Source organism: Bicyclus anynana, chromosome 11 (genome assembly GCF_947172395.1).
Source record: "Bicyclus anynana chromosome 11, ilBicAnyn1.1, whole genome shotgun sequence".
In the NCBI taxonomy this organism is placed as follows: domain Eukaryota; kingdom Metazoa; phylum Arthropoda; class Insecta; order Lepidoptera; family Nymphalidae; genus Bicyclus; species Bicyclus anynana.
The window spans coordinates 4,088,248-4,232,426 of record NC_069093.1 but is presented as its reverse complement, the minus strand read 5'-3'; the positions used below and the strand labels follow the sequence as shown (position 1 = coordinate 4,232,426).

Below are 144,179 nucleotides of genomic sequence, written 5' to 3'. Positions count from 1 at the left end.
GTCCAATGCGGACTTCAGCCGAGAATGAAGAAAATTCTCTGGTTTGCAGGTTTTCTCACGATGTTTTCCTTCACCGTTTGAGACACGTGATATTTAATTTCTTAAAACGCACACAACTGAAAAGTTGGAGGAAACCACACTCTCCGGAATCGGAGGCAGAAGTCATATACACTGGGCTATTGCGGCTCTGAAAACACTATTATAGGTACAAAAAGACAATTTCATACGAATATCTACGACACATATTATGGCAAATTCGAAATCAGCGAAGCAGGTACAGAGTTCCAGTTAAATGTAACGGAAATTTGTAATTCAAGCTATCTGACTTGCACAGACATGTTTTAATATTTATGCTAGGCACTATCATACCGACCTGGTTCACCTTCAAATGGCCTATTTGCATAATTCTATGTGCAGCAGTGCACTCATATTATGATTATTACTGATTAATTAGAACATTTACTCATTATAAAGAAGTTATATAGTCGTGATGGCCCAGTGGATATGACTTCTGCCTTCTCTTCCGAGAGCATAGGTTTGAATACAGTCCAATGTATGTGGGTTGCCTCTAACTTTTCAGTCATTTGCAATGTGCATTTTATGTGATTAAATATCACGTATCTCAAACGATGAAGAAGAACCATCATGAGGAAACCTACAAACCTGAGAATTTACTCAATTCTCTACGTGTGTGAAGTCTGCCAGTCCACATTTTGCCATCTATGGTGGACTATGGTAGTGGACTATGAACCATCCCTTAATTAACTCTGTTTCAAAATATATTGAAGCGCAAATGCTTTAGATTTAAAATAAAATATTAGATATTTTTTTTGCTTTGTGTAAATCATGTACGATATTGGATTACATTATACAAAATAATAAAAAAAATTGGTTTCGCAAAAATACATTAATTATTTTTTATTCAGTTGGTGAAAACTCAAGAAATCCATGCGACATTTTCAGATGGGATAAGACGCAATGGATTTTTTTCTAAAATAAACAATGACGAGACATCATGTACTCGTACTGAAATTGCTCCGGATTCGAGGTTAAAATCACGTTAAGGGTCTTGACTTTGTATTTGAGGCTTAAGTTAATAATAATTACTTTCTTGGAAAATTGATCACAGCCTTAAAATTTTAAACTTCTTTTATCTTTACCAGGTTACCTACAAAAAAAAAACAATTTCGTATTACTTTCGAAAATGAATGAAGAAAATTCATAGCAAGTGACAATATATAGCATATCGCGCCACCTTCTGCCGGCAACATTTTTCATCGTTTTATGTGACACATCTTTTCATATTTACAAGCCAATGAAACGTTTCCCTGGCCGTTAAAGCGGTCCCGAAAGAAAAATGGCGCTTAAATAAACCACCGTATAGATTTAAGAAATCCTTGGACGCGTAATGGATTTTCGATGTTCCTTAGATTGTGACATTTTTTATTCGATGTAGGTATGCTACACAAACTGGGTTACCTATAATACTAGGTGTAGGAAAAAAAATAAGTACCTATTAGACCAGGCGCTGTGAGGAGTTGAATGTGCATTATTATGAGAGTCATAGTTTTGAGCATGCAGATTTGTTGGTCCGTTCCTTTTATTTCCTCTTCGATATTTAAACTATTTTGTGTTTTTAATAAGCATTTTCTTTCATCATAACAAGTAATTAGGATATTTTTAATAATGCAAACAATAAAACTTTTGCAAAAGCTCATGCTCGGACTGAGCATGAGCTTTTGCAAAAGTTTTATTGTATTTACCTACTCAATATCGAGAAGGGTGGGACATTTTTATTTTTTATTCTTTACAAGTTGGCCCTTGACTACAATCTCACCTGATGGTAAGTCATGATGCAATCTAAGAAGGAAGCGGGCTAACTTGTTAGAAGTAGGATGAAATCCACACTCCTTTTCGGTTTCTACACGACATCGTACCGAACGCTAAATCGCTTTTGTCGGTAGGGTAGTAACTAGCTACGGCCGAAGCCTCCCATCAGCCAAAATATAAAAGAATGGACCAGCAAACCTCCTAGCAGCATACAGAATCTTAAGCATGCTATTCTGAGTTTCAAACTGTAAACAGAGCGCGGTCCTCATTTTATGAACACTCAACTCCTCACAGCGACTGGTCTATATGATCAATTAATTTCTAAAAAAAATTAACCGAAGTGAAAAAAAAAATAAGCTTTTTTAGCAGGTAGAGAGAAACTTATTTTACTAGTGCGTGAATGAAAAGTCGAACAAACTTACAATGTAATACTGCTGGGCTGAGAGATCTCGTCATGTCTAATATTCCAAAGTATCATATTATACAAATACTTGGTTAGTTTCCAAGTCAAGGGTGTTGAAGACATGAGCGGATTAAAACCTAGACGTGTTGAAATACGAGAAGACATAAGACTAACTAAAATTAAAAATAAGTACGCGATTTTCTTTATTTGTTAACGCTTTTACGTTTACGTTACTTTTATGTTTTGACGACCGTGTGGCGCAGTGGGTAGTGATCCTGCTTTCTGCATCCACGGCCGTGGGTTCGATTCCCACAACTGGAAAATATTTGTGTGATGAGCATGGGTGTTTTCCAGTGTCTGTGTGTATTTATACATTATATAAGTATTTATATGTAGTATACAATTGTATATTAATATTATAATAACAACTATCTTTGCACCCATAACACAAGCTACTCTGTATGCTTACTTTGGGGCTAGATAGTGATGTGTATTGTTTAAGTATATTTAGTGTTCGTTCTTTTAGGTTCGTCACGTCATCGTTCACCGTTAGTATCTACCTACAAAATAGTGACCGTGGATGTACCTAAATACAATGGAGTAGCTAAATTCTGAACACTTTTTGCGGTGATTTTGTAGACATCTATATCTATACTTATAATAAATCTGTAGAGAGGTCAATTCTGTACATGAAATATATTTTCAAAATAACTATCAGGAAGTGATTAGTGATGCTAAAAATGCAATCAGTATTTTTTTTCTGTCTGTTTGTCTGTATGTTCGTCATAGAAACAAAAAGTACTCGATGGATTTTAATGAAACTTGGTACAATTATTTTTCATTCTCCTAAGTAGGTTATAGTATACTTTTCATCACGCTACGACCAATAGGATCAGAGCAGTGAAGGGAAATGTTTGGTGCGAAAAAAGCGATAATAATATAAGGGCGGGATTAAAGAGGTCTAAGGGCGGATGAAGTCGCAGGCGTCCGCAAGTGTAACATAATTATCTTTAGCATCTTGATGAGATGCTCAATTTACTAAAATTCTTGAATTTGGTAGCTAACTGTGTTACCAGGTAATAACAATTTCTGAGCGTTGGAAACGAGACAATGTACCGCGCAATTTGTAGGACATTTTGGCTATTAAGTTGTATAACTATTAATTAAGTAAAAAACAGCTGGTAACCCAGTTAGCTACCAGAATTCAGAATTTTCGTAAACAAAACAGTTGAGCGCCTCTTCAAGATGAAGCTACTCACGGAAAATTAACTTGATAGTAATTCACTTGTAAATTTGTTCCACGGACACCGGGCTACTACTTATTAACCGACTCCAAAAAGGAGGAGATTCTCAATTCGACGCTTACGCGCGATTTTATTTTTAATGTTTGTTACCTCAGAACTTCGTCACTTCTTAACCAATTAAAAAATTTTTTTTTTTGTTTGAATGTGTATACTCCTGAAGTGGTCCTATTGTCACCATATCAGAATCTGATGATGGAATCCTGGAGAATCGAGGGAAATTTTCAATAATTGTAAGGACAAATACTTATAGCGTTTTATATTTTTTTCCATAAACTTTTTACAGCACTACAACTTAATGAAAATCTGGAGCCGATTTGATGATGGAGTCGAAACACACACGAGGGAACTCTTTAACGGTTTACAACAGTTACCAGTATTAGTAAGTATGTTTTATGTTTTTGAAGTCGGTTGGATTTTTTTAATTAAAATTTTTTATTAGTATAAAATTGTAGTAGAACCCGCAATTTAAAACTTTCATAAAGAGTAAAGAGTTTAATATGTGCAAACATTTCAGGATAAGGGGACAGAAAAACCGTTTAATCCGTCGAGATAAAAAGTTGAAACGATTTTAAAAGCGGGCAAAATGAATCGGAGCATAGACCGGGTATAAGATTACTTGGGCCAAGCTTCCAGTCTATTTTTAAGTTTATTTTCCGGTGAAGTTTATTTATTAATAAAACTGCAATTTTATCACAAAAAAAAACACAAAACTTGATCATTACTTGGTGCCAAGAAATATGTTTTAGGATTTTTGCTTCACGCATCCAATAAAACATGCTTCAATTGTGGACTGTGGTCAAAATTAAAAAATGAATTCGTTTATTTCAAGTAGGCTTAGTTTACAAGCACTTTTAAAATCATATTATAGGTCATATTTTAAAAGACATGGCATATATTCTTTTTATATAAAAAATATCTATATATACACACACACTAAATAGCAATAGTATGGAGTTTGACTCATGGTGGTTTTTGGTATAACTAACCAACGCTCTGCGATTTTACCCGCGTAGCCGTTCCCGTGAGAACATGGGGATACAATATAGTCTCTGGCAAACGCAAATAACGTGGTTTCTAGAAGCAAAAGAATTTTCCGCATCCCTTGTTGTGTAATTCTTTATGGATTACTTGGGATAGGCGGGAAGAGTGACTTGAGTGGAAACGACAGTGTTTGTTAACAGTCAAAGGATCCTTTAACCCTACACACAAAGTTCATTAGTGCGTGACTTCACTCAAGGTCATTTTCTGCCATTCTAGGGTCTCATTTTGGTTACACTTTGATTTGTTAATTATTGTCCTGACAAATGTTGTGAACCTTTGTTCGACATTAGTTACCTTTTTATTTTAATCACTTCTTAGTCACGATAAAAGAGATGGTACTCAATTTCCAGATACAAATAAAATGTTACCTTTAGAACACTGATCTACTTTGATATCTATTCTGATATTGATTATTCCACAAACGTTGTCTGCGAATAAAACGTTCAGGATTAATTGACAAAAGCCGGACTCAAAGAGATTAATAGAGGCTTTGAGATCATTTATATTGAAGTATGCTGGAAGATTATCTCTAGCACACGTTTTTACTAATAACTAGCTGTGCCCGCAGTTTCAGCAAAATATTGGGGATGATTTTTTTTTACATTAGATAAGCGAGCACTTGGCTGCAATCATGCTTGACAGTAAGCGATGATGCAGCCTATGGTGTAATGCGCTTGCCTAGAAGATGCCAATTCACTCTAGACTTCAATATACTCATGTTGTAAGTGGTAGGTGAAAAATTTATGCAGATTATAATCTATCTTGTGATTGAATCAGTAATGAGGAGATCCGCAGAAGAACTAAACTCACCGAAATAGCTCAACGTGTCGCGAATCTGAAGTGGCAATGGGCGATGGTCATCAAGCGAGTCACAGGTATTCGCTGGATGCAGATGGCTCAGTATCGTGATATTTGGAAGTCCCTACAAAAGGCCTATGTCCTGCAGTGGACGTCCATCGGCTGACATGATGATGATGATGATGATGATGATAATCTATCTTTATGTCAAATTATATACAGACCTATTCAGCCGTTCCGTAGTTATTGATCGTTTCCGAATGTATTTACCTCTTGAATGTGTCCCTGTCTGTTTTTCTAGTGGTTCAATCTTGGAATACTTCACTTGTTCGCTTTACAACACAGCAATATTGCTTCCTTACACAACACATATCAATCGCCTTTTTTTGCAAACATCTAACAAATTTGTGCATATACATAACACAGATTCATAGAATAGCGAGCAATAGAGAACAGAGATTTTTCTCTAATAAATAAATTACGGTAAATAATAGGTATCTCAACACGGTATTAAACCTATGGATTTAGTGCCGTACACTGGACCACTATTAATATTAATGGTCAAAGAAATTGTCTGTGGATACATCGTGTCCGGTAAAGAAGGGGGAACTTTTTCCGGATTATCCCTCTTTACCTCTGACGTCACATAATTTAATATGCCATTTCGCTGTCTACCCTCATCTGTATATTTTACGCTTCAAGATTGTAGGTATATAAATTACAGAATTAGTTTTTCCGACAAGCAAAATTTACGGGAGGTGTTTATAGAAGAGCTGCTTAAGCTGAGTCTAATTTTTATGCATAAACTTTTGACTAATAATAATAAATATTAATTAATTAAACACCTACAACAGAGCAAAGGGATACCTAGAGCCTTAAGGGTTTATATGAAAGGCAACCTGCCAACCTTATAGATAAATCATATCTAATGATATATTAAATTATAAATCACTAACAGACGCCGCGCGGTTTGACCCGCGTGGTTCTCGTTCTCGTAGGAATACGGGGATAAAATATAGCCTTATAGCTCTCGGGGATAGTGTAGCTTCACAACAGTGAAGGAAATTTTCAAATCGGTTCAGAAGTTTCAGAGCCTATTCAATGCAAACAAACAAACAATCAAATATTTCCACTTTATAATAGGTAAAGATAAACAATACTAAATGCAATTATAAAAATATTTTTTTTTTAATTTAAGGTCGTAGGAAAGGTTTAGGGGCTTAAAATAGAAAAAGTACGTGTAAAATGCTACACAATTTTAACCATGTAAAAAAGTATACTAAAAAGTGTGCGTTTAATAAAAACATGGGAAAAAGATTAGTAGTTGAACACAGGACCCTCTTGCTTGATGTCGGTTAAAAATACTTTGCGATTTTATAGCTTTACTAAAGTTATTGAGGTGTGAATGAATCGCAGCAAAACTATGTTGCGGTTTTATTGTGTTGCTTTCCCACTGTAACTAATGCTAAAATAAAATGCTAGAGCCATTCGCGTATTCGGTGTTTTTCAAACAATCAATTCCTATTAACCTTTGGCTGGTGGGTGGCTTCGGCCGTGGCTAGTTACTACAGGTAAAGACGTATCGCAAAAAGATTTCCAGTACGATGTCGTATAGAAACCGAAATGGGTATGGATTTTCATCCTACAACTAACATCTTAACCCGCTTCAGTCTTAGATTGCATTCTCCCTCAACATCAGGTGAGATTGCACTCAAGGGCTAACTTGTAAAACTATAAAATAACCTGTTTAAATTAAATTAGTACTTACATTTTACAATGCAACTTCCAGAAAATATATTCTATTCATCAAATCAAAATCATTAGGTACTTAATGGTCAGATGCACTACCATGTTTTCCAATTTAGACATCTACGTCTTAGGTAGTATCGTCATTAAACATCAAGTGCGATCGCAGTCAGAGTGAAGCAAAACATCTTGCGGTGCGGCGACGCACTGTTTTGCCACATCGCTGTACACATGTGTTGGGCGGCGCCGTGGCAGAAAGTGTGCCTGCGGCGCGGCGCCGGAGCGCTCCGATTGGCATATCATTGATATTTATATGCAGGCCGCTGCAGCGATACCGATCCGGCGACATACCGCTCTTAGCCTGTTACTTGTTGCAAAGAATTAAAAATGTCTACTTAAGCACATTCGGCATTCCCTCATCAGTGGACGTTCAGCTTAGAGAATCTATCGAAGTAAATAAACAGATTTACTCAACCTCAATAGAAGGTCAGGCTTTGATCTTCTGTACTTTCCTTCGTCTGTCACTAACTAGGAGTTTCTGAGATTTATGTCTTTGATCTGCCTAAAGGGTGAAGGGTTCGAACTAATTTATATAGTTGGATTTCTCTATTAATAAATATAATTAATTAAACGCCAAGTTAAATGACAATAGGCAACGATTGTTCTAAAAGGAATGGATTTTCTCCATAACAGCCCGGAATTGGGGAGTTATTGATTTTAGATAACTTGTGCTTCGGAAAACACGTTATGCCATCGGTTATAATTAACCTTTAATAGTGAATATTACAAAGACTAACATTATCACCAACCAATATCGAATCATTATAATCTTTCTCCTTCCCTTTGCTATAAAAGCAGTTAGCAGTTTATGCTTACGATGCGAGTATATTTTTACTAATATAATAAGGACATAAAGTTTATAGTGTTTTCCTTACAACACCACAAAAATAATAAAAAAATAATTAGCAGGTGTCATCTCTGGATCCACTGAACTATAGGGGTCTGTGAAGTGAATGTCCATCAGTTTCGACGATACCGACAATATCAAAATCAAAGGTGCGATTCCGCTATTTTACACTCGTCGACGAACTTTTTTGCTTATAGCACGTCATATTCGAATTTGAACTTTATGTTTATAGGATGCTTAAATTAAAATGTCACTAACAACCAAATTGCCATGGAAACGAACGAAGTTACAGCGCTGTAACCTGACAGAATGCAGGGACAGTTTATACTGATTAAGCATTATATTAGCTTTATATTAGAGCCGTGATAGCCCAGTGGATATGACTGCCTCCGATTCCGGAGGGTGTGGGTCAGTTGTGTGCATTTTAAGAAATTAAATATCACGTGTCTCAAACGGTGAAGGAAAAACATCATGAGGAAACCTGCATACCATAGAATTTTCTTAATTCTCTGCATGTGTGAAGTTTGCCAATCCGCATTGGGCCAGCTTGGTGGACTATTGGCCTCTCATTCTGAGAGGAGACTCAAGTTCAGCAGTGAGCCGGATATGGATTGGTAATGATGAAGCGTATTACATTTGCAACGAGTCATTTATCTCTCTGTACAGTGTCAGTAAAATATTGATACCTACCTGCCAGTTCAGAAACTTGCACTACAGATAAGAATAATATATCGTAGCGCGTCGTTTACTTTAAAACTTGAAACGAAAACACATTTTCAATCTGTGACAAATGCAATGATTTATGGTATAAGTGGAAATCGTTTATAGAAACGAGCGGGAGTGAAGTTGTGATCATGATGCCTTAAGCATAACATTAAAAATATATTTGGGAAACATTGCTGTATATTAAAATACAAGGTGTCTATTGTAAAAGGCATCTCAGAAATGGTTAATTAAATAAAAATCACTATATCACAATCACAGATTTGACCGTTTATTCAAACAGTATTCATGTCCACAACATTAAAAGATCAATTACGCATTAATTCATTATGCACTTTACTACTAATGCTTTAGTAGTATTAAACATTAATTAATATTCACAATAAACCAACTAAAATAATGTAGATCACAATTAATAAAAATAATATCACGCATTAGTTTTCACAATCCGATCCTCTCTGTCATTCCGAAAAATATGGCGACCGACTCATAGATACCACAGACAACATAGAAATAGTGAGTAACACGGTACTGTGTGAAGGTCGTGTTACACTATAAAGCCGCCAACCAGGATTTATGGAGAATTAATACATGCCTATAAAAAAACACTGCGTCACAGACAAGTAGCGTGGCAGACACCCACAGACAGCGTCTATTCACACACATATAAAGTCCATTTCATGAAAGAAGTTCCTCAGACGCGGCGTTAATGTCTTAATGGCGCTCATAGTCATTCGGTAATGATGGTCTATTGTCATTTGTGTAAGACGCTGTCAATTTTATTTCAGGTTTCATGAAAAGAACTCTACAGACATAAACCGCACAGACAAAACATTCTTTCCGCGAATACCGGTCAGGCGCGGCCCGTGTCTGTCAACGTCTGCGCGGCCGCGTTACGATAGATATAATTACGTTAATAAACACTGTATAGAATGTTATTTTGTCTGCCACGGCACGTGTCTGGCACGCTAAATGTCTGTAGATATAAACGGACCTTTACCCGTGTAGTAATGGACATAATTAAACGACTTGTAGGAATGAATAGATTCGTGATATGGCTTGATGTTTTATATTGAGTAGGTTACGAAATGAGAGTAGAAATGAGAAATTTTTGACGGCCTCCGTGGCGCAGTGGTATGCGCGGTGGATTTACAAGACGGAGGTCCTGAGTTCGATCCCCGGCTGGGCCGATTGAGGTTTTCTTAATTGGTCCAGGTCTGGCTGGTGGGAGGCTTCGGCCGTGGCTAGTTACCACCCACAAAGACAAAGGCTTACCGCCAAGCGATTTAGCGTTCCGGTACGATGTCGTGTAGAAACCGAAAGGGGTGTGGATTTTCATCCTCCTCCTAACAAGTTAGCCTGCTTCCATCTTAGACTGCATCATCACTTACCATCAGGTGTGATTATAGCTTGACTATAATCACACCTGATGGTAACTAACTAACTAACTAACTAACTTGTAAAGAATAAAAAAAAAAAAATACATTTTTACAGAACAACTCTACTGTAGGTACGGTTTGGAGAGTGCCCTGTTCACACCTAAACACTTGATGGATGCCATTCACCGAGCTAATTAATCTTGCTCCAACTTCCACCGTGAACACCCGGCGTACTTTTCTGTCGTTAGCACTTTGTATGGAATTAATAGAACGTATTTTTTACTGCCACCAAAAAAGGAAGTCCACGGTTCATTGCTATTTTGTTTTTACAACTTTTTTAGACATTTTTTTAAAGCAAACGTCCTCGACTTCGTCCGCGTGGATTTCAGTTTTTCACAAAGCGGGGGAAACGTGTCTTTTTCCGGGATGAAAAGTAGCCTATGTGTTAATCCAGAGTAAAATCTATTTCCATTCAAAAAATTAGCCAAATCGCTTTAGTAGCCGCAGCGTAAAGGAGGAACAAACATACTTACACACACACATGTAAACTTTCGCTTTATATTATTAGTGTGAGTGCAGTGACGTGCATTTCGTAGATGCAAAACTGCACTGCCTACCCTAAGGACTCAATACAAACCTATGTTGGAACACAGAATACATAGTTTGGACAAGGTATTTGTGCATGCCCTAGTTAAACACCTTATGCACGCCACTGTGTGAGTGTGATAGTATGATAGCGATCGCGGCAATTTTTTTCTATTTATGAAAAAAGTAGGTAGGTACGTATTTTCTTCGAGACCCAGGCTTTCTTTGTTTAATAAACTATGTTTTTTTCTAAACCCCTTAAAATGCTAAATTTCATGATGTTCGTTTAATTAGTTAAAACATGAAACTTAACAGACAAACTTAATTCGCGTTTAAAATTACTATTAGTCACATAATAGATTTTCCTTAATTGAAAAAAATATATATTTTCTGTAAGCAAGAACGAACGTCTGGCAGGGTTATTATGTAACTCGGTGTACCATTCAAGTAATCAATCACTACATCGTTTTTCATCGTATTTTCGTTTTTGAAATCATCTAGCATTGTGTTTTCAACAAAATGACACAACTATCGTCATTTTACATAAAATACATAAAATAATATTGTTATAGTACTTCTAGATACTAACAGAAAGTAACGTAATTTTTACGAAAAACTGGTATTTACGTAATTTAGTTGAAATAATAATGTTAGTCATCGTAAAAACAAAAAAGACATTATCACTTAATGTAAAATAGTGCAATCAAGCTTATTTCGTTGAAATATCTATTTTAAATCATCATCACATACATACATCACAAAAACGAAAATACGTTGAAAAACTATGTAGTGACTGATTACTTGAATGTTACATAATAACCCTGCAGGACTGCGATAAGAAAATAAAGTTTAACTAGAGCTTAAAATATATTTTGTGGCGGTAAATTCCATACGAGAAATCTATTTCTAACGTTCTATTTTCAAATCCGAAGCTCTTATTATCCGTGTGCTCACCTGCGCCATTGTCACACGAGGCGGAGAGGCAATCTGTCAGAGGTGTTCCTCCAAATCAATAGATGAATGTTTGCACCCAAAAATATGGATTCGAAGCTGAGGCGATGCGACTTCGTCCGCGATTAAAAAAAAAACAAAATTAGATAGATAGATAGATATACTTTATTTGCACATAACAAAGACAAATACAAGTAAAATAAAAACAAATTAAGAAGAGATTAGCATACAAAAGGCGGCCTTATCGCTAAGTAGCGATTTCGTCCAGGCAACTTTCGGTTTAGGAAAACTTAAGAACATCAGCAGGTGGCGTAAACAAAAATAACCATAGTATTAGTAATACACATACATACAAATAATTTACATCCTACTACATAAACAATATTACACAAATACCTACAACAATAAATAAAATACATATCAAAATATACTAATAAATACATTATATTGAAGAGAAATAATAGATACAAGTCGTCTTTACTGCACCAGATTATTTTAAAAGAAAATTACCTTAATTACCTAAGTTAAGTTTAACATTTACAATACTACTATGACATTTTTTGTGAGTCGAAATATTTTTGACGTGACAACGTCTTATAATTCGATGGAGCCTGCACACTCGAAAAAAGATGACGTCATGCGTCGTTTCCTCGCTCTAGGGTTGCCAACTTTTTTACAATAAATAAAGTATGTTCTGGTCTATGAAGATTATTAAACAGTATTTTAGATAAACGAACAGTATATTATTTATTTACTTCTTATGACGTTGTCACGTTCAACTATCGTCAGTAAATCGACTTTACAGAGTACAGACAACCGTTTTTTTTTAATTGAAATAGTTTAGTTATTTATTATCGTTATAATCAGCCTTATTTATGTCATCCTAAATACACAACAATACTATATAAATTATGTTAACTTATAAATTGCACAGTTTCCTTTTTTTCTGTATAAATTAATGAAATTATTGAAATCCACTATTTTTAATTATTTCGACTATTATTTTGAAATATAATACGTCTTATCATTAATTGTACATGATGTGGCTACCTATAAGTAAAATTAAACAACGACTACAATTGGAGGAAAACTGGTTAATGGAAAAAAACGGAAAATTTACCGTATTTAAAAATGATATAATATAATATTCTTAAAACAGAAGAATAATAAATAAGACAATAGGTACAATTTAGTACTCGGGATTGACGGCTTTATCTGCTCTTTGACCATTTAGGACTTCAATATCCAAAGCTGCATTCACATAATCCAATTCTGTCCTGATAACGTTATGGAAATATATCTTACTGTATTTGGTCACATTCCAGAAGATTCTCCAATAAAATTTTCCTTCATACAGTGAAAGTCAACGGCATTTGCTATTTTATATAAAGAGAATAACTGAAAACTCCTGTTCCATTATCTTCTATAATACTCAATCGTGTGTGTATTGGTAAACCACAGCGGTGCACTGAGGTATTGTAAAACGAGCTTTATTCTTATGACAATAAGCTTTATTAGGACTGCATGAATTTGTGGCCAAATACACATACACGTATTTCTCTGAAGCCTTTGAATAAATTTGAATAATAGCTATTCCGCGTTCAAGAATTTACGGTAGTTGCATGGAGGTAATTTACTTGAATTGTCTTGACGTTATTCAAACATATTTTTGGGGAAAACTTGCTTTTATTTTGCTCTATATTTAACTTTTCAATAAATTTTGATCTTAAACTTTATTATTCATGTATTTCACCATAATACCATCGGCAGAGACACCGCACTGCACCGAAAAGCATACAATGGCGCGCTGAACCTTTTTCGTTTTCTTTGCTTCTCTTCTCTAATATATCGATACATCATCATTGACAGTCCAAGTTCGGCTCACTGTTGAGCACGAGTTTCAATGAAAGGCAATTAGAGCAGATTGGTAGAGTTACACATCTAAAGAATTAAGAAAATTCTTAGGTATGAAGGTTTCCTCACGATGATTTTTCCTTCACCGTTTCAGATACCTACGTGATAATTAATTTCTTAAAATGCACATAACTGAACATTTTGAAGTGATAGCTGACATTAAGGCCTACTAAAATAACGCAATATATGTTAGCTAAAGTTTTACTAAGCTAAAGTTTTTAAGTTATATTGATTTTTGTACAAAATTCAAAAATCTCTACCTTCAGTGCATATATTGCGTTGTTTTAGTAGGCTTTGTTGTCATCTATCGCCCTGTAAAGTATGTCATACTATATACGAGATATCCTGTATAATAAAATTAAAATTTCTAAAATTACAACTTTTTTAGACTTTTTTTGTTTTATTAGAAAACTAGTGAACGCCCGCGACTTCGTCCGCGTGGAATTGAGTTTTTCACAAATCCCTCGGGAACCATGGATTTTTCCGGGATAAAAAGTAGCCTATGTGTTAATCCATGCTATAATATATCTCAATACCATATTTAGGCTAATTCGGTTAAGTAGTCGAGGCGTGAAAGAGTAACAAACATTCATATCATTAAAATATCATCAGTTTTCGCATATCTCGGGAAACCATGGATTTTTCCGGGATAAAAAGTAGCCTATGTATTAATCCAGAGTAAAATCCATTTCCATTACAATTTTTAGCCAAATCGCTTCAGTAGTAGTGGTGTTAAAGAGTAACAAACATCCAAACATCCATACGTGTACTTCTACGGAAGTAGAAAGTAGGATACAACCGAAAAAAACAAAGCAAATCCTTATATTGAAATGAAATAAAATGAAAATACTCTTTATTATACACCACAAAGAAACATACTATACAATAAATACAAAAAAATATATTGCAATATTTCAAATTATTACAAAGCTTTGCTGGCTCATCGAGCTTAAACGAAATCTTAATAAATTATTGCTAGAAGGTGTACATTTAAAACTGTCTCATACTGCAACTATTGTTCATTCAATATATCTTAACACAGAGCTACAGGGATCTATGAACATATTAATCGCACCTGCACTTACAACTTAATTAATATACATTTGTAGTAATTACATACTGTTTAGATACGAGTAGCTACGCAAGCTTGTAACTAAAATTCTTTTTATTCTTTACTGTGATGCTGCAATTTAAGATGGAAGCGGGCTAACTTGTTAGGAGGAGAATGATAATCCACACCCCTTTCGGTTTCTACACGACGTCGTACCGCCAAATCACTTGGCGGTATGTCTTTGCCGGTAGAGTGGTAACTAGCCATGACCAAAGCCTCCCACTAACCAGACCTGGACCAAATCAGAAAATCTCAATCGGCCCAGCCGGTGATCGAACCCAGGACCTCCGTTTTGTAAATCCACCGCGCATACCACTGCGCCACGGAGGTCGTCAAAAATCTATCATCGTCGGGATGAGCAATAAATTACAGAATATATTCTCAGAGATATCAACCCCACAGTTGTAGTATGAAAGCAGGCAACCTTTAATTTTTAATTTATTTTGGGTATTTTTTATTAAGATTTTTTTTTATAAACCAACGAAAGAAGGAGATTAAATGAATTAAAAAAGAAATTAATCATTTAATACTTCTAATATTTTCTATCCCAAATGAATTTCTTATCCCAAATGAATTACAGATAGCTGTAACTAGCTGACGCCGCGCGGTTTCACCCACGTGGTTCCCGTTCACGTAAGATTATGGGAATAATATATAGCCAATGGCTTTCCTCGATAAATGGGCTATCGAACATTGAAAGAATTTTTTAAATCGGACCAGTAGTTCCTGAGATTACCCGTTCAAGAACACAATCGAACAAACAAACTGTTCAGCTTTATATTATTAGTATATATTTTTTATGCCGGATCTCGTACTATATTGACTCAATTAAATCATCATGATCAACCCTTATTCGGTTCACTGCTGAGCTCAAGTCTCCTCTCAGAATGAGAGGGGTTAGGCCAATAGTCCACCACGCTGGCCCTATGTGCATTGGCAGACTTTACACACGCAGAGAATTAAGAAAATTCTCTGGTATGAAGGTTTCCTTGAAGGGATATTTAATTTCTTAAAATGCACACAACTGAAAAGTTAGAGGTGCATGCCCCATGTTAAGCAGAGGTAATATCCACTGGGCTATCACGAAATAACAAACATTTAATATAAACACAACTTTACAATTTTATCAGTATCGAAAAGTGACTTGTATCGCATAAAATATTCGACCCTTTCACGGTGTTAACCCGAGTTGGCAATATATTCTATTTGTTACTAATTCATCCCCAATGGATTGCTGAGGTTAGATTCGGGAAATTGCTCCATATAAAATGTGGTGGTGTGAAATATTATTCAGATCCATTGCCTTATTCCGCTCACCAGACGGAAATAGATTTGGTTTAACAGGCTTGGCCTTGAGGATGAAACGGACCTTACTTTGAAATTATGTTTGCTATTTATTGTTTTACAAAATATTAATTCTTTTGGTTAGAATGTTTACTATATGTTTTTCAAGACATTTACATGTTTTGATCTTATAATTATTGAATTACCTAGACATTTAACTAATATATTATTGTATGCAATTTTATTTTACAAATAAATACTGTTTCTATAGATATAATAAATCTGTAAAGAGGTTAATTCTGTACATGAAATATATTTCCAAAATAACTATCAGGGGGCGATTAGAGATCGATACTGATGCCAAAAATGCAATCAGTAAAGTCTGTCTGTCTGTATGTTCGTTACAAAAACAAAAACTACTCGACGGATTTTAACGAAACTTGGTACAATTATTTTTATACTCCTGGGCAGGTTATAGTACTTTTCATCACGCTACGATAAATAGGAGCAGAGCAGTGAACGGAAATGTTGGGAAAATGTTAGAAGTGACAATGTGAATTTTCAAACATAATAACCGTATCGGATTTTTTATATGAATATTTAATAGTGCTATACATATATTTTTATTTTTATTATTAAGCATTGTTAAAAATAAGAAAACACGGCGTAGACATTTAAATGTGGACTATTGTTTAAGTTTTAGACTCAATTATAAATTACAGTCCATATCGTTTTGCCAACGTTTCGCCTGAAAATCTACCCCGCAGCTTGCTGAGGTTTGTAATGTAGCGGAAACCTTATTTACCACAGTGCTACACATAATCGAGTCCATTTCCTGCGTGACACAGAATTCGTGACACTCTCGACTTTCGTCTACGAAGTGCAGTGTGACAGTTATTGCATGAAGCGATGCTGCGTCGCGAGTGCACCGTCTAGATGCAATATCACAGTCGCAAAGAATTTGTGTTCACCAGTTCAATGTGGGCATTGGGGGAGGGGGGGAGGAAGGGGGGGGATACAAAACCACTGCAAAAAGTGTGCCGAATTTAGCTACTCCACTGAGAACACACATGGACAATTTAATGTTTAATTCGCTAGTAGTAGTGTATAGTCTGGCAAGTTCATTGGTGACTCTTCCATGACATGCGGGCGACGGGGGGAAAGACTGCACGGGTGTGAAATCGTTCGTGCGGGGAAGTGAGGTGCATCAGTCGTGGGTTTTTCATTCATCGCTATACGCCCCCCGGCCCGCGCGGACCATCGGCAGTGCTACGAACGAAGTTGCCAAGCTATCAGTGTTGTATATCTATTAAAAAATCTTTAATGATAAAGAACGACTCTCGAATCCCATCACACGAATCACACTAATATTATAAAGGCGTAAGTTTGTGTGTAAGTATGTTTGTTCCTCTTTTACTCTACGGCTACTGAAGCGATTTGGCTGAAATTTTGAACGGAAATAGATTTTACTCTGAATTAACACATAAGCTACTTTTCATCCCGGAAAAATCCATGGTTCCAGCGGGATTTGTAAAAAACTGAATTCCACGCGGACAAAGTCGAATAAATAAAATGGTACCAGTTCTATTTTGGGTCGAAACCGTATTGAGGCCGTCTTACCTATTTGTTTGCGGACAAATTACACCGACAACTCGAAGACATGTTTTTGCATAAGTTAGCAAACTGTTTGACGAAACTCTGTCTTTCACAGACGAAGTTTGATTGAGAACGCCCTTTACCTGGAATTTAAACAAGGGGCCACGGAAGTTATATGGAAAACTTTGATCGGCTCTCTATTTTGTTGGTATTGCAATTGCCTAACACAAGGTTCATCATTATCAACTCTTATTCGGCTCAATGCTAAGCTCAAGTCTCCTCAAAGAATGAGAGGGGTTAGGCCAATAAGTAGTCCACCAAGCTGGCCCAATGCGGATTGGCAGACATCACACACGCAGAGAATTAGGAAAATTATCTGGTATGCAGGTTTGCTCACGATGTTTTTCCTTCACCGTTTGAGACACGTGATATTAAATTTCTTAAAATGCACACAACTGAAAAGTTGGAGGTGCATGCCCCGGACCGGATTCGAATCTACAGGCTCCGGAATTGGAGGCAGAGGTCATATCCACTGGGCTATCTCGGCAAAACCCAAGGTTAATGTAGGTTAATCCGATACTTCCTAGTTTCTGCAATGCGAAATACCATTACACGGTATGAGGTCATAATTTCTAGTTTATCATCATCAACCCATTTTGGGCTCACTGTTGAGCACGAGTTTCCTCTGAGAATGAGAGGGGTTAGGTTAGGTTATAATCCACCACGCTGGCCCAATGCGAATTGGACTTCACATACTCAGAGAATTAAAAAATTCTCTGGTATGCGGGTTTCCTCACGGTTTCCAACGTCACAGTACTTCCAGATAAACATAAACAAACAACATAGTTATAATTTTTGGTCAAGTACCACGTGTTGATCATTATTTTCCAAGACACCTGATACTCGCGTATCACAAAAGGTGTTTATTCGTGTTTGTTGTTCATAAATGTATAAAAATATGCTCGATAATACGTGAGCTTTGTCCGGTCAGCTTCCGTAATAGTATCTTCAGTTGGATGTATCAGTTTACTCACATTATCCACTACTTAGTGGATATTTTTCTTATCATATCCAATACGCATACAAAATAATAATTAATGTAGGTACTCAATCTATACTAATATTATAAAGCTGAAGAGTTTGTTTGTTTGTTTGAATTAACGCGCTAATCTCAGGAACTACTGGTCCGATTTGAAAAATTCTTTCTGTGTTAGATAGCCCATTTATCGAGGAAAGCTATAAGGTATATATTATCCCCGTATTCTTACGGGAACAGGAACCACGCGGGTAAAACCGCGCGGCATCAACTAGTGTTAAATATACAACTGCCGTATGTCTAACTGCCGTAGGTCCAGTGATTTTTGGCCCTTGTAAGCCAAGGGCCAAAAATCACTGGACACTGGACACTGGGACTGGACACAGCGCCGGATCGAGTGGGAGAGAATCACAAAATCGATTGCCACACCGTACACTCTACTGCATATATACCATCATATGGTGTGGCGATGCGTCGCCACGGCATGCGTCGCCACGCCATTAATCGGTTTTACGTGCGGCTATAGATGTTTCACATCAATTATTAGGTACAATTTGACGTTCTACGGTTTACACACTATTGCCTATTAGTTTTCGATTCAGTTAACCAAAATGTATTTTAAATAGCTTCCAGAATCGTGTAGAATGTTGTCACGTAATAGGTTTTAGGAATGTATATTGTACTGCACGCATTACAATAGCCATTCCCAATATATTAAATCAAATCAGCCTGATAACGATGATCCCAGGTATGCTTAGTTCAGATTGCATACCTACGGCCATATTCGATTTGGGCATGGACTGATTTATGCGTTTAGTGTAACACAGACATCAGGCAAGTTATGTAATACGTATTTTGAATACTTGATTGACTGAATTTGAACTTCTTTTCAATCGTCGGTATTTTAAACTCGATGAAACAAAAATACGTCACGAGAAAGGATAAGGCGGTGGGAGATACAGACAAAATGCATTAGACAGTCTACATTTTAGATCTCTTCGTTGCTGTTTAATTCGTTGCAATTCACGGCCTCCGTGACGCAATGGTATGTGCGATAGATTTACAAGACGGAGGTCCTTGGTTCGATCTCTGGCTGGGGTAATTTTTTTTTTTTTAAAGAATTTGCCATATGTATTAAATATGACCAAAATTTCCATTCCCCTCCAACTAGTTGGAAAAGACTGTGCTAGGAGTGAGTTCGACAATAGACCAACGGGGCGGGGATCGAACCACCACCCCTCGGTGATGAGTCCGACCGCTCTTACCGTTGAGCTATTGAGGCTAATTTTCTTTACTAGGACTGGCTGGTGGAAGGCTTCGGCTGTGGCTATTACAACCCTACCGGCAAAGACCGGTACGATGTCGTGCAAAACCGAAAGGGGTGTGAATTTTCATATTCCTCCTAACAAGTAAGTCCGCTTCCATCTTAGATTGCATCATCACTTACCATCAGGTGAGATTGTAGTCAAGGGCTACGACTACAATATCACTTGTAAACAATAAAAAAAGAAAGAAAGAAAAATTATTATACATACAATTTAAAAAAAAAAAAAATATTTTTTAAATTGTATGTATAATAAAATATTACTCTAAGTATTTCCTCAGTAAAATTTCTGTAATTATGTAAGTTACCTTACATTATGTTTATATAAGTTCGACTAGTCTTTAGTCTGCGTCAGTTTTGGGCTTATAATGTATTCAGGGGACAATCTAATATCGAAATTTAGATGAACAGGACAATAACTCGTTAATAATAGCACAAAGCTATCGCCCTTTAATAATAATAAACTTTGAAGAATGGTGTCTGAATGTCGTTTATTGTGACCTTTTCATTTTATTTTGTTTCTATACAAATAAAAAGGATGAAGAGAAAACATAGAAATTTTTTTTAAGAATTTTAAATATGGAGTGAAAATCTAACTAATAAGAAGCCGTAGTTGTATACAATACTCAATGAATAATGCTTTGCAGGGGCGTAGCTAGGAGGGGGTTAAAAAGGCAATATTTTATTATATTTTTTTTGGAGTGCTAAATTATTCGTAACGTAATGCGTTACGGCACCACTCTGTCTGGCTTCCTTTTCTCTCACGTATGCACGCAGGTTTAAAAATTATCATATTTTTTTTTAATTAAATTAACAATTAAAGTAATTGTTTTATTGTCTTCAAACCAATATACTCGTAAGACTCTGCTATCCACATAATGTCTATTTTCTTCGATACCATAATAAATATTTCTTATGAGACAAAAATATTTTTATTAGTCAATAGATTTTTTGACTACAATCATGCCGTATGTAAAGGAATCAACTGCGATCATGATAAGCTTGATGAAAAATCATGAGCTTGGTTTTATAAAAGCCGTTTACCGAACATTAGACATAAGGTTGTAATTGGTTCAGCTATACGTTCGTTATCAACCCATATTCGGCTCACTGCTGAGCACGAGTCTCCTCTTAGAATGAGAGGGATTAGGGCAATAGTCCACCAAACACACAAAATTCTCAGGTTTCCTCACGATATTTTCCTTCGCCGTTTGAGACATTATTTAATTTCTTAAAATTCACACAACTGAAAAGTTTGAAGTGCATGTCCTGGACCGGATTTGAACCTACGCCCTCCGAATCGAAGACAGAGATCATATCCACTGGGCTATCGCGTCTCAATATACCTATAGGTGTGCTTTATAGAAGTTATTCGTATATTGAAGTAGGGCAGTAAGATTAATCAAAGGCACGCAATCAATCACTGACCCTAAAACTGTAGTAAGTAGCCGTGGGATGAATTCATTCTTAGCTATATTTAGGTATAGTATAAGATACGTATTAGAAACGATCTTCACCCATGTGTTTATTGGATGAAAAGTGTTTTATTTTAAAAGGTAAGGCCCACCTCCAGCCCTGGCTTACCCTAACCATCCGCCAATTTACTTACATCATCTAAAAAAAATTTGCTGGTGGGAGGCTTTGGCCGTGGCTAGTTACCACTCTACCGACAAAGACGTATCGCCAAGCGATTTAGCGTTCCTGTACGATGTCGTGTAGAAACCGAAAGGGGTGTGGATTTTCGTCCTCCTCCTAACAAGTTAGCCCGCTTCCATTTTAGCTTGCATCATCACTTACCATCAGGTGAGATTGTAGTCAAGGGCTAACTTGTAAAGAATAAAAAAAAATCTTGATAATTCTACTATGAGTAATGAACTAAGTATTTTTTTTTTAAATTAAATCATTACTTTATCAAAAAAGCTTGCAACAACATTTTATGACATTTTTAATTCATCTAATTTGCTCATCTATCTAAATTCACCGAAATCGTTAATTATTATTTTTCTTTGAGGATTGACATTTATATAGGTACCTACAGACGGAAGTTCTTCTCCTTTTTGGAAGTCGAATATAATATTTTAGAAGTAAGAAGATGGAAATTACATCGTGTATAGGTAAAGTATATTAGGAAAGTCTTTTGCCAACAGGTAAATAAACATCCCTCGGTAGGAAACCATATATTACACACTCGTAACAATTTTCCTTTACAATTGAAGCATGTTTGCCGTTCCCAATAAATTCACGCCACTCACGCTTTATCCGAGGATGAGAACTCCTGTAGGTACACTCGATTGAAATGAATTTCAGATAAAATCAAGTCGGCATTTTCTGAGGAATTATTTTGTACTAACGGTTTACGCCCTGCAGCTTCACGTGCTTCTCTTTTCCGTTTTATATGTTATCCCAGTTATACTCTACTGGGATAAAATATAGCCTATGTTACTCGCATATAATGTTACGAGTTCCTCGAGTGCGCCTCGATTACCTACGGATGGTATTTACATTCATCTACATCTATATTAATATATAAAGCTCATATCTCTCATAGCTCATAGCTCATATCTCAGGAACTACTGGTCCGATTTGAAAAAATAATTCAGTGTTAGATAGCCCATTTATCGAGGAAGGCTATGGGCTATACATTGTCTCCATACTCTTACGGGAACGGGAACCACGCGGGTGAAACCGTGCGGTGTCAGCTAGTTATTTATATTATTGTAAAAAGGAGGTATTCGTATAAAGTTGTTACGAAATTGATAGTATAAATAAAGGGGTATTTGATGATTTGAGTTCAGTTCTTTGTGAGGCAGCGTGAACGCCGTTACGCTAGTCTCGTTAGTGATTATTATAAGAATGTTTTGTGGTAGAATTATTGATCATAAATTGCTCAGTGTGGGTATGGAGATTGAGGAGATAACTTAGAGAAACTAGATCACTGGCAAAGTGGAAGGAAAGAGACCCTCGGAGACGTAGCCCGATGCGTTGGTCAGATCAAATCCACACCACTCTTGACACCAAGTACCTTGGTACCTTGTACCTTGGTATCGATATAAGATTTATACACAAGATTTCATATAAATTAAATTAATACTCGAAATTTTTGTGATACCGCTCAAATCAATTGATTATGTAAAATAAGTAATTTATGAATTCGGCCATTTATTCCGTTATTGAGTATATTTATTTGCCCGGAGAGCAATTTGATTTCCGCGAAATTTGACGGTGTCGCGTTAACGCTGGCGGACTGACGTTTATTAATTCTATTACCTGACACTTTTTATTATAATTTCCAACAAAAGCCGAACGCCGCTTTATACGCTACGATAAATCGTTACGACACTACGAAAATATGAAAGGAATGTATTCTGCTATTTACAAGAATCTTATTTACACCGACACGATACGATTTGTACTTTTGTTACACTAAAAAAGTAATCCACTTGAAATGAGCAAGCTTCCTCATGCCTCGTAGAGCATGTCAAGTCGGATCTCGGTCATTACAATTAAACCTCTGATAAAGGGTGTTTTTTTATTATTCTTTTACAAGTTAGACAACACCTTGACTACAATCTCACCTGATGCAATCTGATGCGGGCTAACTTGCTAGGAGTAGGAAAATCTACACCCCTTTCGGTTGCACCACGACATTGTAGCGGGGCGATAAGTTGCTTGGCGGTCGTTTGTTAAAGAATCTAGGACATCTGGGTGATAGCGAATCTATTCATCACCCTAAATCCGCCAACCCGCACTGGTGCAACGTGGTGCTGCTAAGCTTCATATCTATCCTCTATCCTCTAACCAGGAAAGCCTGACCCTGTAGTGGGCCGATAAAATAGGTTTTATTATCTTGTTGTTTTATTCTTTACAGGTTAGCCCTTAACTACAATCTTACCTGATGGTAAGTGATGATACAATCTAAGATGGAAGCGGGCTAACTAGTGAGGAGGATGAAACACCCCTTTCGGTTTCTACACGACATCGTACCGGAACGTTAAATCGCCTGGCGGTACGTCTTTGCCAGTAGGGTGGTAACTTGGCCTGAACCCAGGACCACCGTCTTGTAAATCCATCGCGCATACTACTGCGCCACGTAGGCCGTACGGAGGTTGATAATGATGATAGGATCTTAGAAGATCGTAAGATACTGCTACTACTAAGTAAAATACTACTACCTATCAGTAAGTAGTGTATCTTAAAAGATCGTGAGGTACTGCTACTAAGTACTTAGTAAGTAGTGTCGGTTTTCTATAGTATTTATTTCGGAGTGTCCGCCCAGGATCTTTTCGATCTAGTTCCTTCTTCATCTTTTTACCATATAACTGCCAAGCATCGCAGAGAAGCAGAGCACTGGGAAATTATGGAATGCCCTACCACCTACAACATGGGTATATTCAAGTCAAGATTGAATAGGCATCTTCTAGGCAAGCGCGTTCCACCATAGGCTGCATCCTTGCTTACTGTCAAGCACGATTACAGCCAAGCCACAGAAAAGATATTACAACCAGTAGTTGGACTTCATACTAGAGGTCGAAACGCGAGCTATACCTACGCTCCTTGAACATGGGGTGATCGTAGGGTGAAGACAGTCGCGACTGTGCCGCGGTGACGAACGAACGCACGGTGTATTAACAGAGTAAAGTGTATTAATAGTATTAGATTTTTTTAATTATGACCAGTAGGAAATACTGTGCCGTTTTTGGATGCATGAATTCAAAATTATCCCATCCAGAGATAACTTTTTTTAAGTTACCTGGAAACTCTGAAAGGTTAACTTTAAAATAAATTTACTTATTAGTAGGTAGGTACATAATCTTGTATTTTTTAATGGATAAGGTATTTCCTTTTATCTCCAGAATAAAGGTAGGTATCTGGATTAGTAAATAAAGTGAATAGAGTAAAGGAAAGTGATTGACACGATTGAAATATGAGCTTGTATTAAAACCTCGACTGCTTGTACAATGTATTGTGTGACTGTGCTCGGATCATTTGTGTTTTGTTACCCGACTGCGGCGAAGCCCAAAGGAGGAGTATGTGTTTGAATGTTATGACTTGTTGTTGTATGCGGGCGACGGGAGGAAAGGACTGCGCGGGTGTGAAGTCGTACGCGCTGGGCATCGTTACCCCCCTCCCGGACCACGCCGACCTTCGGGAGTGTTACGAACAAATTTGCCAAGCACACATACTGATAAATGATATGTCATTAGACTCGTCTAGATAGGCCGAGTGTCACTGGGTAACTTAGTTCTTAAAAAATCAAAATGGCGGATTTTATGCACTTTAATGTGCAAGCTCATAAAACTTTTGCTCAGCTTGGCATTGGTGACAAGAATTTTAACCGACTTCCAAAAAGAATCGTATCGTATTTACAGCGATATTTCCGTCATTTGTAAACCGTTTCTTTTTTGTTTGGATGAATATTCTTTCAGGTTAGTCCCATTTTTTTCATGTCAGGATCTGATAATGGCATCCTAGAGAAATCTAGGGGAACTATCGTATCGTAGGGACAATTAGTGCGTTTGTTCATTGTTTCATTATCTATTTTAAATCACTACAATTTCATGAAGGTATTTATCTTTTTTTTTATTTGTTCACGTAGTGTGGAGGTAATACCTAGATGGCATCACCGAAATAAATATGTTTAAGAATACGACCAATCCTTCAAGATCATTGACGTAGTATCAGCCTTAATTAAATCAACCAATCAAAAAACACGCATTTTTATTTATCACTTCCCATTTTACTACAATTTACAAAGTATTTTATTTGTTTATATAAAAAAAGTTTATTTACAATCACAAAACTAAGTGGAAACACAAAGTTAGCAAATGTAATTAAATTGCTGCATGCGGGCAGCCCTATGACATGTTTACGTACCGCGCGGCTGTAGGTATTTATTTCAAAAATACGGCCGAGTTATTATACTGCTTGTAATATCTTTACTGTGGCCAAGCGCTCGCCTATATAATAAAAAAAATCATTGTTTAGTGCTACAGTATTCGCCCAACGGCACTAACTAGTTTCTCTAAACTCTCATTTAAGGCTTTAATGGGTGGTATATAATAGAAAAGAATACTTGAATGAGTTCGAAACCACTTCACCGACCAAGTACCCTTTGTATGAGATTTATCCGCTCGCAATACAAGAGTCGTTTATCAGAATCGAAACAATAACGTTCAAGTAAAATGGTTTAAGGAAATCTATAGAATCTTCATGGATAAGACAATATAAAATAGATAGTAGTTTTTATCAATGCGTACCTTCGTATTGATTATCGTTTTACAATCGCTTCGAAAATAAAAAAAAAAATAATAAAAATATTTCAACCGACTTCAAAAACATAAAACATACCGACTAAACTAGAAAGTGGCGCAGTGACCCTGCTTTCTGCATCCACGGCCGTGGGTTCGATTTCCACAACTGGAAAATATTTCTGTGATGAGCATGGGTGTTTTCCAGTGTCTGTGTGTATTTATACATTATATAAGTATTTATATGTAGTATATAATTGTATATTAATATTATAATATCAACTATCTTAGCACCCATAACACAAGCTACTCTGTATGCTTACTTTGGGGCTAGATAGTGATATGTATTGTTTAAGTATATTTATTTATTTTATTTATTTATCATACTAAGTTCTATGTATCATATTATGTTGTGTCAGACAATGTTCTTTCATGTAGTACTTTCATGAAATGGCTTAAATTAACAAAACACCGGTTTAGCACCGCCTTCAATCTATTCATCGATTCGAGCGTTCGATTCTGTGTGATGTGTATCATGAATAAATTTTTCTTTCTTTCTTTCAAAGTCTTAATTTGAGGCCCATAGTAAGCGACCAAGACAAGAATCGTATAGAAGCCTTATTGTAGGGTTAAAACAGGATCGTCCGAAAGGGGAGGATGGTTGATAAGGCCGATCGCCCTCCAAAAGCTATTGTTTTCGCTACCATGACGGAACACCGTATTATTGCATTCTGCCAATTAACCAGCCATTGTTTTGTTTTATTCGAGTAAAATTTCATTATTTAAGATAATTTTCGGGCGCGTTTATTTATTTTGTGAATAACTGAATTCATTTTTCATTTCGAACAACTCTGCTGTTTGCATTTTTATTTTTAACTAGCCGAGGCCCCGCGTAGTTCCCGTTCCCGTGAGAGTACGGGGGTAAATTATAGCCTATGACACTCACAAATAACGTGGCTTTATAATGATAAAAGACTTTTTAAAATCAGTTCTGTAGATTAAACATACCTGCCCCCCTACAATACCACAAACTTTACCTCTTAAGATATTTATAAGATAGGGAAAATGTTCTTATAAATTGGAAAAATACAATACTACCTACCTACCAAAGTATTTTAATCTTGACAATCAAAGACTGGCTCTTATACTATTTAAAAGTAGGAACCTACATAATAAATTTAACTTATTTACGAGTTTCATATTGATGCAACCTAATAAGTACTTCGAAACTATGACGATAATTTAAATTGCTTATGAAATTTGTAAATAATTTTCCCCGTATTTAAAAATTAAGGTTTAATATTCCGGCAAACTTGCTTTATTTATAAATACATGTTAAAAGTCTGTTATCGCCGTTTAGTGTTGGAAATAGTAGTCTGTGACGGATATGACGTCGCACGATCTCGTGTTGGGTGTTGGCTTCAGTATGCTCGTGGCGTTCGAACCGTCCACATCTATTGTTATGTAATTCTTTATGGGTTACTTGGAATAGGCGGGGAGAGTGACTTGAGTGGAAAAGAGGAGTGTTTGATATCAGTAAAAGGCGCCTTTAACCCTACACACATCGTTCTCAAGTACGTAACTTCACTCAAGGTCATTCTCTGCCATTCTAGGGTCATATTTTGGTTACAGTTTGAATTGTTAATTAAGTTATCCTGACAAGTGTTGTGAATCATAACCTTTGTTCTACATTATTTTCTTATATTTGCAATCACCTTTGAGTCCACTAAAAAGTCTTTCGATAGTAAGTTGAAATCTTATTATCTCACACTTAAGCAATTGATTTTCCAACAACTTAACGATTTAAGTAGATATATTTTTTTATATCAGCGCTTGCCCTCAGCGAACCGATTTTGGAAATGTACTAGGTACTTATTTGTTTATATTTCAGTGTCGTAGGGTATATTCACCATCATCATCATCATATCAGCCGATACACGTCCACTGCAGGACATAGGCCTTTTGTAGGGACTTCCAAACATCACGATACTGAGCCGCCTATATCCAGCGAATCCCCGCGACTCACATGATGTCGTCAGCCCACCTGGTGGGGGGTAGACCAACACAGCGCCGCTGGTCACCATACCAGCACCTTGCAAACCCAACGTCCATCGGCTCTTCGAACTATGTGTTCTGCCCATTGCCACTTCAGCTTCGCGACTCGTTGAGCTATGTCGGTGACTTTGGTTCTTCTGCGGATCTCCTCATTCCTGATCCTATCACGCAGAGATACTCCGAGCATCGCTCATTCCATCGCCCGCTATGTGACTCTGAGACTTCTTAAGAGGCCCATAGTTTCTGCTGGCCCTGAAGTAGGCCATTTAAATGGACTAATAGTGACGATGTAGGTGCGAATTCACCTTCCTGAAAAACCCCGGCGTTTTTTAAATCATGGAACCTACCTAAACAAACGGTTTCAAGATAGCAGGTATAAATACAGGTGATCGATTGTTAAAAAAGGTTGTTAGAGGCGGTCAAACTTTTCCCATATTTCCGGTAGTTCGTTTAGATTCTAGGTAACCAATCTCAAACTTCGCCGCCGGCAAAGCGTAAGGATACCGTTCCACCAAAACTATGCGGCATAGCTATCAGCAGCGAGGCGTATAATCAAACCGATTCCTAGCGGTTTACCTTTTAAAAATTTACACATACTCGTACGTTATCATAATTATAGTTTATTTTCTACGCTCGAAATATGTATATAATATTACCACATCATTTCTACAATAAACGTCTGCGCGTCTGACTAAAAAACACATGATCGGGTTACCTATTACAACATTTTAGCCTTCGCTACTGATAGCTATGCAATGGTCAAGATTAAAACTAAGTAGTAAGCCTTGAAACTACGAGTATATGTCAATTTTCATCAACGGTAAATGGTGTAAGAAGGATAACTGTACTGTAAGGAGAAAGGTTCACAATGTTAAACATTCAATGCGAACCTTCGTCGTATCCTATATGAATACTAGCGAAAAATGTAATGTAAAAACAAAGATACTGGAGTTGGAAATTGTTACACACGCAAATTCACATAGAACGTTCTTAGGTATGCAGGTTTTTCCTTCACCGTTTGAGATACATGATATTTAAGTAGCGAGTAACAGCTACAAATAAATTACTCAAGCACATAGCTATAGGTCCCTACAGTTAGTATGCTAAAAGTTGACTTTTACAAGTTTTTTTTACTAAAGCTTGTCTAAACTATGCAATGCGAATCAAGGGGATCCTTTACTTTAGGGAGTGTCGCAATATATTCGCAGCTTAGCCACATAGCATACTTTTAGTGGAAAGCCGCTCTATTTACTTGGCAAAGTTATGCAAAAATATTGTCGTTTACCTGGTCCTAGTAAGGTACTAGTACTCGTATATGTGGATAACGATGCTATTGGAATTCTATTACGTTTTAACAAATGGTTAATTTTACAGTCACGCACTTGTGAACGATGTGTGTAGGGTTAAGGGCGTCTTTAACTGTTAACAAACACTCCCCTTTTCCACTCAAGTCGCTCTCCCCACCAATCCCATAACAACCCAGGATTATTATCGAACGCCTCGACAAAAATGAGCCAGACCACCCGACCGTTCTCTTATGTCGCCAGCACTCGGTCTCCCACTACTCCTAGCTAGCTAGGAGTAGCTTCAAATCAAATCAAATCAAAAATCATTTATTTCAAGTAGGCTCAGTTAACAAACACTTTTGACACGTCAGTTGACTATTTGTAAAGACTCTAGCTTCGTACTATCTTTAAAGATGACGACATGAGCCGACTGATAAAATAACTTACTCGCGCCGACATATATTTAATTTAAAAAATCACTAAAAATGTGGTACTAGGTATTAGTGGGTCATCATTGTCATCATCATATGAGCAATAGGCAGTCTACTGGACAATGGCCTTTTGTAGGAAGTTATTCTAAACACAACAGCTAGCCATTTACCTGCGATACGTTTAATTTCTTTGACAAAAATGATTTATGACATAAAAGGTATTCTAGCTAAATTCAAGATTGTCAATTTCTAAATTTTTAATAATTGTAATTGCATTTTGTAATTTTTTAAATGGTCAGACTCATGCATGGAAAATGTCCGTTACGAGATGTAAAAACATTCAAAAATATATTAAGGTTAGGTTTTCTTTCCACTGTACGTAAAAGCTATCCTTTCAAAAGTGTAATTTCGAAAAACGTTTGCTCACCTCTTCAGAAGATACCCATCAGAGCTGGCGCTGTGACAATGTATGCACAAAATATCTTGTTTGAAATTTATTCTGAACATGTATGGCGACAAGCTTGCTTTATCCGTAAACTGATTAGATAGCAAATACAAAAATATTTTATCTAAATATTAAAATACTAGCTGAGGCCGCGAGGTTTTACCCGCGTGGTTCCTTTAAATGGTGGATAATATATAGCCTATAGCCTTCCTCGATAAATGGGCTATCTAACACTGAAATAATTTTTCAAATCGGACCAGTAGTTCCTGAGATTAGCGCGTTCAATCAATCAAGCAAACGAACTCTTCAGCTTCATATATTAGTATAGATATAGATTATAAATAGTACGGGATCCGTGGAACATTTTTTATCTGATTACTATCAAGTTAATTAATAACCTCATTATTGATACAAGTTGGAAGGAGGGTAGTTTATTAAAAGTTGTTACTAACCAGCTGTTTTTTTTACTGTTGATAATTAAAAGTTACACAACTTACAGGTACATTATAACGTTCCGAGGCTCTGAAATTTTTATTTCCTGGTTACTGTGTTAGCTACCAGAATCAAGATATTTCGTAAATAAAAAAGTTGAACAACTTTTTTTTTAACTATAATTGATGTAAGCAATGATATTAAAAGAAAAAAGAGGTAGATAGGTTACAGACTATAATGTTTACAACTAGCACTTCAATGTTTACAACTAACACACAAATATTATTTCAACGGCGTTGTCAACGGCGCGATGCCAGTGCGGCGACTGAGCTCAGGTTTGCTAATTAGAAGAAGAAGAAGAAGAAGAAGAAGAAGAAGAAGAAGCTTGAATTCTCTGCGTGTGTTAAGTCTGCTAATCCACATTGGCCCAGCGTGGTGGACTATTGGCCTAACCCCTTTCATTCTAAGAGGAAGACTCGATCGCAGCGGTGAGCCGAATATGGGTTGATATTGATTGATTGATTGTATCGAATAATACATTGTTTATAGAAGTCTTTAATTGTGACAATCTTAGTTTGTCAACGCTGATTAGTGTAGCTCTACCTGATGTCAAAACTTCACAATGCTCAGCTTTCCAAACTTGTCGGCTAAGTGCTGGAAGCTGTGAAAATTTTATTGTCAAAGTGCGTCCATTACCAGTTATTTAACTTCGTCGTTAAACTTTGGAAGTAAATTCACGGAACAGTTTAACCTCAAGCTCGGTAAGGCTCACTGTAGTATCAGTAGTGACCGCAACGAAATACCTTCTAAATTATGATAGTGTGTGTTTACCTTCTATATTTAGAGTGTGTTTATCTTCTATATTTAGTGTGTGTTTATTTCTATAGTTAGAGTGTGTTTATCTTCTATATTTAGTGTGTTTATTTTTTTCATTTCATTATGCTACTGTGTCTTTTCGTTATTTATTTACTGCGTGTGCCTCGTGTGTGCCTTCATGCATTTACTGTATGTTTGCCTTCTTCATTTACTGCGTTTTTACCTTCACTAATATTCGGCTCAATGTTGAGCACGAGTCTCCTCTCAGAAAGTAAAGAAATATAAGAAAATAAGTGTCGAGATTCTTCTTGTTGAATCGTGAGGAAACCTTTTCTCACAATGTTTTTCCTTTACCGTTTGACTGAAATATTTAATTTCTTATAATGCAAATAACTGAAAAGTTGAATTTGAAGCTTCACCCTATAAATCGTAGGTCATATCCATTAGGCTATGACGACTCTTACGTATACCTTCACTATTTTACTGTAAGTTTAACTTCTATATTTATTTGTATGTTTTTCGTCAATATCACACTATGGGTCGTTATAATGATCTTTTTTCTATTTTGACGGCCCTCGTGGCGCGGTGGATTTACAAGATGGTGGTTCTAGGTTCGATCCCTGACAGGGCCGATTGAGGTTTTCTTAATTAGTCCAAATCTGGCTGGTGGGCGGCTTCAGTAAAAAACGATATGGGGGTGTGGATTTTTAGCATACTCCTAACAAGATAGCCCACTTCCATACTAGATCGCATCATCACTTACCATCAGGTGACATTGTAGTCAAGGGCTAACCTGTAAAGATTTAAAAAAAAATAGCAACTTTATAGTTTTAATATAATCCATTCCTGGTCCATACCTTGACGGCCATCCATATTTTGACGGCTTCCGTATGTGCGGTGGATTTACAAAACGGAGGTCCTGGGTTCGATCCCCGGCTGGGCAGATTGAGATTTTCTTAATTTGTCCAGGTCTGGCTGGTGGGAGGCTTCGGCCGTGGCTAGAGACCACCCTACCGGCAAAGACGTACCGCCAATTTAGAGTTCCGGTATGATGCCGTGTAGAAATCGAAAGGGGTGTGGATTTTCATCCTCCTCATAACAAGTTAGCCCGCTTCCATCTTAGACTGCATTATCACTTACCATCAGGTGAGATTGTAGTCAAGAGCTAACTTGTAAAGAATAAAAAAAAAACCTCTTAGTATTAAATTCATGTCACCTTCTCAATATGAACGAAACATGTATGTATAACCATAATCATAGATGCTTGGCATTCTTCCACATCCCGCTTTTCCCGATCATATTTTATTCCGCGTACCTACGTGCAAAATGTTGAATCAACTTTCTTATACATTATTCCCGCCAACATAGTTCACGTCAGTTCCCGTAGCTCTGAATATCGCGTCTACCTACAAAAGAGCAGCAAAAAGTTGTAGGTACAGTACAATGCAAACTTTATAACTACGGAACATTGTTTGTGAAGATGCACAATGTAAAATTTTAGGTATCAGCGGTAACGTGGCGACGCAGCAGCAAGACCTCTTTCACCCGCCATCGCGATGACTACTCACGCGTCTTGATTTTAGCGTACTTTATGCTCGCAGCAATACCATTAGCTAATTTCCGAGACGTCATGACGTCATTGGACTATGTACATGTTAGCTAATTATATTTTTAGAGAACATTACACTAACTATAATGTAGCATCTTCAGAGTTCGAAAATTTTAACTTCGTAATCTATACCTACTTATAATAAATCTGTAGAGAGGTCAATTCTGTACATGAAATTTATTTCCAAAATAACTATCAGGGGGGGGGTGATCGATACTGATGCCAAAAATGCAATCAGTAAAATTTTTGTCTGTCTGTCTGTCTGTATGTTCGTTATAGAAACAAAAACTACTCGACTGATTTTAACGAAATTTGGTACAATTGCTTTTCATACTCCTGAGCAGTTTAAATACTTTTCATCATGCTACGATCAATAGGAGCAGAGCAATGAAGAGAAATGTGGGGAAAACGGGAGAAGTTACACCATTTTTACAGCGATACTATTGTTATAGGCCATACAGACACAATTTTTGGATTTACCGCCCAAAAATCGTTCGTACTCGACCAAAATACTAAAGTAGTCCGAAATAGGCTTAAGGGCTGGACTAAAAATGTCTAAGGGCGGACAAAAGCCACGGGCATCCGCTAGTAATAAATATGAATTGGTAAGTACTCGTATCCTGAGAAGCCAAGTTGGAGACACCTAAAATATACGTCAGGAAAGAAGATGATGTTTTTTAATGGTTGTGTAATTCACTTGCTACAAATTCTGAGAAAAATGAAACCCAAAGCTAGAGGCTGTATAGTAAATTGAAATGCGCTGGTAAATAATTTGTTGCGAAAATCTTCGCCCATTTATTGTTTCACATAAATTTTTGTTTTCAATTTCCGGCCCTTTTTTCCTTTCATTTGGTTTTTCTCATATTTATTTATTATGCCTTTTTATATTTAATGTTTCACCATATTTCTGATTAAAAGTATCTAAGTAATATCAAAGTCATAGAATAAAAACAAGTTCAAACTGTTAGGATTAAGCAAACTAGATTCATAATTATATAACATTTTTATTTTCATGCTGGCAACTTTGTTTTTAAATGATCTCTCAGTTGTCATTCTGTGATTGGTTGACGCCGGTTGAAGTAAAATGGCGGGAACCAATCAGATTTATTTTATCCAAGCTTGAAAGCTACAACTTGACAGAAGACGTTATTGTTTTCATGTTGGCGGTCGATTATTCTCTGTTGAGCGAATCACGAGTTAAGTCGAGTAGAATTGAAACAGTTTTTATAACCAACATCTTTGAAAAGAGCTACTGTAGAGTTTCTTATCGATTCTTCTCTGCAATGTCTGCAATTCCGAATCGAGAGTAGTTTCACCACCAATAGAAATATCATAAAGTAATTGAAATAAAAGAAGGTATTCAAACAATCAAGAAGTTATTATTACCTGAATCCTGAGTACGCCTACATTTCAGAAGTGGAGGATAACCTACGTAAGTAATTGTGATAATTAATTATAAATTCTTTAATTACTTTGACAGATTTTTAAGTGTAACGAATAAACAAAGAAATGGTTTTGTGACAAATGGATAAAGTATATCACAAACTACAACTTTCACGTACAGTTTTAGATTGTAATATTTATAGTCTAAATAGCTAAATAGTTATTGATAGAGGTTGCGAGTAGTTTTGTTCAACCTGTAAAATAAAATCTTGGTTTGTGCGTTAGCTATTTAATTGATGAAGGTACGCACATAGACGTAATAAAAATTCGAGCTACCGTCAAATGAACAAGAAAGTGATGCATCCCAAATTTCCCATGTAAGTACATGCCATCACGCTCAAATTGCATATGCGGTATATGAAGACAGACCAAGGCCATTAATTTCATACATCTGGCAATATACTACACACTCGCACGTTGATACTCGGCGCTATTATGCTGCTTCAGTATCGGATGTTTGACAGCGAGAAATCGTTTGCCTATTTTATTAGTTTATGGGAAGATCAATGATATATTTATACTATAGACCGGTTACGTCCCTACAAAATCACCGCATAAAGTGATCCGAATAATAATAGTAATAGGCGCATACATGTACAATTTAGTTCCATGATTTATTTATGTGTATATATTGTTTATACTTCCTGAACACACAACTCGAAATTGTAGACGATATTTAGGTATTATTTGTATAAATAACGTTCGTTGTTGACCAAAACTTTTATTAGCTTACTATAAATTTCCTCTTTTGAGCGCCTCATTTTTCATGCGCTAGTAACACAAAACACATCTAACAGTGTTTAATATCATTGGGGTAGACTGAAATGTTGTATTCAATAGGATAGTTGACTCATATAAAAATAATAATTATTAAAAATAATATTATACAAATAATTGATATAATTTTGTATAGTATTTGAAAAGATTCCAAATATACCAATTACCTATTATAAAAGAAAGCATTATCATCTTTATCAAATTGTAAGTCGAAAAAACGCATACCTATACATATATTAACATTGTTCATTTTCTTTTGTTCGAGTTCGAATGAGTTACAAGAGGGAAACAGACAAGAGATACTATAGTTGCAACAGATGTCGAAATAAAGAGGACAACCGTCGAGCAGTCGTGGTGGTCTGAGTCAAAGCCGGTTTGAGGGACTAGAGTCCGGCTGAGACGCCGCCACGTGGAGTTTTACTTCAGTTGAGCGACGCTGGAGTGCTAACCAGGGTAGTCTCTGGGTCATGGACCATAATGAGGTGGTAAGCTGGCACAGGGAGACTCGAGGTTGGGCTCGTGATTAGTGGAGTGCCGATCAGGGTTGTCTCTGGGCTATGGACCATAATGAGATGGTAGCTAGTCACAGGGAGACTCGAGGTTGGGCTCGTTATGAGGAGTGCTGACCAGGGTTGTCTCTGGGCCATGTCGATCATAGTGAGATGGTGGCTGGTCTCGGAGAGACTCGAGGTCAGGTTTCTGGATTGACGGCGCCGGGGAGTAGAAGTGGCGCTGGTGCGACGGCGCTGGGGCGTTGAAGTGACGCTCGTGTGACGGCGCCGGGGCGTAGAAGTGGCGCTGGTGTGACGGCGCCAAGGCGTTGAAATGGCGCTAGTGTGACGGCGCCAAGGCGTTGAAGTGGCGCTGGTGTGACGGCGCCAAGGCGTTGAAGTGGCGCTGGTGTGACGGCGCCAAGGCGTTGAAGTGGCGCTGGTGTGACGGCGCCGGGGCGTTGCAGTGGCGCTGGTGTGACGGCGCCGGGGCGTTGCAGTGGCGCTGGTGTGACGGCGCCAGGGCGTTGCAGTGGCGCTGGTGTGACGGTGCCAAGGCGTTGCCGTGGCGCTGGTGTGACGGCGCCAGGGCGTTGCAGTGGCGCTGGTGTGACGGCGCCAGGGCGTTGCCGTGGCGCTGATGTGACGGCGCCAGGGCGTTGCAGTGGCGCTGGTGGGACGGCGCCAGGGCGTTGCAGTGGCGCTGGTGTGACGGTGCCAGGGCGTTGCAGTGGCGCTGGTGGGACGGCGCCAGGGCGTTGCAGTGGCGCTGGTGTGACGGTGCCAAGGCGTTGCCGTGGCGCTGGTGTGACGGCGCCAGGGCGTTGCAGTGGCGCTGGTGGGACGGCGCCAGGGCGTTGCAGTGGCGCTGGTGGGACGGCGCCGGGACGTTGAAGAGCGGCGCGAAAGAGTCCGCCGCGGGCATTGTACATCAAATATCAGGTCATCGTTCTTTATTATCTCTATAGTAGTCTTAAAAGTATCTTAAAGTCTAACTAGTACCTTCAGTCTTGAATCTCGACAATTATTGCTGTTCAGCCCAATAGAATAGTAAAAATTCAAATAGTAAACCTTTTTCCAAATTTTGACTACTTATTGCATTAAACAGTGAATATCTATCTAAACACCTAGTCTGGTAAATTTATAAGGTAATCGTTGCGGTGTATGGTTGAGATTATAGGATCGCCATAACTAAGTTCTGCTTCTAGGATTGGCCAAGATTATTTATTCAGCAAAAGTGGTAATAAAATAAAAAAAAAAAAAACAGTGTTGAAGCATAAAAATAAAATTTAATGAGTAGATCATAGAAAATTTAACATTAGAAAAATTGGTTTTGTTTTTGAAAACTGAACCTTAAGAGAGAACTAAAAATCTACTAACATTAACATCGAGCTAATAATAATATTAATTTATTTGTCATGAAAAAAAAAAAAGTATCAAAATACTTGGACCTTGCTCATGAGATTACCGTCATGTGAATTTGAGTCAACTATTATTGTTCCGATAGTTGTTTCACTCAATGGTATTATAGCGAAGAGCTTCGACGAATACCTTAAGAAGCTTTCGCTTAACTGTTGGATCAAGAGTCAGATACAAAAGGCAATGATTGTTGAAATGGCGTGTATTGTAAGGCGGTTCACTCAATTATAAATTTTTAATAGTGTTTTATATTACATTTTGTTAACAATGTAAAAAAAAAAAAAAATTAAAAAAAAGGTCATATAAATAAATGAGAGCGAAAAATTTATTTGCCTTGAAAAAGGGTTAGAAACAGCGACGAGTGATTTTACATATATAAAAACATCTATTGAGTTCTTGTTCGTTCTTGGCGCAAATGGTTCATTTTTTGAGTTTTACAAAAATATATATTTGAAGTATAGTCCTTAGTAACTTCATACAAACCAGAGGAATTATTAAAAAAAATGAACGTAAAAGCACTTTCGTTTTACATTAACTTTATTATATTTATTTTACTACTTTTGTAGTTATTTTACAATGTTTAGCATTTCATAGCCGAGTATGTATATTTGTTATTATTAATAACAATACGGCGTATTCTGAATAATATGTTGTATTTAATGCGATTATGTTTTTGTTTTCTACTTGAGTAATCTTTATTTTAATTTATTTATTTCACTTACAAGAAGAGCATTTTAACTTTTTAATAAAACAAAAGGTACGTGTTAGCCACAAGATTTCCAGATATTCAAAGATGGTCTTTTTCCAAAACCTATCCATTGAATTCGAATCAATATCTACTACATTACTGAGGTTATTTACTTTTACTGACAACAATCGTCATGTCGTTGTCGGTCGTGCAACTTTCTGGGAACAGGGGAATTAATTCATAATTCATAGCGCCAAGAACAGTTTACACGTTGGAGGATACAAAGGACTGATCGGTTTTCGTGGATAATTAAATCCAAAATATAAGCATAAATAATTAAGATTTGGAACCCTCGTAACTTTAATTATAAGTTTTGGACTATAATTACCACCATTAAATAAATTAAAGTATGACATAACTTGACGTTTTAAAAGTGCTTGTAAAATGAGCTCAATTGCAATAAATGAATTTTGAATTGTGATTTTTTAGTAATTGAACACAGAGCTTTGTGTCCTACAAAAAAGTATATTTAATAGTAACCTTGCTGAAAAGGGATTCCAATACCTAAAGGATAACTATTTAATAAAAGATAATAAATTGTATCGTTACTTAGAGTCGTATAAAGATAATCTCCGTTGAGAGTGCCGAATGTGGCAGATAATTATGTCGCATCATGACTACTTTGGTCACTTTGGGGCGGAGAAGACACTTGAAAGAAAAAAAAAATTATTGGTTTAGGAAAATGTCAAAGTTCGTTAAAAATATGTAAAGTGCATTGAATGTGCATATGCCTATACCCGTTTAATACCCGTTAAAACTCGAGAGAACGTCTGCTCCATCCTTTCGCTAAAGTACGAGTAGATGTGATGTTTCATACCATACATGTTGACCAACTCAGATCTTTCGTCGAAACAAAATGAGGTTAAACACATTTGCTAGTGATTGTAGATGGATTCACCAAATCATGTCTTATCAAGCCTGTTAGATGTTAGTAAGATGATATATATTTCATGTGCCTGACCGTAATATAGCTGACCGCGGTAGCTGTTTCGTTTCTTACACCTTTACTCGATTTTGCTTGTGATAAATGTGTCACTAAGCATATTCTTAACGCAGTAAGTCCTAGGTCAAGTAGAAAGGTACAATCGGAATATTCTTGACAAAGGCAGAAAACCAGCCTGAGTTTACTCTGAAGGTGAACTTGTTAAGATAACAAAAAAAAGATTTTTAAAAAAAAGATTTTTAATAATGATGAACAGAACAAAGCTCATGCCCTCATATATAGGGCTCTATCGTGTCTCTAAAGTCCTAGGGTACGATATCCTATTCCTAGGATAGGTATCAAGTAGCGCAGGTGTCAGGCGTAATCGGCCTGCAAAACACACGTCCCACAACAGTTGCCGCCGACCGTATGTTGGCATGGATAAGTACATATTGCTGCTTTATAAGATGAACGGTTAGAGCAAGAGCTCTGATGATAAGGATTATATAAAGATGATAATTAATACTTGACTAAAAAAAAAAATTGTTTATTAATGTTCGTATGATTTTAATTTACAATTTTATATAAGAATAAGAATTGTTAATTCGAAAAAAAACTCAGTACTCAAATTGCAATGACGTCCTGGCCCTTAAACTAGGTAAGCCCGTGTCTTAAGGGCCAGTGACTTCCCCAGGTGCATATGCATAGGTACAATTACAATAATGGTGTAGTTAACATAAAATATCCAAATAGAATTTTTACAATAATCAGGTATTTTGTGTTTTTTATATTTATTTATCGATGCATTTAAACTGCAGGTTGATTTTTCGTTGTTACAGATGAGACACGAGAATCGATCGGATCGTGTCTTGTCACTCTCGATGGAGCTGGAATCAGGCACGAGAATCGATCGGATCGTGGCCTGATACACAGCAGAAACACTAGAACCAGGCACGAGAATCGATCGGATCGTGTCCTGGTATGTGAATATTAGAATGTTGCCCCACTGGCTGTCACAAGTAAATCGATCGTCTTGCAGGCATATATGTGGGGTAAGCTGATAATAGTGGGTTATTCGATTAATCGATCGTTCGAATCCCAACGAAATAGTTAGAAGTCATATAAGTGAAAGAAAGCATTAATCGATCGTTGTTTTTCTTATCAAGCAGATCTATATAATTACTTACGAAGTAATGTGACCAATAATAGCAGTATGTAATATAAATATTAATAGTCTTAAAAGATAATCAGTTTACGAATGTAACCGATTATAATGATGTTTGTGATTGTTGCATTAATTATGTTGATTGCAATGTGTAAAATCAATTGAGAATATAGTCTGCAGTTTACGAATATACCTAACCGTTTTTATTGATATTTGCAACTGTTGCATTAACTATGTTGATTGCGATGTATAAAATCAATTGAGAATATAATCTACATTTTGATATATATAAGATACAAGAGTTATTCAGTTCATAAAGTAAGTTTATTAGAATGGTATTAACATTGAAATTTGTATACAATCAGAGTTTTATAAGAATGTACGAGTAGAATAATATTATGAAAAGAGTAAGAGTAAGAGTTTATGTAAAGAGTGACAACTGACTAACTTTCGATTGTTAGGATGCCTCCTGGCGACATGTGCGGGGCGCACACGTTGTCAGGACGGTCGATTGTTAGGATTAAGCAAACTAGATTCATAATTATATAACATTTTTATTTTCATGCTGGCAACTTTGTTTTTAAATGATCTCTCAGTTGTCATTCTGTGATTGGTTGACGCCGGTTGAAGTAAAATGGCGGGAACCAATCAGATTTATTTTATCCAAGCTTGAAAGCTACAACTTGACAGAAGACGTTATTGTTTTCATGTTGGCGGTCGATTATTCTCTGTTGAGCGAATCACGAGTTAAGTCGAGTAGAATTGAAACAGTTTTTATAACCAACATCTTTGAAAAGAGCTACTGTAGAGTTTCTTATCGATTCTTCTCTGCAATGTCTGCAATTCCGAATCGAGAGTAGTTTCACCACCAATAGAAATATCATAAAGTAATTGAAATAAAAGAAGGTATTCAAACAATCAAGAAGTTATTATTACCTGAATCCTGAGTACGCCTACAAAACTCACACACTGAGTTTCCGTACCTACAAATCATTCTCCTTCAGAAATCGAAAACTATATCATGAGAATTTAATCCTATAATTTTGGTCATCAACTCAAACACTAAAATGATCTGGTAATTTATAAATGACCGATGTTTTTGCATAATTCATACTTTACGAATTTGCTTAGGCCATCATTAAAACGTCTTCATACATACGAGGATATAAATAATTACATTTGCAAGAAGTGACAATAAATATATTTATAACTTGCAATTTTATGTAGCGATTTGTATTTATGTATATTCTGTGTATCTTGAAAACCAGTCAGACTTTTTGTTTATAATGTTGTATTTTGATAAGATTATTTTCATCATCACCATCATCATCATCATCATCATCATTAGCCTATTGTTCTGTGCTATTATAGGGCCTTTCTCCTATAACCCGTGCTACAGACCTACAGATTTAAACTGTTCAGTTAAATAGTCCGTGTGAAGTGTCAGTCGATTTTAACTGTACAGTTTTTTTTAATGGTTTTGATTGAAATAGTGATTAGACAAAACTATATAGTTAAAACTAAGAATATAAAACTGAAGGTCTGTAGCACCCCTTATAAGAGAGTTTAAAGTTTTGATACACTGCTAGTATGTGGGTAAAATGATGATGATGATGATGTTTGATTTTGTAACAATAAAAAAAATACTATCCGCTATTGTAATAACCGCTACCCGACGGCTTTCTGTTCTCTTCGAGGCACAGGGGGTATAACTTTTCTTGGGAACCGAGAAGTTCTTGGGAGAGAACTTTTGGCTTAGGGAGGCTTAGGCCGTGGCTAGTTACCACCCTACCGACAAAGACGTACCAGTACGATGTCGTGTAGAAACCGAAAAGAGTGTAGATTTTCATCCTCCTCCTAAAAAGTTAGCCTGCATCTATATAAGACTGCATCATCACTTACCATCAGATGAGATTGTAGTCAAGGGCTAACTTGTAAAGAATAAAATAAAAAAAAAGATTGAAGAATAAGAGTTATTCCACGAACGGAGGGCCCACTAACAAGCCTCTGCCTTATATTGGGCCATTAGATCATGCTCATAATGGCAATGATCGTATCATTAAAGATTGGCAACAATGAACCACTTCCACAGTGCCACGAGTTTGTGATCCAGTGATTGATGACGCGGCGCATCAAGACAAGTGACGCTGGATCATCGCGGCGGTGATTGATCGCTTCGGCGTCGGCTTCTCGACGGCTCCTTGTGTTTCAGTTAATACGGTACACGATCGATGCCGGCCCGTACTGCTGAAATACTAAGCGAACTACTAGTGCCGAACTGCGGCGCCGCACACCGCATGTGTACCTACTGCGATACGGCAAAACGTCTCCCGCGCGGCTCCGCACCGTAAAGTGTGGTATCTCCCTGAATCTTGAAACCATGCGAGAACTAAGCTTAACAGCAGCATTTGGTGACTTCTTTATATCAAAGACAAGATTTTACGATAATTTGATTTGGTATTAGCTGACGTCCCGCGTGGTTGCCGTTCCTGTGAGAGTGCGGGGATAAAATGTAGACTATGTCAGTCACAAATAACGTGATATTCTAGTGGTGGTACAATACCACAAACTTTACCTCTTTATAATATAAGTATAGAAGTATACGTAGATATAAGTATACGTGAAGTGATAGCCCAATGGATATGACCTCTGTATTCGATTCGGAGGGCGTAGGTTCGAATCCGGTCTGGGGCATGCTCCTCACTCTTCAGTTATGTGCATTCTAAGAAATTAAATATCACGTGTCTCAAACGGTGAAGGAAAAACATCGTGAGGAAATGTATACCTGAGAAATTTCTCAATTCTCTTCGTGTGTAAAGTCTGCCAATTCGCATTTAGCCAGCGTGGTGGTCTAAAACGTAACCGCTCTCATACTGAGAGGAGACTTGTGCTCAACAGTGCCAGAGTGGTGGTCTAAAGCGTAACCGCTCTCTTAATGTGAGGAGACTTGTGCTCAACAGTAAACCGAATATGGATTGTCAATGATGATCATGATAGAAGTATAATATTGTATATGTACTCTTTAACGATATCTATCAGGTACCAATGTTAATGACCGAGGTCGACGGCTTAACGTGCTCTCCAAGGCACATCGGTGTGCACCAACTTACCAAGTTCGAGTTGAGAATTTGACTGAAGAAGAAAAGCTCAATATATCGTGATTTAAGACTACGTTATCTGAAATCACATACTCGTAGGTAAAACAATGGACCAACTAGCCAGTTCAAACATAAAACAGTTACTCCCATTATTTCGCCGCCAAAATAACTCATTGTCATAGAACAACTATCATTCCCACTATCGCATTTCCTTCCGTGTTAATAAATCGTTTGGATCCAAACATCACAGATAAACTCCCCAAATTTCATCCACTCGGCTTAATTAAATCTAAAATCGCCGAACGATTTAATAGCTTATGAAATTCGGGTCACGAAGACTTATGGACCGGGGGCCTGGATTGCCAGACGTACCTCAACGAAGAAGGCTGAACGTTTGTCAGCTTAAGGCCTTACTATAGGTAAGTGCAGTGGCCAAATAAGGAGTTTGGAATGTGGTGGCTTAGGAAGGTATCAGGTTTCAACGGTCCAGTTACTTAACTGTCCCCGTATAAAACGTAATTATTTTATATTATCCTCGGTATCCTACTAATATTATAAACGAGAAAGTTTGTAAGGATGTTTGGATGTTTGTTACTCCTTAACGCCGCTACTACTGAAGCGATTTGGCTGAAATTTGGAATGGAAATAGATTTTACGCTGGTTTAACATAAAAGCTACTTTTATCTTGAAAAAATCCATGGTTTCCCGAGATTTGCGAAAACTGATGATTTTGATGATATGAATGTCTGTTACTCTTTCACGCCTCTACTGCTAAATCGAATTAACTACTTTTAATCCTGGAAAAACCACCACGGTTCAAACTTTAGACTTGGCTCGGGTGCTCCAAATATCATAGAAATTTGTCACAATCAAACACACAATCAAAAACACAATCTTATCAAATTGTTGTGATTTTAACTATAGTAAATTAGAACAATGTGTGTCCACCAGGTGGACTGACGACATCAAGTGAGTCGCAGGGATTCGCTGGATGCAGGTGGCTCAGTATCGTGGTGTTTGGAAGTCCCTACAAAAAGCCTATGTCCTGCAGTGGACGTCCATTGGCTAATGTGATAATGATGATGATGATGATGCTGTTTATTAAAGAGTAAGTATTGAGATACGTGCCGGCTCTTCTCAGCAGAACCTGCCTTCCGAATCGAACGTAGAGACTTTAAAACAGTCAATTTTGACGTTTCTAAAGTGCTTGTAAACTAAGCCTAAGTAATTCATTTTTTTATTTCATTAATGAATTTAGTTTTCTTTTATTTAGCCTTCCTAAAATGAGGTAGGTCTGGCTATTCAATCTCTCGGTCCATTATTATGGGGCGCACCTCGCAGAATTTTCCAATATCATTGAAATAATGGCGGCTCATTATATTCCCTTTGTTTCTCGCCAAAGAATATTACTTCCGGTCATGCCATATTGAAATATTATCATTCTTACCGCTCTAATAAACGAAACAGTCGAGCTACCTAATTGACTTGCGTAATGTTATTAGAAAGAAGCTATACTATTAATATTATTATGTTGTTGTATCTCCACGATGCGTGATAGAATCAGAAATGAGGATATTCGCAGAAGAACCAAAGTCACCGACATAGCTCAGAAAGTCGCGAAGTTAAAGTGGAAATGGGCAGGTCACATAGTTTAAAGAGCCGATGGACGTTGGGGTCCCAAGGTGCTGGACAACCCCACACCGGAAAGCGCAACACGGTCGGTTGGGGTCGACCAACACGGTCGACCCCCCACTAAATGGACCGACGACATCAAGCGGGTTGCAGGGAGCCGCTGGACGCTGGCGGCTCGGGACCGTGATGTTTAGAAGTCTATAGAAGAAGCAGTGGACGTCCATCGACTGATAATGTAGATGATGATGTATCTCTACGCCATTTCTAAATATAGAACAGTTGGACCGATTTTTATCACATTTGATTTGTTGTATTTATGTCCGCAATGAATAGAAGAAAAATATTAATATCGGAAACAAAAACAAAAACAATTTACGAATGAAAATATGGAATTTTTAAATAAAAGTATGGAACGTTTTTTTTTATAATATACAAAAACGATCATTGCATAAAATAACTAAGATAAGTGCAACATAAGTTTAGTAAGTTTATTTATTTATTTATTTATTTGGTCTACCAGTGACTGTTGCAGCATTTACACAAATACAATCTAAGTTGAGGCAGGACGATCGGGTCTCATAGAAATGTTTGAAATTTTCTTGTGATTTTTCAGTACTTACAATTCGTTTCATGTAGGACGGTGCGGGTGACAGTTCATTTAACTCTTGAAAGTTTACCGCGATTCACGATAATAGTACGTATTTTGAACGTCATCCTGACGTCTGTCACCGTTCCTATGTTATTTGAAAAACACTAAGTCTGTACTTTAGTCTATCATCTGACATGTAATTAAAACTAGGTACCCTCAAAATATTTGCCCATTCAACACCTCACGTTTATATTTCAATTACAACGTGACATGTGGCATGTTCAGACATGACACGATATCCTGCCATAGGTATGGTCTAAGAACCGGCATTCAAAATTTATACCCTCATCTGATATTCATTAGTGATAAGAAATAATAGATATTGTTTACAGTGACACATTGGAAATAGGTTACCTAGTTAAATTGTGCCCAAACATATTTTTTATAAAAAGTCTAGCAAACCATGAACATAGATCATAGGCAACCTAATACAGTTGAATTAAGCATAACTTTCTTTTGACTTATTAAATAACATAATAACTAATATGGGTATACTCGTATAAACTAGCTGCTGGAATTCAGTTATTCACAAATCCCTCGAGAACCATATATTTTTCTAGGATGAAAATCCTATGTGTTAATCAAGAGTAAAATCTATTTTCATTCCAAATTTCAGCCAAATCGCTGCACTGGTCGCAGCGCAATAGAGGTACAAACATACCCACTTACACACAAACTTTCGCATTTATAATATTAGTAAGTATGATTACTTAACTTTTAATATCTGGCAACCCCACAGTTGCAGTGTAAAAGCAGGCAACCTTTACTTTTTCAATTTAGATATATTCTATTAACGATATTTTTTAATTGACCAATGTGGGAAGGAGATTAAATAAATTTAAAAAATTAAACCGTGAGCAATGTGTCAATGTGAATCATCATCATCATCATCATCATCATATCAGCCGATGGACGTCCACTGCAGGACATAGGCCTTTTGTAGGGACTGCCAAACATCACGATACTGAGCCACCTGCATCCAGCGAGTCCCTGCGACTCGCTTGATGGCGTCAGTCCACCTGGTGGGGAGTCGACCAACACTGCGCTCACTAGTGCGGGGTCGCCATTCCAGCACTTTGGGACCCATTGCCACTTCAGCTTTCCAACTCGTTGAGCTATGTCGGTGACTTTGGTTCTTCTGGTTCCGAGACTTGGTCGCTAACTATGGGCCTCATAAGAAGGTTCATAGTCACACAGCAGGCGATGAAACGAGCTATGTTGGGAGTATATCTGCATGATCGAATCAGAAGTGAGGAGAGACGCAGAAGAACCAATGTGAATATTTTCTATCATTTATATCCCCTCCCAATTAAATAACAGATGAGGGTATATATTTCTTACGCCGGATCTTGTACTACTAGCAGAGCTCGCCATAGATGAGTAAACCACAATATCTGATTCCGCCAGTGCTAGAGACAGCGATAACATGTGTGACTGCGTGTGTGTTTACTTTGACTAAATTAGTCTAAGGTTTACAGTGTTGTTCTGTATGTATGTGTCATACTCGTATTGCATGTGTTATAATTTTGCATGTGTTGTAAACGCGAAAGTTTGTATGGATGTTTGGATGTATGTATGTCTGTTTGGATGTTAGTTACTCTTTAACGCTGCTACTACTAAAGCGATTTGGCTGAAATTTGGAATGGAAATAGATTTTACAAACTGGTGATTTTGATGATATGAATGTTTGATACTCTTTCACGCCTTCCACGCGGACGAAGTCGCGGGCATCCGCTAGTTATTATTTAATTAGTTGTTTGTAATTTTTGATAAGTTGATACAAAGGTCATAGCCTAATTTAAAATCTCAATCACACTAATATTATAAAGGCGAAAGTTTCTGTGATTATTATTTGTTCCTCCTTTACGCTGCGGCTACTGAAGCGATTTGGCTGAAATTTGGAATATAAAGATATTCCAGAGTAAAAATATACTCTGGATTAACACATAGGCTACTTTTCATCCCGGAAAAATCTATAGTTCCCGTGGGGTGTATGAAAAACTGAATTTTTAAACTAAAACGATGACTCGTCAAAAATTCCTTTCTTATTATTGGAAAAATGCAGATCTTTCTTTTCAGATCAGAGCTAAAGATTGATTTATTTGCACATTTATATCTCCGTCATGCACAGCGAGAAACTTATCTATACCTACTAGTATTTTAATTAGAATACACATCGCACAAATGATGATGGTAGGGGGTTATATCTGAATCTAAGGAAACAATTTTGAAAATAAATTCACCACTAGAAAGCCATGTTATTTGTGAGTGTAATAAGCTTTATTTTATCCCCGTAATCTCCCGGGAACGGAACTACGGGTGAAACCGCGGGGCGTCGCCTAATAACATATATAGATTCATTATCAGCCGATGAACGTCAACTGCTGGTTATAGGCCTCTTGCATGGACCTCCAAGCATAACGGTGTTGAGCCGTCAGCATTTTTTTTTTAATGCTCGTGCGCTGATAGGCTCGCGTTTGACCATGATCTAACCTGATAGTAATTGTAGATACAGTCTAAGATGGAACACGCTTGCCTAAAAGGTGCCTATTCACTGTTGTTTTGCATCCAGCGGTTTCCTGCGATCCGCTTGATGACCTCGGCCCACTAGGTATATAGATTATAAACGATGGGGGGTCGACCAACTCTGCGCTTTCCGGTGCGGGGTTGCCATTCCAGCACCCTTGGGACCCCAACGTCCATCGGCTCATCGAACTATGTGGCCTGCCCATTGCCACTTCAGCTTCGCAACTCGCTGAGCTACGTCAACGACTTTGGTTCGTCTGCGGATCTTCTCATTTCTGATTCGATCACGCAGAAAAGCTCCAAGCAAAGCTCGCCCCATCGCCCGCTGATCGATTTTGAGCCTTCTAATAAGGCCTATAGTTCTATAATACATAAATACCCCTACTATAAAATAATATTCGATGCAACCAAAAGACGCTCAGCATCTTAAGATGACTTGCGCGAGGTTTTGTATAGGAAACAGATGAGGGGATTTCGCAAGTTTGACACTTTGGAACTTAAGCTTTTGCGGAGCTTTTTAAAGTCCTTAAGTTAAGAAGTTCCGATAAGTTTACTTTTACAGTCCCTTCAGGCTTGTGTCACTTGGCATAGTAGTTTTGTGTAAAGAAATAGAGTAATATTAAGGCTTTTCGTGACAGTTAGTCCGGTAATGTCAGCCATTGACGATCAAGTAATCGCACGTGCCTGCAGCGCTAACGGCTTGACAACCGATAAAGCTGATCGTGTGTTGGTCGCGATGTGCATGACATCATGCCGATCTAGACCGACATTTTTCACGTGGTTGTTTAATATAAAACCGGACAAGTGCGAGTTGAACTCGCGTCAAGAGACTTCCGAACAATGTTAATCTATCATGTTTTGAAAAATTTAAACTGAAATTCTACCTAATTATATAATTTGCAGGCTTACTTTGCAGTTAGAATTTTATTTTTGAATTTTCCATCTTGCGACCCAAAAGTGATCTTCATATTCAAAAAATTCAGAATTCTGAAGTTTTCCGGTCTAATCTTTAAGTAGTAAGCTAACTTATAATTTTAGGTTTAGTACTTTCGGAGATAAGGGAGGGGGGGGGGGGGTTAAAAATTTAAAACGGAGAGGAAGGCTCAATAACGATTTCCAATCTTTCGACAGTTCACATCTCGCGAGGTAAATTATAATATAACTGTATTTACAATTTTGCGGTGACATACACACAGATCAACTGAATACAGACGTGTTATAATCTCCCAACATTAAGGCATATAATATACATTTACACGAACTCATCAAGTAAAGTAATGCGGACATTCGCAGCGTGCAATAAATATGATGCAGCACCTGCACTGCAGAATATTAAGCTAATATTATAAATTACAAAGTGACTTACTGCAACTTTACGGGACAATCCGTTTTGGGGTGCGAAATAACTGCACTTGCAAAATAATGCCGCCCGTTGCTGCTTTGCAGATATAATCTTTTATTTTATTTATTTTATATAAACAATCTATTTATTAAAATTATTATTATTATTATTATATATTTATTAACAACAATCTATTTTTAACCCCCGACGCAAAAATATATAAACAAAATCTATACTAAGCTGAAGAGTTTGTTTTTTGAACGCGCTATCTCAGGAACTACTGGTCCGATTTGAAACATTTTTTCAGCGTTAGATAGCCCATTTATCGAGGAAGCTATAGGTTTATCATATATATTATCCCCGCATTCCTACGGGAACTGGAACCAAGCGAGTGAAACCGCGCGGCGTCAGATAGTATGTTATAAGTTTGACGTGTCTGTCTGTCTATGTGTTTGACTGTTAGTCTGTGTGGCACCAATGATCCTGAACGGGAGAAGCGAATTCGGTTTAGTTTTTTTTGTATGAAATGTTAAATATGTGCCAGTGTTTTTAGACATGTTTGATGAAAATTGGTTAAGCCGTTTAAAGGGGTTGAAACGGGAGAAGAATAACCGAATATCTGCAATTATACTCGAGTAGAGTCTCAGATGAAAGCGTACTGAAATAAAATATTGATGACTTGATCGAGAGAATAATTTAATGAGTTGGGATTTTTTCAAAATATACAGTTTTATGACTTCAATAACCTGAGTTAGTTAGTTAAGAATAACTTATCAACCCATTGTCTTCACCTAATTATGTTTTAATTGTCTCAAATCCATTTATATTATTTGTATTTATATTGGAGATCTCAAAATCATCCACGCATTAACGTATTCGTATGGGGAAGAATTGCATAGGTTATCTTCTTTGTATATAAAATGAATTAGAAATACATTAAATTACTTAATTAAAATAAAATAAATACTGCTTTGACGACGCCCAATATACAAAATTGAGTATATTATACACTAGCGGTCGCCCGCGACTTCGTCTGCCTGGGAAAAAATGTAAACTTTCAAGCCCTATTTTACTACTTAAAAAGGTTTAATTTTTAAAAATTTTAATCACATTATATTTCGTATTTTTTTATGATTTATGAAAAAAAAATTAAAACTGTAACTGTAAAAATGAAGGATTTTCCATACAAAATTTCAACCCCTATTTCACCCCGTTTTTATTTTATTTTCGCAAGTATCCTGTAACCTTTTCCGTATTATGGTCTTAAACCATGGCAAATTTCATTTGAATTCATTCAGTAGTTTTGCGTGATGAAAATAAAAACACGGACAGACAAGCAGACAAAAAATCGAAAAAAAATATTTTTAGCTTCAGTATCGATTATATAATGCCCCTCGACAAAAATTTTCAAATATCTTCAATGTACAAAATGTACATTGAAATTATAAGTATAGATTCTAGATGCTAACTTATAGCTTTCTAGTAGTAATAGTATCTGCACTAAACCGCGCACAGACGGACGGCGAAACTATAAGGGTTTCTTTTTGACTGCGGAACCCTAAAAAGTGTCAAAAAACTTTAAACTTTGATATTATTCGTATTCCGCCGCGTCATAAAACGCATAGCGTCCCAAATCGAGTTAAAGTTCGTCCCTAATTATACGTCTGACCGATTCCGATTGTCCTCATGTAGCTTCCAATAAGGAAAGTTATATTGCTTTTGTTCCTGCTCATCTGATTAGTAGGTATTGACATTCTGAAAACATTTTGGAGATTTTCTATTTAAACTTTTACTAACTATTCTAATGAAAGTTACGTAGACAGAGAAGATAGACAGAAATATGGCATTCCTTCTAAAAGGAGATGTGCACAACTTATGAGTGAACTCTGTGAATAATAAGCCAAGTTGATTTGTTTTTTATTTCGCACACATTTAGCATTTTTTTTTACATTTTTTTTACATTGAGTAAGCACAATAACACATCCCTTAGCCCCAAAGATTACTTATTTATATATTTATAAGTTTATTGGCCATTTTGTTAGCAGAACATGCCTTTCAAGCTGACAGTAGTCTCTGTAACTCTTCAAACTGAACAATTCAAAAGTGCTAGCAAATTAGGTCAACTCGAAATAAACGAATTTCGAATACGTTTTGTTCGAAAACCCGAAAAGTTATCGAAAATGCTTGCGCTAGGGTAGAGGACACTGTCCGATAATAGCCGTCGTGAGTAAGACGGTTCCCGAAGGCCTACGTCCACGTGTGATACCTTCAGTTCTGATACGTCTAAGAGCTTTCTCAGATCACGTTATAGAGTGGTCCGTGCGACGGACACTTTATTATCAGTTCACGATTAGTCTACGTGCCGCCCGGTACGTTCGTGCCGGACATTTATTACGCACACTATGATAAAAATTTATCAAGTACGAACATAAGGTGTACTGTGAACCGTCAAGGAGTTCCCTTAACTGTTCTTCGTCTTCATCACCATACAGTCACAACCTATGTAGGTGGAAAGTTCTCATCAATACAAATTTATCAAGTCCAAACACAAGTAGCTACTTTCAATAGTCAAGGAGTTATCTTAACAGTCCTTCGTCTTCATCATCATAATTATATCTGAAACTTTAAATGAGGATTTCTGAGAAAACTCTTGAGTAAATGCTGAGTAGTCAGCATTAACTTATGAGATTACTTGTAACTTTGAGTGTAATTATCTTATTAGTTAATTATGTAAACGAATTTTTATTTTTAACCGACTTTCAAAAAGGATTCTGTAGTAGGTTCCATGTCAAGTTTTACCGATAATTTTAAAAATATAATCCAATCAATATTCGATGATTTACAGACAGTAAGATTGAACTGTATTCTTGCACATTTGTTTATGTCTTTATGATCAAAGATGTTTCATGCCATCAGACGTGGATTCCAACCACAACAAATATAGGCTGATTCACATAACTGACGCAACGCACAGAACTGAATGTCCGTATAAGCCGTCGTTCGAGACTCACGGTAGGTTTTAGAAAGTCGCAGGAACAACTGTGGATCAATGAAGAAAGGAAGAATGAATAAAAAAGGAGGATCTCCTTTCTTCATGTTGCTGCGGACGAGGCTCACAGTAAATGCACAATCAGAAAGTCAAAGTTCATTAATTTCAATTAGGCTTAGTTTACAAGCACTTTTGAAACGTCAGATTAATAGATAATGGTGATAATAATTGGTCGAAAACTTAAAACTAAAGTTACGAGGTTCCAATCGCGCCTTGGTCAGCCAAACTCAGCCAGAAATAGTTAAATCATAACTGCGCTCTCCTGTCGTCCTTTCAAAACTAAACCCCACCTCTTCATCTCATTACTCATTAAGTTTGTGTATAAAAATATCCTTTCCGCCATCTTGATATTCAGTTCGTACGCTAAACGACACAATGAAACAAAATTGCAATTTAAATAAAATCTCATAAAAACGTTTTGTATGACTCAAGAAACTAAATATTCAGCTTTCAGCGAATGCAAAATACTCAGCTCTAATGAATGAACCAAAAAAAATGAGGTCACAGTGAATGGAACGAAAGAACCGGTCCGAACGACAGAATGGATACAATAACAATAAATAATGATAGAGGACCGGATCAGCGGCTCGGGACGATCATTATTCTGTTCTACTGTGAAATTGAGCGAGTAAATAAATGTATGGGGGTTATCGTTTCCGTTGTATCAACATAATATGCATGATATACTGCCCGCTTTGGGCAGTTGGTTGGTGTAATATATACTAATATTGTAAAGCTGAAGAGTATGTTTGTTTGGTTTAACGCGCTAATCTTTTAAAAGCTTAGGGCGATGGGCAACTGGGCAGTGATAAATACAGTAGAACCCGCTTAAGACGATCACGCTTAAAACGATTTCTCGCTTAATACGTCATTTTACGCCAGTCCCTACAACTTGAGGCATGTTTTTATTTTTTCCTAACGCTTAATACGATTCATCATCCCGTTTAATACGCCTGCATGTCACACGCGTGTAATTCCTAATTTGACAAATAAATTACAACAGATCAGGACTTCATAAAGGTCCTTAAACAAGGTTGCAGGTCAAGACTAATAAATACATGATATCTTAAACAATTGAAAGACCCTGACAGCGAACGATCCTTGACATGATGCCATTCTAAACTGAAAAATTTGAAAACGCACTGTAATAGTAAAATTTAATTGAAAATTTCGTAATTGTAAAAAACATCAAAATCTTTTTGCCATATTAATAATTAAGCTACTTAAAGTAATAAGTGGTAACTTTAAGAACCATAATAAGGTAGTCTTACACTAAATACACTAATTTTTATAACTATGTGTGTGAACATTAATCGTTATATCTTTCACTATCTCCCACCCATATCCCGTATAAATACGCTTTCCCGTCTGCGAAATCTTATTAAACGGGTAATAATATAAGATAATGGTGATATTAATTAGTCTAAAACTTAAATTTCCAAATGCGCCTCGGTCCTAGAAGAGCCCACAACAAACTGAGCCAGGTTTTTAGGGTTAAGAACATACGTAGTACAAAAACGGAGCCTTTATTGATTTTTTAGTTTAACACCATTTAACAAAAGCTATGTAAGTTGCCACACATGTTTTTTTTTAATTCTTTCATGTTATTTTAAAATTCTTTTATGTTTTTTTAGCCCTCGACTAAAATCTCACCCGACGGTACCAAAGTGGTGATGCAATTTAAGATGGATGCGGATTAACTTGTTAGTGGGAGGATGAAAATCAACACACCTTTCGGTTTCTACACGACACCTTGATTGTCTTGATTGTCTATTGTGATTGTATTTTCTTACTAGTTTATTATTATTTTGTAATGAATGTTTTTGCCAAAATAAAATAAAATAAAGAAATAAAATCTTACCGGAACGCTAAATCAAAAGTTTCAAAAGTGCTTGTACACTAAGCATAATTGAAATAAATGAATATTGACTATTGACTTGACTCGCTTATATTTCACCTGTCTAGCTGATTTCTTAGTATTAGTACAAAGGTCACGTTTTTGTATGAATTCAGACAAAGGTAGAGGAGCCCGCCCTCCCATTTGCGCTGTCGGTAAATCTCTATACATACGAGCACTGAATTTATGTCTTTATGCCGCCGTACTTAGACCGGGGTTGAAGAGGAGTAATAAAATGTTTATAGCTACGTGTTGGTTAATTTTATTAATTCTGTGTTTCTGGACTATTGTAGCCATGTTTATCTTAATAAAAATTTAATGTTTTTTTTATTTAATACGCTTCAAAGGTTAAAATCGTTAAAAGTGATGCTGAAAATGATGATACTATATTATCTCAGCTAAGTCCAAGCGAGATCTCTTCCATGGTAAGTACGGTAGCATATTATAAAATGTCATTTAATAAATTTTGACAGCCTCCGTTTTTTTTTATTCTTTACAAGTTAGCCCTTGACTACAATCTCACCTGATGGTAACTGATGACGCAATCTAAGATGGAAGCGGGCTAACTTGTTAGGAGTAGGATGAAAATCCACACCCCTTTCGGTTTTTACACGACATCGTACCGGAAAGCTAAATCGCTTGGCAGTTGTTATTGCCGGTAGGGTGGTAACTAGCCATGGCCGAAGTCATCCACCAGCCAGACCTGGACTAATTAAGAAAACCTCAACCCGCCCAGCCGGGGATCGAACCCAGGACCTCCGTCTTGCAAATCCACTACCACTGCGCCATGGAGGCCGTCCAAAATCATCCCTCTAGATATATTAATCAAAAATTACGTTTTCATTATTTTAACGGTTTACTACTCAATATTCAAAGTAAAATGAAAAAAGGTTTCAAGAAAAAAAATACGTTTAATAAATAACACATTTTTTTAATATTTGTTATTTTTTGGGTCGATAACTTAAAGAGTCAAGTCGAGTTCAAGAGAGGGGTTAGGCCAATAGTCCACCACGCTGGCCCAATGCGAATTGGCAGACTTCACACACGTAGAGAATTAAGAAAATTCTCTGGTATGCGGGTTTCCTCACGATGTTTTTCCTTCAAGTTTGACACGTGATGTTTTATTTCTTAAAATGCACTGAACTGCAAAGTTGGAGGTACATGCCCCGGACCGGATTCGAACCCACACCCCCGTAATTGGAGGCAGAGGTCATATCCACTGAGCTACACATTGTATATAGTTTTAACACTACTTGAACATACAACTCGACATTGTAGATAAAATTTCGGTATTATTTGTTTAAATATCTTTCAAAATCAAAAAAAAAAAAAAAAATCATTTATATCAAGTAGGCTCAGTTTACAAGCATTTTTGATACGTCGTTTGACTATTTGTAAATATTCTACCACCGGTTCTGAAGGCAGGTTCTGCTGAGATGAAACCGGCAAGAAACTCAACAAGTGTTCTTTTATTTAAAAAAAAACATACAGTATTATAATTATAATTAATATAAGTTAATTACAATTAACAATTTATGACAATAACACAATTTTCATATAGTATTACTTCCTGTGTAAAGGTGGAAGCAGATCCAATGGCCTCCAAGCACCTTTATCATTAAGGAAGTCGTCACTGGTGTAGTAACCTCGACTAAGTAAATGTTTTTAACACATTGTATAAAGCTATACATTGGCAGGTCCATCACAGTCTTAGGGATCTGGTTATAGAAGAGTACACCCAAACCTACAAAAGATTCGTATATATTATATTACTCTTTCGTTGTTTATTCTACGATTAAATGAAATTAAGACAATTAGCCATTTTTGTTCGCATCATTTCTTTTTTTTCATTTAATATGACCAATATTCTCATTCCCCTACAGTCGGGAAAGACTGTATTAGGAGTGGGTACGACAATAGACCAATTACGAGGCGGGGATCGAACCACCAACCCTCGGTAATGAGTCCGACCGCTCTTACCGTTGAGAGCTCTCCGTGAGAAGTCTTACAGTTTTGAAACGCTAGTGACATAGTGACATATCTTATAGTATTTAATCTTTGGATCATCATCATCATCATCATCATCATCATCATCATCATCATCATCATCATCATCATCATCATCATATCAACCGATGGACGTCCACTGCAGGACATAGGCCTTTTGTAGGGACTTCCAAACATCACGATACTGAGCCACCTGCATCCAGCGAATCCCTGCGACCCGCTTGATGTCGTCAGTCCACCTTTCCAATCTTTGTATACGGATAATAAATTCGTTTTCATTTTATTTCAAACGTTCTTAACATATTAACGTACTGTATTTCACTGTAGAACAAAATAAATGTCTCCTCGCGCTACTGATCCGTTCCTTCATCAATATTTATTGTTATTGTATACATTCGGGTGTAGCGACCAGTTTATTCGTCCCATTCACGGCCGCCTTATTTTCGTTAAGGCTTTGCTATTTGACATTTATTTCGGAGCCTCGCTCGGGGTTCTTTGCTGAAGGCAATATTTACTCAGCTTTGTTTGGAAAGTGCTTAATGATGTGTGAATTCTAATTTATTTGAAGCCTTCTTTCTCATTTTGCTTTTATAACGTCTTTCAGTGATCAACACAAATGCCTCGGTAGCGCTTTTAGATTTAATTAATACTTTCTTGGTTTTTAGGGTTATATGATTTTTTTTTTAATTTTTATCATATATAATGAGGTTATAAGTTGATAAACTTATAACCTCATTATATACAATTTATACGATAGTAAAAGCTTGTCGCGCAAACTATTAAGTGTCGTATTACTTGAAGTCGTTTCTCAAATAACCACATAATCGAAAATACCTAAAAATTTTCGATTATCATGGCTTGAATTAATATATCAGCGATTTAACACCGTCTTCAAACTTATCAGCAGGTAGAATTTAATAATCTTATGATGTTATTTTTCGCTTTTTAGTTTAGTGGGTACGTTTTTAGGTTTGGAATTGACCCCTAATGAATCTAGATGACAAGTTCTCATCAATACAAATTAATCAAGCCCAAACACAAGCTAATTGCTGTAAATCGTTGAGGAGATGCCTCGTCGGCTCCATCATCAGATCCATTCCAAATTTTTATTAAATTGTAGTGTTTAAAAATACTCAATAAAAAAATTACGAACACACTAGATATATAAGTTTGAAAGTTCCTCTCGATTTCTCCAGGTTTCCACAATCAGATCCTGGCATGATGAATGTGGATCTACATGGGGAGCAATAGCCTTTAAAACAATAAAAAGAATTTTTCAAATCGGTTCTTCAGGTGTCTTCGAGCAATAGATGTAGGTACATACAAAAAAAAACCATACCGGTCAACTTGCAAAGCTCCTCCTTTTTGAAGTCGGTTAAAAATAAATAACTAACACTGGCCAAACATTTCACATTCACACATAGATACTCGGCGCCATTATGGTGCTTCAATTGTTTAACAGCGAGTTACCGCCTGCATAAATTTTATTAGTCTTGGGTGTTAAAAGTTACTTTAAACGCCTGATATGACCGAGCAAAAGTAACTTTTCCGAGCAAGTAAGATAAAAACACCAATCGGTCAGATGCCAGCTAGTTATATTGAGCAGCTCACAGTGCAAGTATTTCGTTCGTGTTAGTTCGCAGAGCCGCTCTAGATGGCGCTAGTAGTACGTTAAGAGACGCTCGCGTTTTGTTCTTGGAGTAACATAATAACAATTTATCATGGCATTAACTTACATACAACCACTGTTTATTATAGTCTAAATAGATATACTTAGTATTTTTGAAAACTGCTTTGTTTTATTTTATAAAACAGTTGTGACTGCCTAAGTTAGTTGGTTATTATGACCTGTCACGTTTTATTGGATATTCATATTACGTGTGGATAAAGGGGGAGTGAAATTTTGTATATGAGTTAAGAAGTATTTTCAAAATTGGGATTGTTGGACTTAGGTACTTATCTTATTAATTTTTGTTCACACGCAGTAGGTATGCTAATACTCAAAATAAAAAAATAAAAATTTAAATGAAAAAAATTCAACCGACTTCCAACTCAATAATTAACTTAAACTAAAAAGCAAAAAATAACATCTTATATATGTGCTACCTTCTGATTAGTTTGAAGGCGGTGCCAAGCCAGTGATGTTTTAATTAAACCCGCTTAAAATACAAAATTTTAGTAGTTTTTTCAGTGTATTAAGGCAAATAAAGTTCATTTTATTTGATTCATTTCAGAAATATCTTTAATTAAAACACGACACTGGATTGGCACCGCCTTCAAACTGATCAAAAGGTAGCACATATATAAGATGTTATTGTTTGCTTTTTAGTTTAAGTTAATTTTTAAATTTTTAAATAATAACAATTTATCATGGCATTAACTTATTTCCAAATTAAGTAGACTATTGTATTTTTGAAAACTGCTTTGTTTGATTTGTGCCTTTGCACATTTTATAAAGCGGTTAAGAGAATAAAGATACATAATTACAGAATCAAATCAAATCAAATCAAAAATCATTTATTTCAAGTAGGCTCAGTTTACAAGCACTTTTGACACGTCAGTTGACTATTTGTAAAGATTCTACCACCGGTTCGGAAGGCAGGTTCTGCTGAGAAGATACCGGCAAGAAACTCAACAGTTGCTCTTTTGAAAAATTCATACAGTATTATAATTTACAATTAATAACAATTACTGTTTACATTTTTTATAGTTTTACTTTCTGTGTGAAGGTGGAAGCTGATCCAACGACCTCCAAGCATCTTTATCATTAAGGAACTCATCAATGTTGTAGTACCCTCGACTAAGTAGATGTTTTTTAACACATTGCTTAAAGCTATGCATTGGCAGGTCCATCACAGTCTTGGGGATCTTATTATAGAAGAGTACACCCAAACCTACAAAAGATTTTTTTACTCTTTGGAGACGATATGCAGAAATAACTAACTTATGCCCGTGTCTAGTAAGACGTGGGTTTAAATCTCCTTTTCGTTTGTACAAATTAATATTTTGTCTTACATATACTATACTGTTATATATATATTGACAGGCTACTGTTAGTATACCTATTTCTTTAAACTTTTGACGGAGGGACTCGCGTGATTTTAATTGATATATTGCTCGAATTGCTCTTTTTTGAAGAACAAATATAGATTGTATATCGGCAGCCTTGCCCCACAATAAAATATAATGCCCCATAAATCCTACACTAAATATAATAAACGCAAAAGTTTGTATTGATGTTATGTTACGCATGACTGCATGTCGCAACTACTAAAACTAAACCGATTTGGCTGAAATTTAAAACTTACTTTATATCTCGAAAAACCACGTTTTTTTGCGAGATTTACAAAAATCTGATGGTTATGGTTTCACGTCGTCACTGAAATTTGGAATTGAAATAGATTGTAGCCTGGATTCAAATTCAAATTCAAAATTAATTTATTTCAATCAGGCGTAGTTTACAAGCACTTTAGAAATGTCATGTTATGTCATGATTTCATGGTGGTAAATAAAATCGCAAACTTAAAATTAAAGTTACGAGAGTTGCAAATGCGCCTTGGTCCGAGGCCCACAACAAACCCACTGAAGGTTTATTTTTTTTGTTTACTACCATATTTTTCTAGAACTAAGTACACAATCGTATAGTGTAGATCAACACCAAGATTTTTTTATCATCTATATGATTATTAATAGGTACTATATATAATAAGACTTTTCTGTACGCTGGCGTTTAATAAACACTTTGAACTTTTTGAAAGACATGCCAGCGGCTCCATGTGGCAGTTTGCTATAAAAACATAAGTATATTAATTACTCTTAAAAGAATTACCAATTTTATGTAACCTAATGTGGTGTGTAACAATTTTATTTTTATTTCTACCATTAACATCTATTTTTCATACACAGACTATTTTTTTTCCGGAAAAATTCATTGTTCCCATGGGATATTTGTTACTCTTTAACACCGCAACTACTGAACCGATTTTGCTGAAAGTTAAAACGAAGATATATCCTTGATTAACTCATAGGCTAGGATAGGATTATCCCGAAAAATCCATGGTTTTTGCGAGATTCGCGAAAATTTGATGGTTATTGGATTATACCCTGGATTAACACATGGGCTCGAAAAAGTTTATAGTTTGTGCAAGATTTGCGAAAAAGTTTTTTAATGCAATAAATGATTTAAATAGCTATAAGACTGCACTCAAGCGCAAACATTTAATTGAATTAAAAAAGATTGTTTTATTTTATCCAGTTGAACGAAGCTACAACAGTACAAAAATAAACATATAGAATAATAAAATTAACCAACACGTAGCCATAAACATTTTATTACTCCTCTTCAACCCCGGTCTAAGTACGGCGGCATAAAGACATAAATTCAGTGCTCGTATGTATAGAGATTTACCGACAGCGCAAATGGGAGGGCGGGCTCCTCTACCTTTGTCTGAATTCATACAAAAACGTGACCTTTGTACTAATTTTGGGGTGTCATCCAGATATCTATACTAATATTACAAAGAGGTAAGGTTTGTGAGATTATCAACCTTTTAAAATAAACATCAAATCAATTGATAAAATATCATCTATATCAAATTTGACGGCTTCCGTCACGCAGTGGTATGCACGGTGGATTTACAAGACGCAGGTCCTGGGTTCGATCCCCAGCTGGGCCGATTGAGACGATCACATACCAATTAAAATATTTTAACCTTTGGAAGATCAACACTTGATAAAATGTATGTTTTATTCTCTTATATTTATATGAGGCATTTTGAAACAGTTACAAGTCGAGGCGTGAAAGAGTAACAAACATTCATATCACCAAAATCATCAGTTTTTGCAAATCTCGGGAAACCATGGATTTTTTATAATCTATTTCCATTCAAAATTACAGCCAAACCACTTCAGTTGTAGCGACGTTAAAGAATAACAAACATACATCAATACAAACTTTCGCGTTTGTCATATTAATAGGATATTTATAACCACAGAACAGACAACGCTAAAAGATAACGCTTTTAGCAATAGAAGTAGCAAAGGGGCGTGGCCCGCGTACACCCGGGTGTGCGGTACAACGCAAGCGTGTCCGCACATGTATTAGCAGTCTTGTTTTGTTCTGTGACAAAAGGAATAAATAATATTGAACTCTAAAGTAAGGGTGACATATTTAATTTTCGACTAAATATCAAAAAGCCATTTAGGCCACGCCCCTGGGTACGCTAGTTTCAATACAAAGAATTGACACTTTATAAATCTAGTTACCTCTTATATCTGTGTTTATAACTATAACTTTAAAAATTGAGGACTATCCATACAAACATTAACAATTTACCGCTATACCAAAATTCATCTTGATTGGTGCAGCAGTTTAGCCGAGAAAAGGTAACAAACAGACAGATAGGCTTGCTTTCGCATTTATAATATTAAGTATGGATTTAATTACCTATTATAGAATTCATTTGTTATAGTAAAAGCTAGGGTCAGAATTCGTATAAAAAGGTGACGCATTTACTAAATAGCGTACTGTTGATTGTTCACCGCACCTGAGACTCTTGCTGCTATCGTAATAAGGGTCATGAGGTCAGCGATGAAGGTCTAATGTGTGGTCTTATGAGATTGCAGATATTTTGGGGCTTTGTGAGTGCAAATGCCCGGCACACTGTATAGTCGTACCTTTTTTTGGAAACGGTCTTGTCTTGATAATATTAAAACTGCATACCATGACTGTATTTATGTGCGAAAGTAAGTCTGTCTGTCTGTCTGTCTGTTACTCTTTCACGGTTAAACGATCAAGATGAATTTTGATAGAATAGTGAAACAAACAAAACGTACCCTATACTTTTTGATTCTAAAATAAAAATAAAAGGGGGTTAAATAGGGGCTGAAAGTATGTATGAAAAGTCCGTCATTTTTACAGTGACAGTTTTAAAAATTTGTTCAAAAATTACGAAATATAATGTTCATGAATTTTTAAAACTAAAGTGATGAAATAGGGGTTGAATGTTTACAGTGGACGAAGTCGCGAGCGTCTGCTATTTTTTTTTTACTTAATTGATATTAAAAGGGTTACCTACATATTATGTATGTATCTTTCACATTATTATTTATTTTTCGTATTCACAGTAAGCTATTTTAATTTTAATAATTAGAATAACTCCTAATAATAATTAGTTATTAGTTAAATAATAATTAGTTAGAATAACTCCACCTACGTTGACAATGTCAGGCTGCTCAAGGCTCGGGGTGCAGTGCCACCCCATTATCTGGATTTCTAGGAAGAAAGATAAACTCTGTATTTTAAAATCCAACCCAGAGCTTGAAGTCAACACCTCGTACCTTTCCTTACCTACCTTATCAGCCGATAGACATCCACACTGGACATAGGCCTCTTGCATGGACCTCCAAGCACTACGATCTTGAACCGCTAGCATCCAGCGGCTCTCTGTGACTCGCTTGATGTCTTCGGTCCACCTAGTGTAAAGTCTTCTAAAAAGCTAAGGAAGCAGTAAGTTGCAGCTGAAATATATAACCCGTACGGAGCAGTTTTGTTTACATTCTATACGAATACCGTAGTAAGGAGGTACATTTGGAAGGATATTCCTACACTTTGTACCAAAGTAATTGAACTAATGAGGTACTTCAATCAAAAAATGTGTCAAAAAATGCAAATCTTCTAAAAACTTTCCAGAAAAGTTTCCGCTAAAATATATAACCCGTACGGGGCAACTTTATTTACATTCTATACGAATACCGCAATAAGGAAGTACATTAGGAACGGTATTCGTACGCTTTGTACCGACGAATGCCGAGCTCATCTGAAAAGGGATTCGATTCCAGCTCATTTCACTTCCGAGATGGGTTGGACTGAATCTATTTGATTTAGGTGCCTCAGAAACGCTGCTTGCCGATATTGATATAATCGATGTCATGCTGACTTAATAGAATATGCTGTGAATTTTAATAAATGATAGCACATACTGACAAATCTTCATACGAGTAAAACGAGGTCTGTCTAGCTATTGCAGGCACTTAGTCCATAAATACTGTAAAGGTTGTCTGTAAAGTCGGTTTACTGACGATAGTTGAACGTGACAACGTCCTAAAAAAAATACTGAAGGAATGGTTGCATTTTTTTTTGTTGAAGAAAAATGTTCGTTTTTCTAAAATATTGTTTATTAATCTTCATAGACCAGGATATACTTTATTTCTTGTAAAAAAAAGTTTTCAAACCTAGAGCGAGGAAAAGACGCGTGACGTTGTCTTTTTTGAGTTTCGAGTGTACAGCCAGCTTCATCGAATTATAAGACGTTGTCACGTCAAAAATAATTCAAAATTCATTTAATTCAATTACGCTTAGATTACAACCACTTTTGAAAAGTCAAGTTGTAATGACTCTACCCAGTTCGGAAGACAGGTTCTGCTGAGAAGAGCCGACAAGAAACTCAACAGTTGCTCTTTCGAAAAAGAAATCATACAATCACAATATTATTATAGGCGAAAGTTTATGTGTGTGTATGTTTGTTCCTCCTTTACGCTGCGGCTACTGAAGCGATTTACCTGAAATTTGAAATGGAAATAGATTTTACTCTGGATTAACACATAAGCTACTTTTCATCCCGGAAAAATCCATGGTAACCGTGGGATTTGTGACAAACTGAATTCCACGCGGACGAAGTCGCGGGCGTCTGCTAGTATAACAATAATTTTCATCATTAAAATCATCATTAAAATTTAACATAACATCATTAAAAATTAAAGAGTAACAAACATCCATACAAACTTTCGCTTTACTATTTGTAGGAAGAAAATAGTCCCAACCGTTTTCTAGTATAATTTTCACAAATCAATTTCCTGTGCGGACATAACTTAATACGTCTCTACCGGTCAGGTTGGCATTGTTTTAATGAATTTCCCAGAATTTTACTCAAAGCTATCGAGTTACGGAATAGGCAACGTATATTAGTTACCTACGAAAATGTCGTGCCAAATTTTCACCTGATATTCCTGTGCAAAATTTCCAAGAAATTCGAATTGAAAATCCATGACTGAGGTATTACATCGTATCACAGAATGTAGGTATGTTTAATGTTGCTGTTGTTAAGCCGTTTGTGACAATAGTAGATTGTTATACAAGGGGCTAAAAACACCCTGTACCTGTAAATAATATAGACAAAAATCATTCTATTCAATATAATAGGTCCCGACTGTTTTCTAATTGCTTTGTACACTTCTGGACTGAGCTTGTTTTATTTCTTTTCAGTTTTTTTATACTTTGTGCAGTCGGTTTTTTTTAATTGTTTAATTAATTTATTTATTTCATTAATTTTTTCAACCTATATCGAATACTTCTAAGAACCAGCAAACTACAAGTAACGCCATCTAGTATCACTTTTCGTAAGTAATGAACGATGAATATGCATTTTTAACCGACTTCAAAAAGGAGGAGGTTCTCAATTCGGTCGGTATTTTTTTTTTTTTTTTTTTTTTTTTTTTTTTTTTTTTTTTTTTTTTTTTTTTTTTTTATGTATGTACACCGATTACTCAAAGACGCCTGGACCGATTTCAAAAATTCTTTTTTTTTTTTAAAACGGTATAGTCCCCATTTGGTCCCATTGCCATCATGTCAAGATCTGATGATGGAATCCTGGAGAAATTGAGGGGAACTTTCGAAAATTATATAGGTGTCTAGTGTGTTCGTAAACTTTTCCATTTAGTACTTTTAAGCACTACAATTTCATGAAGGTTTGAAATCGATCTGATGATGGAGCCATAAAACTGACGAGGGAACTCCTCGGCGATTTACAGCAGTTACCTTGTGTTTGGGCTTGATTAATTTGTATTAATGAGAACTTTCCACATAGATTGGTTGTGACTGTCATTTAGGGGTTTGGTGATGAAGACCAAGGACAATTAAGGGAACTCCTTAACAGTTTACAGTAACTACCTTGTGTTTGGCCTTGATTAATTCGTATTGCTGAGAACTTTCTACCTAGATGAGTTGTGTCTGTTATTAGGGGTCTGATGATGAAGACCAAGGTCAATGAAGGGAACCCCTTGCCGGATTACGGTAGCTACCTTGTGCTTGGGCTTGATTAATTTGTATTGCTGAGAATTTTGTACCAAGATGGGTTGTGACTGTCAGTAGGGGTCTGATGTGTTCGTTTGAGATGAAATTTTACACTAAAAATGGAAAAATAATAAAAATTTTAATAAAAAAAATACAACCGACTTCAAAACCAAAAAACGTACCCAGTAAACTAAAAAGCGAAAAATAACATCATAATATGTTCTACCTGCTGATCAGTATGAAGGCGGTGCTTAGCCGGTGTTGTCTTGATTTAAGCCATTTCTGACAGGACCACATGAAACAACACTGTCTGCAAAATCTAAATGGCTTGAATTAATACATCACCGGCTTAGCACCGCCTTCATACTGATCAGCAGGTAGAACATATTATGATGTTATTTTTCGCTTTTTAGTTTACTGGGTACGTTTTTTGGTTTTGAAGTCGGTTGTATTTTTTTTATTAAAATTTTTATTATATATTATCACAATTAATTCATTAAAATATTATACTTAGGGTATAAAGAGTAATTTAAGCCCTTATAGCCCAGCGGATATGACCTCTGCCTTAGACTTGAAAGGGGTAGGTTTGAATCCGGCACCTCTGACTTTTCAGTCATTTGCATTTAATGAAATTAAATATCACGTGTCTCAAACAGTGAAACAGGAAAAACATCGTTAGGAAACCTGCATACCTGAGAAAGAATGTTCTTCATTCTCTACGTGTGTGAAGTCCACTCCGCATTGGGCCAGCGATGGTGGAATATAACTAAACCCTCTCATTCTGAGAGGAGACTCGTGCTTAACAGTGAGCCGAATACGGGTTGTTAATGTATTAGTATTAAAAGGCAAAACGATAACTTTCGTCACTGTATTCGACCGTTTTACAATAGGTATGAAAATTTATTTACTTAAATTATGTAAACCAAAATAAGGATGTAAATTAATTTCTGTGTTATTAAAACGGTTTTGTTCAAACAATTATAATAATGTAAGGTATTTTATTATTTCGTTAAACATTGAAATTCATTGAAACATTTGCGGTCCATCGGGAAATAGCGACCGAGTATTAATTTTAACAAATTAGCTCGATGTTTATGGAAAATAACACATATTCCAATTTGAATATTTGTCATGTAAATTATAATTAGTGGACTATTCCATTTTGTAATTAGTTATTTCTCTTATTACTATCCCAATAAATTTATTTCAACAACGTATATTACATCTAGAACCGTGATAGCCCAGTGGATATGACCTCTGCCTCTGATTCCGGAGTTCGTAGGCTCGAATCCGGTCCGGGGCATGCACCTTCAAGTTTTCAGTTGTGTGCATTTTAAGAATTTAAATATCACGTGTATCAAACTGTGAAGGAAAACATCGTGAGGAAACCTGCACACCAGAGAATTTTCTTAATTCTCTGCGTGTGTGAAGTCTGCCAATTCGCAGGTAGGCCAGCGTGGTGGACTATTGGCCTAACCCTTCTCATTTTGAGATTCTCGAGCTCAGCAGTGAGCCGAATATAGGTTGATAATGTTGATGATGAGATTTCATCTACTAATTTAAAAAAATGTACAATTATTTACAACTACTAAAATTATAACATTTAGCTAACTAAATTAATTAGCTATACCTATTATAAAGATAAAATAAAATGTAATATATAATTATATCTACAGACATAGGCGTCGTAGAATTCATCCGAATCGATGTTCGTTGGTAATGTGCCCAGAAGGCTGGCAGTATTGCCACGTATGCAACGTGGCAATACTGCCAGCCTTCAATAATGATTCTTTGCTAAACTGATTCTTTGACCAAAATATAGTATAGCCTTCTGGTCACGGGAGGCGTCGATTAATCGCTTTAAGTATAAGCTTTTCTGGCTTTCATGAAATTTTTAGTTAGTCAGTCTCAAGCGCTAGAAAGTTGATGTTACACCTCTTTCAGCAGAACCCGGGAATTGTGACCAACGGGCGAAAGGAATTGTTTCCTTTAAAACTAACTATCATCATCATCATCATCATCATCATCATCATCATCATCATCATTAACAACCGATGGACATAGGCATCTTGCATGGACCTCCAAACAAAACGGTCTTGAACCGCCAACAACCAGCGGCTCCCTGCAACCCGCTTGATGTCTCGGTCCACCTAGTGGGGAGTCGACCAACTTTCCGGTGCTGGGTCGCTATTCCAACACCTTGGGATTCCAACGTCCATCGGTTTTTCAAACTATGTGCCCTGCCCACTGCCACTTCAGCTTCGCGACTCGCTTTGGTTCTTCCGCGGATCTCATCATTTCTGATAAGATCACACAGAAAACCTCCAAGTATAGCTCGCTCCATCGCCCGCTGAGTGATGTTGAGCATTTTAATAATGTTAAGTTTAATAGCCTCAATAGCTTAACGGTAAAGCAGTCGGACTCATCACCGAGGGGTGGTGGTTCGAACTCCGCTCCGTTGGTCTATTGTCGTACCCACTCCTAGCACAGTCTTACCCGACTAGTTGGAGGGGAATGGGAATATTGGTCATATTTAAAAAATATGGCAAATATTCTTTAAAAAAAAAAAGTAATGTAAAAATAAAAAGTAATGAAAAAATAACTTTAAATAGTTTAAAAAACTAAATAACACGCTTTGAGCACGCACTAAAAGTTACAAATATTCTAATTAAGTCACGTGACTATTTTTTCGTATTCCTAACAGCAACCTCTTTCATTTGTTATCCTTAAATAATAATAATAAATAAATATACTTAAACATTACACATCACTATCTAGCCCCAAAGTAAGCATACAGAGTAGCTTGTGTTATGGGTGCTAAGATAGTTAATATTATAATATTAATATACAATTATATACTACATATAAATACTTTTATAATGTATAAATACACACAGACACTGGAAAACACCCATGCTCATCACACAAATATTTTCCAGTTGTGGGAATCGAACCCACGGCCGTGGATGCAGAAAGCAGGGTCACTACCCACTATCCTTATCATGGAGGTGGATTTCAAACAGCCAATCCGCCATCTTGGGGAGGCCGCCATATTGGATTTATAATGGCGTTTCTTAGCTATAATATAATATATATATATAGTCATATATGTGTCATCAGAACTCAGAGCGCGTGCAAAATTCCACCCTAATCGAAAACCAGAAAGTGAGTCAAATTAAAATTCTAAGATTTTCTTACATTCTTCTTGTAATGTCATGTCTCTTGGTCGTCATTTGGGTGCGGTGGCAAGCCTCACTATCCGTCGCCATTCCTCCCGTAGTGTGGCTCTCCTAGAACATTCGTGGAGCAATCCATGGAAAGCGGTTTTTACTTGGTCAGTCCAGCGCATTGATGACCTGCCACGTGCTCTTGTACCCTCCACCTTTCCTTGCAAAATTCTTTACATAAGCTATTATACAAGTGAAGCTATTATACTGAAAAGCGTGTAATAAACAGATTTAAGCATACGATATAAATTAAACAAAGCAAGGTTGCGTAAAAAATAATCCAAAGCAGCGGCGTCCTAAGCCTGTATCACGTCCCAGGAGGTTTGGGCGCTATTGGCCGTGTTTGGTTCACATATTGGATCCCTGAATACATTATGCTAAACAGGACCACAATCCGCTTGCAAGTTAAGTGGGCAAATATTTTCACAACACATTACTTCAAAACACGTTATAAAATATAAAACCACGCATTCATTTTAGGTCACCGCGTGGAAATTATAACATAATATTGTTTTGTTTTTATGTTTGCACGTTTTTTTGTTATTTGGTTATACATTTTCGTTTAGGGTTTCTTGGACGAATTTACACAACAACCGTGTGTAAATTCGACATTGTGATATAAGTGCGATAAGTTGAAAATCACAGCCGAGACGATGTTGCAAGCTCGAACCGTATGCGAGAGCTATAGTAAAGAAGCAGGGGCTGTAACTATCAAAAGGCACGTATGTCATACGACGTTTTATAACACATTTGAAGAAACACACTTTGAACACACTTTCTGAAAATGAATTTGCATCTATGCCTGTTTTTCGTATGATGACATTTTGGTACGTCTGTCATTTTTGCACAGATAACGAAGTGCGTGCGTTTTTTAAGCAATGCGCCAAAAACATAAATAAAGTAAATTAATATTTTTGTGTCTCTGTTACAAATAAATAGTTGCCATTTATTGTAAAAATTATTAAAATAGGAGAATTAAATGTTTTTTTTATTATATTTTATCTCACAAAGTTAATTTTAATAATAAAATGTTGAGCACTTTTCTGCCATAAAAACTCTTTCCTAAGATTTAAAAAGTACCGTTCGTTTTAGATGGATGATAAATGTTTTAAATTACATTACAACACATGTGCGTAATGAGGTACATTACTGTATTGAAATTGGTTAATTAAGAGATACTTTACAAGCAAAGGTGTTTTATAGTTATATATATGAAATATTTTCTTAATTATATCTACTTTGTTGTAGGCTCTTCTTAGACTGGTATATTTATGGAAACCTCACAGCTTCAATGATTTTAAGTCTACAAGTTACTAGTTGTACCCCTCGGTTTAATCCTTTTGAATCTCGTCCTTGTTCAAATATTGGAACTGTAGCAGCATATGTGGTATTCGATACGATAATCTAACCTTGTGCTAAATTTTATCCAGATCCGCCCAGCCTTTCTCGAGTTACAAATAGTCTAACTAACACAATTACGTAAACGGATATCGGGTACGTTACAATCATATTCAAAAATTATCAACAAAGTTTAAGTATTTATGTTGATGATACACGTTTAATATGTGATATTATGTTTAATTCTGAAGTCATTTCAAATGGTATGCACTTATTGATTGATTAAAATGATTGATTTGATGAAAATTTTAATTAACGTTTTCACTGAATTGAATATAAAATCCATATGGATTTGTATGACCATTATTACAAATAATGTTAAACAAATTAATAACAAATGAATTTACTTTTCAATATGAACATTTTCACTGCTCAAACGTAATTGAAATTTGTATAATTGTATCGTTTTGGTTTAGCTTCCACGGTATATATACTAAAGATATCCGACTGAAAATAATACCTTCAAACAATTTTATTATTATCCCTTAATTAACAAAAACTATCGCCTGTAACAGTTCACAGTATATAAGATACAAGTTCTTTATTGGATTGCAGACGAAAAAGCGGTATTTCGATAATCTTTTTACAAAAAGGAAAACTCGCCATATCTAATTAAAAGACAAATAGTTCCGTTCCCCTCTAATTAGCCAAAAATACTGTATTAGAAATGGCTACGAATTGTCGTACCCATTCGCTATACAGTATTTGGTATTACTTCTGGTTTGATTCCCACCCGCAGGATTATTGAATCAAACCAGCGCCTCTCGGTGATGTGTCCAACCTCTTTACCGCTAAGCTATTAAGGCTTCTTACGAGATTAAGGTCTAAAGATCACCTTACTCCTATCCTAAACATCCCTTTGCAACAGACTGCTTTGTGCCATCTAAGTGGCTATTATCGAATAGCTTGTCCCATCTGAACGTGTGTTGTCCTATTATGTCCATTGTGTTGTATATGATAACTAGCGGACGCCCGCGACTACGCCCGCCCGACCTCCTTAATCCGGCCCTACCTCAAAATCCGTTCTTAGCGGATACCTACTAAACCTCCCTGCCAAATTTCGTCTTTGTACGAGATTTCGCGATAATCACCTTTCGCATTTATATATTAAGATTTTGAATTGAGTATCAATTTTGAAGCTTTATAGATTTTAAAGCATACGTAAGTAGTATGAGTAGAATAGAACATCAGGAAGGCTGTTCAGATCAATAAGTCAAGTTAATTGGACCAGATTTGTGTTAAAAGTGTATAAGATTCAATCAGCCTCTGTAGAAGAGGCTGAACGAATCGAAATTCTAACGTTAGTACCTACTATAAACTACGTAGGTAATTCTAACAGAGATTTTGTAATAATTTTTACGATAGTTTATTCATGTTTTAATCGAGTATGTCAGTTATTATGATAATCTTCTAATATTCTAAAAGCATTATAATACGCTAAACTTCATTCAGAAATGAGGAGATCCGTGTAAGAACCAGTCACCGACATAGTTAAACGAGTCGCGAAGCTGAAGTGTCAATGGGCAGGCCACATAGTTCGAAGAGCCAATGGGCGTTGGGGTCCCAAGGTGCTGGAATAACGACCCCGCACTAGAAGAGTTGTCGAGGATCGACGACCAGGTGAACTGACGACATCAAGCGAGTCGCAGGGATTCGCTGGATGCAGACGGCTCAGGAACGTGGTGTTTAGTAGACCCTACAAAAGGCGGCTGATATGATGATAATGAAACCACATTGGAGCAGCATTGTTTGAACTTCTGTATATAGTTAGTGAGCTAATCCAGTAATGGATTGTTAAAATAGGATGATAATTATGACAATCGTCACATGTACAACAAAATATTCAATCAATGCCAACATCGTCAGCCAATACAACAAAGAAAACAAAGATTCACGCAAACTTCGTGTATCCCAACAATTTCTCTTGCAAAGTAATATATTTTCTTGTATCACTCATTTCCATAAAGAAAAAATAAATAATGCGATCCCGCATCCGACGTTCCTTGAACATTTTCCCAAATTTATTGCATCTTTTTATACAATTACATAAAAACCACCCCTGACTGACTGATCTATGACTGAAAAGCCAAAATTACGTTCCTTCCTAGACAGTTTCTTCATCCGGTTAACACAGGATTACTATACCTACAGTTCGTGCGCTATAGTATGGTGCAGGTAACAGCCCGTTTCACTCTTGAAAGTTATCCGCTATTCACGATAATAATACGTATTATGAACATCATAAGGCAACTGTCATCCGCACCATGCTACAGCACACATAATATAGTTGACATACAGAATATAGCTTAGCTTAATGTCTGATTTTTTTGAAAATCACTTGGATTAATGACCAGCAACGGCTTTACGTGCTCTCATAGCCACGCCAGCACGAGGGTGTAACTCCGCCAATTTTCTTACTCCGGGAAAATAAATAAAGGAAAATAAAGAAAAATAGTTAATTATGAAACGGTTGCATAATGACGGCCATTAAAGCACGGGTTGCATTTTATAAAACGAAAGAAGTGAGTTTTATAATAGAGACACGAGCTGTAATGCACGTTTCATACTATACTTTATTTAATCTCACGCAATAAGAATCTAACAAAGTTAAATACTACTACATTTTCCGCGACTTAGAAGGTAAAGGATTGATGGATTAAATTAATTAATTATTTAATTAAAAATAACCAACGTGAAATTTTAAAATATAAAAGATAACAAAATATTGTTAAAAAATCAAGAACCCAGAGCTCTAACTGTGAATAGTAAAAAAGTGATATGTTGATATATTATAACACACTTTCCATACAAAGAGCTGTGTAATAATGTTATTTTTTAATTTATTACAGTATGCATGTGAATAATCTAAGCCATTATAATATATTTTTTAATTTCTTAATTGGAATATTACGACACGAGATTAGATAGAAATAAAAAAGGACACACAATTTGTCTTTTTCCTTCAATTCTTAATGAATAAATCTTGATGTACGCCAACTTTATTCTATTGAGCTCAACAGATTACTAATTATACCACACTAAACGGTCTGCCAAAGATTTGAAGCAATTTGAAATTATTATTAGGTTCAAAACTGAGTCTGGCCTCCAGCCAGACAATCAAAGTGGAAGATATAGTTTTGGTAACTGCATGTGAATATTACGTGCTCGGTTGAGCACGCTTTCCCGTCTTGTTAATGCTTTGGAAACTAATTATGCCAAGTGCCAAGTATGGCAACTTTTTGAGTAACTTCCAAAGGAAACTGAACGGATGGATGGCTCAAGTCAAGTTGTTCATGTGCTTAAGAGTGTGCAATATGTAATTTGGTGGTTACAAATGGTTCTAGATCTCAGATTCTGTAAAAGTTAGGAGCCTGATATTTGGGTAAATGATATTTCAAAGTGCTTAGCTTTGTTATGACTATACAAAATACAAAATTTGTAAAACTTTTCTCGATAGTTTATTTTTTTGAAAAATACATGTTTTGCTCACATTTTGCTTTCAATCTCAGGAAAAGCAAACTTATTTTCTTAAATTTTTTTTCGTTATGTTGTTTAAATTACTTGCAATTAGGTAAAAATGGTTTTGGCGCTCACGTCAAAAAATTTGCGTCGCGCGTCAATCGCTCCGTGCTTTTCACTCACGTGAAAGTCATAATTCGGCATCTCGTTTGCGCTTCGAATTTTATCCATATCGTACCGACGCGCTACGCGCTCTTAATAACTAGTTTAACAAAAAAAATTGATTTTGTACGACGTTTTCAAATGAATTCGGTAACCTCAACCTTTGGGTAACCATATTAAGCTTGCGGTTCAATAAGTAACTGTGATTATGAGGAAAATTTTAACCTAACACACGAGTTGATTTTACCAGAGAACATAGAACGCTAAAGCTAAAGCTTATTCCGTGGGTTATACATTGTTTGTGGGTTGGCTGGTGGGAGGCTTTCAGCCGTGGCTTGTTACCGTCAAATATATATAAAATATTGGTAATAGTACATTATGATATGTCGCCGTGGAAGCTTGGCTCACTGAAAAATCTATAACCTCAAACCTAATAATTATCATGTTTACTCTTTAGTTATTTTGAATCGACTTATTATCTAGTAATCTAATGATTTTGTAATCAAAATACACTTGTCACAAGTCCTGGAACTTGCTCGATATGCTTCCTCTACCACAACTACCAGGGTAAAATAGTAAAAATTAAGAATGGTATATTGTGTAAGCGATTAGTGAGTTTAAACATAGCGTACCTAGTTTAAATGATAGAGCCGATGGCCAAGGTTAGGTCAGCGGTTCTGTCCACATTTTTATTAATGACTCTACGTTTTATACGACAGATATAAGTGCGGTAAGTTGAAAATTACAGCCGAGGCGATATTGCAACTCGAGCCGAAGGCGAGAGCTATATTAAGAAGACAGATGCTGTGATTATCAAAGGGCACGTACGATGTTTTATAATACATTTGCGAGGAAACACACTTTGAACACACTTTTTGAAAATGAATTTGCATCTTTGCCTGTTTTCCTTATATGATGACATTTTGATACGCTTGCCATTTTTGCACAGATACAGATAGTAAGTTTTTTTAGGTGAATGCACCAAAAACAGCCAGTATTACTGAAAGTAAATTAATATTTTTGTGTTTCTGTTAATAATAAAAGGTTGTCATTTATTTTCAAAATTATTTAAATAAAAAAGAATTAAATGTTTATTCATTATATTTTATCTCACAAAGTTAATTTTATTCTTAAAATGTTAAGCACTTTTTCTGACATAAAAACACTTTGATAAGATTTAAAAAAGTACCCTTCGTTTTTAGACGGATGAAAAAGTTTTTATATTACGGCACATGTGCATTTTTCTTTACATTACGGCACATGTGCGTAATGAGATACATTACGATTTTGAAATTGGTGAAATATTAGATACTTTACTAATGTTATAAAAAAAATTGAAATCGATTCAGTAGATCCAGAGATAACAATAACCCTAAAACAAACTTTACCTCTTCATAATATTAGTATAGATGAATATACGAAGCAAACATAAATATGTATGAGGAGAGTTCTACTAATGGACTTGTCGAGTTCACATTTTCTTCGCCCCCCAGTGAATAATGTCAGCCCATTTAAACACTTGCAGTGTAATGCAAAACACGCCATTACTTTTGTCATCTTTTACGCACGACGTGCTATTTATATATTACTAGCGGACCCGCTCAAGCTTCGCTTTGACTTATGATGCACGCTTTGATTCTTCCCTATCCCTACCCTACCCTGCTTCTACCCTACTCCTACCCTACCCCTACATTACCTCTACCGTACCTCAACCCTACCCCTACCCTAGTCATCGTCATCAACCCATATTCGGCTCACTGCTGAGCTCGAGTCTCCTCTCAGAATGAGAGGGGTTAGGCCAATAGTCCACCACGCTGGCCCAGTGCGGATTGGCAGACTTCACACACGCAGAGAATTAAGATAATTCTCTAGTATGCAGGTTTCCTCACGATGTTTTCCTTCACCGATTTAGACACGTGATATTTAATTTCTTAAAATGCACACAACTGAAAAGTTGGAGGTGCATGCCCCGGACCGGATTCGAACCCACACCCTCCGAAATCGGAGGCAGAGGTCATATACACTGGGCTATCACAGCTCTTCCCTAGTCCCTAGACCCTAGTCATACCCTACTTTTACCCTACCCATACATACCCTATGTATAGGTGGATAGATGTTGAAGTTTTCTAACCGTGATTTATTGAGTCCTATAATTTTATGAGTTTTTGATGAAAATAGCAATAATATTTTTGAAACTACAAGTTATCAGTAAGTAGTCTTTCATTTCTACAAACAACTTGTCTTGTCAAAGCCGTAAATTAATGTACACCAGTTCATACGCCCAAATCTCCCTAAGGGATATCATTAATCAATTGAATTTCTCGGACATTGTCTCGATGCGTTGACCGAGACGCGATGCGTAAGAGGGCAAACCTCAGGCCTCCTGACATATCCTATAATTCATACATGACTAAATAATTTAATGTCATTGACGTCACACACGGCGACAAGATGGCAATGTGACGGCAACTTGACTGATATGTGTGAATAAGACCTAATTTGATTTAACGAGTAGTCATAGCAGACTCAAAGGTGATTACAAAAATAAGAAATCTAATGTCAAAACGTTAGTCAGGACAACTTAATAAACAAATCAAACTGTAACGAAAATAAGACCCTAGAATGGCAGAAAATGATCTTGAGTGAAGTCACGCACTTGTGAACGATGCGTGTAGGGGTTAAAGGCCCCTTTGACAGATATCTAACGCTGCCCTTTTCCACTCAAGTCACTCTCCCCGCCTATCCCAAGCAAGTAACCCATAAAGAATTACACAACAAGTCAAGTCAAGTCGTTGCAACGCGGCGATAACAGCTTTTTGTAACAGAACTCATCGGAGAAGTAATCATCATGCTTATGACTGTCCTAGCAGTATTGGTGTTACGATCAGAAATGCATGGTTACCGGTGTAAATACAAACACACAAGGCCTCAGGTTGATGTATATCTTACTACTACTTAGAAGGACTTTTTTTTAATTATTGAACTTGCACAACTACGTTGGACGTTGGGGAACCCAGGCTTTAGAATGTCGACTTCGCACCGGAAACCGCAGTGTTGGTCAAGCCCCTACTAGGTGTACTGAGGACATCAAGCGGGTAGTAGGGAACCATTGAATGCTGGCGGCTCGAGACCTTTGTTTTTTGAAGTCCATGCAAGAGGCCTATGTTCAGCAGTGGACGTCCTTCGGCTGATAATGATGATGATGATGAGAACTAAGTAGTAGTAGTATATAATATAGCTGTCTATTGATGAAAGAATTTTTCAAATCGGTGAAAGAATTTTTCAAACGTATCAACTCAAAACTACTAAGTTTTAATTTGATACGTTTATACGAATGAATAGTTTTGTGTTGTGTTTTGAAGTTTTATATTCAGTAGATTACGAAATGGGAAAAAAAAAATTACAGTCTAAAAACAATGTTTTTTTATTCTTTGCGTTTAAGTGGTGTGAATTGTCATCCTCCTCCTAACAAATTAGCCCGCTTCCATCTTAGATTGCATTATCACTTACCTACCATCAGAGATTGTAGTAAACGGCTAACATCTAGAGAATATAAACAAAATAGCGTTACTACCCTAGAATACAACAACAATGTCTTGCACACCTTGCACATATCATCTATCATTAACATAATTCATCTGATCAAAACACTCCATAATGAGACAATACCAAAGCGATTACAGTACAGTATCCAGTTAAATGCTTTGTATCACCTAAGTGGCCATTATCGGAAACTGAAGTAGCATTCAATTCTGTCAAAGCGACACAGTAAGTGCGACTATGTACTGCATCCTTTGAACTCGTGTGAGGGTTTGAAAACTACTTCTGTCTGTACGGTTGATACCCGTATATCGTTCTACTGAACGGGAAGAATATTTCGTTGAGTATGTATCTGTCAGAGGATCTTTTTTTCAGAGGGGATTTTGACGGGCTCCGTGGCGCATACGCGGTTAAAAATAGTAGATTGTTATACAAGGGGCTAAAAAGACCCATTTTAAACTATAAAATAAAAATCAAATAAAAAAAAAATAACCGCATTCCACAGACAAGAACGCTGCATTTTATTCAAATTCCAAGTTTTATTTTTATCAAACAGTCAGGACCTTACCTCTGGCTCAATCGCTCGACGCGCGGAGCCATATAATCAAAAGAAGAAGAAGAAGGACCGGATGATTCTATTTACGAATAAAACCTCCTTTGTTATAAAGTAGGCTAGTACTTGGCTAGTACTCGTAACAGACAATAATTTAAAAAAAAACAAAATAACTTTAGCCCTTAGAGGCTAATATGCTTGTTTAGCCCCGCCGCAGAGTGGTAATATGACAATGTTTTTGCGCAAGAGTAGTGAAAAATCATTTATTTCAAGTAGGCTCAGTTTACAAGCACTTTCGATACGTCAGTTGACTATTTGTAAAGATTCTACCACCGGTTCGGAAGGCTGTTTCTGCTGAGAAGAAACCGGCAAGAAACTCAACAGTTGCTCTTTAAAAAAAAACATTCAGTATTATAATTTACAATTGATGACAACATTACAATTACTTATAGTTTTACTTCCCGTGTGAAGATGGAAGCTGATCCAACAGGTTGATTTACAAGACGGAGGTCCTGGGTTCGATCCCCGGCTGGGCCGATTGAGGTTTTCTTAATTGGTCCAGGTCTAGGTGGTGGGAGGCTTCGGCCGATTATAGTTACCGCTACAACCCACCTGCAAAGACTTCTTGAAAGATGGCTTGAGAGATAAATGCCCCACTATGATTCGCTGCGATTTCGATCATTGTTTATGGAATCTATGGATATTCGAATTTTAAAAAAATACTAGCGTGATTGTTTTTTTAATAATATGTGGTAACTAATAGGTCCATTAACCCAGTTAACCCAGCTACATTCACAAACAGCCTCTCATTACAATTTCCTCTAGCGGTCTCACAGTCATAGACGTAGATTGATAGATTGTTGACGGCCTCCGTGGCACAGTGGTATGCGCAGTGGACTTACAAGACGGAGGTCCTGGGTTCGAAGCCCGGCTGGACCGATTGAGGTTTTCTTAATTGGTGTAGGTCTGGCTGGCGGGAGGCTTTGGCCGTGGCTAGTTAGGTACCACCCTACCGATAAAGACGTACTTCCAAGCGATTTAGCGTCCCGGTACGACGTCGTGTAGAAACCGAAAGGGGTGTGGATTTCATCCTCCTCCTATTAAGTTAGCGCGATTCCATCTTAGATTGCATCATCACTTACCATCAGGTAAGATTGTAGTCAAGGGCTAACTTGTAAAGAATTAAGGTTGAAAGACGTAACCGTCTTTCAACCTTAAATACCTTACCAATCACTTATGCCAACAGTTTCACGTTCAGAAAAGCTTACTCCCGCGGGATGTAAACTGAAAAAGAGGATCTCAAATGGGGCCATAACAATAAATAACGTCCTCTAACGACATGGAAACAGTCCAAATGGTCCGGATTTTGAATCGATTGTTTGGGTAACGCAGTTGTCTACGGGCTTCCACCCACTGTCTTTAGCTTTAAAATTATTACCTAACTTGGGAATAAATCTAGGTAAACTGCACAATTGAGTGAGAATTTCCTTCTTAGATAACTCTCATGTAATTTTCTTGTCTACTACTATGCTACGATGGTATCAGGTTCTACGGTGTAGACTCACGTAGCGTCACTGCTACGGGTATACTCAATTATTCTTATGCTATACTAGCTGACGCCGCGCGGTTTTACCCGCGTGGTTCCCGTTCCCGTAGGAATACGGGGATAATATATAGCCTATATCCTTCATCGATAAATGGCTTATCTAACACTAAAAGAATTTTTCAAATCAGCCCAATAGTTCCCGAGATTAGCGCGTTCAATCAAACAAACAAACTCTTCAGCTTTATAATATTAGTATAGATATCGTTAATTCAGTAAGCCTCTGGATCATGAGGGTCTGGGTTCGAAACTTGGCTGTTTTAAGTTTACAGCAGCATTAACACGTTCGCTGCGGTACGACGTCGATTGACCTCGTACTGCATCCTACTTGCGGTGCGGCTACATAAAATGTAGACTTCCCTGTGGTGCGTAACTTTTTTCGGCGTATAATAGAAAAGAGACAAATATTTAGGACGTGCTATTAACCCAGGTCTTCGTAGCATACCCATCTAAATACGAGGTCAAAAGACCCCGAACCGCACTGTAGTAAAAATAGTATTCTTACAGAAAAATCAGTGCCCAGCGACCGTGTTAAGGAGTTAGGAAGATTCTAGTCATTTTCATTACCATCTGATAATAATAATAGTTACTGAATGAAAGTCTTTGTTTAAGCCATTATCACCATATCCCCGCTAGCCCTCACTGGATTAGCGTAAATTAAACCCACAATGTTAATTTCTAAACCCTATTTTCTAGTATGTAAACAGTATTAACAGTATGTAAATGATATTTTGTCAATTGATTCGATGTTTATTTTAATAAGTTTTTAATAAAGACCAAAATAGTGAACAGGCCAGCTGGACTTACAGTGGGCTACTTAATTAGGCTCATCATTATCATCAGAGAATAATAGCTTTTTCATTATATAGTAATATTTATTTTTGTTTCAACATAATGGCTCGATACAGTCCCTGGAGGGTCATTATGAGACAGGAGCATTTATACTATCTATACTAAATAATGGATTCTTGACACGCAATCAATGTTTATTTATTACCTGAGTATTAGTATTGACTACTCAACGATATCAACATTTATTAGCGGACACTCGGGAGTCTGTTCGCGTGAAATTTTGTTTTTCAAATCCCGCGGGATCTCAGAATTTTTCCGGATAAAAAGTAGTCTATTTTTCGCTCCGAGGACCTATTCATCTCTATACCAAGTTTCATCAAAATTTGTTTAGTAGTTTAGCTATGAAAAGGTACAGACTTACTTTCGAATTTGTAATTTGTCGTTATTTTATTTCATTTAAAAAAAAGTTTTACTTGATTCTTTTGGCAGAACGCCTGTGTCTGTGTCAAGTATCTGTGAAGACAAGCGTCATTCATCGGCCTATGTAGGCCGTATAGGAGGCGTCAGGGGATATGAAGCTTAGACCCACCACACTGCTCCAATATGGTGACGGACTTCATTAAATGGGTGAAGGTCGTTCATCACGAAATCTTGAAAACCGCTTGACATGCAAATATGTAACTTGGCAGGAAGGTAGTTTATAATTAGTAGGTGTCCGCTAAGAACGGATTTTGCGATAGAGCCGGATTAAAGAGGTTTAAAAGCTCTCGCAAGTTGTATTAAGTGCTTCCTTTTTATGGAAACTTGATATTTGGCAGAAAGGTGGTTTGTAGTAGGCATACGTTTTGTACAAATCAATTTTGCGTTAAAGGCTGGTTTGAAATAAAGTCCTTCATTTTTTATGCCACAAACTTGAAATTTGACAATACAGGCAGGTTAACAGTTAGTTAAAGTTTGCTATGAATGGATTTTATGAGAGGGCCAGATTAAGGACGTCTAAGGGCGGACAAAATCGCGGGCGTCCGTTAGTAATGTTATATGTGTATAATAAACCTCTTCCACCTTAGATTGCTTCGTCTCTTAATATCAGGTGATATCAGTAACTTGTCTTTGAAAAAAAAATGTGAATCTGTATATGTTGAGTTACTTCAAAGAAATGCTACTAAATTGTGGTCCAGACTGATAAATTAATAAACTTAAGAGTGTTTTTTTGTTATCTAACAAGAACTTTTACCCTCAAATTACTTACCTGAGTGTAGTTGCCTTGGTTAATATGATTAATAGTTATAAATGACTAGTGATAATATCTACAAATTACTTAGATAATGTTCATGTTTTTAGGGTTCCGTCCCTCAAGAAGACAAACCTTACCTATAGGATCACTTATTATCTTTGACAAAATATCTATTTTATAAGTTTAAAAAAAGTTACAGCGTTTAAACCGAAAAAAAAGTAGTTACTGTTATATTTCAACAGACTTGACAGTCAAGTCAAAGGAATCAAATTTTAAAAGTAACTTTCCGTTGAAATTTGGCAATAATTACCATATAACTATAAATAATAATGTAGTAGGAAAAAATTAATAACTATACTTACATGTGTAATTAAATCATAAAAAATATCTATTAAAAGTACTTTGTTAAGTACAAATACAAATTTGTACCGAACCCTCCTATCACCGAAAAGGATATTTAGTAAATGAAACACAATTTGTAAAATATTTTATTTCAAAAAATTTATAAAAAATGTTACGTATCCCATGTTCATACAACAAAATATGAGTATGTTCCAGTGTGAGCTAAAAAAAATACCAGAACACACAAAGCACAATATTCTTTAATATTTTTAAATAAATCTTGTGATAGTGATTTTTTTATAATTACCTAATATTAACTATATTTAGTAAAGGTACATCTAAGTGACTTGATATTCAAAGACGGGTCCACGAACCACGAGCGAGATCATGGATAATCTTTTTAACATGAAAATGGAATAGACTTCAAAGACGTATTTCAGTTATTTTAAGTTTAACACAAAATTACTGCACCCATTTTCATGAAAATTGAATAAGATCAATATTGAAGTATATTCTTTCAAACAAAAAAAGAATTTTGAAAATTGGTTAATAAATGACTAAGCTAACAAAGATTGTAAAAAAAACATACCAACGTGTTGAATTTGAAGAATTTCCTTTTTTTAAAGTCGGTTGAAAAGAGACTAGAGTTTGCCTACTCGTAGTATATTTTATATTTAACATATTTGACTTAAGCTCCTTTGATTTTTTGCATTATTATATTAATTAATAAATTAAATTTGTATTATATTATAATTTTTTGGCTATCATGCAAGATAATTAAAGTGCACATTAATAAAATTATTAAAATTCTTTGCATTTATTGATATTATCCTAGATCTATGCGTGATAATATTTTACATTATCTACAGATACAAATAATAAATCTTGATATTTAAAAAAATACTGTTTTTTTTATTTTCAGACAGGACTACAACATATGATTTCATGGTAGAATGTATTTTAATTAAGAATATAATTTTACGTCTCCTTAGCAAATCAGGAATCTCCTTTAAACTTCCCCTCTAATTAAATAAATAATAATAATTAGCATACATTTCACATTATAATAATATTCTCAGGGTAAAAAAAAAAATAATTAATAATAATCCCTTTCGAAAAAAATTATCCCTTTCTTTGTCTTCTTAATACAAAATTAAGGAACTTTTTAAGATTGTATTTAGAAATATAATAGTTTTGCTAATAAATGAAATAAAATATATACTTAAATAAAATATATTATCCAGGTAATATTATGTATAATACCAAAAATATTAATTATTATAATTTCATACCTATGATTGTATGTACATAGTTTTATTAAAAACTTCGCCCGCGCCTCTATTTGCAAGAGGCTACTCTACGCCAAGAGGATATGGATCTACTCGTACTGCTAAGCGACGAATTATAAGCCAATCGATGAATTATTCCGATATGACGTACAACCAAGCGATACATTATTCCAGTATAACGTACTGCCAAGCGACACATTATTCCAGTATAACGTACCGCCAAGCGATACATTATTCCTGTAGAACGTACCGCCAAGCGATACATTGTTCCAGTATAACGTACCGCCAAGCGATACATTATTCCAGTATAACGTACCGCCAAGCGATACATTATTCCTGTAGAACGTACCGCCAAGCGATACATTGTTCCAGTATAACGTACCGCCAAGCGATACATTATTCCAGTATAACGTAACGCCAAGCGATACATTATTCCAGTGTAACGTACCGCCATGCGATACATTATTCCAGTATAACGTACCGCCAAGCGTTACATTATTCCTGTAGAACGTACCGCCAAGCGATACATATTCCAGTATAACGTACCGCCAAGCGATACATTATTCCAGTATAATAATAATAATAATAATATAATAATATTTATTGATTCACTAGTTCACATAAAAATAATTTACATAAGTCTGTGATCTCCACACTACGATTCCCTGTATTGTGGTAATCACTTTATTCCAAAGTATAACGTACCGCCATGCAATACATTATTCCAGTATAACGTACCGGTAAGCGATACATTATTCCAGTGTAACGTACCGCCAAGCGATACATTGTTCCAGTATAACGTACCGCCAAGCAATGCTCTAAGCCTGTATGACGTACCGTCAAGCGATACATTATGCTAGTATGACGTACTGGTAATCGATGTATTATTTCGTTATGACGTAGCAATATCAATGTTATTCCATATTAGTCAATACTATGCGATATGGAGAAATTTTGGTGTAGTTTATTGCAGTTAATTCGTGACGTCATAATTAATACTGCCTAGATTGGAGCGGTTTTATTGTCCGTGAATGTGCAACTAGGATCTTCTTGTTCAATATAATACCTATTTTAAACGCAATAGTTCGTAGAGGCTTCACCACCTCTCAGATTTTGTTGTCACCCGTAATAAAACTGTGAGTTTGTGTATCCACTCAAACTCTTTGGACTCATCATCAAGTCTGAATCAACTTCTTTATTACCAAACCTAGTACTCGCATCTCTAGAATGACTTGGTATGTAATCTACATTGCTATACATGCTAGCGCCAGCACATGGGTACACTGTATTCAAAGGTCTCATAGCTCTTAGCGTAGCTTTATTTGCTCCATCTCTATACAGGATCATATCTGGATGTACCGGATCATAGAATGTCCCGGATATATGACTCACATCAAGATCGTTGTCCAAATCTGATGCAGCATCGTTGAAAACGTTTGGCGCTTCTGTGGTGAACATGTCACCGTTTTTGGAATTCTGTGCCCTTTTTTTGTTTCTGTAATACCGGATGCCGATGAAAATCATCGCCAGTATAATCACAATTAGCGTCGCAATGCTGATGTAGATCAAAAATTTCAGGTTGGATGACTTCGTTGATGGATCTGTAACAAATATTATTTTTTTACTAATACAAAATACGTTGTCACGCATGTCTAGCATCCAGCGACTGTCTAAAACCGCTTGAAGTCGTCGGTTTACGTAGTGAGGGGTCGACTAACTTTCTGGTGCGTTGGTGCCATTCCAGCACTTTGGGACCCCAACGTCCATCAACTCTTCAAATTAAGTGCCATTGCCACTTCAGCTCTGCATCTACGAGTAGTTAGTTACGAATACCTAATACCGAATACGAGTGTGTCGGTGACTTTGGGCCTTTTACGGATCTCCTCATGTCTGATTCGATCACGCAGAGATACTCAAAGCATAGCTCGCTCCGTAGCCGTATATTGTTTGGAATTCCTTACAAGAGGGCTTCCAGCAGTTCATCGGCTAAGAATGATGTTGAAACTGCTGGCAGTTTTTGGCCTTATTTTATTAATTAAGTATGTATTTTACTTTCTTTTTTATATTTACTTATGTAGATGGTTGTTTTTCAGTCCTGTATAAAATGGTTGTTTTTAAATCCTGTATAAAAAATAACTCCATAAATCAATATTGACAAATGCAAAATTTGTCTCCTTTCAAAACAACACACAAATGTGACTTATTTGTAAAATATTGACACAAACTGTAAATAAACATGAATTTGATATTCAATATTAATTCAGATTGCTATTTTAATGCAACGACATTAAAGTACATTCATTTGTTTGTAATAAGTTATATTTACGCTGGAAACTAAATTTGAATTCTATCATTAAATTACAGCAATTAAATTTGTACAGAGTACGGCTAGCCACATCACACCTGAAATTAAAGGGCATTAATTATATCGAGTGCACGATAATAATACCAAATTAAACTAATCATGGCCTGAGTAGCGAAAATTGGTATTTTATCACAATCTGTATTGTGTTTTAACTATAAATATTTAATCAAAAATTGTAAAAATATAGGGAATTCATTGCTAAATAGTTTCTAAATAAGGTTTAATATTATAGGAAATCTGAGTAAAAAATTTACAACAATTTACGTATCTTGTAGATGCCTAAGAATTATAATGATTCTCTTTAATGAGTGTAACTGCAAAGTTTCTATGATTAGTTTCCAAAATTACTTTGTAAATTAATTCATTGTCGCGATTTACCTGTGTAGTGGTAATCGTCCACATATCCGCATCGTAAGGACGCATCGCATCAAACGGATCGTAGTATTTTTTGTATAGTAGCATACAAGTGCGTCCACTGGTCCGATGGTACGAATCACACGAAAACGTAAAAAAAAATCGGTTGTCTGTAAAGTCGGTTTACTGACGATAGTTGAACGTGACAACGTTATAAGAAAATACTGATGGAATAGTTGCATTTTTCAAAAGAAAATGTTCGTTGTTCTAAAATACTGTATAATATTCTTCATAGACCAGAATATACTTTATTTCTTGTAAAAGTTGGCAACCCTAGAGCGAGGGAACGACGCATGACGTCATCTTTTTCCGAGTGTGCAGCCGGCTTCATCGAATTATAAGACGTTGCAACTTCAATAAAAAATCCTTTAATGCGATGCGTCCGATACTTACAATGCGGATATGTGGACGCCTACCTTTAAACTCTACAATGGCCGGTGGCAGCCACAAACAAGCGACGATTCGTAGCTTGTGGCAGCGACCGTCAATCAAGTGCGGTCATTTCATATAAAATGCATGATAACTGCCATCTGCAGCATTGTTACGGCGTTTTGAAGCCATCGCATTTGGTTTGGTCTATTTAGGTACATCTATCCTTTTGTGTTAAATTCATACTAGTTGATAACATCAAAGGGTTTTAAATAGTCTATATTTGGGAGTGTGAACCTTCAGTTTATACCTTCATTATTATCAAAGGCGTCTCGTCATCTTATCAAATTATTATAATATTCAACCTATTACAAGACTAGATCTTCATCAACAGAGACTGAATGACCTTGGTACCATACTCAATAAACTCAGCAGAGTTTCTTAACAGATGGGCCTGAAAATGAACATGACCAAAACGAAAATAATGTGTAATGCTCATGTGTCGCTTTATTCAGTTATACTTGAGAACGTTGCACTCGAAATTGTAGGACCCACTTGGGTAGGTCCAAAGGTAGGCCTCATAACAAGGCTCAGAGTCACACAGCGGGCGATGGAACGAGCTATATTATATATCTGCGTGATCGAATTGGAAATGAGGAGATCCGCAGAAGAACCAAAGCCGCCGACATAGCTGAACGAGTCGCGAAGCTTAATGTGCGGGGCACATAGTTCGAAGAGTTGATGGACATAGGGGTTCCAAGATGCTTGAATGGCGACCCCGCACTGAACCCTGCGCAATATTGGTCGACCTCCCACCAGATGGACTGACGATATCAAGCGAATCGCAGGTATTCGCTGGCAGGCGGCTCAGGATAGTGATGATTGGAAGTCCCTGCAAAAGGCCTGTCCTGCAGTGGACGTTTATCAGCTGATATGATGCTGATGATGATGACAGGACTAGGCCTCCCTTAGAAGGGATAAATAAGTTATAGGAGGGATATGGACCCACCACGCTGCTCCAATAAGGGTTCGCGGGATTAAGGTGATAATGCTAAGTTAACGGCTACTATCATATGTTAATAGTGACGTGACTGAGTCCGACGTCTTTACGTAATCTTCAAGGCTTCAAGTGTAACACCACCCATTTCTGATGGCTGGGAATTCTTACTGAAAACATCTTAGAAGAAAGAAAAACTCAGTAGGTATTGTATGACCCCCAGAATTTCAACCCGTAATGTTTAAGCAGAAGCCAGGTTGGCTTACTACTAGAACAATAGATTTTTTAATAGTAAAATAATAATTGTCTAGAATTAAAAGCATATTGAGGCCTGTAATGAGGGTATACAATGTAGCATATTAGTCTTAATGTACGAGACAGCTATACCAGTACATTAGAAACCAGACTGTTCTCCCAAAATATACTGACTATACCCAGACAAATAATCAACATCAACATCATCATCATCATTAGCCATTATGTGCCAGCACGGTCTATTTTAGACTTTTTGCCACTCCAATCGATGCCAGACACCTTCCAGAGGTCGTTGCTCCACTTAGTGGGGGTACACACTCCGCTTACAGAGACCAGGTCTCTGACAGACAAGACTAGCCTACTGCCACTCAATGAACTAGCCCTGAGCCCTATGTCGGCTACTTTAGTTATTTGCTGAATCACTTCGCCAGATAAATCACTGTTAAGAGTTCCTCGATTATGGGTGGTATTAACATTCACTGTTTATGTTATTGTGAAGGGGAGGTATTTGTACGAAATTGTTGCAATAGTATAGTAGTAGTAATAGTAATTGTTGCAAATGCAATAGGGTATTTGATGACGTGAGCTCAGTTATTTGTTAGGCAGCGTGGACACCGTCTCGCTGCTAGTCGCGTAAGTAATTTCGTGCAATAATGTTTTGTGTTGTAATTATTGATCATAATTTGTTTAGTGTGGGCATGGAGAACATGACGGGTAGGGGAGGTGAATACACACACACACATAAGGTTACAAGTCCTGCTGGAGATGTTTTCTCTGCCACAAAATAATGATCAGCCGCTGCTGTCCGTTACGTCATATCTCCAAGATTCCAATTATGCATTCTTACCTTTATATTCAAGTCCATTCATATTGCTAGACGAATGTATCGTAGTTTGTGGAAATATTTGATTTTTAGTGGACTTGCTCCATTTCCCTGCTATATCTGAAAAAAATATTAATATGTAGGTATTTGATAATTAAAAACTTCACTTATAAAAAAGTAACTTATTAAAAACACAGCCAACGTCTACCGAGCGCCATATTTATTCAAAATATAAAAGCTGGCACTGACCTCGTATAATAGTTGGCATTTACAATATACCTAGATTTATTTCTCTCTTTTTGAAGTCAGTGCCAAACCCGTGTGGTGTTGATTTTAGTCTAGTTACTGAAAAAACCGCATGAAAGACATAAAGAATAATATGTTCCTCGCTTTTTTTTGCTGTACCTATCCATTTCTTTTGTTTACAAATCTCTCCCACTGCCAAGGGTCACTGGCAGAGATCTCTTATTTTCCTTGTCCACTGTTTTTCTTTTTACTTTTGTTTTTAAGAAATTAAATATCACGTGTCTCAATCGATGAAGGAAAACATCGTGAGGAAATCTGCATACCAGAGAATTATCTTAATTCTCTGCGTGTACGAAGTCTGCCAATCCGCATTGGGCCAGCGTGGTGCACTATTGGCCTAACCCCTCTCATTCTGAGAGGAGACTCGAGCTCAGCAGTGAGCCGGATATGGGTTGATGACTGTGTGACTAATATTGGTACTAAATAAATAATTTAAAAAAAAGAATGTACGAGAAACAAAAATCTTTACGACGCCTTGCATTAATAGCTCACTTAGCTTGGCTTAGCACCTCCTCAAAAGTGATCAATAGGTAGAAAATATTATAATTATTTTTTCCTTTTTTAGTTTCATGGGAACATTAATGTTTTGAAGTCGGTTTTATTTTGAAAAAATAATTATAATATAAACCTGTCAAAAACTCCTACTAAAGATCATCGCAGAGGCTATTGTCCTCAGCGTAAATGTTTATCAATCGTTAACTTATGTTTACACTTCTCAGTTTTAAGGTTAATTACTAAATGAAAAATCTATCTTTACTACCTGGAGTATCAAAATGTTCTTCAGCTGCATTTATGTCATAGTGGTTTGTCACCTTATCCTCTGCAGAAGAGTTCTCGTAGCGCTCCGAGAGGACCCCGAGAGGAACTAAAAAATATTGTCTGTATCGTAATATAAATTAAACATTATTTTGTGTACTTCTATGTGTTATCTGCAAAAATCTGACAAATCGATGAAGCAACAAAAATCAAATAGCTATTTATATGGGATTCCCTAATTTATAATTTAAACTGCAAACTAAACAGGTACAAAAATGATGTGGTGTATTATTTTTTGTTTTGATGTAAGTACCTCTCATTGTAAAAACTAAACCTAGAATTAAGTGAAGGCGACTTATAAATAGAGAAAGTTCTACCAATTTCCTGTACAAACGGATACGATGTAAATATAATATGATATTGTATATAACCAGAGATGTAAAAAACTGTCAGTTGTAGCAATAAAACTTTCATCGAGTTAGTCCTTTTTTTCCATTCCAAAATTGCCTATCATCATCATTATAATCATATCAGCTGATGGACATCCACTACAGGACAAAGGTCTTTTGTAGGGACTTCCAAACATCATGATCCTGAGCCGCCTGCATCTAGCGAATACCTGCGACTCGCTTGATGTCGTCTGTCCTATATTTTGTCTAAAAAACTCGAGAGGTGTCAAGGGACACCCGGATGGAACGAAGTTCGGTATAGCTATCATGGCTATCGCTAACGCTATTGGGGAGGGGGTGTCTTTTGGGGTCGGGGGGAATTTTAGGGTCGAGGGGCCCTTTGGGGTCGGGGGGCCCTTTGGGATCGGGTGGCCCTTTGAGGACCCTGGAGCTCACCAACTGTCTTCAGGTCACGACTTACAACTATAGCAAAAACATTACTCTCCTTCTTACGCGTCCGGTAAAAAGTGTCGTTACAACTTTTTGGTCTTAATTTTTTCCGTCTAGCCCCCTTTCGCAACGCGCGATAAGGAACTTTGATCCATAAATGAAAGTGAAGCAAAGTAATGAGCAAACGTACCACAAGTGTACGATACTTTCAGATAGGCCCTGGATTCTGGTCTGCAGGGTGAACCGAAGGTCTTGCTGTCAGCCACAATTTGACACTGTTGTTTGCCGTGACAAATCTGCATCGTTGTCTTCAAGGCGTATGGCGCTGAACATGCTAGAAAATAAAAAGATTATGACTCTAACTCTATATTTAAAGAGCTATTAACTTATGTTTACACTCATGCCCATAGGATAAGAACAGCCCAGTGGATAAGAACTCTGCCTCCGATTCTGGATGGTGTGGTTTCGAATTCGGTCCGGGGCATGCACCTCCAATTTTTTAGTTTCAGGTTAAGGAAAAACATCGTGATGAAACCTACATACCTGAGAATTTTCTTAGTTCTCTATGCGAGTGTGAAGTCTGCCAATCCGCAATGAGCTAACCTGGTGGACTATTGGGCGAACTCCTCTCATTCTGAGACAAAACTCGATCTCAGCAGTGAGCCGAATGTGGGTTGATAATGATGATCATAACGTCAGCCGATAGACGTTCACTGCAGGACACAGATCTTTGGTTGACTTTCAAAACCACGACCGAAGCCGCCTGCGTCAAGTCACTCGCTGCAACTCGTTCAAATCGTCAGTCTACCTGGTGGGAGTCAACCAACACTGCTCTTTCTGGTGCGTGGTCGGCTTTCTAACACCTTGGGACCTCAAAGTCCACCGGCTTATCAAACTATGTACCAGCTCGTTGAAACTTCTACTTCGCATCGCTTATATGAATACCTAAACCAATTATCCTGAAGATATTATGTACAATTCTGTTGTTGTATTAACACGTAGGGCAATTACACACACAAACTTACCGGTCTATACTACAACCAAAGCTAAACGGACTTCCGAAAATAGAATATCTATACTTAAAAGTATTTTAAGAATTGTTAAAACACAATGAATAAAATTTGCAAAGTTCTACTAACAAGTTCGCTCGATATAGCGTATTTTTATAATTTGACGCTGACGAGAGCTTGCTATAACCAGACCTACCACATACCACTGTGCTACGGAGGCCGTCAAAAGTATAATGAGTTAATATTTTTCATTTTTTGATTTTTCCGGATATCGCGCCTTAAAATTTGATTTTTAACAGTGATATTCGAAGGGTTGCCGCAAAGCTAAGTGACTGTAAAATGATTTTTTATAATATGCCGAGGAGTATTAAAAAAAAATACGCTTTATACTTCGACGACTGTGGTCTGGACCACAGACATAAGAAGTAACAAAGCGTTAGCTTTTAGCGATGTCTGTTCTGTGGTCTGGACCCTTGAAACCTGTTATTTCCAGGGCTACCACATTTCAAACTCCATGTTTGGCTACCTAAACTATTATTATTTATACTATTATATTTAATGACTAGTTAGCCCTTGACTATTCCACCAGATATTAAGTGAGATATCTATAAATATATATAAGATAGATTATATAAGAGTGAGTAGAAGTAAGGCAGTCGAAGATAGAAGCGGACTTACGTACAAGTCTTATTCTACCCATACTTGTGACGTCACTACGCAGCATACTAACGGAACACCAATTGGCTCGGCGGTACGTCTTTGTCCGTAGAGTGGTAACTAGCCACGTCCGATGACTACGACCAGACAAATAGATGCATAGGCAAAGCGGATTGACCATTTTTCATACACTGTTATTTTACACAATACAATACAATTTTGTACAATTAGTGTCAATTATTAAATAATAATAACAGGATTTCACTGGTTTAATTTCAATTTGATTTATAGTTGCATAAATAAGATATGGTCAAGTTGGTATTATAAAATGAACAATTTCAACAAAAACACATACATTTAAAAAAATATTAACAACTGTGAATTCTAATTGTTGTTTTTGGTGATTTTTATTTATGGTAAAAAATAAAGGATTTTCCGTCATTCATTTTTAGGGTTCCGTAATCCACAAGGAACCTTTATAGTTTTGCCATCCGTCCATCCGTCTGTCCGCGGTTTAGCACAGAGACTATTTATACAAGAAAGCCGTAAAATAGCATGAGTAGGTATGTAGGTATATTAAAAATGTGAACAAATTCGTATAATAAATGTTAGGGAATTGTAAACTGGGGATATTTTTTTACTCGTTTATTTCATAGCGTGGGGTTTTGTTGGATGGGTATTAGAAAGTTAAGAGGGGTCTTCTACCAAAATATTTCGATTTAGGGATCTGTTTGTAAAATATTATTCTTATAAGAGCTAATTTTTTTAGAGTCATGTGTTCCCACCCTCTACCGGCTAAACCGTTGTTTAGGGATATGTCAAAAAATGGACAAGAGTAGGATACATAATGAAATTACAAGGAAAATTATAACAGCTTCGTAGCAATTGCTATTTAAAGAGTTATAATAGACCAACTTAAAAAACTTAATTTGTAATCGAATATTACATACTAATTCCGTTGTTAATTAAAAAGAGGCTGTAAAAATTAGAAAGCTAAAATTTGGTATGGGTATGTATATGAATTACGTCTATAAATTGGTAAAAAGAATATTTAAAAAAATATATTTTTAGGGTTCCTTCCCTGCATGCAAAGTGACGATGAATGTTTGTTGATCCCATAGTATCGGTGTTTTGTGCATTACAGAAGGGATTAAAGTGCTAAATTAGTCTACTGAACCTTACACTGGGCATGGCTCGACACGCACTTGGCCGTTTTTTTCTGTTACGTAGGTCCAAAATTAGTTGGTATTAAAGGCTGAAAGCAGCCTTCATAAATAATCATTATAATAATAATTATTTATTAATTTGCTTTAAACATGGGTTATACATATGGTTATGGTTAATAAAATTAAACATACATTTCGATCCGAACATGTTTTGCCGTTATAGGCGAGCAAAATATTTATGAAAACGTAGTGTTAATAGAGCAATAAGATTATTATAGTATATTAGCAACAAAAGAGAAACAAAAATTACAATCCAAAAAAAAAAAACAATAAAGCAATAAAAGAGAAATGTCATGTCATAATTTTTAAAATGTCAATGATTACAATTATTATTCAAAATTTTAGTTGAAAAAAGTCTTTATAGTTATAAATATTTGCATCTATTAATTTATTAAAAATATAATTTCTAAATTCAATATATGTCATATCTTTGACCTTTTCGGGTAAATAGTTAAAAATTTTTACCGCCATACAATATACATTGTTTTTGTACACACTCATTTTTTGTAACGGTACTTCTAGTTTATGTTTCTGCCTATTGTTACGGCGGTCAGTTTTATGAGTGAATAAATCATTATGTTTTTTTACAAAAATACACATTTCGTATATGTACAACGCTGGTAAGGGCAAAATCTTTTTTCTTTTAAATAATGGTCGACAACTGTCTAGATAGTCAACGCCACATAAACTACGCATACATCTCTTTTGTGCTCTAAATACTTTAATTGAGTCAACCGAGTTTCCCCACATAATTAATCCATAAATAATAAAATGAGGTAAGTCTGACCAGTGCAAGCTCTTGGACCATGAGAAAACTTATTTAAAGTCAGCCAACCGCAGTGTCTTTAGGTACTTTTTAAAACGTCATTAAGGGACTTTCAGCAATTTATCACGAGCGCGAGACACCGCGTTAGTCAAAACGGTTAAAAGCGCACCTACTTTTAACTATGATATAAATTTTTATGCAGTCCCATTTAAAATTCTGTAAGCTGAACATAATTATACCGCTTTAATATACTCCTAATTACATTGCCATTTATTTTATATAAAAAATCTCTCAGTTAAGCGTTTCGCGTTAATGTAAAACACTTTTATTTAATAGGGAAAAAATATTTTCTGTATATACTCGTAGCTACGTGTAACTTGATGAAGTTAAATGTAACGGACGAAATTTTTAATGTACATTACTAAGCTGATTTTAACATCTATAATTTTTTTTTTTAAATAAAAATAATTAAATATCTAAGGTTAAGTTATAAGATTCGAAAGATTCTTGTCACCGCCGGCATGCCAGCCGTATTGGAGTAGCGTTGTGGGTTTAAGCTCCATATTCCTCTCTTAGAAGGGGACTGCATTGTTTGTTCATTGGTTGTAGAACAAGAGGTGCGTGGTTCGAATCCTGGGTCAGCAATGAGATATTAAGTGTTTCTTTCTTCTAAGAAATTTTCAGTTAAAATTGTCCGCTAGTAATACATATTTAGTGGTATACATATAACAGTTATAAAGGGGATTGATGTTTGTATAAAAATCAATGAAGGCGAAAACGTTGCGGAATCGCCAGTCACACTAATATAAAAGTTTGTGTGTAAGTATGTTTGTTCCTCTTTTACGTTGCGGCTAATGAAGTGATTTGGCTGAAATTTCTAATAGGCTACTTTTCATCGCGGAAAAAATCATGGTTACCGCGGGATTGCGAAGGAAATAAGATCGGGTAGAAAATCACCAATAACCCATGTCAGCCATTCTCATAACATATCTAATAACATCCACGTAGATACATCTAATTGGCTTCAATAAGTCATCGTATCGGTACGGTAAGCCGATTGGCTGGCCTGTGCGGTGGTAATTAACGAAGAGCAAAGGATTCCGAAAAAACTGAATCAATACCTCTATAAGCTCAACTGAACTTTCTAATTATATAAAGCCTGCGTTTTCCTGCGATTTTTCTTACTTTAGTATAGATTTTGTCAATTAATTTAACGACAATACTCTTATGCTAGCCACAAACGGTCAATTATTCTCACGTTTCTGTTCACACCCACGACTATAATTGATCGTGTGTTGGTCACTGCGTACATTATTTGTATAGTATGTATACTGCCGTTTGCTTTTCAGAAACGTGAGAATAATTGACCTTATAAGTACTTGGACGGTTGAGAGTATACCTTTAAAATCTTCCGATTGCATTACGGTTTACACTCCATTGTTGCCTATGTATTTACCCATAGTAGGCCATGGGCGGACAAACTTTAATTTTTTTTCATTTTTTACAAGTTAGCCCTTGAATAGAATCTCACCTGATGGTAAGTGATGATGCAATCTAAGATGGAAGCGGGCTAACTTGTTAGGAGGAGGATGAAATCGAACGCTAAATCGTTTGGCGATACGTCTTTGTCGGTAGGGTGGTAACCAGCCGCGGCTGAAAGCTTCCCACCAGCCAACCCTTAACCTTAACCTTATCAACCCGTATTCGGCTCACTGCTGAGCTCGAGTCTCCTCTCAGAATGAGAGGGGTTAGGCCAATAGTCCACCACGCTGGCCCAATGCGGATTGTCAGACTTCACACACGTATTAATTTTATATTATATTATTAATTAAGAGAATTCTCTGATATGCAGGTTCCCTCACGATGTTTCCCTTCACCGTTTAAGATACGTGATATTTAATTTTTTAAAATGCACACATCTGAAAAGTTGGAGGTGCATGTCCTGGACTGGATTCGAACCTACACCCTCCGGAATCGGAGGCAGAGGTTATATCCACTGGGCTATCACGGCCTAGCCAAACCTGGACCAATTAAGAAAACCACAATCGGCCCAGCCGGGGATCGAATCCAACCATCTATCGGCTAGTCTCAAAATACATGCAACCTCGCCATTCTCCTTTAACTGGTAATTTCTTACAAAAACAAAACCGCAGTATCTCATGTAGCCCAACGCAGGTTTCGAACCCGGAACCTCGAGGCAGTTGGTATTAATCTACGTCAATTATATTCGTAGTTCGAAACTTACATTCATCCAATACACCAGGCGGTTGTTGGCAAAACAAGGGAGTGTCGTGTGTAGCTCGGCCATACTGCGCGGCGTATATCAGTAGCCTGGAGGAAGCGTTGCACGATAACTCGATGACGTCATTCTCGCACACAGTCTTGCTGTGGAATTCATCTGAAAAAAATAAAAACATCAAATCTAATCTCATCAAAAACAGTGTACCTATAGCTTGACATTTGATAGACAGACCGTGATAGCCCAGTGGATATGACCTCTGCCTCCGATTCCGGAGCCGATTATGGGTTGATCAAATCAAATCAATCAATACCAACCAACTATTCTTCCTGAATCTGTCCACCAGTCGAATTTATATTAAATAATGAATTACCCATAAAGAAAATTATTAAATTACTGGCTGGCACTAATCTAAAAAAAAACATATTTTTTAATTTTGTTTTTTCCTAAAAATATAATTGCTATTTTACTTATATTTTCTTAGTTATTAAATACATGAAAACCTTTTTTTGTCTATGTAGACAAAAAAAAATTACAAAATTTAAACCGCAATGCAAACTCAGGTTTTCATGTATTTAATAACTAAGAAAGTAGGTAAAAAAATAGATGCGAAAAAATAGAGAGTGCGAGATATCTATATAGTGATATAAATGGTACTTTTTTGGCTATCAATACCAATATTGCCGTGAAACATTAAAACTAATTTAATGGACTTCTTCCCGAACAAAAGCCCCCTTAAATCCTTGATATCCTTTATCATTCACTAAAAGCCTTCAAGGGTCGATTACCGATCTCTTCAATATATTACAAAAACATGAAAATGCCCTTTATACGGGTTCATTTATTTCCCCCTTTTTTATTGATGGAAAATGTGTTACGTCATCGCGTTACCCCCACAATACTATTCCCATTAATCAAGTTCTTTTTTTCTATTGATGACAGTTTTGGTTTGAGCCACGATCTCAACTTATGGCGAATGACTATGCGATCTTCTGAATATAAAAAGTTTTGCTTTTGAGTTTAATCTAACCAGCCCCTCTAGCCAAGTGGTACGTCGATGCTCTTTCTACGATCGCTACCGCTTCGAAAACTAGAAAGATGTATGGGAATGACCTTTGCTATAGACAGGTCACGTGATCAAGATCTGTCATTCCCATACATTTTTCTAGTTTTCGAAGCGTTTGCGATCGTAGAAAGAAAATTGACGTGCCACTTGGCTAGGGGGGCACTTATGCCTGCGACTTCACTCGCGAGAGAAAACTAAATATTTCTGGAATTCGTAGAAATTGACCTAGGTATGTGAAATCTATAGTTTACTAGCGGACCCGGTTAAGCTTCGCTTTGATTTACGTGCACTTAGTCCCTATCCCTACCGTACACTACCCTACTCGTACCCCTGCCCTACCCCTAACCTTTAGTTTAACAATGTAAATTAAAAAGAGGTAAGTTTATGGTATTGTAAGGGATTGTAGGGTAATCTTTCTTTTTATCCCCGTATTCTTAATCCGTTCTGAATCCGCGGGGCTTTGGTTAGTAAAATATACTTACGTATAAATTTTGAATGAAACATTACCAAAAATCCATACATCATAAGAAAAAAAATTATGGATTAGAATGTAGGATCTTAGGTTATAATGCCTGTCTCGTTTGTCTTTTTTTTTTTTTTTTTTATTCTTTACAAGTTAGCCCTTGACTACAATCTCACCTGATGGTAAGTGATGATGCAGTCTAAGATGGAAGCGGACTAACTTGTTAGGAGGAGGATGAAAATCCACACCCCTTTCGGTTTCTACACGGCATCGTACCGGAACGCTCAATCGCTTGGCGGTACGTCTTTGCCGGTAGGGTGGTAACTAGCCACGGCCGAAGCCTCCCACCAGCCAGACCTGGACAAATTAAGAAAATCTCAATCTGCCCAGCCGGGGATCGAACCCAGGACCTCCGTTTTGTAAATCCACCGCGCATACCACTGCGCCACGGAGGCCGTCAAATGTCTAATGGCTAACCTCAGGCCGGGCTTTAAATTACTATTGATTTTCTTTAACTGACGGACGACAATGTGATACTATATCGATTTTTATATTCGGTGTGAATAATATTATCAAAAATTTAAAATAGGAGGAGAAACAGTTAAACATAAAAAACGGTACGAAAATAAACATCCAACTAAATGCCTCCTAGTTTAAATTAGTATCACTTGTTTAATTCAGGTAAATTTCGTTACTACACAAAGTCAAAGTAAAACGAAACTGTTTCCCAGTAAAATAAAGGGGGAGGATTCACTAAACATCGCTTTACGATGGTCAGTAGTTAGGGACGGGCTGGTATAGAGTGTAGGGATGTGATTTATGCGGGGTTATTAAATTCTGGACGGGGGTTGCCGCCCCGGGTGCGGTGGGCAAGTTGTAGGTGAGGCTAGGTGCGGCCCTCATTATGTGTTTAGCAGACGGGCGTTTTTTTAAACGCTAAAAAGTTATGAGAGAAAAACTATTGTTAGTAAGATTTGGAATATGGTATATTTTCCGCTTTCTGTCTGTAAGTTATTACAGACGAAAACGATAAAGACTTAAGTGTAATTTAATTAAAAGGACGATTCAAAATTATCATCTTGTTCATGAATAAACGAATTTTGAATCAAATTTTATCTCTAAAGATTTAAAATTTAAAATCTCTAAACATTGAATTCAGTATGACAACATCTCAATTAATTTTATATAATATATATAATAAAAAAATTGTAATTAAAAGTATTTTTAATTACAAATTTTTCATTAACAACTAACAAACAAAAGGCAAAGATCGTATGATGGATGAAGAAGCGTTTCATTAAAACACGTTCCTTCAGTGCGGTATAGGTATATAAACTGTTTACTGTCAAAGGCATGTCTGTATATATTACCATTACGTCCAAATCCAAACAGACTTCCAAAATTTGACGGCCTCCGTGGCGCAGTAGTATGCGCGTTGGATTTACAAAACGGAGGTCCTGGGTTCGAGCCCCCGCTGGGCAGATTGAGATTTTATTGATTGGTCTAGATCTGGCTGGTGGAAGACTTCAGCAGTGGCTAGTTACTGGCAAAGACGTACCGCCAAGCGATTTAGCTTTTCGGTACGATGTCGTGTAGAAACCGAAAGGAGTGTGGATTTCCATCCTCCTCATACCAAGTTAGCCCGTTTCCATCTTAGACTACATCATAACTTACCATCAGGTGAGATTGTTGTCAAGGTAGATAATAAAAAAAAATTGACAAACTATTACTATATGATCAGAATCTGATACATCAGGACTACCTAACGCTTTGAACCGCCCGTATGCACTTCGATGTTACAATAGCGAGTGCTTTCCACAAATATAAACCGTTCAGACGTTCAGTAATTGATAAACGAATGCCCTCGATGCTTTTACCGTATTGGCGGTGTCGGGTGTAGTTCCTAATGGAAGGGTTGCGGTCGTTTGCTAGGCAATTAATATCGCTAATTTACCTGCTACAGACATGGCTAGTAAACCAATATTTTAAGTACTAATACTTAATTACAAAATAGTTTGAAGAGCAGATGGATGGGGTCCCAAGGCGCTAGAATGGCAACCCCGCATAGAGCGCATTGTTGTTCATATGTAAATCAAAAATAATATTTATGTTTCCTAAAATTACATAAAGAGACTTGAAATATATCAATATCATAACGGATCAGGCTGTTATATCCTTTTATAAGACGACTAGTGGACGCCCGCGATTTCGTCCGACCTCTTTAATCCGGCCCTTTCGCAAAATCCGTTCTTAGTAGACTATTAATTATAAACTATCTCTACGCTAAATTTCATCTTTGTAAGTCAAAATATTTTTTATAATTTCGGGATGAGTTCGAGTATCTTTCGCTTTTATATATTTTGATTTTATGGAGAGTTCTTGCCTAGGATTTTGTATGAAAAGTGAGGTGTAAAAGTATTGTGCATCGTCGATACTTAGTACAGTATCGACGGCTCAACGTGTTCTTGAACGTGGGTTTCTTACCACTAATTTTCTAACTCTATGCCTGTTATAAATTTTTTGAACAGTTTTTTTATATAAAAATAAGTATATTGTACAAAAATAAGAGTATGCTAATAGTAAAGCAATTTTATAGAATTAACTGGGTATCGGCGATTATTACTTTCGGAGCTCCAGGGATTTAAAGGATCATGTTTGATTTATGTGCCACAATTTTAAAATTTTAATTATTTTACAAACACCCCTCGATCTTTGTTGTATTTATTAGTTAATATTGACCTCATTTACCCAAGTCTCATAAAAATCTATATATTCAAACCTAGTCATCATCCCCATTATTGGAATAACCAGAAACCACCCAAAGAAAGACTTTGTTAAATTAACTTTAGCTACCTATTCAAGGTTAGCACACTACCATCTTGGTATAGTCACTCATCATGAAATATCGCTGACAAGTTTCCAAGCTTTTCTTACTTATCGTAACAAAATAAACACACACACACACATGAAAATATAACGTCAAAATAAATGATAGTGAATAAATCTACAAATGTTTCTTGAATGTCTACTAATTGAGGAAACGAATGCGCTGCTTTCAACATATTAGCGGTGTAATATTACTAATGGAACGGAAGGGTTGGGGCCATTTACGTTGAAATTAATATTACTAATTTACTTGAAAAGAGCGCGTAATAAATCCAAACTAATATTTACTGCATTCGAAAATGTTGTAAAGATGTGCGAGTAAATGGAGTTTTACAATTTTTTTTTTTAATTTATACTAATACTTCATCAGCAGGGCCTATATATCTATGATACATCTCTTCGCGTCGTGTTCCTCATTATTAAAGGTCGTGATCACACTCATTCAAGAGATTTTTTCGCACGATGTCGCGCAATGCGGCTCAGCTTTTTGCGACTTGTAGAGCTTCGTGTACTTTTGTATCGAGAGTGGAGCGGTTTTGATCTGACCAACGCATAGGGCTATGTCGTTGAGGTCTCTTTCCTTCCAGTTTGCCGGTGATAACAAGTTTCTCTGAGTTATCTCCTTCTTGATTTGATCGTCCATGACTCAACTGCATATGTAAATATTGGAAAGATTAGAGTCCGGACAAGACGCTTTTTGGTGTGTAAAGAGATGTTCCTGTCTTTCCAAATTGCGTTTTAGCCATCCTAATTCTTCAGCGATATCACATGATCAAGTGTTAATTATATTTATTGTTAGTTATGTAGATATGTTACATTTATTTCTATAAAGTACGCTAACACGGGAGCGAGTTACGTACGGTACGAGTTAAAGTACGCTAACACTAGAGTGTGTGGGTTTGAAACTGGTCCGGGGCATGCACTTCCAACTTTTCAGTTGCGTGCATTTTAAGAAATTAGATATCACGTGTCTCAAACGGTGAAGGGAAACATCGTGAGGAAACCTGCATATCAGAGAATTTTCTTAATTTTCTGCGTGTGTGAAGTCTACCAATCCGCATTGGGCCAGCATGGTGGACTATTAGCCTAACCCCTCTCAATCTGAGAGGAGACTTGAGCTCAGCAGTGAGCCGAATATGGGTTGATAACGAACGCTAACACTTCAAAAACTAAAACGTATATCTAATTATGTGAATGACATATCCGATTGACAGGTTGATAACGTGACCCGTCAATGTTTTTTCTAATTAGTGTAAATATCTGTAGGTATGGTCCCAATATTACCAAAGTCCGTTTTTGTTATAAAATGTGATTTTAATGCCATTTTATTGAATAATGCGATTTTTTTGTGCTAAAAATGTATTAGGCATTAGTGTATGAGAAATATTTTAAAATTTTACCACGAAAAAATGGACCAATTTAGTTTGCACTTTCATATAGTTTTGTAAAGAAAATATGTAAGTCTAATAAAGTTGTGATAATTTTAAGCTAAATATACAAAGAGGTTCAAGAAACCGTCAAAAACAAACTTCAGAGTTTACAACGCCTTCACCGATAACTCCAAATTATACAGTTCCGACGAAAGTTGGTATAATCGGATCTTCATGACGGAAGTTAACACATAAAGAATGCAAAGTTCATGAATAAATAAAATGCAAATAAATCACACTGTAGTGTAACTCTAACGATATTTTATTAAGTACAAAATTTGTATCAATAATAAACTTAATTCATAGCATTTTTGTGTAAAATTTAGCTAGTAAACTGTACCCCGTTTGATCCGAACCAGTGATCACCAGCGAACGAAGTACCTAGTATTCGAAACCACTGGGACCATCGAGGCAAAGTTTTTCATCATCATCATCATTATCAACCCATATTCGGCTCACTGCTGAACTGAGTCTCCTCTCAGAAAAGGGATATCAAATTTAATATGCACAATATTAATTTCGTGTACTACATGGAATAAGGGTCCAAAATATATCGAAATATAATTAATAAAGTTAAGAATTTTCTAAACGTCAAAAACGCTGTCGTCCATTTTGTGACGTCACTGACGCACTAGATACGTCAAACTAATTGTTAACTAATATTTTTGCCAAAGGCTCTGTTTTGTATAGGATTTGTTAGTGACGTCATGAAACAGATGAAATATTATATAAATCATGGCCGACAGTGTTTTGGCTCGTATTGTCAAAAAATATTAAAATTTTCATTCAACAATGAGATAAAAAAAAGAAACATTTTTCATGTGGGATCCAACCCAGGACCTTTTTGTTAATAACCACAGCACTATAAACTGCACTAAAGAGGTCTTCGAGGAGCTTATATTCACAGGCATAACAAAGTAGATGACCAAAACTTAGTTCTAAGGTGACGAAGATCTTCAATATTTTTTTTCATAATGACTGTAATGTAGGAATCCATTCACATAAAAGAAAAATATCATCGCACTTACTCAACGTTACGTTTTCTTTGGGAGAGAAATTGCGGTATTATTTAATTCAGCGTAAGAAATATCGGATGTTATAGATGATGGAAATCACATTTATTTCCATTTAATGTAGAAGCGTAGTATGTAGACGTCTACACTTTTGAAAATTTACTAGCGGACGCCCGCGACTTCATCCGCTTTAGGGGATACATTTAAAAAAAAATATTCATTTCTACACGGTATCGTACCGGAACGCTAAATCGCTTGGGGGTACGACTTTGCCAGTAGGGTGGTAACTAGCCACGGCCAAAGACTCCCACCAGCCAGACCTGGACCAATTAAGAAAACCTCAATTAGCCCAGCCGGGGATCGAACCCAGGACCTCCGTTTTGTAAATCCACTGCGCCACGGAGGTCGTCAAAATCGTCCTTTACCACAAAATAATGGTACAATCACAGTCACTGCTACCAGTTCGTTATCAACCCATATTCGGCTCACTGCTGAGCTCGAGTCTCCGCTCAGAATGAGAGGGGTTAGGCCAATGTTCCACCACGCTGGCCCAATGCGGATTGGCAGACTTCACACACGCAGAGAATTAAGAAAATTCTCTGGTAAGCAGGTTACCTCACGATGTTTTTCCTTCACCGTTTGAGACACGTGATATTTAATTTCTTAAAATGCACACAACTGAACAGTTGGAGGTGCATGCCACGGACCGATTTCGTACCCACACCCTCTGGAATCGGAGGCAGAGGTCATATCCACTGGGCTATCATCTCATTGTAGTGTAGTAGCATTAAAACCAGCGCATAGCCATTAGCCATCTCACTGACCATTTGATGGTCCATTGATAGCTCATCGTGTAATGCTAGAATTACAGCGATGTACTTGTATTATATTTATAATAAAAGATGGTTGTTCTGAGGTCTTGAGAGTTTATTTTACTTTTAAATATAATTATTACACTGGTATTAATCACAGGTTCATTGCTACCGGGGCTCGGGTGAAGAGAGAGGCGCCATGTTCTATCTATGGCCTTTTATAGCCAAGTTAAGCGTAGGGATGTGTCACTATTCAAATTTTCACTATGGATTAGTGATGTACTTCACTACAGTACTTACCAGTACGTGGTCGGCATTTGTAGGCTACTTCAACGAACTTCACAGTTTGCGGGCAAGGGTCAACGGGACCCGGTTTGATTTTGGTGCTGAATTCACATTGCGGCTTCTTGTGACACGCTTCCACTATCGTTTGTAGAAGGGCATTCTGTGTAAAAAAATATTTGATTTAGTAGACCAAGACTCTGCATCTTTTAATTCTATGTAAGAAGGCACATTATACAGGGTGCTCGGGAGTATTATTTAAAGAAAATAAGGAACATGTGTTCTAAAATGATTATTTTTGGAGTAAAAAATATTTCTTCTGTAAATAGATCTTAAATTGTGTCCCATAAATCGCATCCGTATATTATGACCTATCCAAGCTTATTAATTGTTAAATATAATGAAGTAGCTTACTAATGGAGTGCAGAGTGCTTGTTGTAATATCTCGTCGATATCGCTGTCGATATGACATAGCTCAGCGAGTCGCAAAGCTGAAGTGGCAATGGTCAGACCATATAGTTCGAAGAGTCGATGGACGTTGGTCCCAAGGTGCTGGTGGATCTAGTAGTGAACTAGGTGGATCGAGGATATCAAATGGGTTGCAGAGAGCCGCTGGATGCTGGCGGCTCCAGATCGTTGTGCTTGGAGGTCCATGTAAGAGGCGTACGTCCAGCAGTGATAAGATAAGGTGAAATAAACTATCTAATTACTCTTACCTGCATATTAGTCGGCCATAAACAATCTCTTTGCACCAGCTGCATATTCATGGGTTTAGCCTTGCAACTATGCCCTTCCGGCATGCTCCCATACTTGGCCACTTGTATACTGATGTAAGTGTGATTCGGACACGACAAAGAGACCAGCTCATCGTCACATGCAGCGCGCTGATTCGTTCGTAGCGTACCCACGAGCAGTTCTGAAACAATAATTCGTAATTGGAATATTGGTCGTGTAATTAAGACCTTTCCACAGAATACACATACCTATTTATTTAAAAAAAAGAATTTATGCGTTATTTTTAAATATGACCAACTAGCGGACGCCCGCAACTTCGTCCGCGTGGAATTCAGTTTTTCACAAATCCCGCGGGATTCATAGATTTTTCCGGGATGAAAAGTAGCCAGAGTAAAATCTATTTCCATTCCATATATCAGTCAAATAAGTTCCGTAGTTGCGGCGATAAAGTGTAACAAACATCCAAACCTCTGAACATACTTTCACGTTTACAATATTAGTATGATTGGACTAGGGGACGCCCGCGAATTCGTCCAGTAAAACTAGTTATTCACAAATCCCGCAGGAGCCACGGTGTTTTTTGGGATAAAATATAGCACATATTATGTTGCTTCATAACCACCTCTATCTTTCAATGAAATTCCCATTCAAATCAGTTCAGCTGTTCCGAAGATTATACCAGACAAACAGACAGACAGACTAAAGTTTAAAAAGGTTTGTTTATGTTTTTGTACCGAGTAAATTTTAAGCACTTGAGAAAACCCAGACAGACATTTATACATTTAAAAATATCGCATATGAAATTATGATAATGATGAATATCATATCTATACAACAGCCTTTCTAGATGAGTACTGTTTACCAACAAATAAATTACAAATGAAGGTAGAAAGCGCATGTCATTTCCTAACTTATTTATTTTAAATTATGTATGGTTTGTTTATAAAATGTTATATAAAATATATTAACCATGACTTCGCTTCGAACAGTGCGTGTTGCCAGTGATGACCTATGGTTCCGAGACTTGGTCGTTAACTATGGGCCTCATAAGAAGGCTCAGAGTCACACAGCGGGCGATGGAACGAGCTTTGTTAGGAGTATCTCTGCGTGATCGAATCAGAAATGAGGAGATCCGCAGAAGAACCAAAGTCACCGACATAGCTCAACGAGTTGCGAAGCTGAAGTGGCAATGGGCGGGGCACATAGTTCGAAGAGCCGATGGACGTTGGGGTCCCAAAGTGCTGGAATGGCGACCCCGCACTAGTAAGCGCAGTGTTGGCCGACCCCCCACCAGGTGGACTGACGACATCAAGCGAGTCGCAGGGATTCGCTGGATGCAAGCGGCTCAGTATCGTGATGTTTGGAAGTCCCTACAAAAGGCCTATGTCCTGCAGTGGACGTCCATCGGCTGATATGATGATGATGATGATGAACCATAACTAAGTGTTCTAAGCTTATTAATCAAATTTATTTTCATTAATTTAAGAACAGGTTAATTAAATTTATTATCAGGATTGAAATGACTAGAGACTTATACCCTCATTTTTAATGTTTAATAATATAATAATGTTTGTTGGTAATCAGTACTCATCTAGAACGGCTGTAGTATAGCCACTCAAATCTTAAGAAGAAGAAGAAATAATTTATTGCACACAAAAATACAATTATAAATTGAAACATTAAAAACATTTAATTAACTTAGCATGCAAAGGCGGCCTTATTACTATAAGTAATCTCTACCAGGCAACTCCTGACGAGAGAACTTGCGAAGAAAGAGCGGGAAGGTGCAATACATTATAATATGTAAATAAATAATTTAAAAATATATATATATATATATATATATATATATATATATATATATAAATCTTACTCAGTATCAAATGCATACAATTAAAATTAACAATGCCCACGATTCCTTACACTCGCACAAGATTGTGGCATATTATTCTCATGTAAGACGCCGTTTTATTATCCCCCATCTCGTAAATTTCTCGTCTCGCCGTATTCCGCAAACACCTTTTATACACATTATCACCGGCTATTGTTTCACACGATTCATATGATGGCGCCATTTTGTTTTATCGAATGCGTTGTTCTTTCGTCCCCTCTAATGATGTTGATAAGCGTATGGTGTGGATTTTATTGACACTTGGGATAGAATATTATTGTTTTGTGCTTGTTTTACGACATTCTTTAGCTATTGTTTTTGTAAAGTATAATAATAAAACTATGAGGTGATCTGTTTGATCTTGGTGAGGAGATTTATCTTGTAAATCTATACTAATATTTAAAGCTGAAGAGTTTGTTTGTTTGTTTGATTGATTGAACGCGCTAATCTTAGGTACTACTGGTCCGATTTGAAAAATTCTGAAATTCTGTTGAAACCGCGCGGCGTCAACAAGTGTTATATAAACCAAGAGCTAGAAACCTGTAAAGTTTTCTAAAAAATCGTTAACGGTGTTTTTTGTAGGTTGGCTACGAAGCTAAATGCATAACGCTTGAGCCAGACATAACTAAAAAAGGTCTGACTATACTAAATCCTTATTAGCAAAAAATCTTTTTAACAAAAAATTTAACCGACTTCAAAGGTGCATTACTTTGAAAAGCGAAAAATAACATCGTATCTATGTCTTTTAATTAATCGGTTTGAAGGCGGTTTTATGCCAAATAGGCTCTTGCGCGTGGCCCGACATGCAATTGGCTGGTTTTCTGTATTTGGTTAAAAATAAACACATTGATTGTACCTATTACCCAAATGAGCTTTAAGACAAAATTTCACTACACTCAAAACCACTAGCAAACAAAAAACCAACGTTAGGGTTATCAAAAACAAGGTATTTCACAAACTTCACTCTTTATCTTCCCAACAATAACAATGGTTGTCTGTTTATATTCAAATTATGACCAGCGTATATAGGGCAATAAAATATAATTTCTCCCTAAAATACGAGACGTGTTCCACAGAGGTAATTTCGGGAAGCACTTGCCTGGAGCGGACGAGGTTTTGCTCGTAGTTCTACAAGCTTCTATTTCCACTATCTAAGTTTGGCATCAATTTGATTTTATGTGAGAGTATAATGTAGTTATAACGGAATATAAACTGATAAAGGACCCAGTACAGTATTAACATATAAAATATTTGGGTGACCAAGCTGTATTGTGTTGTATTTTTAACCGACTTCAAAAAGGAGGAGGTTCTCAATTCGGTCGGTATTTTTTTTTTTTATGTATGTACACCGATTACTCAAAGACGCCTGGACCGATTTCAAAAATTCTTTTTTGTTTGAAACGGTATAGTCCCCATTTGGTCCCATTGCCATCATGTCAAGATCTGATGATGGAAACCTGGAGAACTTGAGGGGAACTTTCGAAAATTATATAGGTGTTTAGTGTGTTTGTAAACTTTTCCATTTAGTACTTTTAAGCACTACAATTTCATGAAGGTTTAAAATCGATCTGATGATGGAGCCAAAAAACTGACGAGGGAATTCCTCGGCGATTTACAGCAGTTACCTTGTGTTTGGGCTTGATTGATTTGTATTAATGAGAACTTTGCACATAAATAGGTTGTGACTGTCATTTAGGGGTTTGGTGATGAAAACCAAGGATTGCTATGGGATTCGAAGAGCTACTCGTACTCTCCTCTTTTTGAGAAGGCTTGGCCTTTCTCATAGGAGAGAGAATTTGCTGCTTTGACATACCATACTGCTGGTCGGAAAGTGGGTGATAATGTTATACTGTAACGATCGCTATCAGCAGGCCATTTCCCTAACTTTGACGTTTGTTAGTAGACATAAACTAACTAGCCGACGCACCATGGTTTTACATCCGTAGTACCTACCCGTTCCCGTAAGAACGGGGATAAAATATAGCCTACGATACTCAGAAATATTTTGGCTTTCTAGTTGTAAAAGAATTTTCCAAATCGATTTAGTAGATCTAGAGATTACCCCCTACAAAACAAACTTTACCTCAGTGTAATAATAGTATAGATTTACCAACTACTTATTGTTAGTAATTAGTTTCACGTGTATTCATATTCAGAATTTATTTAATGCTAACTGATCAAAATTGAGATTATAGGCAAAAAAATGTCATCTGGTGCCTACTGAACGGCTTTGACGGCCGCGTGGCGCAGTGGGTAGTGACCCTGCTTTCTGCATCCACGGCTGTGGGTTCGATTCCCACAACTAGAAAATATTTGTGTGATGAGCATGAGTGTTTTCCAGTGTCTGTGTGTATTTATACATTATATAAGTATTTATATGTAGTATATAATTATATATCAATATTATAATATCAACTATCTTAACACCCATAACACAAGCTATTCTGTATGCTCACTTTGGGGCTAGATAGTGATGTGTATTGTTTAAGTATAAGTATTTATTATTATTATTATTACTGAAAAATCGTTCGTGGATATCATAGAGTAGGTAGATGACATTTCCTACTTGACATTGCACTTTTTGTTAACAATGAATGGGCTCGACGGAATACGTAAAATGCGATTGTTATTAATTTCATGTTAAAAATATTAGATACGAGTAGCTATCGTACGTCAAAGTTAGCGAATTGACCGGCAGATGTTAATTACAATGATAGACGACATTTAATAGGGATAAAGGGTTGTAACATCAAACGAAACTAGTAATTCATGTTCCGGTTGTAACATCAAACAAAACTAGAACCTAATGACATCATGACCTCATGACCTTTTGAACCACAAAACCAACGACGCAGTGGAGGACTTCATTAACACGCCACTTAAGTTTTAATGATGAAAGTGTTAATATATCCAGTTCGCTCTTAAGATACCTTTTTCTTCCTTGTTTTCGTCCGACTTAGACTTCTGGTTGCTCTCTCTCTCTCATCATTAAGGACAACCGCAATCCAATTTAACATACAAATTAGTGTTTGCTTATAATTTTTCACGCCGTAGGTAACTTGACAAATCTAGCTAAAGGAGATCATTCACGCTCCATACATTTTTGGGCTCTTTTTTAAAGTGCCGGCCAACAAAAAAAATGGCACGACTCGTTAGAATTAGCTATTTGGAGCAATATCTAATATGGCATAAAAGTTGTCAAGTGACTCTGAACGAAGTTATACAGGTTCAAAGATTCGTTATTTCCATACATTTTGTCAATTTTCAAAAGTGACCGCTAAGAAAAAAAACTGATACGTATCGTTAGAACTGCCCATTTGAAACAATAGTTAGTATCGCATAAATGTTGTAAGGTTGCTCTGAATCAAGTTATACAGGTTCGATGACTCGTCACTTCTATACATATTTGTTGAGTTTTGTAAGTGTCCACTTACAAAAAAAATTATACGTATCGTTGTAACTAGCCATTTGTAGCAGTAGTTACTATACTAGTTACTAAACTTCGTCAGAACGAGGATAATGTTTTTGAAATAGAAATAGAACTATATTAATACATATCTATATAAATACATAAGCTAATTTTATACCGGAATATCATCATCATCATTATCAGCCGATGGACGTCCACTGCTGGACATATGCCTTTTGCTTGGACTTCCAAACAAAACAGTCTCTAGCCGCCAGCATCCAGCGGCTCCCTGCAATCTGCTTGATGTCTTCGGTCCATCTAGTGGGGGGTCGACCAACACAGCGCTTTCCGGTGCGGGGTCGTCACTCCAGCACCTTGGGACCCTAACGTCCATCGGCTCTTCGAACTATATGGCCTGCCCATTTCAGCTTCGCGAATATACGTAACTAAAATGTGTGATTTGTGGACTTAGACGTAGTCGTGGATATCTGCTCTATCTTATAAAAGCCACTTCATAGTAGCATAATTATGTCAAAAACAAACCCTCTTTAAGTTTTTTTTTTAAATAATAATAATAAAATCCTTTATTCAGCTAAAAAAACAAATTAAAAAATCAAGAAGAAATTACAAACTAATACTAACGGAGATTACAAGCTACTTAAAGATACCTACTTAAATTACTGGCTGTACTTAGTATAATAATAAAATAAAGAAATTCAGCTGAATGGGGCGCTGCCTCAGCTCGATACTACAGTTGAGAGCTGTAGTGCTGATTTTCAGGCATGACCCCAGGGTGAGCTCACGGACCGATCGGAAATACTTTTGCGGCGTCGCTAACAATAATTATTAAATAATAAACTTATATAAAATATATAATAATACATAAATATATAATTTTTGGAAATTTGGAGTCATCAACGCTGCTCTAATGCGGGTTAACAAGCTTCGTTAAAGGCTTATCATATTATTTTCTGACACCATGACTTGTGCTTTAGCCTCACCCACTTTTTATACTTCACGGTGCTAACGGGTGTGTCGGTTATGTAGGTCACGTACATTTTAGTAATTACGCTAAGTCGCTTGTTTATTATTAATCACAAGCGTAACCCCCGAGGCCATATGTACCTACACTTTTATTAATGCTGTATTTTCTTTGAAACATACATTTTAATAACGTGCAGTTGCGAGAAAAGCTTTTCATATCCAGAGCTCTTGATACCTAAATATTATAATTTAGTTTATTTTAATAAGAGTATATATACACTGAGTTATATGTATAGACTTTTTATTATAATTACATTAAGTTATACGTGAATATTAAATGGTTTTAATGTTAGAAAAATATGGTGCAACAATATTATTAAAAGAACTGCATATTATAATGGACGAATATACATCAAATTAATTAATGTAGAAAAATGCTACTTTTTTAATATAAATGTACTATTTATATATTTTTATCCGACTACGGCGACGCCAAAAGAAAGAGTAATGATTTTGGCAGTCTATAATGACAGCTCTACTATGAGCATTTTTGCACATTTCTCTATTTCGATCTGAAATATTTTCTTGTTTCGTTCTTATTAGACCCCTTTTTTAAACTGTATTTACTTTATATTTTTAATTTTTTTTTTTTTGTTTTTTTTTTTTATATATATTTTAACGAGTAACTTTTGTTGTAGTCGTCTGAAAAAAGTCAGAATTTTTTAATAAAATTCTGTATTTTCTTGAGTATTATCTTTTAATTTATCTATGAAGGTATGATTTACCTATATAAAAAAAACGCGTTAAAAAACTAAACGTATTCTTCAATAGTTTTCGTATTTACGTTATTACCTTATAAATCCTTGAGGTAATCTTGTAAAGATATTACCTATTGTCAATAATAACTCAAAGACCATGTAATGCTATGAAAAAAAGGCCCGAGGGTCTCATTACCCACATACCAATTTTAGAAAAAAAAAACATACATACAGCCGAACGTAGAACCTCCTCCTTTTTGGAAGTCGGTTAAAAAAACGTGTGTCAGCTCCGACGCACGAATGGAGTTTACTATTTCAGATCGACTGTCTAAATAGGTGTATGTTGCACCACAGCATACTATGTACGTCTCACTCTCTCCCGCAGCAAACACTATGTACGTCTCACTTACGCCTGAAAAGTGAAAGGTGCGCAGAATAGGAGCTGTGATATCCCAGTGGATATGATCTCTGCCTCTGATCCCGGAGGGTGTGGGTTCGAATCCGGTCAGGGGCATGCACCTTCAACTTTTTCAATTGTGTGCATTTTAAGAAATTAAATATCACGTGTATCTAGACGGTGAAGGTAAAACATCGTGAGGAAACCTGCATACCAGAGAATTTTTATAGTTCTCTGCGTGTGTGAAGTCTGCCAATCCGCATTGGGACAGCGTGGTGGACTAAGCTCGACTCGAGCTCAGCAGTGAGCCGAATATGGGTTGATAATGATAATGATATTTTTTTCATACCGAGGGCTATATATGAAAAATCGATTTTTAAGGAGTAAAGTATAAAAATACAATATTTCATCGACAAGATTTCTAAGATTAAACAAAAAAAGACTTTGGTAAAGGAGATATGCGATAGGTAAGTAGTTTTCGGAGTTAGGTTAATGGAAATAGATTCTGTTTAAAAGTTGGTTGGCTGCCCGCGTCACGTACATACTTTACAAAGTTTTCGGACGTTATCGAAGCCCCTATTTATCCGCTCATCCCTCATCCCTTATCTGATGACTACTAATGACTTTTGTAATGTCTTTTTCCATGCATTGAATTTTTAAAATCATACTCATATTACTGCTGAGTAGGGCTAGCTCGCAGTGAAACTACCGGTATAAACCGGTATACCGGTATAACAGTATCGTGAGACTGCTGGTTGTTAATTGGTTTTAATTTGGAATTTTATATGTTAACTCTTATGTGACATGACAAGCTTTGGCCTTGAATTGTTATTGATATAGCTGTTTGTAATTGTTATTGATCATCATCGTCATCATCTCCTTACCCTTATCCCACTTAAGTGGGGTCGGAAAAATATGTCAATCTTTTCCATTCGTCTCTATTACTCGTCAACTCATCATCCACTCGTTTTACACACATGTCCTCTTTCACACAATGTAACCATCTCTTCTTTTGCCTTTCTCTCCTCTTATGGCCTTCCACTTGCACATTCAAAATTTTTCTAGTAATATGACTTTCCTCCCTACGCATTACATGTCCATACCAAGCTAAACTACTACTCCTCAATTTTTCTTGTCACACCTTCAGACTTCTTATATACTCATTCCTTATTTTACCTATTCTTGTCACACCACACATCCATCTCAACATACGCATTTCGTTCACATGCATTAGTTTACTATCTGTCCCTTTCACCGCCCAACATTCTGATCCATACAGCACGACAGGTCTTATAACCGTTTTGTATATTTTATGAGTCGCAAAATTAGAGAAGCAATAGGCGAAACAAAAAGTTTGAAGATCCGGTGAACCTTGGGTTACATGTCGTGACGTCCATCGGCTCTTCCATCAGAATGGAGAGACGACGTGAAACTTATATTTTTATCGTAGACTGCGGTATTCAGAAATATTTACGTCAGGCCAAGTCTGTATCATGGAGGACCCTCTATGATCTCTATGATGATAATTTTAATTCTCCTCTAATTTTATTTTCGTGTACCAATTTTCAGATCTCTATAAGTGTAAGTTTTAAAATTATGGTACACTTCAGTTTCATACTTTTTTAAAGGATTTTTTTTAATCGGTTCATCATAATAAAGGAAAAATAATTATTGCACACAAAACAAATAAAATATAATTTACAAAAATAATGGTAGAGTACATTAGTAATTTAATTCGTAACGTTTAACAAAATGAAATTTTAATTACAGCAGCTACAACATTGAAAAATCTGATCCAAGATAGAAATTTTGAAAAATCCCAAAATAAAAGTATATTTCATTCTAGGGATTTTTTCAAAACTGTTCAAATTAGTTAGATTCAGGTGATGGATCCACCATTTATCCATTAATTACGGGACACCCTGTTTATTTCAATTCTCTTTAACACCGGGACATCCTCAAGAGATGCCTCTTATACTGAATGTCTACAATATACAATACCCTCAAGAGATGACAACAATGCATTTCAAAGACACTATAAAGTAATTGTTGTTGATTTATTTATTCAATAGATTCAATTTAGGATTAATCTAAGTATCTACTCATCGCCTGCGACTTCATCTGCAAGTAACAACCAAGACCCTTTTAACATCAAAAAACATGCTGTCATACAATGTTTTGTAGCAGAGCTGTTCCTGTCACAGCACAACCATGAAAATACTTATATGCTTATATCTGCTACCAAGAAACGTTGATGTTTTTTTTTAATCTTTACAAGTTAGCCCTTGACTACAATCAATAAGTGATGATGCAATCTACGATAGAAGCGGGCTAACTTGTTAGGAGGAGGATGAAGTCCACACCCCTTTCGGTTTCTACACGACGTCGTACCGGAACTCAGTTGTTGTACCGCTTGGCGGTATGTCTTTGTCGGTAGGGTGGTAACTAGCCACGGCCGAAGCCTCCCACCAGCCAGACCTGAACCAATTAAGAAAACCTCAATCTGTCCAGCCGGGGATCGAACCCAGGACCTCCGTCTTGTAAGTCCTTACGCATACCACTGCGCAACGGAGGCCGTCAAAATGCATATAGTGCATTGCACTTCATAGATGTATAAACGCATCGCTTACCGTGAGGTTTCATTACGTACTTGCATTGGAGGAGGAACGTGTAGAACCTGCCTAGTTAAAAGCCTTGTGCACGCCACTGGCTGTGTGTCGGTGTGGTTGTCGGTGTAATAACAGTAATATTAGCTTAACATATTCACATAGAATTGATGGTCAGGCTGCAATTTGTAGGACGTGCGTTATTTGTATTTTTTCTTCGAAGTATTATTATGTTAATGGACGATGGTCTTTCAGTTACTATCAGCTTGGTCCTTGGTCTTTTACAAGTATAAAACTCAAATTTCACATTACACCACAGTTCAAAAAAATCTTTAGTTATAACATAATATACGGAGAAAGTTATCCCTGCATTAGTTCAATAGTTTCAGAGGTCACGTAATTTTCCAACCTCTAAACCTTAGTAAAAACTATTATGATATTTTGACGGAGTGATAAGGTTTAACACCTGTGCAGGTGCTTAAATGTTTAACACCGTTTGCGGTATGTATTTATAGGTAAATTTGCTCTCTATACTTTAACCTACATGCCGATATTTTTATTTAGAAATAAACGCTATAGTTTTATCCTAGTAAATGGTTTTATCACCACAGGGGACAGGGACCAACAAATATAACCTGGACTGGAGCGCTGGGATATTTTGTCCCGCCGCTGAAGTGGTTAGGGGTAGAGTTTTAAAAATTTAAATCATATCATGTTTTGCACTTTTTATCTCATAATATAAACACGAATTTTCATAAATATAACTTAAAAATAGGTGAACTTTCAAAAATTTAAATCACATCATATTTAATGCTATTTATCTCATGGAATGGCGGATCCGCGAAAATTTTTCAAATTTCATCGAAATCCAAAAGCGCTTCAGTAAATGCAATAGTAATTAATATGTGTGGAATATACATAGACATGTGATCTAATTTGTTCTCTTCAATCCTTTAAAGTCAACATTTAATAGGAAAACTTTTCGTAATTGTGTGAATCTGTGACTCCCCTGACGCATTGATTTGCCAAGTTTTACGATCGTTATAGAGAATAGAGTCTATGTTCTCGAGTGTTTTTTTCTTCCAACTTGTTTTTTTTTTAATAATCCGGGTAGCGGCAACAGTGATACAACATCGAGAGCGTTCCATTATTTTGTGGTAGAGGAAACACCTCGAGTTATTCCAGGACTTGTGACCTTGAAAGTAGGGTAAAAGAATCCTTTCAAAATGCAAAAAAACTCACCTTCCCTGCCCGACATATTCTCCTTGCCCACAATAAACAATTTATGATAAACAATAATTACAACATAAACAATTACCGCACAAAATCACTAACGCGATTGGCAGCGTGACAGTGTCTACGCTGCCTAACAAACAACTGAACTCAAGTCATCAAATACCCTCTCATTTAAACCAATACTGATACCCCCCTCTACAATCCTGTAATCGAGGAACTTGTAAGATCCAATAAGTTTCAAGGTAAGGCAAGGCAAATATAATTCTATATTATTTTTAAATACGATAAATCAACTTTGGAAAAAATCTAAATGGAGAAATGATATCCAAGAACCAATTCGTAACCTTCTGAACCTGTCAAATTGTGTAAATAAAAGCACCCACATACAGACAATTTCATAAATAACTACTTCACTTTCATATTACCGCGTAGTTTCCATTCCTGGGGAAATACAGTGATAAGATATATCCTATGACATTCACTAACAACGTGGCTTTCTAGCGTAGTAAAAAATTTTTTTTCAGAAATTTTTCTAGTAAAAGTTAAATGTATAGGTATTTCAGGACAAAACTTCTGTAACTGTTTGAATGTTCAATCAAAGATGTTTACTTGCAAATGCATAGTAATGTTCATCGTGCTTAGTCTTTGATGTTGTTGAATCAATATCTCCTCATAGTTCAAGTTCAAGTTTGTGGTGAAAGGGATACAAACTTTACCTCCTTATTATATTAGCATTACGTTTAATAGAAGAAGGCGTTACTTCGCGAAAGTTCATACAATTTATTATTGTGCTAATTTCCGGGAGAACCGGATCTTCCTCCTCACAAATCCGACAAAATAGCTTCACTTCTCGTTTCACTGTAAAACCGGAGCTGTAAACATTATGAGGAGATATTGATTCAACAACATCAAAGACTAAACACGAAGAACATTACTATGCATTTGCAAGTAAACATCTTTGATGGAATATTCAAACAGTTACAGAAGTTTCGTCCTGAAATACTTATACATTTAACTTTTAATAGAATTATTGGAACAGCTTGAGATTTAGCTCTATATTAATATCCATATCCATAAAATACTTGTTAGGAGTAGGAAGACAATCCACACCCCTTTCGGTTTCTGCACGACATCGTACAGGAACGCTAAATCGCTTGGCGATACGTCTTTGCTGGAAGGGTGGTAACTATCCACGGCCAAAGCCTCCTACCAGCCAGACCTAGACTTTCTTTTTATCTTTTTACTACAATCTCACCTGGTGGTAAACCTAAGATGGAAGCGGGCTAACTTGTTAGGAGGAGGACGAAAATCCACACCCCTTTCGGTTTCTACACATCGTACCGGAACGCTAAATCGCTTGGCGGTACGTCTTTGTCGGTAGGGTGGTAACTAGCCACGGCCAAAGCCTCCCACCAGCCGAACGAACGAACCCAGGAGCTCCGTCTTGTAAATCCACCGCGCATACCACAGAGGCCATCGCAATTACTAGCAGAGGCCGCGTGGTTCTTGTTCCCGTAAGAGTTCAAAGATAAAATAGCCTATAGCACTCGGGGATAGCGTAGCTTGCCAGCAATGAAAATTTTTCAAATCCGTTCAGTACTTTCAGAGCCTATTTAATGAAAACAAACAAACCTTTCCTCTTTATAATATTAGTAGAGACTAGCCGACGTCCCGTAGTTTCACGCACAGTTCCCGTTCCTGTGAGAATACGGGAATAAAATATACCCTATGACACTCTCAAATAACGAAGCGTTTTAGTAATAAAGGAATTTTCAAAATCGGTTCAGTAGATCCAGAGATTACCCCCTGCAATGCTACAAACTTTACCTGTTTATGATATCTATACTAATATTATAAAGAGAAAAACTTTGTTTGTATGTTTGTTTGCAATGAATAGGCTCAAAAACTACTGGACCGATTTTAAAAATTCTTTCACCATTCGAAAGCTACATTATCCACAAGTAACATAGGCTAAATTTTATTTTGGAAAAAAATAGGGTTCTGTAAGATATTTAGGTTTTTCGGACACAAGGTGTAAAAAACCAACCAGAAAAGTAGGCTAGAGGTAGGTAGGAGTAGGGTAGGGGTAGGCTAGAGGTAGGGTAGGGGTAGTTGAAAGTTTACACCGAGTTTCACGCGGACGAAGTCGCGGGCGTCGGCTACTTAAGTATAAATTACGAGTAGCGTAGCGTAAACAATGGCAATAGTGGGTTCTCATGGTGTTGGAATAGAGACCCCCCACCGGAAAAGGCAGTGTTGGTCGACCCTTCTCTGGTGGACTAGTGACATTAACCGGGTTACGCTGGATCCTGTAGGCTAGAGATCATGTCGATTGGAGGTACCCTATGTCCAGCAGTGGACTTCCATCAACTGATGATTTTGAATTACGAATCCTATATGAAACTGATAAGTATCATATCTACGAGACTTCCCTATGTTACGAGTATTTCTAAAATATATTTCATCATTAAAAATACTTTTCTCAAATAAAATTATTTTACGTTAAAGCTGAAAAACTGGGAAAGATTGAAAGAAAATTTCTTTTAATATTTCAGAGTAGGAAATGTAGGCATACTTTTAATCTGATACAGGTATGCGAAATGTTGATGTTTTACTCATCTATTCATCATTACGAGCTTAATTAAAAAGTATTTCAGTCTTGAGCACCAAACTTCTAATTCTATTCTTCCATAGAAATACATCCCATGAAACATTAAATAGGATTACGATGATGATTATAGGTGAAATCAAAGTCATTTACAACAAAATGTGAACGCGATAAACTCAAAAATTAATAAACGGATTTCCTTGAAATCAAATCAAAATTAATTTAGTTTAAACTCACTCACTATTTGTTAAGTCTACCACCGATTCGGAAGGCAGGTTCTTCTCAGAAGAGCCGGCAAGAGAGATACTCAACAGTTGATCTTTTAAAAAATCATACAATATTATAATTTACTATTATTAACATTCCTATGTGAAGACGGAAGATGATCCAAGCAATTTTATCATTATGGAACTCATCAATTGTGTAATAACCTTGACTAAGTAAATGTATTTGAACACATTGCTTAAACATATGAATTGGCACTTGGCAGGTCCATAACCATCTTGGGCATCTTGTTATAGAAGATTACACCCAACACTACGAAAAATTTCTTTTACTCTCTGGAGTCTTGAAGTCCGCCTTTTATACTCTGTGGAGCCATAATATAACTGAAAACAATAAAACTGAAAGTAAAGGGTCAAGGTGGTCACGACCCTCATATTATGTGAGGAACACGACTAAAGTAGGAGGTTCCTCAAATGGTTGTTGTAAATCTAAGTGTCTGACGACCAAGTTACTCATGTTATGCCGAGAAAAAAGTAAAAAAATACGCTTTATACTATGATTATGAGTGCTCGGAACCCAAACATACTTCATCATCATCATCATCATCATCAGCCTGTATCCGTCCACTGCTGGACATAGGCATATTTCCGAGACCACCACCACACACACTCCTCCGCCTTCCTCAAACATACCTATAATAAAAGCATGGCTGACAAACTCTCAGCTTTTATAAAATGAGGACCTACCACAGACTCTTATCCTATTATTATCCTGTGATATATGCTGCTTAAATCATAGAGTAGTTTGTGAATGTGTAACTACACTACACTACACTGCACTACACTTCAGAGGGCACTAAACTTGTTTACGCTCTCAATACTTCATAGCGCGCTTACCCTACACTGTTGACGGAATTTAAAGTCCGAAGCTTACGTACGACTTTTACGAATTATTTTCTTCTATTTTTCTGAATTCGTTAGTCAAGTAATTATAGTCTGGCAAGTTCGTTGATGATACTCCCATGATATGCGGACGACGGGAGGAAAGACTGCGCGGGTGTGAAATCGGGAAGTGAGGTGCATCAGTCATGGGTTTTTCATTCATCGCCCCCCGGCCCGCCCAGACCATCGGGAGTGTTATGAAAGAAGTTGCCAAGATAGAGCTATAGGGCTATATAGGTTTATAAATTATATAATTAATTATATATAGGTTTAAAAATTTCATTGAAATAATCAATACTAATATTAAGTACACACAGTTAAACAACTGAACCGATTTGAATGAAATTTTATCCCGGAAAATCCATGGTTCCCATGGGATATATAAAAACAGAACTACACGGAATGCCCGCGACTCCGTTCGCGTAAAATTCTGTTTATCACAAATCCTACAGGAACCGTGATTTTTCCGAGATAAAAGTAGCCTATGTGTTAATTCAGAATAAAATCTATTGCCATTTCAAATTTCAGAAAAATCGGTTTAGTAGCCGCAGTGTAAAGGAGGAGCAAAAATACTTACACACTTACACTTTATACTTACGAGTACACACACACAAACTATCGGCTTTATAATATTACTATGAGTGCAGTATTAAAATAGACTGTTAATGATAATAATGACTTTTCCAAACTATATTATTGTTTTAAAATAAATAAGTAAACAAACGACTTTTCATTGTACACAATAAATTAAGTACCTACGTCAATATTGAAATAATTATAAAAACACGAGTGTAATTTTAATAGAACGGTGCATAATTGGACGATAATGAATGAGCGAGCCAATAAATTGAAACGCGATACTATTTTTGCAGCTAGAAAACTTGTATGACCCATTTAAACATTTGAAACTTGAAAATTTACTTATTACAAGAAGTACTTTAAAAAAAAAAAGATTTTTTTTTCATTATATAGGCTAGCGCTTGGCAGCAATCATGCTTGACAGACAGGCAACTTTTCGGCGATGCTCCAATGATTGCAATTTTGCATTAGTTAGCGCCTCGTTACCGATGAGCCTTCTAGCTCGGCGATCCACCGAGTACAGAGCAGCAAGCTGGTATTTGGCTGATCCATCCCATAAATGGGAGCAGTACTCCATGCACGAACGAACCTGAGCTTGGTAAAGAGTAAGAAGCTGTTCCGGCGTAAAGTAGCGCTTCACCTTATTTGGAATACCGAGACTCAATGCATTCTCCAAAGTTGAGCTTGGACGATATTGTAATACCTAGAAACTCAATACACTCTCCATCGAATTATAAGACGTTGTCACGTCAAAAATACATAATCACATATGTTATTTTTTTTACCTATGTATATTATCCCCTTTAGGAGGGCAGCCTAATGGCCTATTCACTTATTTGGTCTTTATTAATAAAATCAAATCAACTAAAAAATGTCATCTACCTACTATATGATATCCACGAAGGGTTGCCAGGATCACCGGATGACATTGGTTACATCGAATCTTAATTTCGTATACGTCAACTAACATACTTCAAAGTTAGTGAATTCGCCTGATAGTCCTGTTGTGGATCAATTAAATACTTTAAACCTATTTGAAGGTTCTGTAGGACTAATAAATAGAAAAATGGCGACGCCCCTCGCTCCACCACGCAATAAATTACATACTTCACTTTATAGACATGGTTTCCGCCAATTAGACATCGAATAATAAAATTAGGTTTTTATATTAGTTAGATTAATTAATACGAGGTGATTAAATGAATAGTAAATAATTCCAATAGAAATTTAGCAATTTTATGTGGAACGCAGTCCATAGGGACCGTTTGTTACTAATACAATAAAGTGTCTGGAAAACTACTAGTAATTGTATGTTCCATTAGTTTTCCAATTACTTTATTATATTATTTAAAGTAGCAGTTATTTTTAACTTTTTTAATTATGTATTATATTTTTTAAATATTGTAAACGTTGTGAAGATCTGTAATAAGTTAAACATTCACCATTGGGCACAACGTATGTAATATATGTATACACGATACAATGTTCTGCGGTTGGTCTTCATAAATATATAAATAACCGAATAAAGGAGGAGGTTCTACGTCCGGCTGTAGGTATGTTTTTTTAGACGATGATTAGATTATATCGCAACAGTCCTTCGCGATAGAAAAAATGTGGGAAGACCAAAGAGACAGTGTGTCTCAAATATACAAATATGAAGAACTATTAATTTTTAAACTTGGTAACATAATACACACTAACATTTGAAATGTAAATTTAAAATTAGAAATATGGTATAAATGGCTTATCTATACTAAATATTATTTAAATATTTTTTGTGAGGTTGTAGGGATAATCTTTGGATTGACTGTACCGATTTTGAACTACTTTTACCAACAGAAAGTCAAGTTATTTATAAATGTCATATTATGGTTTAATTTATCCCTGTATTCGCATTTTAAAAGGAGGTAAACGAGTGAAACCGTGGAACGTCTGCAGGTCTATTAAACTACATATATTGTACTAATATTATAAAGAGAAGAGATTTGATTGCATGTTTGTTTGCATTGAATAGGCTCCGAAACTAATCCGATTAGAACATTTTTTTCACTGCTGAGAAGCTACACTATCCCTTAGTGATATGGGCTATATTTTATCCCCGTATTCCTACGGCGTACCCGTACAATGACACTTTTACAAAGAAGAAAAGATTTACAGAAAACTAAAAACAAGTCGCGTACTCTAAAAAACGAATTAAGTGCACTCTATAAAGTAGTGTTTAGATATATACGGAATGACTATGCAAAATACAGACAAAACATCATAGAAAGATATCTATATCACAGTGGGAGCACAAAAAAGGCATTTAAGGAGCTACGAACAAATAAGTCTTGGATAGAAGGATTGAAAAAATCAGACAAAGAACTAAATAGTAGAACTGACATCATCACTTTAGCAACGGATTTTTATACAAAATTATATAGTGATAAAACAAAGACATTCACAAAACGAAACTTCGATAAAAGACATCATGTTAAAGGAAAAGTAAGACCAATACATGAAGCTGAAGTCTTAGATTCTATAAAACGATTAAAACTAGAAAAATCCCCCGGCTCGGACAATATAACAAATGAAGCATTAAAAACAGCACAGAACATTTTGGTTACTCCACTTACTGACTTATTTAATCAGATTCTACTAAACTTTGAAACACCCAGACAGTGGTCGGAATCTAACATAATTTTAATATATAAGAAAGGAGACCCAGGGGATATAGCCAACTATAGACCAATCAGTTTACTACCAAGTCTCTACAAGCTGTTCTCTGCTATTGTAAATAAAAGAATTAGTCCGATAATAGACTCTAAACAACCTGTGGAACAAGCAGGCTTCAGAAAAGGGTTTTCCACTATAGACCATATACACACCCTTGAGATAATAATAGAAAAGTATCTAGAACATCATAGACCACTGTATTTAGCATTTGTCGACTACCAGAAAGCCTTCGACACAGTAACACACGCAAGCATATGGGAAAGCTTAAAAGAACAAGGAGTTAGCGAGGTTTATATAGAAATAATTAAAAACATATATAATAATAACACAGGAAGAATAAAGCTAGAAACCTTGGGCCCATGCTTTCCCATAGAAAGGGGCGTAAGACAGGGTGATCCACTATCACCAACCATATTTATTGCCCTCCTTGAAACCATCATTAGCAAACTGGACTGGAAAAATCTAGGACTCTATATACAAGGTTCCTACCTAAATCACTTGAGATTTGCAGATGACATAGTTCTACTATCAGAAACCAGCTCACAACTGCAAAAGATGATCAATTCCTTACAGCTAGCCAGCTCAAACGTAGGACTAGAGATCAATCTAACAAAGACTAAGGCAATGACGAATAGCTTTAAAACACCAATAGCCGTAAACGGAAAACTTCTGGAATACACAGAAAATTACATCTATCTGGGTAAAGCTATTAGTTTTGATAAGAAGAATAATGAAAAAGAAATAGAAAGAAGAGTACAGCAAACATGGAATAAATACTGGAGTCTCAAAGAGATTTTTAAAAGTAACATGGCGATACCCGTTAAAACCAAAATTTTGAATTCTAACCTCCTGCCAGTGTTGACATACGGATGCCAAACTTGGAAATACACGGCCAAAGCAAAAAACAAAATAAAAACCTGCCAACGTGGCCTTGAACGTAGCATGCTAAAAATAAAAAGATTGGATAAAATAAGACACACAAAAATAAGATCTATTACAAAAGCCACCGACGCCTTGAGCTATGCACTAAAACTAAAATGGAAGTGGGCAGGGCACGTGGCTAGACTGAAGGATCAAAGATGGACTTATAAGGTCACTTTGTGGAGAGGCCCACAAGGCAAAAGAGGCAGAGGAAGACCATTGGCGAGGTGGGAAGATGAAATTAAAAAAGCAGCTGGCCCATATTGGTACCAAATAGCACAGGACAGAGACAATTGGACATCTTTGGAGGAGGCCTTCACCCATTCTGGGGTTCTTGTGTAAAATAAAAAGAATTACTAACGTTTTAACATATAATTAAGTTATTATAAAACTCTGTAAATTGATGCAAGAAATAAAAGGCTTTTTTATTTTTTTTTTTTTTATTTTTTTTATTTTTTTTTTTTTTTTTTTTTTTTTTTTTATTCCTACGGGAACGGGAACCACGCGGACAAATAAAAAGCTAGTAAACCGTCGCAAGCCTGCTTTAGCCCTTATTCGTCTCAGCTAAAGGCGTGCACAAATTATTGACGCGACGCAGCGGGGCGTAGCACCATAATTCGAGTCGACGAAAAGAAAGTTGTTTTTAGCTTAATGCTAGTTTACTTACACCGGATTTCTGTGTATTTCTATGAAATGTATGAAAACTACTTCAATTTTGACGGTTTTTTTAGTGCAGCTGTGCGAAAAGTTTGTATATAAAGAAAAATCTACCGTATTTGTATGTGTTGCTTTATAAAGACTTCCTAGCTTTTTAGTTGGATTAGAAAATATAAGGTAATGTGTATAGAAACAGAGATAGAAAGTTAATATCAAATCCTAATATTGAAACCTCAATAGCTCAACAATAAAGAAGCCCGACTCATCACCAAGAGGTGGTGGTTCGGTCCCGGTGTCGGAAAAGACAATAGCAAAGAGGCCGCTCTTTCCTATTGTCTTTTCCGACAATTTGGAAGGTAAACATCTTTTTAAAAGTATACCAATATTCCTGATATTGGTATGCTCTTTGGCGACATTATCTGCTTTATCTCAAAGTTTTTTCGTACAAACGGAAATCCACACGAATAAATTATATATCTGTGTCATTTCCTCGTCCCGGGAAACTGTTGGAGGAAATGAAATCAACCGCAATAATTTATACACTAAGAGCCAGTGAATCCCAGACCTTTGCCATTGTATAAAAGCTAAAAGTTTATCATGTCATGCAACCATAGGTAAGTACGGTTGCCAACCATGGAGGGTCTTTGGTGGGTTTGGAAGATACCAGGTTTCAAAGATACAAATCTTCAACTGTCTAAGTATAAAGTGTAATTTTTGAACAGATTTCTTATGGGAGGGTAAACGGCTTCGTAACGTAACGCGTTACGGCGCTACACTGTCTGACCTCCCTTTTTTCCATAGATACGGTTTAAGTTATCACTTCTGTCGAGTGTCCCGAGACGCACACGTTTTTTTATTTTATATTTTCATCTGAATCTTTCATTAAAAAAAAATAAATAACCTTTGGCTGAGTTTGTTGTGGGCTATTCTCGGACCAAGGCGCGTTTGGAACCCTCGTAACTTTAATTTTAAGTTTTCGTCTATTATTACCACCATTTGATTAAATTAAATTTTGACATATACCTGACCTTTCAAAAGTGCTTGTAAACTAAGCCTAATTGAAATAAATTAAATTTGAATTTTATAAAATGACGAAGGTCTGGCTGTCACTGACTCTTCGTCTATTGAGCCCTGTCGTAAAAACTGTTTTATGCATTCTGTCAACTTTGTCGTAAAAAGGGCTAAATTCGCGATTGTCACGATTTTAATTAATTTACGAGGGGCGCGGCTCCACGCCTATTTGTTTCGTGTGTGCTTTGTTCATTAGTTATTATTAGCTGTGTTACATTTTCCAGAAATAATGACCTAAAAATTAAAAAAAAACATAAACTTGTACTCAGTTTTTACAACATTATAAATGTTTTATAGAACGATATCTATAAATTAGCACTATAAAATATTAAAAGGTAAAGAGTTAATATTCTTTGAAGTTTCTCTAATATTTGTTTGTTACGTATGTTTTTATGTTACTCTTTTATACAAAAACCACTGAATTTGGCTAACATTTGAAATGGATATAGATTATACCTTGGTAGGTACATTTTAGTCCCGGAAAATCCGTGATTCCCGCAAGATTTGTTAAAAACTTATTTAACCGCTGATGAAGTCGCGCATCTTGTATAATATTGTATAATAATATAATAATAATTAAAAAAGTGATGTTTATAAATGAAAATACTATAATATAATATAAATATTGATTTCAGAAATATACTTTTCTCCGTGTTGTATTTTTCAAGAATTTGAAAATGAACTCAATCATATTCTTGCTTGTTCAATTTTCAAAGCTAAATATGCAGCTTTAAAAAACTCTTTATGTATACTGGAACATGTTGTCAATGTCAAATATATTTCCCAGATAAATTCAATTGTCCTACAATAAACACATTTCTGTCTATTTTCTATCGAAATTCGACAAAACAGCATTTCCCGTTTCTATTTACCTTATAAATATAGTCGCAAGATTCCCCGTATCCCGAAAGACATCCGTGTCCCGAATAATGTATGTCGGCCATTACCCGTCACTCGACTGCCCGCTCACGTATTTCGGACTTCATTTATATTTTAGTTAATGGATGAAATTTTACAAACTATATAACTTTTATGAAGGATTAAAAAGTTTTAGATGTCCCCGTTTGATGTTACCCTGTAAAACCCTTTATTTTGCAACATTGTGACAAATGTATGACGGATTATTTTATTGTTTACTTTTTGTTAAACCCGCAAACCGTGGTGAGTCTACGCTCTAAATTCACTCTTGTTTAGCCTCCATTCGCACGATAGTTTTTTTAAAGGACGGTAAAAAAAGCTCTCGTGCGGCTTAAGGAGGCTTGGCTTTATGTAATAGGCAATGAAAAAGGATGATAATGATGAAAATTTTTTTTTACAAGTTAGTCATTGACTACATTCTCACATGATGGTAAGTGATGATGCAATCAAAGATGGAAGCTGGCTAACTTGTTAGGAGGTTGAAAATTCAGACCCCTTTCGGTTTCTACACGACATTGTACCGGAACCCTAAATCGCTTGGCGGTACGCCTTTGCCGGTAGGGTGGTAACTAGACACGGCCGAAGCCTCCCACCAGTCAGTCCTGGATCAATCAAGAAAATCTCAATCGGCCCAGCCGGGCGCATACCACTGCGCCGCGGAGGCCGTCAGAATAAATAATTAAAAGCCAAGTTTTTACAATGTAGGTAACTAAGACCTAGTCTCATAAATTATATCCTGAGATTTTTTAAATTCCCAACTTTTGAAGATTTTAAAATTAGTTAATCGTTTGATAGTAATATGAAAAATAAATATTTCTGTATTGTTAAATCCTGACATTTAGAAGTACCAATATATACTGGTTGAACCATAGAGAACAAGACATAACCAAGACATAATACAAATTACTAGAAAACCTAGGAATTTGGTATTTCTGGCTTTTACAATATACATAATATATATAAATTACAACTAACTACTTAATGTAAGCGAGAGTAAGGTCAACTTTTATGACAAATTAAAAAGTTCAAAACGCCCGTTTGGCCTGTATTTCACGTGCCCTATTAACAAAAGTTGTGCCTAAATTGTGCAACCACGATTATCATGAAGAAGTTTTGCATATTTTTTATTAGTTACACAATTCAACAAAAATGTTTGATCAGAAAAAAATGTGACTTGTGATTAAAATAAAATCTTTAAAATATGTCCAGGAATTGACCTAAGCTATCTCCGTTAAAAAAATTCAACCGCATCATTTCCGTAGTTGCGGCGTCAAGGAGTAACGAACATACATACCCACGCACAGAAACACAAATATTTATAATATTACTGTAAAATGCAAATTTTCTTTCGACATGTTCTCCAAGGCCACACTAAAAATATTTATCAACACAAAACATTATTACACAAAATCACTAACGCGACTGGCAGCGTGACGGTGTCCACGCTGCCTAACAAACAACTGAGCTCAAGTCATCAAATACCTTCTTAATTATACCAACACTGATACCTCCCTTCCACAAGAACATAAATAACATTACCCGTTTTCGAGGAACACTACTTACTCATTGACAGACTTTGCAAAAGTGATAGTCTAATGGTTACTTGAAATAAATGAATTCAAATTTGAGTGTCTGTTGACGTTCCAGGTTAATACAATCTAGATAGACCCTAGAGAGTGTATTGTCAAGGCAAACGCCACTTCTACGTGAGCGCCAATCAGTCATTTTATATGAGCGACCGTGCACCGAGATTTGACAACTCGATACAAGTTTGACAGATTAACGCAAAACTGACAAATTTATTGCTTTGACCACCAGAACTTTAGCATATCATACAGAAAAGTTCAAGGTTTGCGTTAAATCAAAAAAGTTTATAGAAAAATCCACTAAATTTTTGTTATCTCAAAATAAATTGCTGCTAGTTAAGTTTGCTGTTTTATAACGATCTAATATCATAGACAACTAGGTAAATTAGGATTTTGTTCTCATAGTTTTCTTTTATCAGCTGAAACCCCAAAACCGTACCATCAAAATGAAAATTAGCAGTGACTGTATTCACTTATATTCAATACAAATGACTATAAATAGTCGAATGCGCGTGCGCAAGCTGTCAGACTTTTAGTCACACACAAGTGTTCCCTAATAATGCAATAACTCATTATGTGCATAACAATAGTTATAAACACTATTTCCCTAAATCTATGTACTTATCCCCAGAGGAACGAGTCACTGACATAGCTCAGCGAGTCGCGAAGCTGAAGTGGCAATGGGCAGGCCACATAATTCAAGAAGCCGATGGACGTTGGGGTCCCAAGGTGCTGGAATGGTGACTCCGCACCGGAAAGCGCAGTGTTGGTCGACCCCTCACTAGGTGGAGCGTGGATATCAAACGGTTTGCAGGGAGTCGCTGGATGCTGGCGGCTCGAGACCGTTGTGCTTGAAGGCCCATACAAGAGGCTTATGTCCAGTAGTGGACGTCTATCAGTTGATAAGGTAAGGTAAGGATATACTTATCCATAACTAGTAAATGTGTTTCTCACTTTCTCAACAGGCGATGGATAAACATTGACTTTCTGAATGGACTTCCAAACATATCTCGAGAGGCGCGCAGTCCACTTGGTGTTTATTGATATACCCAATAGAATGTAATCCATCAGCGAGCTTTCCAATGCGGGGTTGCCTTTCCATTAATGGGAGGTCGGCCAACGCTACGCTGAATCCAGTGCGGGGTCCAGCATCGTGGAATGGAACCCCAACGACCATTTGCTATTTTCTTCGAAGTATAAGACTTCAGTAGTACTACTAATGGAGCCATGTCGATAACTTTGGTCCATATCTGATTGGATCGATACTCCGAGCTTTTTTTTATTCAATGTCAAGTTAGCTCTTGACTTGATCTCACCTGATGTTAAGTGGGCTGTTATTTGTAAGAGTTTAATTTTCTCATACCTCTGGTAGTTTCTACGCGTCATCATAACTGAAGGCTTAGTGATCTATCATGCGACAACGACATAAAGAAAGACATAATAATATTGTCAACCAATAGCGGCAAAATCGAAAATATTAAGTCGTGTCCAAACATAGCATGGCAGCAACAAGCGGCAATCGCGAGACAACCCTGCCGCGCGACTAATATAGACATCCCAGGGCCTGTAGCCATGTGGCACGTCGATTCTACAAAATCTAACGCTTCGAAAATTTAAAAATGCTGCCTCATGGCTAAAGCCCCAGAAACATTCGTGCGCGGCGATCGTCCACACACAGCTCCAGCGTAGCAATCTTCAATCAAAGGCGTGTTCTAACATAGCGTAGCAATCGCGCGCGGCGTGCCGCTCACCATATCCGCGCTATGTTTGGACTCGCCATTACTCTTTCGTTGATAGAACGAAACGAGACTTGAACCAAAAAAAAATTTAAATTAACCCAAGCTGCAAAATTTCCATATTATTGTAATTTTTGACAAGTTTTATTTTTAAGTGCGTTAATTCCTTGTAACTATGACTTTGACGTCGCCCTGGTTTTACCTAAATATCGGCGCCAGGAATTTTATTTTATTTTTTTACAAAACATTGCATTAATGCTGAGCTGTGATCCCTGACGATTTCAATATACAATTATGTACTTAATTCTAGATAACTTTATAAAATGATGGTAAACAAAAAAGTGTGTCAGCTCCGACGCACGAATGGAGTTTACTCTTTTCAATAGCAACGCCTGAAAAGTGAAAGATGCGCAACCGAGGTGCAGCGCTGCGTGCGCGCCCGCCAACAGCGTGCACGTGCGTGCGGACGCGCTAGGCATGTGCACGCTATGGCGGCTACGTACGGTGAAAGGTGCGCAGAATAGGTTGCGCACAAAAAACGTACCGAGGGGTATAAATGAAAAATCGATTGTTAAGGAGTAAACTCCAATAAGTTATGAAATGACATGCGTTACGTTTTTTGTGCGCAACCTATTCTGCGCACCTTTCACCGTGCGCTGTGCCGCCAACAACTTGCACATCGCACCCATGTGCACGCTTTAGGCGGGTGCGCACGCCGCGGCCTGCTGCACCTCGGTTGCGCACCTTTCACTTATAAGGCGCGAGTATTGAGACGTGCTTCGGGCTAACTTTTTGTTTTTTTTAACATACACACTTTTTTTTGTTGGTAAACAGTGCACATCGAGTAGGGCTTTAGTAATACTTATGTTAAAGAAGACTAAATGTATAGAATTGTAAAATAACTAATAGACTTTATAATATACTTCACATTATATATTTTACTCTTACAATGATATAATCATTAAACAAACAAGCCCAATAACATATAGTATATAGGTATAGTCGCCTATACAGCATACCCTATGTACGTCTCAATACACTCACAGCTAAATTAGAAAGTTGCGCACTAAAGGTGCGCACCAAAAACGTGACACTTTTTCGTTAGTTCAGTTGGTTTTACCCCTCGGATTTTTCTCATACCGGGCGCCTTATATATAAAAAATCGATTCTTAAGGAGTAAACTCCAAAAAATATACCTTGACTGTGTTTGGGCTCTTCTCGTACCAAGGCGCGTTTAGAGCCGGCTTTCGACTTTACTAACCACCATTAAAACTTGACATAACTTGACATATCAAAAGTGATAATAAACTAAACCTAATTTAAATAAATGAATTTTGAATTTGAATTTTCTTTCATTCAAATCAAACCCAGGGCCTGTCTGTAGGAGTCCACAATCCAATTGCGCCGATCGTCAAAAGCTCAGCTCGACGCTAAGTGACTGAGCCTTTCATGAGCCCTCATTATTAAGGAGTTTACTCTAACCCTCTTTTATAACATAAATAAAATGTTTGTAAGCAAAAAGTCTTTATTTACCTGTAAACATGGCTGCCATTAACGAGTTCTTTCCCCTTAACACAGGCCCGTGTCCGGAATAAGATACATTATACAGGGGCCATTACACGCTACTCTGTTGTTCACTCACGTACTAACCGGGGGTTGTTATGTAGTGCAGTCGCTATCAAAATTTTGAAACCGATTTTAATTACTACTACTACTAGTTGCAATCAAATGCATAACAGTCGCAATCATTATAAACATCGCTCTAACCGAAAGTTGTAGTGCAGATGCTATCATAATTTTGAAAACTAAATAATGTTTGTACATTTAAGACTAAGTAACGATTACTACCACTACTACACCTAATAGTTGCAATGTAGTGCCGTCGCTATAATAATTTTGAAAACGATTCTAATGTAGGCAAAGTCTGACGTAAAAATTACTGTGCAATCCAATGTCAAAACTATTGCAATCAAATGCATCAAAGTCGCAATCATTTTAAACACACTGGCACTAGTAGGTGGTTGTTGTATGTTGCAGTCGCTATTACAATCTTGAAGACGATTGCAACGTAGGTACAGGCATAGTCGAATATTAAGCTATCAAAATATAATAATATTTTAGAATAAAATAAAATAATATTTTAGAATAAAATATAATAATAATATTTTAGAATAAAATGTAGTAAAGTCGATTTAAATAACCCTGAACCAAACGGGGGTTATTGTGTAGTCGGCACATTTAGGACCGCTGGATTACTGGTAAAGTCCTTTTCATGAAAAAAGTCCCACGGCTAAAACTCGAACTAAAATTGACAGCGCCTTACACAAATAACAATAAGACCGACTTTACCAAATGACAATGAGCGTCAATAAGACATTAGCGCCGCGTCTGGGGGACTTCTTTCATGAAATGGACTATATTTCAAATATCTACACTTTTGACACTCGCAATTATTTTGAACACAATTGCAATGATTGCAATGCAAATAATTGTTGTACATTTGCAATCATATCCGACAACAACTACAAGGGCTTATTGTTCAACTCAGTCTCAATGATCGCTTTGTAATTGCGACTGATTCAATTGAAACGGTATTCCTCAGTTTTAAAGCTGAATTTGCAACAAATAACTTAAAAACATACGATTGATTGAAGATTATTGATGAATAATTGATGATGATTGATGAAGATGATGATCCTGACAGAGAAGCAAACATTAATTTGTCGCTCTAACATGTTTCACATGAAAAATTAAAGCATACATTTTTGACTTGACCGGTAATCGAACCTCTTGACTAAAAACCGAATATTGGAGCTCCTGAAATACAGCGACAATGTATATTTACTATAAAAAGAACGCTGAATTGATTTTGGTGAAACTTTTACTGTCAAATAGGCAACAGTTTCAAAATAATAATCAGTCTATGCAAATTACAGTTAATAATCTAAAAATAAATATTTAACGGCTATAGGTTGATAAAACTTGGGAAATAATATAATAAAATAGTAGGCACAAAAAACTAAAACATACGTAATAGTAAAGTACTTTAAAGTATGTTTAAATAATTATATTTTAAAAGCTATTACCGCTATAAAACTACAATTACAGCACCATTGTACAGCTTAAAGCATTAACACTAACAAATATAAAGCTCTACTAGCTTTTAAACTGTCATCCACATTGCCTGGTTCTAAATACAATCCAATCCAATTACTGTAACATATAGGGCAAAACTACTTTACGCCCATTAACTTCACACAATTATGTCCACCAGCAATAATGTAAGCAATAAATTGACTGACCTAGATTATCAGAGTTCGTCAAGGAAGACCCGGGCAGCAACAGGGCGCCAAAAACTATAAACACCGCCGATGTCATAGTCCCAAAACTGTCCAAAAACTCAATAAAAAACACTATACGATCACATTATCACAGTTAAAAACAAAATAATCCAATTATTCAAACTTCGAACACAATCATACGCCATATCAATTTTATAGAAAAAAAAAACTCAATAGAATAAAATTAATCCGCGCCGACTAAATGAATAGAACACTGCAAATTAAATTAACGTAAAAAAAAAACAAATCCGTTCAGGAATCCACGTCCGTGCATGCGAGAAAAAAATATCGTTGCGCGCGTAAGCTACATTTCGAAACGTATCAATTCCGTTTTGTAAAGCTTATCGTACATTCCCAGCCTAATATAAGGGCTAGTGCGCACGCGACAGCCGTCAGTCACGTGGCTATATTTATATTTGGACTGCGAACGTGTGTCCACTATGACTACAGACGTCCAACTGACGCGAGGCCCCATTCACTGGTCAACCCATCAATTTCTGCCTGACGTTTGAATGAAACCTTTCTTTTCCCTGGTGGGCAATTAGGGGGCTGTAATTAATGAATGTTTGAAGTTTAAGGATTAAGCGCCGAAGACGTGGGGCACCTATTTTTTTCTCACAAGAAATAAAAGAAAACCGTTTGTTAAGCGTGCTCGTTACGTTTCTTTCAATTAAAATTTCTCTGAAATACGAGTATTATGGCAGTATATTGCTTTACTTGAAAGAAAATGGAAAACATTTTGATTATTCCAATTAAAATATCCACCCACTTGTAAAATAATTCAGCTTTTAGATTGCTTTACTTTACATAGCAAAAGCTTTCTGTATACATAAATACTTAATCGTTGTTTAAGTAATTCGATGTTTATTATAACAATTTTATACATTTTTAGGCTATTATTTTTTTAAATGAAATAATATGTAGATTTACTTTTTATTTAAAAGGAGTATATGTATAATTAGTATGATTTATATATCATCCATATCATACAGTTAAATACCCCGTAGGTCCAGCAGTTAGCCAGCGTGGATATAAGTATTAAGGTTCTAAGTTCAAATACGGGTCAGGCTATAAAATATTAGGCATTTATATCTTAAAAGAAATTATCAATAATTACCTTCTGTTATTGATCGTTACAGATACAAATATTATAACCCTAAGCCTACCAACCCGTACTACAGAAGCGAGGCGGGTGAAAAAAATCAGTATTTCATTGACTGACTCTGGACCCAAACCAAAGACCTCGTCAACCACAGGTTCTAGCCTAAATAAAATTAACCAAACGTTAATTACATCGATAAATTTTACAAATAAGCACGTAAATTAGATCATGGTCACTGAATATCACATAAAAAGTCCAATTATGTTTTACATAAATGACTAGTTGGTCAAATAATGCGAATAAACCAGCACATAAAATTGCATTTTATACTGGACTGTTTCCAATCCATTATCATTTCAAATTGTATAATTTATCCACCATTCGTATTTATCGTTGCAGCGCGGAAGTCACAGCGATAATTTATTTTAAATTCTAGTAAAATACAGATTTTACTAATATTCACTAGCTGCCGCCACGCGGTTTCACCCGCGTGGTTCCCGTTCCCGTAGGAATACGGGAATAATATATAGTCTATAGCCTTTCTCGATAAATGAGCAATCTAACACTGAAAGAATTTTTCAAATCGGACCAGTAGTTCCTGAGATTAGCGCGTTCAATCAAACAAACAAACTCTTCAGCTTTATAATATTAGTAAAGATTCGTTGTTATTTTTTGCTTAGTAAGTTTATGTTTACTTACTTTCTTTTGACAGCTTTTTTAATTTTAAATCACAGATTAAAGAATAATAGGCAGATAGAGAATACGGAACACGGCGGTTTCATAACCGTTTCAAATACAGAATTCAAAAAACTAATACATTCTCGTGTCAGTATGACACAAAGCGTCGCATCAGTAATTTTCCATATTATTATAAAAAATCGGTTGTCTGTAAAGTTTACTGACGATAGTTGAACGTGACAACGTCATAAGAAGTAAATAAATAAAATACTGTTCGTTTATCTGAAATACTGTTTAATAATCTTCATAGACCAGAATGACTTTATTCTTGTAAAAAAGAGCGAGGGAAAGACGCATGACGTCATCTTTTTTCGAGTGTGTAGCGGGCTTCATCGAATTATAAAACATATTATGTTTTTTAATATTTTAGAAAAACTGTTCACCAAAACTAAAGAAATAAGATGGAGTGTTTTTTTATTTTTTATTGTTTAATAAACGAGTATTAATTTACGTAATTGTTGTTGGTGTTAAATTTTGAATACAAATTACGAAAAAAGTGTGTTCATGTGGATGTCTAGGAGACGCTTGACGATTCACCGGCTACACCACGCTGCTTGTAAAGACTCATTCTGGATCTTCTCTATTCTGTGTTTAAAATTAAAAGATGTGGCTTACATTTTTAAATATCCCTAAAAACTGTAGGGTTATTATTTTTAGTACCTATATGAAAACCTGGACTGTAAGTTAAAATACATACATACAAATCAATAAAATTGAAATGTCTGTCTGTGATTACAAAATAACTGTTTTTGTTTCAAATACTTGTATCTCTTTACACGATATTAAAACATAATCGAGCTTTTATAAATTTTTTGTCTGTCTGTCTTTATGTTTGTGCGGGCAAATCTCTGGAACCGCTGAACCTATTTTAATGGGACTTTCACTGAAAGATGGGGAGTTTATGGAGCAACATATATGCTACTTTTTATCCCAATTAAATACATAGTTCCCGCGTGATTAGTGAATAACAGAATTTCACGCGTACAAAGTCGCTATTAAGTACTCAATTTTAAACGTCTTCATAAACTAATAACCACTAAGTCGGAAAAATTGTACTTTCCTACAACAAAAAAAAACATTCCCCAAGCGAATCCCTCCGAAAAAAGTTGTAATAGTTTCAATAACAAACAGTTCTAGAGAAAAAGCGATGCGATATCGCACAAAAACTTGCTTTTCTTTTGCATAGAAAAAACACGGTTGATAAATTATGATGAATGGTAGCGTATAAAATGCCAAATAAAACGTGTATTTGACTTCGTTAGTAGGTTTTTTTCTATGCCATTACCATTTTTATTTGTTCGTTAATATTTCCTCTGATAATATATTAATCTAGGTTACCCAAAATAGAAATTATTGTACTTAGAGCTTGCAATGTCCAGACTTACCTCATTTTGTGATTGATAGTTTGTTTGTCTGTGCTCCAAGCACACGGGCACACGGCAAACGGGTTTCTTTGTCTAGGCTCTCAACCGACCAAGCGCAATTTTTTAAATGTTTTTTGTCATTATATGAAATTAAATAAAGATGTATGACGATGATGTAGACCGAAAATGAAATCATATCCCCAAAAAAAAATGTTTCTTTATGGCTTCGCTGTTTGTGCATTGTCAAATTTTTTAAAGCTAACTTTTGGCCGACTAGCGACAGATAAAAAATAATACGTGCGTGGGTACGACAATAGTCCATCAGGCAAGAATCAAACTTATGACCTTTCGGTTGAGTACGAGCCGTCAAACGGGTTTTTAATTTTACGGCACACAAAATTCCGTACGATGCGGTTCATACGATGCTGATCAGTGGACGCATTTGTATGAGTCTATACAAAGATTTTTTTTTGCCGGTGTTGTTGGTCTATACTGTTTCATGACGTCACGTTAACTAATCTTTTAACAAACGGAGCGTTTAACATAAATATTAGTTAATAATTAGTGTGACGTTTAGTACATCAAGTAACATTGTGACGTTGCAAAATGGACGATAGCGATTTTCACGTTTGGAAAATTTTAAAAATACATAATTTTAAAATTTACTTGTATAAGAAATCCTTAACTTTTATTAATTAATATTGATTTCAGACCTTTATTCCATTCCACGAAATTAATATTGTTTTTATTAAATTTGATATGAGTCAACTATCCTATTATTATGACGTATGTCTGACCATCACAGTCTCTCTTTCTATTGAAACTCTTCAAGTAACGTGAATGTTATACAATATAATATATTTGTAGGTTATAACATTTGAGTGGATGTATTACATTGTATTGTTCATTAAATAGATCCAGTGACTTGGAAATAAATTGCTAAATCAATAGTATCTCGTACATAACGCTATTCAGTCCAATAAAGTTACAAGTCACTAATAATGTACCTACTCGTGATTTGAAACGAAAGCCTATATTGACGACCTCCGTGGCGCAGTGGTATACGCGGTTGATTTACAAAACTGGTTCCTGTGTTCGATACCCGGCTGGGCTGATTGAGATTTTTTTTAAAGGAATATTTGCCATATTTTTTTTATAATATGACCAATTTTCCCATTCTCAATACACAATACGGTACGACAATAGACCAACGGGGCGGGGATTTAATCACCACCTCTCGGTGATGAGTCCGACCGTTCTTACCGTTGAGCTATTGAGGCTTGAATTGCTCCAGGTCTGGCTGGTGGGAGGCTTCGGCCGTGGCTACCACCCTACCGGCAAAGACGTACCGCAAAGCGATTAGCGTTCCGATACGATGCCGTGTAGAAAATGAAAGGGGTGTGGATTTTTAACCCGCTTCCATCTTAGATTGCGTCATCACTTACCATCAGGTGAAATTGTAGTCAAGGGCTAACTTGTAAATAATAAAAAAAAATCTAAATTTAAATAAATATTTATAAGCGAAACATCACTAATATCATCATCATTATCTACCCATATTCGGGTCACTGCTGATTTGCTGAGCTCGAGTCTCCTCTTATAATGAGAAGGATTATGCTAAATAGTCCACCACGCTGGCCCAATCTGGATTGGCAGACTTCACACACGTAGATAATTTAGAAAATTCTCAGGTATGAAGGTTTCCTTGCGATGTTTTTCCTTTACCGTTTGAGACACGCGATATTTAATTTCTTACAATGCACATAACTAAAAAGTTGCAGGTGCATGCCATGGACCGGATTCCAACCAATACCCTCCGGAATCGGAGACAGAGGTCACATCCACTAGGCTATGTTGTGACAGGGTCGGATTAAGGAGGTATAGGGGCGCCCGCCAGTTTTCTATGTTTATACCTACACATAATACTATAATTGTTTTATGTTTTATTAATGAAACGAACAAAATAACATCCCTTTGTGTGTCTGTTTAAGACCAAAAAACTTGACTGACAACTTGTCATACGATTTCTATAATAATGATTCATGATTAAAGATTGGGAACTTCAGTACTGTTTATTAAGAATAATTAAATCTGTAAAAGAGAATGGCGAGATTACATGTATTTTGGGTCTAGCTGATAGAAGGAGCGTGCATATTGGAAATCTATTAATAGTTGTTTATCGTGATTACATTGAGAAAAAAGTAAATTGTAAGCATTTTCCAAAAGCAGGGCGAAAAAAGATGTACCTTAAATTAGTAAATACCCTATCAATACATAAATGTGAAAAACACCACTGACATACAACTGAGTGATTGCTGCATAACTACGACAAGGCGCTTTTACAGATGACTTTTTTTGTTAATAAAATGCAGATTTTTCTTTTGGTTCCCGTTCTGTAAAATCTTAATATTTATTTTACAAGCATATTATACGATAATAGTTTTAATATAATATAAATGTATGAGTGTACGACACTTCAGAGTGTGACTCCTACTTTCGCCAACCTCCTTTTTGAAGTCGGATAATGAAAAATATAACTATGCTGAACTATTCACTACCCATTTAGATTCTAAACTAACCATGAATTTTCCTAGCTAAATTAAATTGATCAATTTACCTTCACGCACCGCAAAACTCTTTTGACGACCTATTAAATTGCACTACGTATATTATTTGCATTACCTTGAGCCGAATATGAATATTTATTTTATTTGCAAAGAGCGAAATATAAAACTCTTTGCGACTCACTCTTTGGCAAATAAACCGTATCAAGGCTAAATCAAAAGCTGTGCACAATTTTAGGGCATTATAAAGCTGCAAAATTTTCATACGAGTAGCAAAGCATTAAATTTTCTTGACATCTTTGAGCATTTATTTTCTGTTTGCTTTTAGGCTATTTTTCTTGCATAATTAATATTTTTTATTTAGTTACTTGCGGACGCCCGCGACTTCGTCTGCGTGGAAATCGATGTAAATTTTCAAACCCTATCTCACCACTTTAGGGGAAGAATTTCAAAAATTTTTGAATTACATTATATTTCGTATTTTTTTATGATTAATGAACAAATTTTTAAAATTGTAAGTCTTAAAATTAAGGACTTTCCATACAAACTCCTATTTCACCCCCTTCTTATTTTATTTTCGCAATAAAAAGTATCTTATAATTCGTATTATGGTCTTTAACTTAACTGTGCCAAGTTGCATTTGAATTCATTCAGTAGTTTCAGCGTGATGCCCGAACAAAACACGGATAGACAGACAGACAGACAAAAAATCGAAAAAAAATATTTTTAGCTTCAGTATCGATTTTATAATGCCCCCCAACAAAATTTTTCAAAATATCTTCAATGTACAGAATGTACAAAATGTACAGAATTCGTATTGTAAGTATAGATTCTAGATGGCGCTAGTAGTACTCTATGCCACGGTAACGTTTGTTGTTGCAAATGGTATAATTAAAATCTCAAATTTCGAATAAATGTATAGAATTTGACCAGTTTTATTAGAAGAATAGATATAGATAGTTAAAGAACCAAGCAGATAGACCATCATTCTGATATGTGAAATAAAGAGTTTTGAAAAAAAATAACCGATTTAGAAACACGAAAATAAATATTGTATATGTGATATACAAATATATTGATCGTTTTGTAGGTGGCACTCATAAATGAGTAGTACTGTTACTTTTATGTCCCATATAATCATTAATATTTACTTTTTAGTTTGTAGGAATCAAACTCAGGTCTTTTGATGCAGTAAGTACCACTGTACCAATCGGTCATCAAGTTTATTATTATAATGTGCTTCTGACCTTATTTCAGTCACGGCAGCCAATCTAAACTTTAGACAAGCCTTCAGGTTGATATTATAGAAAGCATGACTGCGTGTGAAAGTACAGATGTACTCTCTATTCCATTACTCTCATGACCCAATGAGATGATATAACATAAACTAATAAATATATGATTAATTTATTATAATATATATTGATCGAATCAGGAATGAGGACATCCGCAGACGAACCAAAGTCACTGACATAGCTCAGCGAGTCGAGAAGCTGAAGTGGCAAAGGGCAGGCCACATAGTTCGAAGAGCCGATGGGCGATGAGGTCCCAAGGTGTTAGAATGACCATACCAACCAATAAAATCTATAAATCGCCTGATAGATATCTAGAGATTTCTGAGGATCGCAGTTCTCGTAAGATCTGACTTTAGAAAAAGTCTGCCGGCTTCTGCTAGCGTGCAGAAAGTAGTATTTCTGGCAGCGTACAGAAAGTTGTCTTTTTGGCTTCTTTCATCAGGCAAAATCCATTGTCAGTCAGCCCCTGTGTCTTTTCCCATCCGTGTTGCCAGTTTCTTTCAGCTTTACTAAGCCCTTTTGTCGCATAAAGGAAGATGCAATCTTAGTTTTTAAAATTTGATATTTTATTTCATTATTACTATTTTAGTCCACCAGCCCAATGCTCATTGGCAGACTTCACACACGCAGAAAATTTAAAAAAATCTCAAGTATGCAGGTCTCCTTACGATGTTTTTCCTTCACCGTTTGAGACACGTGATATTTAATTTTTTAAAATGTACATAACATTAAACAATTGAACAATTTAATCACATCAAGGTTAAAAATTGATAGTTTAATTTAAAAAAAAACTGCTTTTTGGAGCGTTTAAATAAAAGCTAACCACTTTGTAGAGGCCAGGCTCAATAAAAACACAGCTTTTGGTAAAATCGGCTTATTTTTTTGGAGACGTGTGTGGTGACCGTTTCTCGGTTGGAGGAAGAGTCGTTAGTTTCAAATTGTCGGTGAGTGACATTTTGATTTTACTGTCAGTGAGGTTTATGACACACACGTTCCATTTCGCCTTTTATTAAATTCATGTACTGTACATAATATGTGGCAAATAAATAATATTAATTCGCGTCGTATACACTCTCCATCCCAGTGCGCATTTAGCACTCGCTCTTCATTGGTAGTATTGCGACGCGTGTCACCGGTTGCCTCAGCAGTCCCGACTTCGTCCGCACGTCCAGAAGCGGTCAGCCAGGAGCTGGAGAATGTGCGCCATTGCCTCCTCAGAAACCTGCCAGGATCGTAGCACTCCCCCAGCACGGGAAGGTTTGACGAGGTACCTATAATAAAATGATCAGATGTGGTGGCTTCTGCCGAGGCGGGCTCGACAAAGACGTGAGTTTTATTGATTTTAAATAAAATTCTTATAGGTATCATTTCAACTGATCATTCAAGTTTTTTTCTTAGCGGGCACTTTTGAAAATCAGGTTGGTTGGTTCAGAGGCCTCCTACAACTTTTATGCTATGTTAGCTATTACTCCAAATGGCAAGTTCTAACGATTCGTGCCATTTTTTTTTGTTAGCCGGCACTTTCAAAATGGGCCCAAAATGAATGATCTCCTTTAATTTAAAACGACGTCATATAACATATCGTAAATTGTCATCCAAACTTAACGTGTATACAAAATTTCAGCTCAATCGGTTGAAGATTTTTACTTCAAAATTGATTTCAAAGAATCCACCGTAACATACATACAAGTTAAATAAAAGCTTTTAATTATTATTTTCATTTCAATCACTAAATATAATAAAAGAGCAAAAACGCAATCTCTTTACGTACGGTACGGTACGTGAATAATATAACAAGAAACAGCCCGTACTTACAACAGCTGCAGTTCCCAGTTCCCCAGTGCCGACCGCCCAACATTAACAACTGGTGAACTGCCCGGGGCACTTCCCGGCCGCACCTCGGAAATGAAATTAATTGAAACTTTAAAACTACTGAGACAATACTCGTTTTAAACGGGAACTTAAGAATAATCCAACTTCCTTGCACAAAAAAGCTTGGGCAAGTTTTATAGTTGTTGCGCTAGTGGAAAAAAAGGCTATCGGAGAAAAAAATGTTGAATTTTCACGAGGTTGCTGTATTTGTACGTCACAACCGTTATGAGAGGATGTTAAGTAGTAAAGAAGCAGAATTTATGACGAAATAAAAAATTAAGTTTAAAAACTATACTCGACTACGTAAAAAGGGGTCTTAAAAGAATAAAGCAAGAAAATATTGCAGATCGAAATAGAGAAATGTATAGGTACAAAAATGATCTTGGTAGAGCCGTGGTGGCCATGTACCTAAACTACTGAACCAAATTTCCTAATAAAATCTGTTCAGTAGTTTAGATGCTACGGTGAAACATACACGCATACATACATAGACTGCCAATTATTTACCCTTACTTTTGGCTTCGCCGTAGGCAGGTAATAAATAAATGTAAAGCGCAAAGTAAGCGTATAGTCTGTGTTATGGGTACTAAGATAGCTGATTTTATCAATTATAAGTTTATATACTACATAAAATACCTATATACAGGAAGAAAATTTTTTTAGTGCGGATATTTTTATATTTTGTACATAAACAAAATTTAATGATCACGTATTTTTTCTTTTTTTTTTTAACTCAAAAATAACAAAATTATCGTTAGCTAAAGTTATTTACTTTTGAACAGAATTTTAGGGTCACCCTATTGTGCGTTTATTTTATTTTCGTTTGATACCTAAAGAACGTCACCAGATCACTTTTAAGCTGAATATATCTTGTTTAGTAATAATATGTACATTATTTTGTTATTTTAGAGACATAAATTTAAAAAAAAAATTACATAAAATGTATCGAACTGTTTGTAGATTTATATTCTATTAATGATACAGAACCACGAAAAAAAATATCCGCACTAAAGACCGAATCACCCTGTATACACCCAGACAGTGGAAACGACCGATTGCTCATCACGCAATATATTTTCCAGTTGTAGGAATCAAACCCACGGCCGTGGATGCAGAAAGCTGGGTCACGCCTACTACGCCACGCGGCTGTCAAAAAATAGATAAGTTGGAGAAAAACGCCTGGATCGCGTCAAAGAAGACCTCTAATAAATTGGCAATTATCTGCCAATATTTTTATCTGTGGAATAAAGAAGTGAAAAATAAAACTCAAAAGAAAAATGAGTAATTGATGAATGAATGAAATAAGAAGTAACTACATTTCAGTTCTGGAACAAAGAAAAAAAATATTTGCAGCTTTTCAAACTAATTATTATTAATCATTTATTAATTTTCTTTAATAAATCGTATAGGTATTCAGCGTGAACTTAGGTATCTTCACTGAACCTGCTTTCATTTCGAAAGGAGATTTTACAAAAAAAAAAACTGAGCAGTAATGAATTACATAAATACATTTTCAATTTTCTCTGAAAAAAATAATAATGCTAGGATTTGTACACGTGTTTATTCTTACGACCTTGATTCGACCCCTAAAACAAGTGACCTATCTTCCAAGACTCTACCTAATATATTTCTAGTCGAATATCCAGACGTAATTAGGGCTTGACCTTAACCTATCAATTACTATGTTACTTTTTTTTAGATACTACTTATCTAGAACATTGGAGATAATCAAAGAATAATTTTATTTTATCTAGAGGTTTTGACAATTAAATAGATATATTTGGTACGGCAGAGCCCCCGAAGGCGACGAAAAAGAATACCATACATGATGTAATTTTAAGATTAAGATTTATGGAACAATTAGTTAC

The 144,179-nt window shown here is 36.3% G+C and overlaps 1 protein-coding gene across 1 annotated transcript; it reads right to left on the bottom strand.

Annotated features, from left to right (window-relative positions):
- Window positions 1-81,948: 81,948 nt before the first annotated feature.
- LOC112048120 (protein eva-1) lies at window positions 81,949-133,815 on the bottom strand. Its single transcript, XM_024085506.2, has 8 exons — window positions 133,338-133,815; window positions 104,779-104,978; window positions 104,081-104,225; window positions 96,117-96,269; window positions 90,403-90,546; window positions 89,378-89,482; window positions 88,336-88,431; window positions 81,949-84,689 (listed from the first exon to the last, which is right to left on the bottom strand). Exons 1-8 carry the CDS (start codon window positions 133,411-133,413, stop codon window positions 84,208-84,210), a joined length of 1,401 nt encoding a protein of 466 aa, XP_023941274.1. The 5' UTR covers window positions 133,414-133,815; the 3' UTR covers window positions 81,949-84,207.
- Window positions 133,816-144,179: the final 10,364 nt, after the last annotated feature.

Bases quoted from the DNA above. Each gene is read 5' to 3' on its own strand.
- LOC112048120 (XM_024085506.2), bottom strand. From the start codon at position 133,413: ATGACATCGGCGGTGTTTATAGTTTTTGGCGCCCTGTTGCTGCCCGGG. The intron at 104,979-133,337 runs GTCAGTCAATTT...TTATTGTTTCAG, and splicing joins GACGAACTCTGATAATCTAG to AACTGCTCGTGGGTACGCTA. The intron at 88,432-89,377 runs GTAGTAAAGATA...TATTTTTTTCAG, and splicing joins AGAACATTTTGATACTCCAG to ATATAGCAGGGAAATGGAGC.